The 131,956-nt window shown below is 45.5% G+C and overlaps 2 protein-coding genes across 7 annotated transcripts; one reads left to right on the top strand and one right to left on the bottom strand.

Moving 5' to 3' along the window:
* The first annotated feature begins 42,769 nt into the window (after positions 1 to 42,769).
* On the top strand, positions 42,770 to 102,951 carry GRAMD1B (GRAM domain containing 1B). Of its 6 annotated transcripts, none has more exons than XM_062014083.1 (19): positions 42,770 to 42,800; positions 71,376 to 71,586; positions 78,819 to 78,839; positions 85,320 to 85,404; positions 86,217 to 86,320; positions 86,471 to 86,566; positions 87,000 to 87,080; positions 89,155 to 89,270; positions 89,656 to 89,869; positions 90,410 to 90,599; positions 90,975 to 91,118; positions 91,685 to 91,803; positions 92,624 to 92,766; positions 93,403 to 93,506; positions 93,731 to 93,934; positions 94,158 to 94,248; positions 96,274 to 96,381; positions 97,145 to 97,262; positions 97,941 to 102,951. In XM_062014083.1, exons 2-19 carry the CDS (start codon positions 71,473 to 71,475, stop codon positions 98,028 to 98,030), a joined length of 2,142 nt encoding a protein of 713 aa, XP_061870067.1. In that variant the 5' UTR covers positions 42,770 to 42,800; positions 71,376 to 71,472; the 3' UTR covers positions 98,031 to 102,951. The 6 variants fall into 6 exon arrangements, with proteins under 6 accessions (XP_061870067.1, XP_061870064.1, XP_061870062.1 ...); XM_062014080.1 differs by lacking the exon at positions 42,770 to 42,800 and adding an exon at positions 48,895 to 48,999 and having other exon boundaries at positions 89,713 to 89,869; XM_062014078.1 differs by lacking the exon at positions 42,770 to 42,800 and adding an exon at positions 48,895 to 48,999.
* Positions 102,952 to 103,689: 738 nt separating this feature from the next.
* On the bottom strand, positions 103,690 to 110,640 carry SCN3B (sodium voltage-gated channel beta subunit 3). Its single transcript, XM_062013910.1, has 7 exons — positions 110,634 to 110,640; positions 110,120 to 110,497; positions 108,439 to 108,602; positions 107,268 to 107,493; positions 106,171 to 106,309; positions 105,584 to 105,677; positions 103,690 to 105,152 (listed from the first exon to the last, which is right to left on the bottom strand). The coding sequence occupies exons 1-6, from the start codon at positions 110,638 to 110,640 to the stop codon at positions 105,614 to 105,616; spliced, it is 978 nt and encodes a 325-aa protein (XP_061869894.1). The 3' UTR covers positions 103,690 to 105,152; positions 105,584 to 105,613.
* Positions 110,641 to 131,956: the final 21,316 nt, after the last annotated feature.

The following is a 131,956-nucleotide window of genomic DNA, read 5'->3' as shown; positions in this document are numbered from 1 at the left end:
TTTTTTCCCTACCTGCAGCCCTCTGTGTTTGGTAGCAATGTGGGGTTCAATTAGTCAAGGCACCATCTCTCCACAGCAAACCCTTGTTCTGCTGTTTTGTCTGTACCTTCCCCATCTGCAGCTTGCTTTGTGGGTTTTTGGTTTGGCAGCCTCTTCTCATTGCTTTAAATCTCTTTCTCTTACAGGTTACTTTACAAATCCTACCTGATGTGGAAGAGAGGTTTCTCCAAGAGTGGCTCTGAGAGGATGGATTGGGAAGCACAGGGAAAGGAAAATCCCTTAAAAGAGAGCTCCTGCTTGCTGCCCGACAGCCAGAAGAGGGTTAATAAGGCTCCTGTGCAGGCAGCGTGTGCACTTGGCAGTGAGAGATGTGCTACACGATGAGAGGAGTGGAGCAGCTCGGCTCGGTTTGCCGGCTGTCGGGCTGACCCTGCATCTCCGGAGCTGCTCCCTGGCTGCCAGGGAAGGCTCTCCGCCTCCCAGCCCCACATCCCGCCTCTCCGGAACGGGACCTTCCCTCTCTGTGCGCTGGAGGCTGACCCAGGCACGCTGCAGTGAGGTGCTGGCTGATGAATGAGTGTCCCTCCGAGCACAGCCAGGTAAGACAGCCTTGCTTCTGTTGCTGTTCCAGCCGTCGGTGCACTGGGCTCTGGTCCGTGGGAAGCCAGGCAGATCCATGACCGTGCTGGTCTCTTAGCATGGAATTAAAAGTACAGGTCTCTGGGGACACACGTGCTGTCACCTCTGGCAGTGTCTGAGGGGACTTGCATGTTCTCATCACCTATGTGTCCTATTTAAAGTGTTAAAGTTACTGCAAGTCAATAGTAAAGCTATTAACATGGACTGTTGAAAAGGCTGTGATGGGAAAGATTGGCTTGTATTTTTGTAGGGATGAGGAATTGTTACTTTTCACTTTCGTTTCACAAGATCCAAATGTCTTTGAGAGTCACTTATTAAATGCTACACAGCACTTAAGAAAGGAAGGCATGTGTCCTTCCACACAGGAAGGATGATGTCTTTAAATGTATACTTAACAACATAGTGTGTTTTGGACCTTTTTGCTATTGGAAAGCATTTTTACAGATATTGCTTCAATTTTTCAAAGCAAGCTTTTTGCTCAGTTCTCATAGCTTTTAATTTTGTGGGGCTTTCCCTCTAGTTTCTTAGTTGTGATTTTTTTTTAAGAGCTTTTAGCTCTGTCAACACATTCCTAGTCTGCACATTGAAGTGATTGCCTTGGAAATATCATGCTAAATGTGAGTTCACAGCCTACTGAACACAGCAGGTTAGTCTAGCCTTCTCATTGGAGTTGCCAGAAATGCTATTGCAACAAATCAATATCAGTCTGGCCACACTTTTCATAGCTAGTTGTCTGTGTGCTTTTAGAAGGAAATTAAGCAAGGCTCTTGAATATTTTATATGATTCATACATGTACACATATATGACAGGAGCATTACTTAGTGCAGCAAATGGAGCTGCTAGAAATCACTGTCTGGAGTGCAGGCTGAAGTAGACAAGAATTTTGACCACATATTGATTATTCTATGAATACACTTGGCTTGTAAGATGTATAACCAAGTAATCTTGTTAGTAGTGATCCTTCTCAGAAGCAGGCATTAGGCCTTCTATGAAAGGTGCTACTGCCCATCTTGGTTGCTTGCTTAATCTGGATTAGATGACCTTGGAATGGTTCTTGTTTCTTTCCTTTTGCAAACTCCATTCAGTGAATACTAATGATGAAGGCTGGAGCTCGGGTCTTGAAAAACTAGAAATTTAAGGCTTGAAGCTCCTATTGCCCTTTTCCTCCCAAAGCATGACAGCAAGGGAGTGAGTACTTCAGTCTTTGGCCTATCCTGGAAAGAACACGGTTTCTTAGCACCTTACAACATCAGCTTCCTTCTTGTGAATGTAGATATTTGTCATTAAATCTGGCAGTTTATCAGTTCCTTACTAGGGAATCAAAGATGAAGGTCTCCTAGACGAGAATGTTAGGAAGGAGTTCAATTAGATGCATTTGAGAGTTCTGTGTGTGACATACTGTTGAGGTTCCTCAGATGATGTGTGCAAAAATCTGGCACATTAGGTTATGCCATGTGGCTGAGGTATCTATTAGAATAGGACAGGACTTCCTGGCTTCATTTACTGACCAGCAATAGGAATATGTGCTGCTTAAGTACTAAGTATTGCTGTAGTTAATGTTCTGTGACAACCTCAGAATAATCCACGCAGGCTGAAGAAATGTCTGGTGGAGTTTCTCCATTTTTGACATGGTTCTTGCTATGGACAAGGGAAAACCTCTTTATTAACCATTAGCACCATTTCCCTGGAGCGACAACAGTTGATTGCTTGTGTCATTGTACCTAGCCTGTGTCCCAGCTGTGAAACTGAGTGCTTGTGAAGTTTTGGGACAGATAAGTGTTGTAAATCGAAGAGGAAATGGGAGACCTGTGCAATGGCAGTGGGAGGAAGCTTGGAGAGGCTGAACATGTTCAACTTTTTGGGAATGTATGGGCTTCTAAGTCACATACCCCTTCAAGCACTGTGCCTTACTGTTGGCATGAAGGATCTTCTTTCCTTTAAATTTCACAAAGGAAAAGGTTTATTCACTCGAGAAGCAGGAATATATTTTGACCTCAATAAGTACAAGCTGGGATACTTACCATGTATAACTAGCAAGTGATTTCTAGAGTGAAGAGATATTTATGGCAAGGCTGTGCACACTGCCGAAGGGCAGAAACCGCGTGATTCTGATTACCTTGCATCTTGAAAACATTCTGAATCTTGGAGGTGATTACATCATCCCTAGGAAGAAAGTGCCACAAGTGCAATGTCTGACAGGGAAGCATCTCATTGTATGTTTGACTAAACTTGCTATGAGAGTTGCATTTATAAAAAAGAAAGAATTTATAGTTGATTGCTGTCAGGTGTAATATTTATCGTAGCTAGACTGTAATGTACTTATATGAGGGAAACTGGAGCAGTGGGTTTGGTAACTTGTTCAGTTCTGCATTGAACTACTCTATTGTTACTAAAGCATCTGTTGATCTTAAATTACATGAATGACTTAGAAATGTCTTATTTAACATAGCTATGACTATTCACACTCCACTTGGTTTTACAAAGCCAAACTTGAACAGGGTTTCTGTGATTCTGTCAAGTACAGAGATCTCAGGTCTCTGAAGAGTTGCATGCTGCAATAAGTTTCTATGGTAATGAAATGCAAATCAGCAACTCTCCTGTGCTTCCATGCTCTGATTAGTCTGTATTGGGAAGGTGGGTGCAGAGTGGAGTTAAAGACATGGTTCAGTCCTGTAGTCTCTGAAATAAGTTACTTCCTCACAGGAGACAGTCAAACATTATGAAGCACAACTGGATCAGATGTGCAGTCAGCAGCTTGCTGGGTACATATGGTGAATGGGTTGCATTTCATAGGCAGAAATTAACAAGTGTGAAACTACATCCTTGACCTTGAAGGCCTTGGGTTTCTCTACAGCCTACATGAAAGAGTGGATCATGCCTGCTGGTCTTAGATCTTACTGTTTGTCAGCCATCCATATTTTAAACTTCTATTTAAAGATATGATGACAGGTTGGTTAGAGTGCTAAGATAGGACACTTGGAAGCTTGAGTTTTGTTCTTGCTCCTGTAGATGGGAAATTCTATTCAGAGATAATTAAGACCATCTTCAACCTTTATGTCTTCTTCTCAGAGAAGCTAATGTAAAAGAACAAGCTGTTGTCTCTGCCTGTGGTGTGACACTCATCACTGTGACACATGGCACAGTAGAAAGGGCAGAGACCCGCAAGCTGTAGAACTTTGTTGCCCTCCTACCCCCCTAAGCAAGGAGGCAACCCATCCAAAAAGGAACAGATTACCTGATCTGACAGGCTTGGTTTTCAAGTTAATTGTATAAAATGTGGAACAGAGCATATACAGGGAAGGGAGATGCCTCTTCCCCTGCGCCTTGCTTGTCTAATTCTAAACTAATCAGGTGGTTCAGAACATGAAACTGTTTTGTGCCACTCAGAGATCTTTGCTTTTGGTAGGGCAGAGCACAGCTGGGTAGGGAAATGAAGCTAAAGGCTCAGTGTGCTGGTGTAGGCTGTAGTGCTGATTGAGTGTGAGATTTCTGCAGTTTTCTCTCACATTTCCATTTCTAACTAGGTCATTTACAGTAACCATGCCTAGCTGGCAGGCCTGATGACTGCAGTAGAGCCACATGTTTTCCTTTTCCAATTCTTATTTAATGAATAAGGTATTCATTTCAAGCAGTTCTTGTGAAAATCTGCTGTGGGGGGTCAGGAAGAAGAGTTTAGCATGTTTGCAGGTCCCAGTGTGTATATTATGTTGTTTGATGATACCACAGTAAAATCTCACTCCTGGGCCTGTGTATTACTCTTTTGTACATTTTTAATTAACTCACTGGTGGGGAAAGAGGACAAATGACCTCAAACATCATCAGATAATCTGTGTTGAAATAAAAAGTTAATCAAGGAGCAGCTCTGGTGCAGTGCTGTGATTGAGGTGAAACTGCAGAGTCCAGCTAATGACTTAGTACTTGGCTGAGGCCTGAATCCCAGGAGAGAGCACTGTTGGGTTAATTAAACTCAAATGATTCGTGATTCTTCTTTGGAGACATTGAAAACCCACCTGGATGAGTTCCTGTGTGACCTATTCTATGTGATCCTGCTCTGGCAAGAGGGTTGGACTGGATGGGAAGATAGCATCCAGGTAGCATTTGGTGATACAGCCTGCAACATCTGGGCTGCATGTGATGAAGATGTGCTTCGTGAGCAGTGACTGGGAGGCCTGAAAGAATGCTGGTGTGGTTTTGGTAGAGATTAGGCAGGCTAAGACCTAGCACTTTGGAGTTGTTGCAATGAGACATGCAGTGTACCTGTGGTCCTAAAATTAGGAGTTCTGTGCCCAGTAAAAACTGCAAACAGAGAAACAATCAGGCTTGAATCCCCTGAAAACTTTTTCTTTCTTTGTTGAATGCATTCTAAGGGGATAAGGAATACTGACACATTCATTCCAGGAAGGCAAGCCACATGCATGCTTCCTCCTCCCGTGCTGAGCCTTAAGTCATGTATTTATGGCCAGGAGAAAAACCTAGCTAAAGCTATTTTTATCACCTAGCCTCTGTCTGTCTGCTGCCTGTTCCCTTCCTTCAGTCCATTTTTGCTTCTGTTCTTTCAGCTGTCCTTTCAAGAACACCTTTTGTCACACTTGGAATTTGTTTAGTCTGTATTTGCCTGTCAGGTTCAAGCACATTTTGTGTTTCTAGTTTTAGCCTTGAGGCCTTAAATTTCAGGGTGAGAAATGAGAGCTCTGCGAGGCTTGGTCTGGATCAGCTATGGCCTTTTAGCAATCCTTATGGCCTCAGTGCTTTCAGTGCTTTCCCTCTTGCATGGGAGAGGAAACTGATGGAGGGAGAGAGCGAGTCATCTGTGACATGTCAGACACATAAAGAGGTCAAGTTCTGCAAACAACTTGGGGATTCTTCTTTTGTTGATATAACTTTGTGGCCATTGCTTGTAAATGACTTGTAACTCCTTGTAGCATCCCATTAAGATGTCCATAGCAATATTCCATTCTCCTTGCAGTATGTGCACTTTTGTGGACTCTCTTGGCTCATTTCTCTTGTAGAGCTCCTAAGAAGAATTGAAAATATTACAAATATGCCTATAACATTCTCAAAAGCCCAAGCCAGCTCAAGCAGGTTTAGCAGCCATCTTGCTGTAGAGGTTTTAAGGCTTGGTTTCCTGATAATGCCAGCTCAGGGTTCATGTTTAGGGCTCTGAGATCCTGTGCTAGAAAATGCTCTTGAAACGAGACACCTGGAAAAGTGGTCAGTAGGACAGAGAGAATCAGCAGCCTGTTCATTATGCCTGTGGAATTGTTTGCTGTGATGTTTTCCATGGTTATGATTAGAGCAAAGCTAATTAAAGGAATGAGAAAGAGGGCTTCTTTCTATAGTCAGTTCCACCCTTTGTACTGGGAAATGGTTGCAGAATAATCTGTTTCTGATCACCAGGCTGGAAATGGCAAAGCGTATCTTGGATACAAGTTTTACAAAACAGCTTTAATCCTTACTTATGCCTCAACCCACACCCCTCACCTACCTTTTCACCCTCAACTTCAGCTGTTATGACTGAAACATCCACATAATTGCCTAGCTTAATTTTTATCCTGTTATTTCTTACTTCACACTCTGGAGACCTCTTTAAACAACTCTCTTCACTGTGTGATGTTTTGTCAATGAGTCACTGTAGCAGTCATCCAGCCAAGATTTACACATGTAAACTTTTTATTCTAGCCTCTTCTTGATTTTACTTTCTTCTCTTAGAGTTTTCTCTTCTAATGTTTAGCTTTCTTGGCTCTCAGGTACCCAGTAGTTAACCAGTGTTTCACACGTTGGTGTTTGAAGGCTTAAGAGTGGTTGGAAAGATGAAGTCAGTAGATTTGAAATATGAGTTCCTCAAGACAAAAAATGTTTATAGCCAAATTACTTGGTTCTGCCACGTTTTTTACTTGGTGGTAAGGCTGACCAATGGCCTGTGTTTTGCTGGTGTTTGGGTTTGGGTTTTTTTCTAGGCTGCAGAAGTGGTGTGTGATCTCTTTCCTCAACTTTCTTTATATTTATCTTTTCTTTAACAGGGTAGGGAAACCAGTTTGTAACATTTGTCTCTAATCTCATCTGAACTGAACATCTGCTCTTCCTTGCCTTTGCCAGAAAAAAGCTTTGGGGATCTAGGCTACATAGAGGGGAGGGGGAATCTAATTATTTTGTATGATAAATGTCTAACTGTTGAAAGACTTACATCTCCCTTGTGTTGTGAGAGAAAGAAAGGGGAAAAAAAGAAGAAAAAAGGTGTCCATTGTGTATACAGGCTCTGGGCTACTTTGTTAGTTTGAGAGAAGCTCCTGGTTTTATTTTAATGAGACCTTGGGGTACAAAGACAGCTGTACCTGATCAGTTACTTAGCAAATCTGTACGAGAGCAAAATGGGACAGTGTCCCTAGAGCTTTTAACTCTCAGCTTCTGTGAGGCAATCTGCTCCTCTGGCCTGGGAATGTTTCAGCCTTTGTCCTGCTAGATAACTTGGTTTAGTTTAGTGGTGGGACTGGCAGTATTAGGTTAGTGGTTGGACTTGATGATACTAAAGGTCTTTTCCAATGGTAATGATTCTGTGATGGTTTTTTGGACTGTTTTTGAAGTGTCTGTGGAGTGTGAAGTGGAGGTTTTGGGTCTGGAAATCCTGTCTCCACTTGCACCACGTGCTGTCCCTGAGCTAACAAGCCCTTAGGTCAGGGATGTTTCTCCTTTTCTTTTTCTTCTTCCCCCCCTCTCCCAGCCATTTCAGTCTTAATAAGCAGATCAGGTCAGCTATATGTTTACTGTTTGTGTAGATAAGCCTTTTATCTTGTAATGTAGTTAAAATTTGAAGACATGGGTACCTGGGATCTACAGGAGCTCCTTAGCTCTGACACTGTACAAATAATGGCATTGTTCTTGTGTAGATGTTGTCCCAGTATATGTGATGGACATAGGGAATTTTCTGGTGAACAGGAAATTTAACTGGAGCAGAAGATAAACATGAGCTTTGTAATCTCAAGAGTGGTCTATATGCCAAACTGTTGTCTCTTTCCAGTGGAGTACTCTTGGTGCCAGAGCACAGATGATACTGATGGGAGCTGGGAGACTTAAAGCCAAGCTCCCCACTGTTCAATGCTAGCTGACGCAGCACTGTTGGAACCAATGGAGCTGCTCCACTCTTTGCCAGCTAAGAACATTTGCCTGAAGTGATTTGCTTTGTGATGTGGTCTGTCTGTGTCAACTGCAAGTTTGTGCTTGTGTGGCCACATTGTCCATTCTTTGTCTCCTTTGACTGGTAATTTCAGAAACTGAGAGTGAACAGAGGAGGCCAGGTGGCATTATTATTTCTTTGCAAGTGAAGAACAAAATGCATATAAGAGCCAAGTGCCTTCCCTTTGTTTCTGCAGGCCATGGCCATTGAAGAGAATTCTCTTTTCTTTACCAGTGCTGTTTCCAGGTTGGCTAACTCCTTTCACTTGTTGCAATGTCAATTAACACCAAACAAAGCTTTTTAAATTTCGAGGTGAGAAGGGAGATGACTCAAAATCTTTAAAGACTGTTGAGTATTCCCTGTTTAAGCACCATGTTGTAGACTGGTTTAGAGTGGCTTTGGATCTCAGCACTGCAGGGGCAACAAAAGAAGCTACTTGCATGTTTGAAACACCTTTTTAAAAGCCTTTTGCTAAAGTTGGTGTCATTAAGTAGTGTGGCTCAAATTCCAGGCCTCTGAAAACCACTCCTAACCCAAATGGGACACAGGGACTGTTGCTGTGTTTGTTTCTGATTGCATCTTGGTAACAAGTGTGCAAAAACTGTGACTTTCTGCAGTGGCTGCTTTAATCTCCTTGTTTTTAAGAGGCATTAGAGTTCTGCAAGCAGGAGTTTTAAGCTTGTTTTGAACTTCCCTTCCCCCTATTCATAAGTGTTTTACTCTTTAAGGAGTTTAATGCTTCTCTGATGTCAGACTGTTGTTCTTCTGTGGTATTTATTGATTTCCCCCCCCCCTCCCCTGTTGTTACTCAGTGAAAGCTCAAATGAAATTATTCTGGGCTACAATTTAAATGTCAAGTGTAATTATTGCTGAAATGATCTGCTTTGTCCTGCCCTTCACTATCTGGAGACATCCCTTAATCCTGAAGGGTGAAGAGAAATTGAGATGAGATTGCTTGAGGCTGAAACTTGCAAGCACTGGCCACAAGAGAGTATTTTCTCTTGCTGCCTTAGCTCTGTGATGAAACTTTATATAAGGTTGTATGTTATTTATGATTAAGGGGACTATTAGGAGTATAGAAGTAACTGAGTCTCTGGTCCCTGGCATAATCCTGAGAAGAGGGTTGAGGTTGGCACAGTGTAGTCTAGGATTTGCATCAGCAATGTGAGAGCCAGAGTCTCCTAGGCTATGCCCTGCTGAAGACTGGCTTTGGTGACTGGATGATTCTGCAGAGTTCTGCATTATGGGTTTAGAGCAGATGTTTCTTGGGTTGTTTTTTTGGCAACACAAGATTACTTGTACATTGATGAATCCATGTTTGTGTCTCATCCCTTGCTGCTGTGGCAGCTGTAGAACTACTGGCTCTACTTCTTCTGTTTTAACAAACCCCACTATTTATAAGACTTATGAAATGGTTTTCACTTAACAAGCATGTCTGAGTATCTTGGGTAGCATTCCTTTAAATCTTACTGTGTCTGGATGCAATGGAGCAGTATTCTGCTGCAGTGAGTTGTCTGACTGCAAAGCTGCCAGAGAGGATTTGAATCTGGTTTTAAAATGGGAATTAAGTGTTTTAATTTGTTACATGGGTTGGAAAGCAGGAGAATGGCAAAGAACATCTCATCTTTAACGTCTGGTGGATAGGGACAGTATGAGACACTTGTAAAAACGTTGACAAGTTGACTGGGGCATCTAAAGGTCACTTGATTGACCACTTCTAGAAGCTGGGAGTAAGACAAGTTTCTGAAGGGTTCCTCTAGGTGTCCTTTTCGTGGGTTTACACACAGCTATTCTTTTTCCATTGGCTTTTGACTCCCTCCACTCTGAAGAGGGAGAAGAAAACTGATCACAGCAACATAGCAAATCCATGTTAATAGTTTTACTATGAGCATGTTCAAAGATATGTTCTGCATATATGTTTAAATCTGAAAATAAATGGAGTAGTGGGGGGTTTTTTTTGGATGGCAAGTAAGTTGCTCTGAGTAACAGCTTGGTGTTTTCAAATCCAAATGTGCTGCTTCCAAAATGTCATAAAATGTATGTGTAGCATCTGACTGTCTGTGTGCCATCTGTGTGTTTTCTAGTAAAGCTCTGAATAACTTGCTAATCGTTAGTGTATGTTGTTCCTTTCTTTATCACCCTTGGATCGTAAGCAGAATTCCTGAGATGGTGGGGTTTTTTCTCATGGGTTTATAATTCAGCTGATGATTTTACTTTCCCTCCTCAGGTAGGGGTTCCAGTAATGAAGTCAGGAGGTCCTGCTTAAGGGTTTTGGATTTAGGAGTGATCCCATTTAAAATAAGGCAAAAACATTCCCCCTCCCCAAACTTCCCCAAAAGGGCGAGTGCTCAGCTCTTATATGTTGAGCAACAAAAGATGCAAGTTAATGCATCTGTATCAGACAGAAGTAGAAGTAATCAAAAGATTTGAGGAGAGAAAGAGGGAATGAACATAATGTAGGCAGTTTGGAGAAAATTGCTTAAGAGGAGAACAAGTAAACACTCTATTAGTCTATCAAGGTAATTCTGTTCAGTGGTATCAGTAAGCCTGTTAACCATCCTTCAGGGGTGCACTTCTGCTTTTTTAGTTTGAAGTTTAATGAAGTCCATGCAAACCTATGGGACTGTCCTCACTGCTTGTAGTTCTAAACCACCATCTTCGTGGCAATAATGGTGTAGAAGTCAAGTTCGTAGCTCAGGATCTGGTGCACGACTATTGGTCTGTGTGTAGAATAACAGTTGGAATATTTTGCTGCACCTCAGTGTCTTGTTAGGAAGAAAACTCTTAGCTAAGAAACTGAACAAATTGCATCTGTTTTCCTCATGTTTCTAACTTAAGACTTTATAGAACTGCTTGATGGTGATACTTGTGCTGGAAAAACCAGTTGTGATGAGATGAACACAGAAGATGCTGTTAAGTTGCAGAAAATATTTCTTTAACTTCTGTTAATTGCATCAAGGAGAGAAAGATATTAGGCCAAGAAATGAGAAGGTTTTTCAGCTTCAGTCTGTACACTACCAATCTCTCTTATGCCTATTTATACAATCCATGTAGCTGTATGATTGGCAGTCCAAGATAAGCAAGGCTTGTTTGTGCTTTTGAGATGTGAAAGAGTGATTATTAGAGGAGTACATGTGTCTATTGAAGGTGTACACAGCACAGTTTTATTTGGAAGGTGTTTACTTACAATTTATTTTCCTGTTCATTTTGCCAGCTCCTTGTGGAAATTGTTTGTCTGAGTGAAATCGAAGTCTCCAGAAGTTAATGACTTCATATTGTAAACTTACTTTAAGTCTAGTTCTTGCTGCAATAATGCTAGCCTTTTGCTCAAAGCTCAGCTATGATTCTTTTCATGAGCATATGGTGAAACCCAATCCTGAGCTCCAAAGAGCCCCATTCACATAATGCTTGAGTTTTGCTGGCTCTATTCCAGAGAACTGAAATTTGTCTTTTGGGTTTGAGGCCTTTTTCTTTCCCCTTTTTTCCAGACTTTTGATTTGACATTCTGCAGTGGAGAATGCAGGATTTTACAGCTGTAAAATTCTGCAGACCCATTGTAAGGGCTGGAGAGATGTTTTAGAGCAATTGATTTGCTGAAAGATAGACAAGTAAGGCTATTCTTGAGCCTCAAAGAGAAGGGAATTTTCTAGTGAAAATGTTATGTGGGTTAGGCTTTGGAAAGCAGTGAGGGGAATGTGAAATCAAGCAGTGCAGGAAGAAGTTTGAGAGTTAACAGGGTAAGAGTGCAAAAAATATGAAGTAGCAGAATTTGGAAAGCTGAGAGCAGGGCAGGATGCTGTGTGTGCCTTGAATTTCAGTCCTACCAGAGAGCAGTCTTGCCTCATGGATCTGAAGAACAGGAATGGCTTCTGTGAGTGCTGCATGTAGCCTGGCTGGCCCTGAGCTGTGATGGTGTGAGGTTTCACAGTATTTCACAAATTCAGGGTTGTGAGCTACAGCTGGATGGATTAACATGAATTTCCAAAACAATGTTTGAATAAAAAGGTTTATTTCAGGTAAATATGATCTGAGAGAGGGAGAATGCAAAGGGGAAACATAACTGGAAAACACTGAGAAAAAGACCGAGGAGGATCTCTAACTCTGTACCTTTCCAACTCTGCACATTTCTAGCTCTGCACAAGAGGTTTCCTCTCCAGTGGCAAAGCAGCCAGATGCTGGAAGAGCTCTGGTTTGGGTTATTTGATTTTTTCCCCCTTTTTTTAATGGAAGAATTTGAGACACCACCATATCTGTTTGAATGTTTCCTATGCTTTACTTTGGCAGGGGGTTGGACTAGATGATCTCTAAAGGTCCCTTCCAACCCCTACCATTCTATGAACAGGGTATTGGCTAAGATAATGTTCCTGCTTTGCAGATAACCAGCTGCTCAGAGAGTTTCAAACAAACAGCATTAAATAATTTGACTGTGGTTAGAGGACTAGCATGTGATGATTAAGGATCAGATTTGTCTCATTTGCTCTCGGCTTCTGTTTGATTTAAATGCTTACTTGACTCAAACAGCAAATGTTTATCTCAGTACTGTAGAGGGAGCTCAGGATGGCTCTGTCAGGTGTTTAGGGTAGCTGACAGCCTCAGTGACTGGAGCACAATCCAACAATAATATGCATTGCTATGGTTTAGTCTTCTGTCTTGTAAAGAAAATGAACATTTCCAAAAGGTTTCTTGCTGTGGCTTTCATTAAATGGTGCCTTTTCCAGTGTCTGTGCTTCCAGCATCACCTCAAAGACTAAATACCATGTTTGTCAGAAGAGGCTGATCTGGTGATGACTGTGAAAAAAGCAGGAAGAAAATCTACCAGTAATCCTGCTTTTTTTTGTTGAAGAGCAGGCTGGTAGATTTGTAAGGCTGAGAGTAGTCAGGGAGTGTGTGAATTTACAGACTTCTCCTAACCTTTCTTGGCTTGGATCACATTTCATTACGCCAGGTTGTATGGGACTGGTTCCATAGTATAGTAGTGGTATGGTGTATTATAAACATATTGACAGATATTTGTACATTCCCATTGCCTGTGGGCACTGGAATCGCTGGCTAGCACCTGATTTCAAGTATGCCAGGAGTTCTTAAGAGCATTAAGTCTCTGTGCCGGTCATGAAGTAGGCAGATGCTTGATTGACAACTTGCCTGGTTTGTGTGGCTGGTTTTACATATTTAGATGATCATCTCAATGCCTTCCCACACAGCCCCCCTCCTTTCCTCTTCTCTGACAGTCAGGGCTTGTTTCCATGGAGCTATTTCATCCATACCTTAGGAAACCTTTTTTATGATCCCCTATAGACATAATTTGAGGTTTCTATGGCAACATCTGAGGAGGGAAGGCCTATGATATCTTCAGCAAGTAAGAACTGATTCTTGGTAAGCCCCATGTATGATAGTATGCTCATAACACACATGATGGCAGTGTTCACTGCCTTATTAGTTATTCTAGTTTATGTCAGATATGGTGGAAAAAAGCCTGAGGGAGTGACAGACTTAATAAAGCTCAAATCCTGAAAGTTACCATTGAAGAAAAATAAAATGAAAGGAATTTTGAGCAGTTAACTGCCATGCTTGTACAGCTCTAAAGACATTTGAGATTAAAAAATCAGTGATGTAATGCAACTTCATTCAATGCTAGTGAATCTTCTAGAAGGATAGTAACAAGTCTTGTAAAATCTGTAAGCTTTTGGGTTGTAATATTTAAAGAAGTTATGGAATAAGATATTAAAATTCATCATTTCAAAAGAATGAATCTGATTGTATGTCTAGAGAAAAAAGTAGTTTTTCCTTTAAACTTCCCATATTTATTTAGGGGAGGAAGGAAGTAACATATTTACTCTTAGGTTGTGTGTAGGCCAGTATCAACAGTATTGTGTAGCTTCAGGAGAATCAGGAAGCAGAGTTATTTGTGTTGGAAGCAGCATTGAGATCAGGAAATGACTGTAGGGGAAATAACAGAGTCTGAATGGAGGTTCCATGTATGGTGGAGTTGATAGAAAAACCTAGACTGGAGCTACTTAGGAAAAGATGCTAGATGTTTTTTTGAGGAAGACATGAAGGCAGGTCTTAAGCTGCCCAAAATAAGACTTTTAACACCCCTGTTCCCCAGCCAGCTTTTTGAACTTGTTTGTTAGAGTTGGTTGGAGATGAGAAGAAATAGTACATTTAACAGCAACAACTGATCTCTTACTTGTGTCACTTAAATAGTCAAGAATAGGCACATTCCTCATAAACCTACATTCCAGTGCACTTCTAGAGATGTTTTATTTGCTCTCCTGGAGTTGATGAGACATTTTCTTGCTCGTAGTGATTTCTGGATGACATCCTGTAACTTTAGTCTTGAAAGATCCTTTGAAGAAACCTGGGGAAGGAAAAGGTGCCAAAACCTCTCTTAAACTTGGCCCTGGCTAAGTATGTCAGATCAGTGACTCAGAATTGTATTTCAGTGGTATTAACTGAGAGGAAGACAGCGATGCTCTGGTCATGATTCATAAATAGAGGATTGACTATGGCAAGTTTTTTGAGTTTGGCTCAAGTGCTGGGAGTGTCCAGAGATGGATTATCAACAATTGTATTAAATAAATGCCTGAAGGAAAATGATGTGAAAACATAGGCCTTGAGTCTTCTGTTAGAAAACTGAAGCTCTTTGTATACTTGTCACTTGCCTTTTCTTGAATTGGAAGGGGCTGATAATGAGTGTGCCCTAGTAAGACATCAGTTTAACCTTCATGGACACCTTTACTACTTTGATCACTGACAGTTGTTTCACATGGTGAGTCTCAGTTCACTTTTTGCTGCTGTGTTTTGTGTGTATTTTCATTAGCAACACCTGAGTGTGAAGTAATTTACACCTAAGCCAAACTCCTGCTGTAGCCCAACTGGTAGTTCTTGGGAGGGGGAAATAAACCCCTTCAGGCATAACCCAGTTTTAACACATCCAGAGTTAAACACATAACCCAGTTTTAACACATCACCTCTTCTAGAGTGAAAAAGGATCTGTGGAGTTTCTAGTCACTTCTGAAAAGTTGGATCTTTAATGTTCTCTATGTCAGACAGTCTCCTTGGACACCTTGTGCTGCCTTCTGTCCTACAAACAAATGCTGCAGGAAAAGCACTTCTTGGAGGATGCAGGCTGTGAGGGACAGAATCTCATGATCAGTGTACACATGCAGGCCTGAGAGCCACCTGGCAGCTGCTGTTTCCTTCTGGTCCTGGTGGCAGCTGCTCTAGCAGCAGTTGGTGCTTTGCAGTTGCTTCTGTGCTTGCTGAAACACCAAGGCAGGCTGTTAATTTGCCACTGTTTCAGACAGATTAAGGACAGTGTTACAAATGTGAACTTTCTTTAGTCCTAGTCTTGTTTGCTGCCTCTGCCTTTCAAACTGCTCTTAAGGTAGCTTTGGGAAGGGACAGGAAAAGAGCCACAGCAGATCCTGCCTGCTTCTGCTTTATTCAGCAGGATTTCCTATGATCCAGCCATCCTCCCTACGCCAAATCCTCCCCACTCCGCTTCTCCCCTCCCTCTTTTCTGTGTAGATACAAATTCATCCAGTGGTGCCTTCCCTCCCACACCACTGCAGCTCTCAAAGTTCATGAAATGAACCCAGTGCTGTGTTGTAGAGGTTTCCCTGATGAAGATAGCCACAGAAGACTGCCTATACTCTCTGCGGTTCATTTAACCCTGTAAGTGCTGCACTACCATGTTTCTTACTGGCTGTTTGAAGTGTATACTGAGCATTTAACTGTGTCAACTTAGGGGATTTTTAGCTTTAAAATAATGTGTGCTACCAGAAGAGTATGGGTAGAGGGTACACAACAGTGGCTTTTAGACTTACTAACTGTAGCTTATTTCTTTTTCATGTGAGGTTGTATGGAACAAGAACTTTGAGGAGACCAAAGAATATTAAGGCAAATGAAACTATTGTAATGCTTTTGGAACAGGAAGGATGGTGTGTTAGTCAATAGGATGAGGGCTAAAAAGACTTTACTTTCTCACTTGATGGTTTAACAGTTTAGGATGCTGTGTGGAGCATTTACATGTAGCTTGAAGAGGAAATGCTCAGATGTTTCCTGGAGTGCAGCAAGGGACACCCGACACGTTTTGCTGAAAGTTTAACTTGCTGTTTGTAAACTCCCACTGGGATTCTAATGGTAACTCTGTATAATGGCCTAAGCAAGTGCTTGAAGCTCATGAGCTGCTTTACAACACACTTAAACCAAGGGATAACTTAAACATAGTCACCTGGTGTTACTTTGGAGACAGATTCACATCTTTATGTAAAGATCAAAGACACAACAGATGCAGTCTCTTGGGTCAGGGATGAAAGCTATGATTTTTCTCTTTGGAGGCAGACTTGTAGTGGAAGAGAAGAATGATCAACAGGTCCCCAGGTTCTGTCCTAAAAAGATGGCAAGAAGCTCACTGCTTTCTTGGTACATGCTTAGCATTCAAATAGAAGCTTTACTGCGAGAAAGAGTTCTTCTTGAACTGCAATGGACAATTGGACTGTTATTGTTACCTTTTCAACTATGCCTAATTATAAAGCCCATTGATTGGTTTAGATCCAAATCAACCGCTTAAATAAGCTCTATGCCTTAGATTTAATTATTAGATATTATTCACTTCAGGGACACTGATTCATCCAAAGTAGGTAATTGCCAGATTCCACGTGTTAAAGATAGCTATTTCTCTCATGCCTCACTGAGTTTTCACTTACCAGGGCTTTTTCTTTTCCATTTAATCTCATCTCTTTCTTTTTCATTACAAGTTTGTAAAGGTGTTATTGTATAGTTTAGCTCTAGGCAAGCTGGTGAGAGGCCCAAAAATATAATTGGAAAGAAACCATATAGTAAGTGTCATTGTTTGGTCTTATCTAGTACTGGTTGGCTGAGAAGTGGGAGTAAAATTGCACACAGTCAAGAATGAATGGCAGATATATTTATAACAAATGAGGAGCTAAGTATTCATTCCTTCAGAGGTTGACTCAAATGCTGAGTCTGGGCTGAATAATTTCTTAACTAAGAGTCAGAACTTTGGAAACTAAATTCAGGGTTCAAAGAATTTGTCTCCAATTCTGTTTGAATTGCGGTGACGTCTTTGCTGGAATTGGCTTTTTCTCCCAACCCTCACTACAGCTGGAATTCAACCTGATGTTCTTGTAAATTATTAGTTCAGTCTTCTAAATGTATTGTATAACCTTATGTAGAGCACAATTTACACATTTTCCACCAAGATACACAGTTTCAAACCTATTTGGACACATTCCTGTGGTCCCAGATCAGGGGAACTTGCTTTAGCAGGGAGTTGGACTGAATGATCTCTAGGATTCCCTTCCAACCCCCACCATTCTTTGACTTGCAAGAGAATAACACTGTTAAGGTATGAAATTGTCTGTCCACTGTCAGCCAATGACTCCAAACACTTCAATGTTATGTTAGAAATGATTCCTGTGTACCTGTACCTAACGGTAGCTTAGAGGCAAGGAACTATTTCAGAAGTGAGCTGATGTGGACTGTTCAGTAGAAGCTGTGCTGTTACTTGGTCTGCAGCTTCTCAACCACCAGAGAGCAGCAGGGCCCCAGTGGGAAAGAAGCCTTAGCAGCTGTTTTATTTCTGCCATGCTTGGTCTGCAGAGAATCTGTGGGACTGTGGACTTGAAGGCAGGAGTAGGAATTTGGACCCAGTGTAAAATGCATCTTGTTTTAGGGATGTGTGATTCATACTGTGTTGCAGCAAAGACTTCACTAGCCTTAGGAAATGGAAGCCAAGTAACAGATTGCTGCTGAAAAGGTGTAACCAGCAATGTGGTGCCTGTGGTGTTTCTGCAACAGCTGTAATGACTGGTTTTAAGACATATGAGATCTGCTACATTCCTTAGTATACTGGGGAGGCATTTGTCAGTTGTTTCACACCTGTACAGGCATGCAAAACTAAAACTTCTGCCTGAAGAGCATATTCAATTCTCTCTGCTTATACATGACAAATGTGGCATCTACTTTTAGACACTGCATGTAGCAGTGCTTAGTGATCTCAATGTATGGAAGAGTGCTATAATCATTTACTGTAATATCTACTGATGCTGTGGTATGTGTACTGTGTTATTGGGCTCTGTTATGCAGACAAGAAACATGGATAGGAGTTTTGTAGCCCATGTGTACTTCATACCTCACATTTACAGCCTGTAACACATATCAGTAGAGTTTTGTGTCTGTTATCATATGATACATGTATGTTGAATATGTGCAGGGGGAAGGAATGAGCTTGTCTGGCTGCATTTCCATAACAGCAAATACAGGATTACTAAGTGTGAATGGCAAAGCCAGCTGCAAGTATTTTCCAAATAGCTGTCTTTCAGAGATCATGAAGAAAAATGACAGTTGTCCTCAGGCATTTGTCTAATTGAAGGAATGGGCTCTATTGGCCTCGCTGCTGTAGTTGTGTGTAACTGAGGTGATGGACAGGAATGGTATTTATAAAGCAATGTCTATATGCTTATTTTAAAATGAGTTTCACTGATTATAAGAAAGAACCTTTTTTTTCTCCTTATGACATTTTAGTGTCCCTTGAGAGTTCAGAGCTAGTTTTGGTGGTTTCCATTTGGCCTCATGCAGAATAAGAAAGTAGAAGTTCTTACTCTGACAGGCATCCATTTCCACACTATTTTTGTAGGACAAAAACATGTCCTCCCTATTCTGTAAAGAAAAAAGGAGGAAGATGACAGTTGCTTCAGGATTGGGGTTTTTTTCTGTTATATTTAAGATAGAAAGCTGAAATACTTGGGACTATTCCACTTCCAGCCACCCTGTTGGTACAAAATAATGATCTACAGGTAACGTTATCACTTATTCTCTTTAGACTCAGTTTTAGATTCCTGTATTTCTGGTATCAGTTAGCAAACAACATGCAAGTTGTAAGCTGGGAACCACTGCTATTAGCCAGATGGAGTTTTTCACTGGATTCTGACCAACCTAGAAGTGACAATAAAGTACATTACTAAAGCATTTTGAGGATTTGGGCAAAGTTCCCTTGCTTCTTTCATACACAGTATATTAATGCAAGCCTCATTATGTGTGGTGCTATTTGAGTCATATTTGACAGTTTCTGGAATTCTGGATGATATCTGAAGAGTCTGGAGTTTGCTACTGTGTAAGAAGCCAAGATTTAAATGCCTAGTTAAGTGTGTTTAAAGTCTTATGCCAGAGGCCAGTGTATGCAGTTTATCCAACAGCTGATTTCTCACTGGCTGGAGACATGATTGAAAGCCCTTCTTTTATTGTTGGTCAACCTACAATCAGAGCTGTTCTGTTCTTGGATTAGAGGGTGTGGAAGGGACATTGTGAGTTGTTTGGGGTAAAAATACATTTGTGTTCCTTCACAGCATGTTCTTTGGAAGATGAAGGAAGAGTTGCTTGAAACAGTGCTTAGCCTGAGTGACCAGGATTTGTGGTGTTTAAACATGAGCAAGACTGCTTTCTGAACTGGGCAGCTTATGGAAAAATTCATGGCAAATCCTGATGAAATATTGTACTAAGCAGAGAAGAATTCAGGAATGGGTGTGCTGGGGGAGTGCTTCCATCTTGCTTTGTAATACACTGAGCTCTCAGCCTGCTGCTGGTATTCCTTGCCCTGCAGCCTGTGAAATTTGTGTCATCTGTCTTGTAATACACTCCTTGGGTTTCAGAGAACAACACATGCAGGTATCATGTATCACATATCCAAACTAAAATTGACTGTGTATGTTCAAATGACAGCAACGAGTGGTCGATAGTGCATGATTTAAAGGGACATCTGTGGGGCATTAAAGTCATAATGGTAAGCTACTATATGCTCTTTGCATCTATTGGTGATATTTACCAAGTTGTAATTGGCCTCATTCTAATTCAACATGCAAAGACCAAAGGGTAGCTGAAGTCCTGGTGTATGGAAGTGTTCCCATTCTGAAGGTAACATGGCCATTCTTGCAGAAGACTGGAATGCACAAGGAAATACAGATAAATATTATATTATACAAATTTACTCCAGAACTTTCATGGGAAAAAAGAAACACACAAGTTTTGGAGTTTGAAAATGGGAGTTTTGACCTAGCTCTGACACAGGCATGGCAGATTTCTCCTGCAGAAACTGCTACTTCTGGAGTTTGAATGAAAAGATGTGGCTTGAATGATTCCAGGTCTGGAAGTGCAGTAATCTTCCTGCCTGACCCAACAGAGCACCTGTAGTCAAATGTTGTGCATCTGAGTGACTTTGTTAGTCTTCTGAATGAGCTGTGTCTATTTTTTCCTTCATCTTAAAATAACTACTTTTAATTATTAGCTTTTTCTTTGTGGACTTTGTGCAGTCTGCTGGTCTGTATTCATCTACCAGAGAAGATATTTCACTGTCTCTTAAACACATTCCTGGTGTTAACTCATGTTCTTTATTCAGTAAAGACATTTTTGGGTTTTCAGGAGACTTTTCTTTTTGTCTTTGATTAATTTCTATGTCCTCTTGTAAGGACACTGGAAAACCCAGAATGTTTGAGTAGGAGAAAGGCAGGGAGACTGATTAACCTGAAGCATTGGCAACCATTTGCTGCTCTAATCAATCTGTCACTAGATGGATCATTAAACTACAGCAACAGTTATTAAATATGGATCTAGAGGCTCTCCTGGAAGCAGTCAGACTGTGCTGCTGTGGTTTGTACACAGATCATGGCTGGTATTTTTTACTTGGTGGGTCAGGTGTTTGAGTTGTCTCTTATTACATAGCTTATCTTTTTTTCTAAGAGCATCAGACAAGTGGCTGGCATCCTCTCTCCAATATAAAAATGCATCAATAATGCTGGAGTGCAAATAAATATTGCTTACCAACCAGTGAAGTACTTGGAATGAAAGGGATAGTCCCCATGAACATGCATGTACCCAGTCCTAAGTGGTAAGGATTCTCATGGCACAGTGAGAGAATCATTTTAGCTTTGAATGTGTGAAGGGAGTGGGACAAGTCCTTGCTGAAGTGAATTCCTCTGGTATTCAGTGAGCCTGAGGGAGAAGAAAAATTGGACTGGCATGGCCATGGCAACAAAAAGCAGATTAGGGAAAGGGCCAGTTTCTCTGTGCTAAAGTGATTACTAAATGCTACTATTGCCCAGGGCAGTGTAGTATGAGTCTCTTGGTGATTATATCTGTGGGAATTTTGTGGGTTTGCCATGTCAGCTACACAAATTATTACTAAAGGAAGCATACAGAAGTGCAAACTTTGACCTTTCTTATTTGCACTTATTTTGGCAATTGAGAATCATGTGTAGTTGATAAAAGATTCCAGAGGAGATCAAGCTCATTAATACACAGAGAAAAACTTCTTTGTGACAGCTTCCAAAGGGCTGCTAATCCCTTGCCCCAAGGTTGCACATACTCTGGGTTGAAATGGAGCAATAATGTGAGGTTTTGATTCCCAGATGCAAGGGAATTTTTGGTGTCAACAGCTAGCGAGTAATGTTATGTACAGGTGGCTTCTGAATGGGTGGTGACATGATAGAAATCATGGCAACACATGGCTGATGTACTCAGGTTCAGGTTTCTCCATATTGCAGAGGTGGAAGAAAAGATTTTGGGCCTTGAGAGGCAGAGAGGATGCACAGGTGCTCATGTAAGTCCTCAGATTCAACATATTGGTGTTTTGTTCTATCTGTTGGGTTTTTTTCTCCCCCTTCTTGGACTTAAAAGCTGTTTTATTTGACTTATTTAAGTGGTTGTCTGATTGTGTGTGCATGCACCTGATGCACAGCTACTGAGGAGACAGGAGCTCTAGCAATTGAAGAGTTTTTCAAGCTATTAATTTACAGGATGAGCAGAGCAGAAAGAACAGCTCAACAAAGTAGAGTATAGCAATTAAGACCTTAAAAAATAATTGAAATATTTCCTTCCCTGTTGTGCCTGCTGTTACACATCTTCTGTTTCTGACTTGTTTAGTTATCCATGTCCTAGATAGCAATGTTCTGATGTTCACAGCTCTTGTGAAGTTTATTTTCAAGCAAAACTGAGGAAGTCGGTGCAGGAAAAACTATTTTGATTTGAGTTGGCAAATATTTTCTAATCTGAAACTAATATTTTCAAAGGTTCGGGCTGTTGAACAATGAAAACTAAAGCTGTGTTAGGTTGATTTAGAGATGTTTGTTTTTTTCCTGACAGCATACTTGAAATAGCTGAATTCTGGTCATTCCGTTGGAGAATTGAAGTTCTGTGTCACTTTTTGACATGAAAATATAGTTTAATTCAGGGGTTCTTAACAGAGAAATGGTCACACTGTTTTTGCTGTTTTGACTTTGTTACCAGAATTTTGCAGAGCTTGTCTTGACACTGCTTCTCCCAGTGTTTGACCCTTGATAGCACACTTGATAGCTCGAGTCTTCCTAAGCTTACTAAATGCCTGGAAGTCTTTTGTGTGGTATGCATCTTTCTCCTGGTCTAAAATCTGTCCTGCATGTCTAACTGTATATGTGATGTCTTTGTTGGTTCCTGGACCTAAGACCATCTGTCATCCACTGTCATTTTGGAAGCAGCCTTACCCTTCAAGAACTCCTTTAATCAGCTTTCATGCACGAGAACCTGAGCTAAAAAACCAAACCCCCTCACAGTCTGGTGCTACCTGCTGCTATTGCCTTTATAACTATTCCTCAGTCTCTCTCTTCCTTTGTCTTCTCTGTGAGCAGTCAATGAGGACAAAAAAGACCCCAACCCAAGTTGTGAAAGAAGGCTGAAAGTTTAAGTTTGCGCTCCCTGGAGTGGGCTGATGTGAGCAGGAAGGTGGGACTAGGGGACAGCCTGTCCAATTGGCTCCTACAGAAGGCTATTATCCCTCCTTACCCTTTTTTATTTGGTTGATTTGTAGCAGCAGCATATTTGGTAATACAAACCCTCTCTCTTGGGATTAAGAGTGCAGTTACACTTGCAACAGCTGCTTGCGTATGTCTTACCCGCTACAGAAAAAGAATATGCTGCTCCACCTACTCCTCCTCCTGATTTGATCTAGTACTGTTGCTTCCCTCCCTCTCTTTGTTTCTCTTTCTGACCTTCTCACAGCTCCACGCCGCTCCACTCCATACTTGCTTCGCCCCTTGAAGACCACAGCAGTTTCCTAGCACAGATCCAGGAGACTTTTCTTTCCTGAGCTCACCTTAGGCAAAGAGGCCAGAAGGCAAAGGAGGGGGTGGAGGGGGAAAGCTGAAAGTAAGCCAACCTGTTACTGGCAACCCTTGTCTCAGTGCTAAACCTACGGCTTTGAGGGAGACCGGGGAGAGGAGAAGGAGAAGAGAAACTTGAAACTGGCTTCCCTTCTGGCATGTGTTGTGTCCTGAACCCACTTGGCTGTTTGGTTAAATGAAAGCACGTGAAGAACATGAGGTTTCCTGCTTGAGAGGAAGGGCAGTGCTGGACTGAGTGAGGAAGGAGGAAGGCAAGTTGTGGTTTTGTGGTGTGGTTTACACCAGGATCACGGCTAGTTTGCCTTGGGGGTGGGAGCAGAAAGAGAAGGGCATCTGATGCCAGCTGCCAATATGACAGAAACACTGCAGCTCCCAGCACTGCAAGTCCCAGAGCAGGAGGTGGTGGAGGGCGACCGTGCCTGGTCTAGTTCATCCACCCCAACCCTGCGCAGGAAGCGTTTCAAGATGAGGCGGATGAAGAATGTGCAAGAGCAGAGCCTGGAGGCCAGCAGGTATCAGGATTCTCCTTCTTCTAGCAAGGAATACCTGCAGCTCCCATCCATTGAAATCACCCCCTCCAGTGATGAGGACACTCCCTGGTCCAACTGTTCCACACCCAGTGCTTCCCCACGGCGCAAACGCTTCCTCCTTCGGAAGTGGCTGCGTGTGAGAGAGAAGAAGGAATACAGTGAGAGCAGGTATGTTTTTGGCCACTTTCACTTCCCTGGTTCCAAGAAGAGCCTGTCTGCAATCTGTAGGTAGAGTCTATTGTTTTCCTAGAGATCTTGACATGCTTCTCACTGGGCCTTTGTCCTTAGTCATTGGCTGGAGCATGTAAATGTAGTCGATGGGACTTGCTGATGCAAGACCAAATGGCCTAATCCTGTTGTGCAAACCATAGACACCTTAGAAACAGCAGTGCTAGGATCTCTGTTAGTGGTCCTTTGCACACCTGCTACAGGTAGTACAGAGCCAGTGAAAAGAGCTTGCTTGAGAGTGAGGGAGACTCCAGGAAGAATGGGTGATAAGACTGAACTTCATTAAGATGTCTTGAAGAGACCCTTGAGAGAGAGGAGGTGACCTCTTTGCTGGGATTACCAGGACAAACCTTTGTCAGTGGGTTTTTTTTGATGTTCATTCCTACTGCTGAGACTTTCTCTGAAATCCTTCATTCAATTCTGGTTATTGGGAGAAAGGACATGAGAGAAGAATGAAGTAGCCTTGTGCATGTCAGGGTGTCTGGGTTTAGTTCTTGACTGCTTTCCAGACTTGAAAGTCACTCAGTCCTTTTTCTCAAAAGGGGACAAATAATTCTAAGAGCTTCAAGAGCTGTCAACACAGGAAAATTAATGCCCAGAGAGTTATTGTGTGACCGTGTGAAGAAAAAGCTCTACCTTACATAACCCTCTGCAGGTGCAGTTGGAGTCTACAGCATGCAGTAGTTTACCTTTAATGGGAGAGTGGAACACTGTATCTTTCCTGAGGGTCCAAAGTACACAAGAGTCTTCTCTCTGGTAAAATCATGCAATAGAAATCCTTATGCTAGTTTAGTGGGGGACAGTTTTTCTTTTGTTGCTTTGCAACTGCATGCAGCCTCGTTGATTTATGCATGAAAGTATGCTCTGCACTTGCATAGGCTGAGAAACTTGTCTGCACCCAACATGCTAGATAGATGTACTGACTGCTGTGTTTCTTGAGTGTTTATAGGACAGAGCTGTTTCTTCTGCTAATATTCACACTGGTACACTGGTAACCCTTCTCACATGAGGTCCCTTTAGCAAGGTCAGGCTGTCATTAAGTTTTGGGGAGGATTCATCTAGGAATAGATGCTGTCAAGGGTTTGAAAATCCCTCTCAAAAAGGGAAAAGCTGCTATTGGTTGAGAAATATTTCTGATTTTCACCTGCCTGTGGTGATGAAGGTAGTGATGCAGTTGCAGCATAGAAAATATGAAAGGTAATGAATGCATGGGGCGTATGCTCAGGTGTCAGAATCACAAAGTTCAAGTCTGAAGTTCAACAGAGAGGATGGCTTTTCAGCTGAAGGATTTAATTTATTGGTAGTGAATGTGATTCACAGAGGCCAAGACACATTTCTTCTGGTGTGAATGCATAAGGAAACTTAGTACACAGGATATGTCTGTGGCAATGCTTGGCAGCCTTCTGCTTATTCATCATGAAGACACTTCTGCCCTAACTCTCCTTATGTTTTGAAGCAGTGACTGGGAAAAATCTGAGGTGATTGATGGATTAGGTGACATTAGCATACCAAAGCCAACATGGCACCTTCCTTTTTATATGTAGCAGGCTCCAAATCTATCCCTTTTGCAAGGGGAAACGTGATGTTTTCAAATGGAATGTTTCCCTTTCTAGTCCAGAGGAGAAAAACCAAACAATTTGCCAGTCGCTTCATATTGAGCCTCCAGGCTTGTAGAGTGCAAAGATCATCACTGGGCTTTCAAAACTCAGCAGGCATGGAAACAAGGCATGCAGAATCTGAGGGTAATTAGTCACTGAAGGAGTCATGAACCCTCAAGGATTTAGTGACATTAATTTGAAAGAGGCCAGCAGCTAGCACGGTAGGGTAAACCTTACTGCACCCAGAGGCTGTTGCACGTGAAACCCTTGTCCTAAAATAGCAGGGCAGGAAGCAAGTGGATACTGCCTGTCTGCCTTGCCCTACTTTAGACTTGGATGTCTGGAGCACTGGCTCCTTTTTGCTGCCTATTGATGATAGTCATGTCATTTACTGTACTATTCATGTCTTTAAGGGCAACAGTGACTACCATACTAGAATAAAGGCTGAAGCATTTTATGCAGTGCTTTGCCACTAAGTCCTGTCTTGTACCATTTGGTACCATCAGAGAAATGAGAGCAGTTTACCTGCAATCTCTCCCTCTTTCTAGTTGTCAAGTAGTTCAAATGGTTTTTAGTCTGGTAACCTTTACCCCCATTATGTGGCCAGATGTCTGCCTGTTTGCATGGCAAGGTTTTCCCAGAAAAGCTGGTAGCTGAGAGCAAACTGCACCAGCTGACTTATTCCAGCAATGCATGTGTTGCTCACATGCCCCCTGAGGGAGAGCAATAGCTCTGTGACCATTAGCATACAGTAAGCATCCAAGTGAATAAACAAATGCTTTTAGGACTCAGCGCTGTCTGTAATGCTCCAGGTCTGATGAAGGCTGGCTGCTTTTTTCATCCTGAAACTCAAGCCTACAAAATGTTCTATATCCCTGGTTAGTTTTTAACAGCCTGAACAATTTTAAGGTTTGTTTACCTGCTGCTTCTCCAAAAGCTGTTAGGTGGCTGGTGAAGACAGCAGAAGAGGACCTGTTAGGTTCCTCTCATTAAACAGCAGTGAGGGCATCTAAGAGCCTTGCTTGCCTCTGAGACAGTTTTATTCAAGGTGAAAGAGCAGGTAGAAGCTGTTTCTCAGGAGTTTGCCTGTAAGTTGTCCTTATACAAAAGCATGATCATCTTGGGCCTGTACAGATGATAAATAGAATGTTTTTTATAAGGGATGCAGACAGCTTCTTACCTATACACCTCATTGGGTACCCAGGTAACAGTAGAAGTTATCTGCACACAGCTTTATGAAGAATGAACCATGCACACAAGAGCACGTTGTTGGGCTTTTTTTAATGAAGACATGATGATGTTCCTTTCCTCATAGGCTAGCAGAGGCAATCTGTTAGCATTTTGCTATGCATGTACTGCACATGCATTATTGATGTGGGCATGTGAGAGTGTATCTGCTTGGATTTATTATTTACTTCTTAAAGCCACCCTTGCTAGTAGTCTCAGTGACTGCATGTGATTCCTGATATGCAAGGCAAGAGCTGCTGAGAGGGTTGATCACTCAGACTTAAAGGATTGCTTTCCTCTAGGTGGAAGATCAATGTTGGAATGAGGCCTTGTGTAATGGGAGAGGGAAAATGGCTTGTGTTTCTTTCACATTCTCCTTGTAGCTGGAGTTGATTAATTGAATTTTTTGGGGAGGATGAATGTCAGACAAGATGTGTTTTGAAATAGAGAGTTGTTGCAATAAATGCTTTCATTGTGTGTTATAATACTGTCCCAAGGTTTTTGGAATGTGTCTCTCCTTGTTAGTCCTTGAAACTGTATTTAAAACTTCAACTTCTGGACACAGCTGAAGCCACGTGAGTGAAGTGTGAATATCCTTTGGGTTGAATTTAGGACTAGAATATAAAGTTGGGTATTTAGCTGATATCTGTACTCTTGCATCTTCAAAGCAAAACCAGGAAAACTTATTTCTACATAGCTCTCTAATAAAGTAGCCCATCTTCTCTGCTCTTGGTAGCTTTGCAAACCAAATCAACCAGTGTTGTGCTTTGAAGGACAAACTTCCATTTATGTGTTTGTCATTTGTTCATGATAACATGTGCCAAGTGGCTGTGAATCCCACCAGCTCTGTTATTTGTTTTTTTGGCTAACACAGCCTTTGTGCAGTAGACTGTAGGTTTTCTTGTTAAATATTTGCCTTTGAGTATTTGTGTGGTTTAGGAGGACCAGTCACAAGGGTATCAAAATTGACTTATTTACACATAGCCTGGCACTTAAATGCTGTTGATCTTATCTAGTCAGCAAATATTTACCATTGGAACATCTGAATTTCATGTCTTACACAGTGCTATGCCCCTCAGGAGTATTTAATTATTGTGTTCATTAGCACAACCACCTTCCACTGGATGGTGGTTTGAAATTCAAGGTGTACATGGTACAATATGATGTTGATGAAAGGGCTTGTCTCCTCTGGAGGTTTCCAAAGCTGCCTGGACATATTCCTGTGCTCCCTGATCAAGGGAAACCTGCTTTAGCAGGGCTGAATGAGCTCTAGGGGTCTCTTCCAACCTCCACCACCCTATGATTCTGTGGTTCTGGTACCTACCTCTTTTAGAGCTTGGGATCAATTCAGCAATTACAGTTTGCTGAGTGTGAACCTTCCTGAGTCTTTTCAATAAAGTCTGATGTTACCTTGCTGCCTTCACTGTTAAGGATATGCTTCCCCTGACAGCTTTGCACTTGTATGCTGAGAGTGGGAACTTGCATCACCTGTGGGAAACCCATATCAGTTAAAGTGGTTTGGCTTTTAATTCAGACTGAAGCTTTAGGTCTTTCAGAGGACAGCACTTCTTTATGAGAGAGAATGTTATCCCTTGGAACTTAGGTCAGTTTTGGTTTTTTTTTAATGGTGTCCCTTACCTTCTTCTCTCCTTCCCCTCCACCTGACAGGTCCTTGACAGTTGTAATGGCACAGTTATTTAGGTATCCATGCAACCATAGTAACACAGTGCTCTTGACAGGAATTTCATTTGCCAAGGACAATGAGGTGCTGTTAGGCAGCTGGCACTGGGAAGTGTAGTTCTAGTTCTGTTGTTTTATGAGAAGTATGGGGGCCACATTCTGGGAAGGATGAGCAGAGCAGGAGGGTGAAATGGAAAGGTAAAACTGCTGGTTTATCTTTGATAAGTTCCTAAAGCTTCCTGTGGGAAAATAGTCAGAGGGACTTTTTCCTTTGATGCACAATTACAGATAGCAGAAAAGAAAGGTGATGGAACAAACATTCTTGGGAATGTATGTATTCTGTAGAACAGTGGTGATTTGGTCTTCTGATGTGGTGGAAAGATTGACTGGAAACTGAGCCAAAACTGTTATGAAAATGAGAACTGGAACATTGAATACTAATTCAATTTTGAAGATGTTTAAGAATCTGTTGTCCTATAAACAGCTTTCAAGAAACTGTTGTTGCTCAAACAATACAGATATTCTTTTGCTGCAAAATAGACTTTTTTAGTATACATAAGTCTTGCAAATAGAGCAAAATTGCTTTTTCTTTAATCCCCAGATGCAAACTGAGTGGGCTATATGTGTGGTCAGAACACTTTTTACAGCTGGGAAAATGTTTCTGTACTTGGGCTACCTGGGTAAATTGGATGAGATGGAGGAGCATTGGTAGTAGACTCTTCAAAGATTTAATCATTGAAAGTAATAGTTAATTTGTATTTAAAAGTTTTAATCAGTTTCTTAGCTGGTAAGTCTGAGATTTTTTTCCTTGTAATCTTGTTTTAGCTGATGACAAGGGGGTAAGGTGCTGTATTGCAATATGTTGCAATATCTGGACTCCATTAAATTTTAAACCTTGATTTGGAGGACTTTCTGAAGGAGAAATTTAATGATGGGTTGGGTGAGCATGAAAAGGTCTAAGGTTCATCTTGTATAGCTGTGCAAAAGTAAACGTTCACATAGGATTACCAGCATTGCAGTTGCTGTTCTTGGGCTGTGATCTACTGGGAATTCTCCTTTGGTAAGTTTAGTTTTAGCTGTTTGAATGGAAATGGCAAAGATTTGTGGGAGGCTTTTATAATAAAGAAATGAATAGTTATAGAAGTAGTCCCTACTGTGCTCTCTCATACCAAAAGTCTGATAATTCTTTTGGATTGGGAGGGGTTGTGTGGTTCTCTTAGCACTTTCTTTTTTCCACTGGGCCATAATTAAGCTGAGAAGTACAGGAAACGTGTTTCTTTGCTTTTTGGGAGTATATGGTTCCTACCCAGCTGTTGAGTTGTAGCTTGAAGCCAATAAATAGACTTCTTATTCTCTGATTACCCTTTCTGCAGTGAGATGCTTAAGAAAACAATAAGTATGTGGATGTGGGAACAGAAAATGAATTCTGTCCCCTTTTGCAAAGCTGTTTACTTGTCTACTGTGCAATGGGAGGAAAAAAAAGCCAAATCTACTGTGTGGTTCTAGTTCCTCTCCTGCCTGCTTCACTGTATTTTGTCCTTCCTTGGATATATGAAGACAGTATCATAGATAAACTTCTAAACCTTTTCAAGTATTTTCTTTAAGATTCTATGCTGGTAAAAGTGATCAGTCATGATTTTGCATGAGACTTTCTTCAAGTCAATACACTTGTTAATGCTTTGAGGTGTTGTTTCTGTAGTTGACTTGTTGGTGTGGGTAAGAGTAGCTGTAATTTACTTGTGCAAGCATAGAGTACATCTAGAGAAGAAAAGTGATTGCAAGCATGTGTTATGTATACCTGAACTAGTTTTATTTAAACAGTTTAGGTCCTACCAGCAGTGAAGCCACAGAGACTTTAGCACAGCCTGTGTCCCAGGTGCTACTCTGCAGCGTGTGCTGGAGCTGTGTTGCCATGACTCCATAGCCAGTGGTACTCAGAGGAAGCAGATTAAAGCTAGCCCAGGAACTGCAGCTCATTGTGCTGCAGTCTGTTTCCTGAAGGCAGAATCAGATCTATTTACTGCTCAGAAGGAAAGCTTTTGCAAAGAAATGAAGCTATAGAAATGAGAAGCAGGAGCGCTGAGTGTCTGGAGCAGGTGGAGGCTGGTAGAAGGGCATAAGGATAACTGTACAATAGATGTGCAGGGGAAAAAGAACACCCATCACCCCCAAAACACCCATTTAAAGGGGGCGAGTGACATCTTGTGGGCTCAGCATGCAAGTCTCTACTGGAAATTTAGTGTTGGCCACTTGATCCGTAGGAAGAGTTCATTTTAACTGTTGTCTTGCCCTGCTGCCTAGAAGTGGGAGCATGCACATGCAGCAGTTGGGTATTTGAATGTTAAGCTGTAAGTAACTATTTTGGGATGGAATGATACAGGCATCCCTGTATAGGCAATGTGCAAGGTCACTTGGATTTTAAGTTCTTAGGAAAATGTCACTTAAATGAGGTTAAGACCCTTCAAACAAGTTATGTCTGTTATAATACAGAGCTGAGCTTACTGTTGTCTTGTTTTCTCTTTACACCCCCAAATATGAACCCTATGTTTTTCTTGTTCTGTCTTTACACCAGAGTGTTTCACAGGGACTTACATAAATCTAATAGCTTCTGTTTTCTCATCATTACTGCAGCAGCCAGCAGAGCAGCCAGCAAAGCAGCCACGATGATGACTCTTCTCGATTCTTGAGCCCTCATATACGTGACGACAGGTAAGGCTGTTTGTGGCTGAACTGGGGACATGCCTGGGACAACTCAATGAACTTACATGGGCTGGGCTGGTTGAGGTCCTTAATTATTTTGCCTGTATTTCTCAGAGTTGTTTAATGAGAAATGTGTTTTACACTGGTCTTGCCAATGTTTAAAAAAGTGCATTTTCCATCTACTTTAAAAGTAGAGCTTGTGGGACAAATGCATCCAACTCCTGAAGTCAGATCTGCAGCTGGTATAGACAGCTTCATCAAACTTGCTGTGTATTGATGATTAGCAGCTCTGATCCTTAAAAATACACAACTGACATGTTGCATGTACTTCTTGTCCTCAGCAAAGACCACGTTGAGTTTGGCTGCTGTGTTTGACTTCTCATGTATTGTGACAGTCCTGAGGTATCTAGAGCCTCCTGTGTAGCAGCTGGGTGATAACTGCTGTGAAGTTGCAGAAGCTTAAGCCTCTTGTACTTTGGGTTGATTAATGACTGCTTCAAATTGCAGCATTGGCACAAAAGCTGTTGGAAAGGGAACAGTTATTTTTGTGCTTGATTTATTATTGTTGCTTTGCTCAGAGCCGTATGATTTAAGAGTTTTGCTGTATCTTGTAGTTAATCTTTTGAGACTGAATCTGCTTCACTTTCTTCTATTGTGCATGAGCTGTGAGCCCTGAGCTACTGTTACCTTTCTGTCTCAGACAGACCGTCTCCTAGAGGCCTATTTCCCTACTAAAGTCCTTGGGTTACATCTAGACTTTGGTTTCTGAAATGCCCATTACTCTGTTACTGCCTTGCATAGTGGAGATATGTTGCATTATGTGACTGGGGGGTTATAGTGATCCCACAGGAGGATGTATGCTGAAATTTGGACACTGCTGCCTTCAGCCTGCTGCGTAGCTGATTACAGGGAGCATCTGAATGTGGTGTCTTCCACTCTGCATGCTCATATCAAAGCATAGTCCCTCAGAGGAGCATTGGTTTAGGTCTGTTAGCTATTCCACATAAGCTGTATCTGAGATCAAAGGCCTTTATTGCTAAGTGTGTAGTAGGGCAAATGCTTACCCAACTCAGACTTTTCCTTACAATGTCAAAGGCCAATGGATTGAGTAAGAACTGAGTAGGCATCTGAGAAATTGACTCACTTGAGAGAACACCCTGACCCTGAAGAGCTAATTAATATCCCAGCAGAGTTTGGCTTAGAATTAGCACTTGGTAGTTGTATCTAACCTTTTCCTCCATATGTTTTACTCCAATTATTAATCTCTCTGATGCTGTGGAGCCTGGCATAATTGACTAGCAGGGAGCTGTGTTTGCAACCAGGAAAGAAAGAATCTGACAGCAAAGCAGATGGGTACTTTGGTCGTATCTGGGCTTCCTCTGTGTAATGCATTCTGTTAGGCCATTTGATCTGGGATTTCATAGGTTAAACAGGGTTTGGCTTCATTAATACTCAATAGGGGATCTCTGGGCATAGCAAGGAGGAAATAATTTGCAAGCACTGCCTGTTTCTGATGTAGATGAAACTGAAACCTTTACACTGGTGCTAAGAATACCTTCCTCCCGGAAGGGAGATGTGATGTTTTAGCTGTGCCACAGTCAGATCTTGGACCTATTTATGCAGAGCTAGGGTGATGTTGAGCCTGCTGACTTCTCTTATCGATGACCAACTGCCCAGATTTAATTACAAGTAACTTTTGTTTTCATGGAGGATACTGATCCTAAAATGATCCACGTGAGGGTTAGCAAATTGCCTTTGCCAGGTTTTGTTCTTTTCCTCCTTTGTTAGTTTAACTGCATTGGACTCCACTGGTAAGATCTTCCTTTGGATGCTGCTGGCTTGTACTCATGAAACTTAAAAAAAACCCAAAGCCTAAACACATTTCAGCTGTTTGTAGGGTGTGAAGCTGGATGTAAATTACTGTGAAAGCCTAGAAAACATTTGGGAACCTGTTTTGCTATTCAGATTAACCAAGGTGAAGAGTTTTCTGAGGTGTCTTGAATCTGCTAGACTCTTGACATTTCAACAAGGAGAATCTTCTTGCTGTTCTTGTGGTATTTTTGACCAGGCAGTTTTGTTCACTTAATCAATTGACTATAGTACAGCTGCTCTTAAAACCCCAAACTCCAAAGGTTATACTAGTCCTGTAAGTTGTGACAAAAGCTGAGAATTGTAGGGCAGAAGAGGGAGACACAAGAAACTGTGGTATGTACAGAAAAGTGCACTTTCTCTTGGCATGCTGCCTCTGATATCACAGGCAGAAGGAGCCTATGCTGCACTTGAAGGATTAGAGCAGAGAGCAAGTGAAGATCTGCACCAACCTCAGTACATCTGGCAAAGTGCTGAAAGAAGCTACCCCAGCCAAAAGAGAAGAGGTGCTGAGTTGCTAAGTTGGCTCTGAGATGAAAAAATTGAGAGGAATACATAGCTGAGGATGGCTAAAATGTGGGCTAGGCATAGCCGAGATCTTAACTGCATGCCTGCTCTTACTGTAAAAGATGGTACTGGGGGTGCTGCTGGTGGACTTCACTTCTCAGTGACACATTTCCAAGGACCATGCTCCAATCCTCAGGTTTTTTTCAGAGAAGACTGAGAATTTTGTCCTGCTGCTGGCAGATGTATTCGGTGCTCTCTTGCAATTGTTTTTCTTGAGGTGTGAGTGCTGCTGTTTGCTTGTTCATTGTGAAATACTGCCATGGTCCAGAACTCATACCCTGAGAAGGCATCCTGCAGCACAGCAGCGAAGCAGGTCCGTCATCTGTGTGTATCTTCTCTGAGGAAAAAGCTTTCCTTCTGCAAAGTCATGTAAGTTATGTGTCTGTCATGCCTGGTTTATGCTGAAAGGGAGCCTTTACAGATTTTGTTTTGTCTTGGAGTATCTGTGCTTATGGGTATTTTCAGAGCCATGGGAGGGAGAAGTTAGTTGGACAGGCTAGAAAGAATCAGGTTTTGTACCAACTTAGGGCTCAGTTCCTTGCAGTCTGGTTGCCTGGGTGAGTCATTTCATGTTGCTATTTATGAAATAAAGATAATTCCTTTTTTACTTCACAGGAAAATTGAGGTGATGAAGTAAGTCTGAGTTGCTCAGATGCTGAAACACCACAACTGTCTAAGTACAAAGATAGGCAGAGCTGAATTAGTGTCCAAATCATTGTGCTCTCAATAGCAGCCTTGACTTCAAGTAATCCTAAGGGTGGCTTTTCTCTGTCTTTTTGGGGCCAGAAAGAAGGAGTAGACTTCAAAGGATTAGTTGGTTTCCTTCTGCCTTTTGTTGCACTTAGTAGTGGTTGTTGTTCTGAGTGTGGGAGCCTGGAGCTTTGAAGAGTTCAGATCAAACTTGAGAACAGGGTAATCTTAATGTTATCTGTAGTAGTACAGTCAAATATCATACCTCTGGGTGTTAGCTGATAAGGCAGCTTCATTGATACCATGGATAGTTTTTGAGCAGACATTAAGTAAAAGAGTCTGTGTGAATCTCTTCCATCATGGAAAAAGAAGCAATTCTAGAAATTTGGCCCTCCTTCAAGCTGTCATGGCAAAATGATACCTGCTTATTTTGCATTGAAAACCAGTTACCTCTGAGCCAGCTTGTGGTGTGAGAACCTCCATGCAGATCAGTAATGTCACTTCAGAAGAAAAGACATGATCTTATGCTAGATGTAACAGCAGGACAACCCAGGATTTGGATTGTGCTTCTCAATTACTGGACTAGTTAAATGGAGATAAACCCCAGTGTGCTGAATGCAGAGGAGGGCTGACAGACCTCACATGGCTATGTCACTTGCTCATGATGCTCAGGAACATGAGGAGGAGGTAAAGAGGCCTTTTAATGTCCCTCTTTTTCCTTATCTGAGACACCAGGCAGACTCCTTAGCCCGCCCTTCCTGCTTCCAGGAGCAGAACTTTCAATTGTGCAGCTGCACTTCACTAGCAGACCTTAAGTAATGGTCACCCCATCATCTCTGTATCCTCTGGGAGCCCTGTGATGCTCAGAATATTGCGTCAGCTGTCTCGAAGCATGTGGAGAAGAAATAACAGAGAAAGGAAGTAGGAGGTTGGGATGCATTATAATTAACCATCTGCTTTGATAGGTCTCCACTTTGGTATGTAAGCCTCCTTGGCCCTTGTCAGCAGGCTTTTTTGTGCAGTAAGCTGTCAGCTGCTGAGCAGTTTGCACGGTTCACCTTGCAACAAGGCGTTCACCGTGCCTCGGAGCCTTCCTGTGTTGCTAACAGCAAGTCTTGAGGTAGTGTGGCTACCAACTGCATGAGTGTGTTGTTACCTATAGCTTGACATGAGCTAGTCAAAGATATTTCCCTGTGCACCTTGGGCAGGGTTTCCTGGTGTAACTAACCTGCTCAGAAGTACAAGGTTTTGCTTGCTAAACTATAGTAACAAGCACTGTAGTCAAGCAGTGGCTGTGGTGCTTCAGAATGCAACTTCCAGCTTGGTTTTCCTGCTCTCATGTTTTACCCAGGGGTTTTTCACATAGACATGGCTGTGAGATGCTAACTGGCTGTTGAGAGCAAGGCTGGTTGTTCAGAAGACTAATTTAGATTTGTTCTGCTTGCACCTTCTTCCGTTTCATATCAAATGTGGCCAAGAGCATTCTGAGAGGGAATGTGTTGGCATTAAGCCCGTGCCAGAGCCTCTTAAGATTATATGATCAAGGGTTGGACTTTTTTCCAAGGGTAAGATCAAGCCATTGTGGGCTTCTGTTGCAGCACTGAAACATAAATTGTGCTGTAAAATTAGCCATCAGAGTCTCAGAGAATTTGACTTCCAGCCTCTCACAGCCAGAGCTGGAGGGTTTCAAAGATGCAGAGAAGGGAGAGTTTTTCAAGGGAGCCTGATGCTTAGTTCTGTTAGTGTCTGGCCAGGTTTATGCAGGGAGTGACTGTTAAAGAACCTATATTGCAGGCTTTAAATCACTAGGCCCAAGTTTCATTAGGTGTAGAGCATGTCCTTTTTGATGGAGAGGCCTTTTTGAGCTGGGACACTCATAGGAGCAACAAGTATCCATCCAATTTTATCACGTGCCTAAACTTGATGAGTCTGGGAATTTTAACTGTACCAATCATCCTTCCTCTTGATAATGCTTGTAGAGATGAACTGATGCTTGAAATCAGTGCAGGTTTTTCTCAGAAAAAAAGCACTGTGTAGGCAATGTGTCTTTGTCTCTGTCAGAAAAACCCACCTTTCTTCATACTGGGAACATTTTAACTGAGATGTCAGCAGAAACCAAGATGTACCTATGAGTCATGTTGTGAATGTGCCTGGTGCTCCTGCTGCAAAGAGAATTCTGAAAGTACATTGTTCCTTGCTTCTGTCTTAACGTGATATTGACTGATTAACACACTGTGGTGGTAGAATAAAATAGGATGGTGTTCAACTCAGGTCCCCTTTTTCTAATCTCTTTTTCCTTGTGAAAGGAATGAGATGTTTGGGAAAACAGCTGTGCAAACACCACCTCATTTGTTTTGAGAATCTGGGACCTTAGCATATGTCTAAAGTCTGAGCTGGCTTTGCAGTTCACAGTTCTGGCTCACTAGTGAATGGCTTAGGGAAGCCAAATGCACAGAGAGAGGCCAGTCATTCTGCCCAAGCTTCTGACTGCAGCGGGAGGGGCAAGTGCTGGGGACCCATGGTGCTGCTGCCTTACCTTCCCCTGAGGCTCTGGCAGTTTGAGCACTGTGGAGGATGACCTGACAATAGCTTTTTTTTCCAGTTTGAATGCATGTGCTTCTGCCTTTACAGAGGCTTTTAGAGGCCCTCGTTTACAGTGCAGTCATCAGCTGTTTCTGAAACAGCTGCTCAGTGCAGGGTATTTCTTTTTTCTGCAGGGACAGAAAAGCTCTCCCAAAATATGAGGCCACTCATATGAATTGGGAATTCAAGTTATTTTGGATTTGCTTGATGAAACAGCCTCCTACCCTAATAAGATAGCAGCTATCTGGTGTACAAATTGCTCTCAGTGTCAGTCCCTGAACAGATCAGATTCTTCCTACTCTTACAGTCAGCACATAAACACATTATCACGGCCTCTTCTGTGCTTCTAGTGCTATCTCTGATGTATGCAAGTATTTGCAAGGTTACATTGGAAAATATGCACATCTTTACAGTTGGCTGTCTAAATGGGGAAATACCAAGCATTCAAAATGAATTGCTGTAATATGAAATAAAGAAACAGAAACAACACGAGGTGGGAAGGAGGGGAATGATGTGGTGATGGTAAGTATGTATGTAATGACCATAGGAAATAGGAAGCTACTTGGAAATGCAGTGCACAAAGAATAGCTACTTGATGTAAGAGGCAGTTCAATGTTACTTAACCTTACAAAGAGATCCCTGTGGTATTGTACCTGCCCCTTTTTGTGTACCTCCGTTCCCCTCTGGTCCTGGTTGGGTGGGAGAAGGAGAAGGCACCTTAATCCTCAAGCAGAAGGTATACAGAAAAGGCCAAGTGCAGAAAGAGTTCATTGTAATGTGTCAGCTGGGCTTGGAACATCCACTCATGCATCTGCCTCTGCAAGGTGTGCTCTGGCTTCCCTGAGAGCTGATCACCCATGCTTTTTCCCAAGAAGAAAACTGGGAGACTTAGGAAAAGCTGTATTAGCTTTTATCTGGTAATGGACAGTCCAGGTCAAGAGAAGTGGTTGTTGGTTAATTTTGGCCTTGGGAATTTTGTTCTGGTAATTAGAATCTCGAGTTATTTTTGTTTCCATATAGAATTCTTAATTCTCTCAGGTTTTTGCATCTTTATCCCATAGCAGCAGCAGCAGCAGCATATCTGGCAGTGACTTAAAGGCAGCTGTGCCTTTAAAATTGAATTGCCTATGATGGAAGAAATCTGAGAGCAGAGAGAGGAGACCAATTCCTCTTGCGTAGATCAATCTCTTTGGAGACCTCTCCATAGCTCTGCCTTCTCATCAGCCTAGTCACTGCTTCTTCCCTCTGGAGCCAACCTGCAGTGCCTACAATAACACCAATAAAAGCCATCCTAGAACTGTCTCAGTGGTGGCATTACATCTTTCCAAGGTGGATTCTGAGGTCACCATTCTGTGCAGCGTTTTCCCCCAAACCACTGTCAGTGTGTAAGCAAGCTGGATTCTGTCCTCTTTCAACAGTGTTTTGCTCCCTTGCTGCTGAAGTGACACTTGGCACGTGGACAGACTTCCCCATTCCTGCAGATGACTGTAACCGTGTGAGTGTACGCTGACTTCTGCGTTTCTTCTTTTCCTTCTCCCCTTCTCTATGTTTTTCTTCCCATCCATTTCTTTCTCAGCCTTGGCAGAGCGTTTGTTATGCATTTTGGGGAGAAGATGGCAGCATGCTTCTCCCCACCACTCCACTCATCCTAACAAGGTCAGGCATTGTAATGGGACTGGTCAAGAGCTGTCCTTGAGCACCTCTGCTTTTTTTCCTGTTCTGCAAGTTTGACCTAATAGTTTTCCTTAAACCTCCTCTGCTGCTTGTTTCCCTTCTCTCTTAAGCATTCTGTTGCAAATCTTCATTTACAGTGTGCTCTGTTTTATGCTCTCTCCCTCTAACCTCTTCCTCCTCTTTAAATGGCAGGTGACATGTAGCAGGGGTTTCCTTGAGGGATGTGGAGGTCTCAAAGTTTCCAGCATTGTCAGATTCCGTTATTTCTCTGCTCTGGAAAAGAATCTTTGCTTTAGGCTTAGATGTGTAAGTGCTCAGACCCTTTTGTGTGAGCTTGAGCAGGCTGTTGCTTCGTGTAGCACCTGCCATGCGTTGTTTCTCTCTGAAACTAGGAACCTTTATGCTAGGTTTCCCAATGAATTGTAGCCTTGTGGTATGTGACACTGGGGGAAAACAGGTATCCTCTGTGTTATATTCCTATTTGCAGCTGCCATCCTCTGTTCTACCTTGTTGCTGATGCCCCTGCTCCTGGAAGACCCCTGGAACATGCAGGAGGTAGTGAGTGGCTTGGGCTGTGGCGTTTTCACTGCTGATCTTAAATGCTTCTCTGTCTGCAAACGGGAAGCTTGTGTTCAAGGCCTGGGTCTTGAGCCCCTACTTTAGCTACTTACTTTTGTCTCTGTGGATTGTCCCTTAGGCAGTGCCAGCCTAAGGTTGTTGGACTCTGTTTTAGCTCCAAGTACCTGAAAGACTGTTATGTGCTTCAGAATACTGGAGAGAACAGATAGGCAGCATTACCCTGAGTGAAAATCTTGTTAAAGGTATTAGGTGTGATGTGACATTTCATGCCATGAGTTATTTTAGGACATTTCAGCCTCGATGTAAAGGGAGATGATCAGGCCATAATACTGCTCCCCAAGGTGCATTGCTCCCCAGTGAAGTCTTATTGTCTTTTCACCAGTGGCTGCAAGTTATTTGCAAAGGAAAGTAAAAATGAGAAAATGGCTTTTCACTTCCTGATGAATTAAATAAAGGAGGAATTTCCCCATGAAGCGGGGATGATGTGAGTCATGAAGGTTTCTGTTGTTACCCTGCCCTTTTTCAGAAGGAGTGAATCTCTTTTTGGGGTGGGAGAGGTTATTACAATCTCTCAAGCAAATAGAAGGTTAAGAGTTCAAATGTATGAGAGGGGAAAAAAGCCAGAGGACTCTGTGAAAACCACAATCATTTTTTCTGTTATAATATTGCTCAAGAAAGAAGCAGTAGCTAGCTGAATCATCCCAGTTTCTCCACCCTCCTGATACCGACCCTCTTTCTTTGTACACAACAATATTCTTCTTCCTCAAAGTCTGTATAGGGAGGGAAATATTCTTCTTCACCTTTTGATGGAGGGGAGCTTCTCTCTGTTCTCTTCTTCCAGGATAGCTGAAGGTACTACTCTTCTGCTGTTCTATCTTGCTTTTCCTTCCAAGATGTGAAGCTCTAGCTTGCATGCTATGGCAAACACTGTATTCATGTAGCTTAGGAAGAGATGGCTTACAGGCACTTTCCGTTCCGTATAGAGTGACTACAGCTCCCATGATGCCAAGAGTATGAAATGCTTCATTTCTTTCTGGAAATGAAGTCTCACGTGACTTCCCAGCTGCTGCAGCAGAAAGGGAGCCCTTGCTGAGATGGTTTTTTCCTGGGGAAATGGAGGTGTGCCGTTGCTTGCAGATGCTGCGATTGTCTATGGTTTTCTTTGACAGCAGAGGCTATAGAGCTGCAGAACACTGACTTCAGGCAGGATTTGGGAGTTTGTCCGTCTGGCACATTTTCCTGGGGATCTGTACACTAAGGTGCATAGCAGTAACCCATCTCTGCCTTACATTCTCTCATTCTTTGTAGCAGTCCTTTCTCGCTCCCCATAACATTTCCCGATATGCTTCTAGTTTTCCCTGCCACTACTTCTATTACTAGCAGGTTCTCTTTTGCATGTATGTTTTGGAGGCATGGGATTTTATTTACTGCTCCCCCAAGTCCTGCAGACTGTCCTTTCATGCCATATGGAAGAATCAGACTGTAGCTGAAGTGATGCATGTTGCATTCTGTACTTGCAGGTCCACTCCTTTTCTGGTGCAGTGATCTGTCTGAACCTCTTAAGCTCCATCTTTCCTTTGTGTGGGTACTTGAAGTAAATTGTTCATATTGAACTGGGTATGTTGAAGCTGCATTATATCCACAGCAATGCTTGGTGGGGAGACTGAAAAATATACATTCATAGGAAGGGCTTGATGTTCCTGTTAGGTATGAAGTTGGTGTATTGGGATATGCTGAGTAAAAAGGTGAAGTGTGATTTCTATAAGCAGGTGCATGAATGTATCGCCCTTTTTCTGGCCTTGGTAAGGTAACTTCTGGAGTAATGTGTCCAGTAGGACATCCAAGTTCAGCAGTGGTAGAGAACTTATGGAGAGAGGCCACAGAGATGCTGAGGGGACTGGGGCATCTCCCTTACAACGAAAAGCTGCGAGACCTGAGGCTGTTCAGCCTGGAGAAGAGAAGGCTGAGAGGGCATCTTATCAATGCTTAGAAGTACCTAAAGGATGGGTGTGGAGAGGATGGGGCCAGTCTTTTTTCTGTAGTGGCCAGTGACAGGACAAGCTGTAATACAAAAAGTCTCACTGGAAAATGAGGAAAAAACTTGTTTGGTGTTGAGATGAGGGAGCCCTGGCCCAGGCTGCCCAGGGAGGATAGTGAGTCTTCTTTTCAGGAGGTTTCCAAAGTTTCCTGGAGACATTCCCATGCCCCCTGATCAAGGGGAACTTGCTTTAGCAGGGGTTTGGACTGGATGATCTCTAGAGGTCTCTTCTAACACCCACCACTTTGGGATCCTGTGATCCCAGCAGAAACACCTTCTAGAAATACACATTTCCCATATGCCAAGGCAGGACTTGGCAGGAGTGTTCTCTGTTTACTGTGTACCAATGGTGCTTTTTAGAGGTGGTTTGAGTGCTAAGTAGTGTTGTCTGTCTGTGGACTGCTGGCCCCTCTTTACTGTTAACACTGCACATCTTGATGATAGGGTTACCTGTTTTGTATCAATTCCAGTGCACTAATGGCAAGGCTGCAAAATAATTGATGTCATAAACTGCAGCAGGTCTGCTCAGTGCAGGGTGGTGGTGGTGTATGTATGCCTATGCAGAAGAGAATAGGTAGTGGTATGGTTCTACAGAGGCTACACTGCTGCCATTGAGTGTGTGTAAGCTGTAAATGATTTGCCAGTGCCTCTGCTCTTTGTGTACTATTCCGTGGTGCCTGCTGTGCGTGCTGCACTGTTGTATGAATAAGCACTTTCAGGCAGTGGTGTTTCTGGCCCTCAGCAGCTATTTCATTTGCCTGAGCTCTGCGGTATTTTTTCTACCTCCCTCCCAGTCGGGATTGCTCATGTCTGTGCTCCCAGGAGTTACGTACACAAGGTTTCCTGGGCTGGCTGGCTACATCGGTAAATCAGAGTGATTTATTGTAGTGAAGCAGGCCAGGAGGAGCCTGTGGGACTGGGGAGGGAGAAGCAGAGTGATGAATGGGGCAGTGTGAAGTCACTCCGCTGCACCAATCAGAGCCAGGCAGGGCGCCGGCAGCTACGGATGCCTCTTGCTGCTGAGACAAATTTGTCCTTAGATGATGATTTGATATTCTGGCCTGAGCTGAGGGTGTGCATCATAGAGTTCTTAGTTTAAGCCCAGTCTTTTCTGAGTGTTACTCTGAGGTGAGTGTTCTCAGTAGGGTGCATATGATTAGCCTTCACCTTGCATTTTTCTCTGCACGTGTACACCTCTCATTAAATGTTCTGTCTCTGGTATGCTTACTCTGCACCAATGCTTCTCTACCTATCTGGCTGACCCCTTTCACTCTCTCCTTTCAGAAGCTGCCTCCTCTCTACTTCCACCCTCCTCGTGTCTGATCCCTCCTCCTTTACCTGTGCACTGCCCAGAATCCACTTGCTTTCCTCTTTTCTCCTCATTCCTAAAGAACTCATTTGGGGGGTTGGTTGTATCATTCTCTTGTCCCATAGAGCGAGAGGGAGAAGGAATAGCATGTCTGGAAGATGGGGTGCTTGCCTGTTCCCTGCTCAGGCCTCAAAAGGAAGCTGGGAGGATGGTCCTCTCTGTTCCTTAGCATCCGACTAGACCATTGGGAGGGGCTGGGGGAGGGAATGGCAATGGCTTGGGTCTTACGCCAGACTCCAATCAAGCATCTAAATTGGGACCATCTGCTTGAGATGCTTTTTCTGACCATCTCTGGGAGCCGGAGGGGAGACTTGGGACTAGCTAGCTCTTATTTGCTTATTGTTCTCATCCTCCTGTCAAATTGTTTGTCTTTTTCATCCCCTTTTGACTTTCCTTTTCTCTCCCCTCCCTTCTCCTTCGATGCTCTTGTTTACTGATAGGCCAAGCAGAAAACATGGAGACGTCTGATATGGCGACAGCAAAGGTAGGATGGAAATGCTGCCGGCCTCACTGTGCGTAAGTGGTTTCGCTTGGCAACTTTTTACTTTGTCTCTCAACCTTTTTACTTGCTCCTGACTCATTTCTCTGATGCTTGGAGTGGTGCTAGGGCTGGGGTCGAGGATGGGATTCAGGTGCTGGGAGGAAGTTACACTGTGGTCACAGTCTATCTGTGTTGCTTTTCTTGTCATATTTGAGAAAGTCTTGGTATGTTGATGCTCTAGGCGAAGGTTGGAGGTGAGTGGAAGAGAAATAGGGGATTCTGCATCCTGTCAGGCGTTGGTGAAGCTGAGGGAGCCGGGATGCTGGCAGGAGCCTGCCTTGCTGCTGTGTGAGCAAGTGACGCTAGAGGGTGCCTGAGGGGCAGATTTCCCGTTCCCGGGCACTGATGGACGAGCAGAAATACCTTCTGGCAACCGCCTTTCTTTTTTTACTTGGAAGGGATCTCGGGGGAGTACCGAGTGAGAAAGTAATTCGAGCTTATAGATGCATCCGCCCTTTTCTGTGAGGCTTCTCTGTTGCCTGTGCTGCTTCCCTGTACGAGTTTGTAGGTTCTACTTTCCTGCAGGCTTTGAGGTCTGTGGAAAGGGAAGTGATGGACCAAAATGGGCTTGTGAGGGAGAAATGAGCGATGCAGGCATGCATGGCATCAGCATGGTTCAGTGAGACCTGTGAAGCACAAGGCTGTGTCACCATTGAATGGCTGAATTTCAGACAGGGACTGCTGGTTATGTGTTCATGGCAAATGATCTGCCTGCCACCGCTGCAGCTTCCCTTTGCATCAGAACAAGGGTGAAGTGTGGGGAATGTGTCTGCAGAATGTGTCTTGTGCTGTTATCTCAGCAGGATCCGAAATTAAGCGTGGTTGAAAAGAGCTGTAGCTTGGAAAGAGTGGGAAATGGCATTAGTTGCTCTAAACTCCTGCCTTTGATCTTGTGCTGACCTGGATGCTCTAGTGTGGTGATACAGCACACTGTTCCAGGAGGTAACTGTACTACCTGCAGGCAGAAGTCCACCCTTAAACTGCCCTTGCACTGCTGTTAACAGATTGTAGGGTATATTTTTATGCCTTCTCTAGAATTCAAGTGGAGTTTGAGTTTTCCCTTTTTTTCCCTGCTAACTACTGTATCCTTTCCAATCCTGTTTCCCAGAAGCCTGTGTAACAATGGTGAGCAGTTGCCCTGTTTAGTGCTGGGACTGGGTTGCATGTCGTACAGGTTTTGAGATTTCAGTGTCTGTCAATAAATCACATGAAGTACTTATGGATAAATGTCACTTCATAAAGGTGGAATCACCTTCACTATCATGTTTGCTCTAGTTTCAACTGCCTGTCACTGAAAACCCACTTAGAGCTCTAATGCTTGGAAAAAACTGCCACTGAGAATGTTGAAGGGCCAGTGGCATTGAGGCCAGTTGAAGATGACACTCCACTTAAAGCTGTTGTGGCAGGTGAGGGAACTCTGGCTTTTCTTTGTTGAAAACCAACCATTTTCAAAGACAAAATCAACAAAGTCACATTAAATTTCTAATTCTTTTTGTCTGTACCTATTTGTTATAGTTTCTTGTTTCTAAATAAAGGTGCTTTATGGTCTTAAAGAACTATGTGAATGCACTGAAAATGTAATTATCTTTTCAGGAAAATGGATCTTGAGTGAAAAACTGAGTCTCACTTTAACCTTCAAAAACACATATAACTTGGAAGTTACTTATGTAACTATTACTGGAATGTGTACAGATTTATTTGGACTGACACTGTGTCAACTGCTGAAGTTTTAGTCCCTTGTTCTTTGATGAAACTCAAATATTCTTGCACAGTCTATTTTCTTTTCAGAGTTCAGTTCACTCACCCCTTTGACAGTTAGTTTGGAGCCTCCAAGGGACGCTGTTTGTTTTTCTTAATTTCTGATGGGGTTAGCCTGGACCCTGGGCTAGCAAAGAACTTCTGAAGAGATACAACAGATTTATTTTCTCAGCCTGAGATGATACCAAAAGCAGGCACGGGATGTAGTATCAGGAAGTTTGTTACTTCCATGGCCGTTCTCCATTGTGTTGCACTGTCGCTTCCTTTTCTGTTGGGGCACCTTTTACGGTGTTTGAAGAACTGGCATTTCCTGACATGCCAAAGAATTGTCCTGTGCATTTAAATAAGAGAGTGTTTACTGTCTTGTAGCCTGTGGTGTTAATCCCAGGGTTGTTGGTTATCCATCCTCATCTTCAGGCTTTTCAGAACTATTGGTGGAAGCAGAAACTGTGTTGCTTGTATGCAATGGGGCAGCTTCCTTTGGAGTTGTGACAGGGTGCCGTGTCCCCTCAGCTTTGCTTTTACATGGTGCCCTGTTAAAAGTAGGAATCCTGATTATTTTGTCTGTGCTCCTTGCTGAGTGCCAAGGGGAAAAGTAGTTAACCTGTTCCAGAGGACAAAAAAATCAGGCCAGTGTGAAGCTAGAATGCTTCCTGGGAAAGCATGAATCACTCTCCAGGTAATCAACCAGTGGAAATGAGAAACGTAAATCAGTGAGCTGCCTTTCATTTCCCTGACTCTGGAAACTTCTTGTTCTCTGTACTGCAAGTACATACAGAGAAAGTCCTCAGACTTTCTAGGGGGATGCTGGTGAGATAGTTAAGCACCTGATTTACTTGTTCAGTCTTGGAGGAAATGTGTTCCTCTTCTGAGCTGTAATGGAAATGTTGAGAAGCCAGAAAAGATGGCTTGCTTACAGTACTGCAGAGCTTTTGCATGGAGATTGTTTCCTTGGCTTTGATTAGATAGCACTTGCTCAGGCTGGGATTGCTCGGAGAAGTATGTGTAAAGGGAAGACAACAATAAGGTAATGCAAAATAGTTGCTATGTGAACAAAATAGTGCTAAATACTCTTGTGTGACTTAATTTCTGTAGCTGCCTCTGTGCTTCCAGCTTTCACCCAGGCCCTGGGAAGGGAAGTGGCAAAATGCTGTGTATGAATTGCCTGTTTCTTGCCATCTGACTGGAATGCAAGAGAACACCAAGACCTAATTCATTACTGTCCGTCACTTTGTATGGATGTTCTCGCTTGTGCAGACAGCATATCAAGGACTGTCTCATCTGGATAGTACCATTTGGTATTTCTTTCATATAAGTTGGAGGTCAGGAAAAAAGAGTAAATCTGTTTTGGTGTGTTACAGCCCTCCCTTTTTTTAAAACTCATGTGGCCTTGACAGTTTATAGTTACAGGTCAGGAAAACATCCGGCCGTTTTTTCAAACTCCTTTTTTCTACTACTCAGAATCTCCAAGTCTTTCTCCAGTTTGAGAAACTTCTGTGTGGTTTTTACTTTGTTGCTGTTTTTAGTGTTTGTGTGTCCTGCTTGACTTCCTCATCCTGACTGGCCGTGGAAGCAAGCAGAAGCCGCAAGGGAGACTGTGTTCATGGCATTCTTGCTTTGGAGCAGAAGTACTCAAAATATTACTGGCTGTAGGCCAGGATCCCAATTATTTTGTTTAATCCTTTTTGAAGTTTACGAGAATTTTTCCTGGGGGGAAAGGACAGGGGATGAGGCAGGACAACAGACACCATGTGAACTTGTCTTATTGTTAATGCCTAGCAAATGTTGTGCCCTAAGACTTTGTAATTACAAAACAAGATCCCATTTCCACACAGTCAAAATCCTATTGCAATAAGCAAACTTTTCACTTGCATGTTCTTTATGGCTACAAGTGTTAGAAGATGGTGGGTGACCCACAGTCCCTTCACCAAGGCTCCTGCTGTGAGGGTTTCAGAGAGCAGATCTCAGCTGAATTGCCAGAGGTGGTTGTGCCTACCAGCTGGATGCCTAAAAGGACAGTTTCTTCCTCTAAGTGCTCTGTCTCCTCTGATAATTTCCTAACCCTCACGTTATGTTAAAAAAAAAAGTACATGTCTGCTTATCTCTTAATACCTTTCTTGCCTGAGCTTTGATTTCTAAACATGTGACTCTGCAGCATTAGTCTGTCCCAGATTTGCCAAGCTTGCAGGTCTCCTGACCCATTTTACAGCGTTGTGATTTGCTTCCCTCCTTGACAACCTGCAGGCCACAGATGCAAAGCATCTCATGGAGAGAACTGTGGTCCCAGCCAGGCATCTGGTAGAGGTTGGACCTCATGAGGGGTGAATCTGGTGTTATGTGGGGTGAGATTTGAATGTGTTATCATTGGTCCTGTGCAGGGTCCTGTCCATCCCTTCCCCTCACAAACGAGGTGGAGGATAGTTCTTAAATGCTAGTTGCTTCCTTCTGCAGCAGCCACCCCAAGCATGATGGTGGACATGTCACAAGTGTTTGGGAGATCTTTGGTGGAAGTTAGCACTAAGATGAGTTTTCCCTTTGCAACTCAACTCCCTAGCAAGACATTTCAGTGTTACTTGCACAGTTTCTGAAACATCAGTCCCACTGGCATTATCCTGTGTCCACCTACCCTGCTGTGGAAAGACCAAAGCCCTACAAAACAAGTGGCTTCCTGTTGAATTTGTAACTGGAACTTTGCTCCTGTCAGTCTGTTCAGGATTTGGGAGACTCAGAAGAAAAATCTGGTGCCTTTATATGGAAGCAGTGAAGCTGCTTCCTGAAGAGGCTGGTTCTTTGGGTGATGAGCACAGATCTCACAGAAAGCTTTGTAACCAAAAACTGGTTACAAATACTTCCCTGTCCAGTGAGAGGGGAACAGAAGGGAGGGCAGTGATTTTACAGGTCAAGCTTTTGGTATCATTCCTCTCAGATACCACCTGCAGCCCTTGGTATGGAGGGGTGGAGTGAGAGGCATGTGTCAGTGAGTGTGGACCATGAGTTTTGGAGCAAAAGAGTGACAAAATAGCATTAACCTCCACTCTTCAAAGTAGAATCTTGATTTTCACATAACTGACTGCTGTATTTCATCTGCCATCCCTGAAACTGCTGTATTCCTGAATACAAGTGATGAACACATGAGCAATACTGTGTATCACAAGACCAATGCCCTTCCCAGCTCTCTATGCAGAGGGCATGTTACTTAGCATAGGATCATCTAAGAAATAGTTAAACTACAAGTTATTTGAAATAGAGTGTGCTGTTCCCTCCCGATTTGTGTGCTTGCTCTGTGCAGCAGGAGCCTGTGCTTAGGTCCTGCAGATAAATAGAAGAATTCACAGGAAAACATAGTGTATTGCAGGAAAGGAGGGGAGTGATACAATAACTGGAACTCTAAGCCACGGCCAAGGCTTGAGCCAGGCTTCTGAGTGCTGTAATGCAGAAGATCTTTATCATGGAGTCATAGAATTGTTTGGGTTAGAAAAGGTCTTTAATACCACTGAGTCTAACCACTAACCTCCCCCTCCGCTGCCTACTGCTTGACCCTGTCCCTCTGCACCTCCTCTCCGTTGGCTTTGCACTGTGTCCGTGGGGAGGGACTCACCATCTCCCTGGCCAGCCTGGGCCTGTGTCTAATGACCTTTGCAGTGAGGAACTTCTTCCTAATGGCCAGTGGAACTTTTATGCTACAGTTCAAGTGATACAGTGTATATCCCTCTAATAGGATACCTAATGCTACACACAGGGCTCCACTCTGTGCAAACACGGGCAGGGGCAGGGCAGGAGCACAAGCTCCCTTCCTCCCCAAAGCCTTTTAATTCAGTTCCCAGCGCAGGAACTTGCCTCTCTGAGCATTTCAGTTTCAGTTAAGCGTTTCCTCTGCTTCCAGAATAAAGAGGCTGTCCCTGCGCTTCGGGAGGGGAGCGGTGGGTCAATCACCTCCATCTGCAGAGGGCAGCGTGGGGGGTGCGAAGGGACACACACACACACCCCAGCGCCAGGCCGTGCGGAGCGGAGGCGCCGGGAGCGCGGTGGCGGCCGTGGCGAGCGGCGGGGGCGCGCTGCGGGCCCGGCTGCCTGGGCTCGGCGCGCCGCGCTGTCCTGGCCGCGCCGCACATGCTCAGCAGCGAGCGGGGCGGCTCGGCCCGGCCCCCGCCGGCGCTGGGGCGGGGAGCCCGCTGCCTCTCGCCAGGGGGCTGGGGGGGCGCCGGGGGCGGGAGGCGGCCGGGCCCCGGCGCGGGGGGCTCGGGGCTCGGCGCTCCCCGGGGGACGCTCGCCGGCCGGGTCTTCTCCAATATGTCCTGGGACCTCTGGAGCTGTCAGTGGGCAGACAAGGACGCGGGCATCGGATTATCGTGACTGTACTAATGAAAGGGTTCAAGCTCGCCTGGTAAGCAGAGCGCTGGGGAAAGGGAGGAAGGAAAGCAAAGGGGGCGATGCGGTCGTGCTCTTCCCTAAATCTTCCTCTGCGGCGGCCGGGGCCAGCGGAGGAAGGAAGGGGATGCGCTCCGCTAAGTTGGCCGGTGCCTGTGCCGCAGAGCTGTGCCCGCTGCAGCACGGCCGTGTGTCTGTCCGTGCGGGCTTCGGCTGGGAGGAGGCCGCTAAGGAAGGCTTCGGGAGGAGATGCAACGACGGGCCGATCCTGGCCGGGCATCTCTGCATCAGGACTGCGATGCCGTGAGCCTCCCTCTGGTCTGGCTGCATCTTCCTCTCTCCCATCTGCCGCCACTCCTTCTCCTCCTCACCCCGGCTTTCGCTATGGTTGTGCATGAATTTGCATCTGTGCATGCACACGCACAACACCCGCACACCTGAGCACCTGCACTCAGCATCTGTTTGCCTACAGAGAATATAAGCATGTGCGGTTTTTATTCTGAAGAAAGGTGGAGAAAGTGTTTTCAGTTCTGTGTGCGTGGAATGGCTCCTGCTCAGCTTATCCTTTAAATAGCTGCTTTTGGGGATGCACCTTCTTGGCATGTTTCTGTAATAATCTAATAGAGTGAGGAGTCAAGGGGACTCACAGCATCCTGGAAGGTACTGAGGATCTCATTAATTCTTTGATCGTTCCTGGGTGTTTTGGGGGAAAACTCTCCAGGTTTGTACAAGTGGGCTGTGAAAGAAAACGTGTGGGTGAAAGTTGGTCAGCAAAGCTGTGTGTGTATCTAAAATGTTTGCACATAATATTCCTGCTGGTCAAGTTTGTATTTTATAAGGATGGGTAAATATATGCGTGTCTAATACATGGATGAAATTATCTCTGTGTCTAATACAAGCTTGTCCAACAAAGATTTATATAAAATCCTGAGCATATCAAAACTCTTTTAATTCTCCAGCACGTCAAAAGTACTTATTTGGACTAAATGATCTTTGAATTATTGTGATGAAATTGATTTCATCAGAATTTCATCAGATGGGAAGGGTTCTATACTTCCTAGTGGAATGTGACTTTGTAATGTGGATTGAAATTGCAAAGTGCATGATGAGCAATGTGAAGGCCTATTTCTTTTTCTTAATCTTTTTTTTCTCTGTGATGAAATAGGAAGTAATCATAGAAATAACAGCTTCCCTCTCTGTGCTGTTTTGCATCAGTGTGAATTTCGTGCTTTGAGAACCTTGCTGGTAAAGTGTGAGAAAACAGTCAAGTTCTTTTTCATTTGTTATTTTATTTATTGTCACTATTTTTATTCTTTTTTTTTTTTCTGTGTGAAAAATAAAAGCACTCTAGCACAGCACTAGGAAGCATCTTGTACTGGGCCCCAGGGGACGAAGTAGAGCCAGGGATGACTCAATAGGTCATCTCTTCTAATTTCTGTAATTTTGTCTTTTATTTAATTACACTGAAAGCCTTTGAAATTTTCCTGTGTGTGCATCACTATGCAGAACATAGACTTTACAAATGAGACAGCCATTAGTACTTGAAAATCTTACACAGTTTTTTATGTCTTTTTTTCAATGAAAAAAGCCCAGCTCCCTGACTGACTCGCTGCTTCCCGTGGTATGCAGTTGGGCTGATGAGTTGCATAATAGCTTACTGTACTACCAGGAGAGCAAAGCATGTGTTATAAATGCTGTGATCATCTGTATCTGCAATAACATGGCACCCCACTGCATTCATTTCCCTACCTGTCCATGAGTAACACTGGACATTTCTGTTAATCGTGTAGTTGGAGACCTTTTGCATACTCAGTTCCATCCCAGCATTTATCACAGTTGAGGTTGAAGCCAGTCTGTTAATTTTGTCAGGCTTCAGAGCTAAGAGAACGAGGCTGGTAGATTCAGGAGCTGGACGGGGAACATAAGAAGATTACCCATGTGCCAGATGAAATCCTAGTGGGGTTTTCGGTAGGTGACGCTCTTCCACCTGAATTTTCTCCTCCTCAGCCTCCTGGCAGGGTCCCCAGGGCACTGTGCTGGCCGGAGTGTCTGTGTTCTGCTGGGGAGCGCAGGAAAGCCCCTGATCAATTTCCCCGTCTCTCCTGGAGACTCTTGAATAGTGCAGAGAAAGCCTTGCTTGTGCTGCCTTTTTAGCACCGCCCCCCCCCATCTTTCTCTGCATCCCAAAGGGAAACAAGGCAAATATTTGAATTGCTTGCCTTATTTAAAACAAGTTATACAGCATTTTGGGTCTTTGCAGTAGTTACTCTATTCTCCCTCTAGTATACTTACAGGCAGTTTTATTTATTGGATGGTGCTGAGATACCCATGCACAGAAAGAGGAGTTCAGGATGTTGTTTCAAATCCTAAGTGTAAGTGTGTGTCACTACTGGACTGATTAGCATGGTTCTAGAGGAGCATAGATCCAAAGTATAGAGTGCAGAGTTCTCTGCTGTTTGTCAGACTTGGTCAGGGTACTGTATTGGGTTATATAGCCTCCAGTTTTGCAAGGAAATTGCTTTTCAGGGTCAGTATTTGTCTAAAGAAAAACCACATCAAATGTGCGACATCTAACCAGATCTTTTGGTCCCTGCTGTGGAAGTGGTGGTTCCAGTTCTAGATGGCACTGCTGGGGTTAATGCAGATTGCTTTATGGCGCCGTTCTCTGAGAGACACATGATTCCTCTCTGTACCAGGAAGGGCAGGAGCACAGGGACAGATGCTGTCAGCAGGAGCAGTCCTCTCTGACCGTTGGGAAAAGGATGAGCTCTTGCCTGTTTTTAGGCCATCCCTTCATTTCATGCTGTCAGCTTGCACAAAATAATGTGTTGTTTTTTGCTGGGGAACCTCTGGCCACCTCGGAGTCTCAGTGCAAGCTCATTTTGGTGCAGGCAAATGTGCTGATCTCTAATAGGATGTTACGCATTTTTGCAGTACGCCACCTAATTCTGCCCAAAATGATCTCATCACCATCTGGTGTCGTGTGACAGCGTAGTTGTATACTGTGGAGTCACTCATTAGGTGGTCACAGTACACTGCACTACAGCAGAACCTTGATGTATAGCCACCTTAGCTCTGTGACATCAAAACATGACTGTATTGTATCGTGATGCAAGGCTCCCGTGTACTAGCGCAGCGTTATTCTGCCATGGTACAATGTCCTGGTATCAAAAATGATGCTGCAGTCCTCCAGTGCATTTTTATTATCACATGGCAACATACATTTGTCTTGTCAGGGCCTAGTGTCTGGGTTTAATAGGTCAGCTTTATGTCACAGTGTAATGTTTTAGTGCTGCTGCATGCATCTCTATGAGTTGACATGGTATTGTGAGAGAGAACTTATGCTTCCAGTCTTACATCACCGTTAGCTCATCCTTAGGGACTCTAGTGAGCCAGGCCCTGAGCTTTACATTTCAGAAAGCCAGAAATTACAACAGCAGGCCAGGTTTGCTTTCTCTCCCCTCTAATCTCTGCTGCTTGCCTTTGGAGTTCTTCTGTGTTAGGAGTTTTGAGGATCTTATAATCCATCATAGATGAGCTCTAATTCGGATCTTTTAGGAAAAGTGAGACTCAAATGACTGAAGAGTCTTGCAGGGATAAAAGTGAGCTGGTAGGTCAACTTGATGTCCTGTAAATGGGAGACTGAACACAACTCTGTATGATTTTCCTTCTTTTGTGGTTCCTTCTGCATTGCTTGTGCTGATTTGTTGACTGGAACATTTCTGAGCCACAGAACCAGCTATATGGAACCTTCAGAGAAAATAAGGGCCAAAGGCTCTACCTAAAAATAAAGCTGTAATTCATTTTTCTGCTAGTGGCTGTGGGTGAGAAAAAAACCTCTCAATGTTCCAACACCCAACTTATCTGAAGGAAGGATCTATTATGTAGTTGTGGGGGTGGGATGGGAACTAGGTAGAGTTACAGAACAGCAGAGCTAAAATTAGAAGTTGTTTGATGTCAGGGAGCAGTGCAGATTAACGTTAGGCAGTTTCAGTTATGTGTGCTGTAAGGCTGTGACTTCTGGAGTTCTTTGTATCCAGGCCAGGCTAACAACACTTGCCCTTTCAATTGATTTCTCCACGTAAGAGGGGAGGGAAGTGGCCCATAAGCTATTGCACCGGTCCTACGTGGCTCTGTCCTTATGGTCTACCCTTGGGATTTTGGAGTCTAAAGTAACAAGTTAATGGAAAAGGGACAGAAAGAACGTGTTCTGCCCTCAGCTGTGGAGAATTCGTACTTGCTGTAAATCAGGAAGGTGACAAACGTGGGTGTTTGGGATTCTTGCCTCCATAGTTACGTAGTGAAATGACAAAACCATTTAAATAACTTTAAGTCTCTGCAGTATCAATATGAAATTTAAAGAGCTACCGAGTGCAGTGAAAATGAGCTTCATTCTATTGTCTTGCAAATGAATTTCCAAATCAATTCTTCCTCAATTTTGTGGAGAAGGCTAGCAAAGTAATTCTGTTGAAGTTACACAATGTGCTACTGTGCATATGGTGCCATTGGACCTTCACCTTACAGGTTAAAATGTTGCATTTCTGTATTCTTGTCTGTCTTCACTGATTCTTCTGTATCCACATCTGTCTTCTTTGTGCTTCTTACTGAAAAGGAAGAAACAGGTGCTGATCATCCTGTACTAAAACCCATCAAAGGTGACCCACATACATACAAATATGGTTCTAGCATTTTGGAAAGAAGATAGTTTCGCTCCTTATAAATTCTGCAAATGGATCTTAGGAATCAGAATGTTCCTTCTTGCTGTCAATATGGTAGGAAGAGGAAACCATACTAGTAGGTTGCTCATCTCTCCCTGCAGCCAGAATATTCGTAACATTTTGACTGAGCCTTTGCCCATAAAGTGCAGTTTCTATCCTTTATCTTTCAGCAGGAGAAAATGTTATGGTATTACACAAGGTGACCCAAAGAACAACTTGGAGTAGCATTGGTAATAGCTCTCTTTTGTAAATGGTTTCATAGTATAGCAAAGTTATTAGTTAGTAGCAGGTTTTGTGCTAATGTATCTGGGCTTTTCAGTAATGGGGAGTGATGGCAGGCAGTTAGGAGCCCAGTCCAAGTGCACTAATGTCAAAGAGACTTCTTGCATGCATTTGACTTGGCTGGGCTGTACTCATCGGCACCTACTGAGCCAGAAATGGAACCCAGATCAGCATTTTCCAGATTTTGTCCTGTACTGCATGCTGCCACCCTGAATTAGTACCTTCAGTGGTAGTATGGTGTGAAGTACAAGTGAAGCAACTGTTTTAGTAAAATAAAAGTTTAAAACTTACAGGGGAAGGAGACTATTTGAAGAAAAACAGAGTCAGTGTGAAGCCCTTGATCTGAGATTTGGTTTGCTGTTACTCTGCTGATGTCAGACTGGCAAAAAAATACCCCTTTAGTGGTTTTGTTTATTTGTTATGTGGTATGTTTTTGGCATCAATTTTTTATTTAGATAAACAGCCATCATTTTATTTTCTAATATGTATGTGCTCACTGAAGCCTTTCTGAGGGTAACCAGACAGAAGAGTTCTTTGACTTATGCCACCAAAGATGCTGAGCTTTGCAGTTTGCTGCCAACACCCAGAATCTCTCTTTCAGGTCTCTCCTAGGGCTGCAGATTATTTTGGCTAATTGAATCCTAATAATTTGGTATGCTGACAAATTGCCTTTTCTGCTTATCAGTTGGTAAAATCACCTTGTTCTCTCTCTGGTCCTTCAGCAGGCTGGTAAATGTCAAGTGAAGGGCAAACCGCTTGGAACCGTTCTGGAATTTTGCAGCCGTTGCTTGCTCAGGGCCTTAAGTTGAGATGAATGAGGCTGCAGTGAGGCTTCTCTAGAGATTCTTTCCCTCACATATGCAGAACAAAAAAGCGTGGAAAGAAGCAATTTCAGTTGAGAAGAGGCTGTAGATAAAATTTAGCAGATACTATTTTTCTCTCTCAAAGCTCAAGTGCGCAGCTGGGGCTGTTACGTGCTTTTAACTGCTTAGTACCTTCAAATGAGAAGCAAAGTCCTGGCTTGTGGAGCTGGAAGTCACAAGAGGCCAGTTTTATGCCTGGATCTGCCATTGACCAGTTGTATCATGGTCTTGCTGCTGCCCCAGTTTCCCTGTTTGCAAAATGACGCATGCTGTTCGTCACTTTCTCTCCCCATGTGCTGCTCACCACTGAAGCATTTTGAAGTTATGTGTGACAAGGGGTATGTCAAACACTGTTCCACGATTTCTGATGAACTAAATGGAAACACTCACATACTTAGAATTTCTTCTTCATCAGGGCTGTTCTGCTCAGCAAGTGGTCAAGGTCTGAAAGAGCCAAATGTTGCCATTGAGGCTCTTACAGCACCTTAGGCAAGACTCGCTCTGTCCTGGCCAAGATGTCTTTTGCTTAATCACAATTGCCAAAGGAAATTCCCCTTGAGAACAGGACTTTTCCTCATACTATATTCTAAACTAGTTAGTGGGATTCCTTTAGTTGATTAAGCAGCTGCTGTGTTTATGCTTGAATCTTCCTTCTCATGTCTCTGATTTCCATCCTGGTTAGAAAGTGCATCTTAGTGGCAGACTGCCATTAGTATGATAATTGATACTTATTTTGAATGGTAACTGCTAATTTCAGCATTGTGAATCTAGTGAAAGTAAATTATATAAATTGAGATATAATAGCAACAAGAGTATTTTAACAATAGTATACAAATACAAAACATCTAAGTCCAGGGAATGGAGAGGCCAAAAGAAGTGCTGCTCATAAACCAGTAGCTGTTCTTTTCCTTTTGTAACTCCTGTCTCCTCTTGCAGAGCCAAAGGCCTAATGCAAGATGGTAGAATGTTCAACTAACACAAGATGTAAAGTGCTGCCATTTTCTTTGGCAGTGTCACAGCTGCTCTAGAAGGAGGAATTTGGGTTGAGGTTTTTTTCTTGATGGGAGGTGCAGATATATATTTGGGATGTATATTTTCAGTCATTTTCAAACCATTTGTAATACCAGGTTTGGAAGAATGTGGCTTTGCCACACCTAATTCCAGGCCTTGGAACTGGAAGAGGAAAATGTAGCAGAAAATGAGTTGAATGAAAAAGGCTTGGGCAGGGGAAGAAGGAGATACGTATTCAGGAGCAGCAAATAGCAATAGATAAAGATGTCTGTATATGCACATAAGGCACCAAATTAATTGGGGGTGGGGGGGGAGGAAAGATGATTTGTTTATTTTTTGTGTAAGAACAACTCTCTAACTAGAATTGTTCCTTTAATGAAATACTGAGCAAACAAGCCTGTGTTTAAATAACAGGAGGAAGAGATGGCAGGGTCTGAGGATTCCAGAGAAATCATTTGCAAGGTCTCACCCCTTGTGTAATGATGACACGTGAAGTGCTGTGAATTAAAAGGCTTGCACTGGAGGCAGAGGCATTTTAGAAAGCTAGTGGGAACTCAGAGCTGTAATTTTGGTGTATTTCTGACCCTGTAGGAACAGAAATAAAGCAACTATAGAGTTTGAAAGAAGTACCCTCTGCTCACCAGGAGACTGGGTTGTGGCTCTGCAGCCCTCAAAACTGGAGTCTATTTTGCTTTTCAGAGCTGTCAGTGATTAAAAAATGTCTACTTATGAGGTGGCCTTGAATCTGATTTACATTTTAGGAATGAGGTTTGGGAGGTGAACTGTTGCTCAACTGTAGGCCATGAAGCTGTGTCTAGGGACTGGAACTTAGAGAATCTGAGTGAGATTCAGTGGCAGGTTCAAGGCAGTAAAACTACATCATTGCTCCAGACACCTGTTATATTATTTTGCCAACCTTTCCAACAGGAAGATTAGGTTCCCCATTGATAATTTGGAGTTTCTGTTTCAAAGACAGGTGATAGCACAATTGATTTTGGAAGTCAGATTCTGCGATTGTGGTGTTTTACAGTAAGAGAGGCTCTTTGAAGGGCCTTGCTGTGCTAGGAGATTTTCATTCACACCTCCAGAGACAGTTTGTGTCCTGAAGAGCTTGCATTCTAAGTAGTCAAGATGGACAAAGGGTAGAAGAAAGGAAGTGGTATGAGCCTTGGTTTGCAGATGAGACACACTTTTTAACATGTGTTTATTAATAGAGATGTAGTAGAAAACTTAGAGAAGATTGGCTCAGGAGAACAAAAATTATTACTGTTTAAAATAGTTCTTTGGAGAGAGCAAACTTTATTGATGTAAGAGCTAGCATCAGAAATGCAGACCAGTTAGCCATATCCCCTGCACTTCTCATAGGTGACTTGTCCAAAGTCACAAGCTGAATCCATATCATTGCCCCCAAATGATCTATGCCTTGGTTATATTTGGAAGTACCATAATTGTCAAAAGGACATTCATTCTTCCAAGGATCACAGCCCAGGTTAAGAATTTCAGATCATTTAGATGCCTCTTTTGATTTCCTGCTCATGTGGATATGTTCCACTTGGGGGCTTTGGGAACAAAAAGAAAAACCAGAACAGTTCTCTAAGTCCTAATGCTCAGACAACCTTCACACCACCCAATGCAAATCTTTAAGAAGTCTTCTATTACTAGCCAACAGCAGTAACCAAGAATTCACTGGACTGGGCTGCTGCCTATTAGGGCAGTTATAGAAAGTAGAACTAGAGACAGAAGAAAACTTGATGGAAATGAGGCATTGATCCAAAGTGCTGCCACTGTGAGACAGTCCCTTGTTTTGTCCTTTACTAATGGTTACCTAATGCTGTTTATAAACATGAGCACTCCTCTCATGCTCTTGACTGCAAGGATTTGACTTCAGCCTATTTTTTTCCCTCAACTTAATCGTATTGCTTGTTGTTCTGAAGTCTTGTAGTAAGGCTTCTCTTTCTCTTTGGTATTTGCATTCTTCAAATGCTTGTTGACCACTTCACTTTGTTTACCCTTCATGTTGTTTCTTTTCCTAAATGAGCCTCATAAATATTGTGATGTTTTTGCTACTTTCCTTTGAACTTACTGTGCTACAAGAATATCTTTCTGGTTATATGGCACCTTTATAATAAAGTTCCTGGTGGAGATTAATGCATCAGACAGAACAAATATTTCATCAGCTTCCATGAGATGGGATTGATGAGACTATGCAGCTCCAAATCACATCAGTCTTTCCAACTCCTTTATGGTGTTGCAGAATGTGTCTAATTTGTGTTGTGCTGTCACCCTGTGCACTGTTGAGCTGAGCTGCTTTCTTACACTCTCAGTTCTTTCAGTTGCTGGACATGACTTTCTGTTCCCTCCATTATACCTGTTTGGAGTAGGTACAAAACGAAGGACAATGATAGGGTAACGTTCTTTGTGCTTTGCCCAGGAGGGAATCACAGCCCTTGTTTATTTTTCCTGTGTGTTTATATACACTTTCAGTATGAGTCACCTTGTCACCTTCTGCATTTTATAACCTGGCCTTTCAAAGAATTTATATTTGCAAATACCCATGTGTTGAATACCAATATTTCTCCTGTAGCTGGCTGAGCTGCCTGCTGTTGTGTTAGGGAAGTAAATGGGCTGTGTTGTGTCTGACAAGGTTTAGAGAAGGATGCGTAGTCCTATCTCAGGAAGACGAAGAGTCAGTATGTCTGAAGAAAGGGCTGAGTAACCAGAAGACAATGGTTTATTGGGAGTCCTGAAGAAGCCCTGAAATGTCATAGGAGCAGGCAGGGTTAACTGAGCTCTAATGATGTGGGCTACGGGGCATTCTTAAAGAGACAGTGGGTGCTTTTCTTTCCAATGGGCAGCAGCCAGTTCAGATGCCAGAGCTGGGTAGCAAGTTGCAAAGAAGGCTTTGTCTCAGCCATGCCGAGCTGTTATCAGAGCGGGGAATCTTTTTGTTAACTACTTTTGAGAGCATAAAATGCATCGGAGCAGTAAGTTTCTTGAATGGCTTAATGATCTCTCCTCCAGCAGAACTGCTTCTGCCTTCAGTTTAAATGGTGGTTTTGGGAACTGGAGAGCAGAGGAGCAGGGAAGACCCTCAGCTGTGCCCTGGGAGATGCGATGTGGTACCAGGTGGTGCTGTGATCCGTTAGCTCTTCAGTTCTCATCTCTCAGGCAGGCAGGAGGATTCCTTCCTGTGGATGCAGGTTCCTTGGTGTTTGTGTGTGCATCAGGGGTCGGGTGGTTCCTTGGGAAGAAGGATACCCAGACAGTGCAAGGGCCAGATGGAGATACAGAGAGTTTGACTGAGAAATTAAAGTCTGGGTGGAAGGGATGAGGGGATGTGTATGGGGGAGAAGCTGAGCAAGACTCTTATGGAGCAACATTCTGTCTTCACTGGAGTAGGGACTGGGCTGAGTAGCTGTTTAGTGTTGTTAATGAGTTTCTAGGTTAGTCCAGCAGAAGATTACAGAAATCTGTAATGATCCTGGAAGAAAGGGACAAGCAAGATTAAGAAAGTCAATCAGTAAGAGTGAGGATGAATCCAACATGTGTGAGCAGATACTGGGATTGAAAATCAGAGGGGGCTCAGGAAGAGTCTGAAGTTGGAGACTGGGGGTAGTGTTTAGAGAGAAAGCTTTAAGAGGCTGATTTTGGTTGCCATAAACAGACTGGAGCAGCCTGGAGGAATGGAGAAGCTGATGTAACTGTACCTGAATTATATGACATAGAGGACGCTGCACCAGCCAGCACTAAAGAAAGAGACTGGACCCTTTTAGAGCCTTTTTCCTCTTCTTTCTCTTCATAAGTCTGGGTCTGAGCTGTTAAGAGCCCAGTACAATGTTGGAATAGGGAGTGGAAGAAATTGAAGTGGGGCATGTCTGTACCAGGAGACTGAGTATGGCCCAGCCCCTGGCACAGAACAGATGATGTGCATTTTGCTCCCTCCAATGGCGGCTATTGAAGCTTTATCCAGATGTCAGGGAATTCTCTCTTTGTAGTGAGCTTGCATAGGAACAGCATAAACGAGCATTGCTGCCCAGTTAATGGAAGCAGAGGGGGATGTGGCTTTTTCTGAAGAAGATAATTTGTTTGTGAAAATTTGGATTGAGGTGAAATTTTGCTGCTGCTTATTCCTGGGTGGCTACCTCCCATGTAACCAAAAGTACAACAGCATGGTATTTAACTGCATCCTGAAGGGATAAGAAAAGAAGGATACATAGATAATGGAGGCTGTACTGTAATTATTCCACAGGGAGCTGTAATTAATGTTTCTGTTGTTATTTTTCTTTGTGTGTATGGCAGTCTTCCCCTGGTCAACCTGTAGTTTGGTTTTTCTCTTCATCCTCTCTTGAGCTTGCAGCTGGAACGTGCTCAGACCATGGTAATGGAAGGTGACTCCCTGGAATCAGTGCAGCTTCTTGTCTTCATGCCTTTCACTGGACAGTTGAAGTCTTGTAGTGTAAACTCCTTAGGGTGAGGACCCTGTCTATCTGCAAGCTGCCCAGCCCTCAGCACACTGCTCTAAAGCAAATAAATACAGGAGTTGTTTTTATTAGTGCATCTCACAGACGTCTGATAGCGTTATCAACGTGCTTGTTAATCTTCATTTTCAAGTACACTGCCTGCTGTATACATTATCTGTCAGCACAGCATAAGGTTAAAATATGCACCAGCTCATCATCAGTGTGCTAGAACAGAACATATAATGGTTTCAGAAGAAAAAAAAGAGATGGATTTAGTATGAAGTAGGAGTTGGCAGAGGACTGAAGGATATGGAAGGTTAGAAACTCAAGACAGAATTATTTGGGGTCGGTCCAGCCAGTCTTTGCCACTGCATTGTCCCAGACTGGTGGTTTCCAGGCTGAGAACTACTACCTGTCCATGATCTATGATCACAGAATCATAGAATGGTAGGGGTTGGTAGATGATGCATTTGCTTTGTGCTCTCCATTTATCCTGTCCAGGATGTGATGCCTACCCATGTCAGGATGTGATGCTGTTGGGCAGACTTAGGCCTACTGAGCAAAATTGACTGATTCCCCTTGTGCTGTCCTTCCTCCTCCTTTTCAGATATCATGTTGGAGGGCTAAAGGGGGGTTAAAACTGTATTAAATATCCTCGTGGATAATACCGTTGATGAAAATGATAACTGCAGTTACTGTACTTGAGCAGTTCCACATGTGATGGCAGTGGTTCTTTGAAGAAATTGTCTAGAAAGACACTGGCTGTGCTCTAAATGCATATCCTGTGTGATGTGGGCTCCAGCTCTCACTCAGACACTTGTTGATGCTGAGCCTAATTCCCCACAGCCTCTTTCCTAACAACATGTCACCTTTCCTGCTTTTGCCTTTCCACCTCATGCTGTGGCTGAAGATAACAGGTAGGGCTCTGTTTCCTAGGTGAGGTGGGATCTACTACTTGTGAATGTCTTTAATTTTGTGTGGTTTCATTTGTGCAATTAAGGAGAGCTAATTAGCTCCTTTTAGTGCAGTCTCCTTGCAGAGGTAGCTGACCTCTTGTTAATCCTGGATTAAGTTCTTAGTAAGAACTGGCTCTTTGTGTGTCCCAGTTAAGATGTTGACACTTTGTTCTCTCTCTCCTTGTTCTCCTCCTCCCCCTCTTCCTCCCCATGCCTTTGAGCACATGATTGCCTGCCTCCTCCATCCCCCACTGCTGTAGGAATCCATGCACTCTCAGCAGCCACTGTATCTTGCTCCATGAAAATGCCATTGTCAGTTCAGAGACCTCTCAGAAGGTTTTTACTTGATCTAGTACCTGTCTGGGAGCTCATTTTCTGCAAGGGGGTTTTGTCAGGGCTCCTTGTTGCTGAATAGAGTGAGAATACTGTGGGGTTTGAAGAGTAGCACCCATTTTCTGTCCTGGAGGCTGGAAGGGTGTTTGTGGTTTGAGCAGAAGCTAGCAAACATGTCTCAGTCAGAGAACTCACCCTGTACAGTGCTGAGCATTCAAAAGCAGAGTCTGTACATTCATTGTTCGAGGGGGTGTCCAGGAGTAAAGCAGCTTCTATGCTCTAACAGTGGTACAAGCAAAGGAACTTATGCAAAATATTAATTACCACCTGGATGCGTGTTGACCCCTGGTTCTGTTCTGAACTCACATGAAAAATAGACATGTTGAGGGAATAACTGTCTCAGTGGCTTTAAGTTTTCAAAATAGATAAAAGTAGACACAGAATTGCTGGGGAAGGGGAAATGAGAAACCTTCTGTATTTTAAAATCCAGGTGCTCATTGTTGCAGTTAAAGACTGTTGATTGTTTCGGTGTCACTGGTGGCTTACAGGGAGGATAATATTGCTCTAGTTGGATGTAGAGTTGATCTCAAACCCAGTGGTTGCTCTGTAGGCCTGGATATTCAGGCACTAGACTATCTCCTGTGTATCTGTCGTCAGCCCAGGGCTTTAATTACTTGGATAGTGCATCATTTCCTCTTACCTGAGAGATGCAATATGTATGAGTATGCTTGTGTTACGGCTGGGTCTGAGGCAGTAGAGCAGAAACCAGCCCTGCCACTCAGTCCAGCAAGCAGTAAAGGGAGCATCTCTTGTCAGAATATGTCTAGCTTCAGTTTTCAGCACTTGGTACTGTTGCACTTTCATCTGTTACCTAGTATTAGCAAACTTGTGTTCCAGATGAACATGGAAAGTCAAGGTGCAAGCTGTAGTGTCCTTGTTGATCACCTTGGTTTTTCTGTCTGAATAGTGAGGTTTTGTTCATGTTTAAGTTTGTATTGGAGAAGTACTGCTGCATTTTTGGTGAAGACCACAAAACTACTGCATGTGGGTTTCTCCAGTTGCAAAACACACCAGTCCAACTCCTAAACACTGAAACATGGTCCAATGAATTGAAGATGAAAGTCTTGAAAAGAAGGCATTGCAAAATTAAGAGAGTTCTGTGTTGGCAGGAGGTCAGTGTGTATGAGGACAAGATGGTGTCAGATTTGGCCCTAACTCTTCATTGCCAGTTGTTACTGAGCTTTACAACTCCTGTTAGAAGATGGTGCAACTCCATAGAGGTAGAAAGCTCCATCCTATTATTCTTTGAATAATATGGAGAAGATGTGGCACTGTTGTGCTGTCCTGATAAAGACATGTGTGGTTATAGTGTTTTTAATTTAAAATCATGGACAGCATTTGAATTGCATAGTGGCATGAGTGTGCTGGACCGCTGATTCTTAAGAGCAGAGCACCTCCTGCTCCCACTGATGTGTGATTATAAGGAAATGATGGATAATCAGCCTTTGGAAAGATGCTCTTTTGAGACATTAGCACTGAAAGCTATGGCTGATTCAAAAGAGAAGAGGAAACCATCAACCCTGTGCATGGAATGAGTAAAATGTAACAAAAGAAAGGGCAGAGTGATGAGTATTTACATTACTTAAGGTGCAGCTGCTTCTGTTATCAGTAGGGAACAGTTAAGTCCCTGAGGGGTAATTCATTTAAATGTGGTGGTAGTCAGACTCCTGATTTGGGTAGTCTGAATCATTGTCTGGAGTTGCCTGCCTGGCTCAGTTGATACTGCAGGGCATTCTTGAGAATAAACATCTACTGTGGCCGGTGTGAATGTAAACTGGAGGCTGCTGAAGGACAGAGGTGGTATAAGGTGTACGTTTTTAAACTAGTGTAGCCACACTGGAACAGGATCTTCTCTCTACTCTTTAAGGCTTGTCTATGCTGGGAAGTTATTTCGCATTTAAAGCCCTAAAATAACCCCAACTACTTACACATATGGACACTTGTGCTTCAGATCAAGGATGTTCATACAAGAAGCTGTTCCAGATCAGTTCTATACACAGACAAGGTCTGGTTTCATATATCAGAAGGAAAAGTGCCAGCTAGTTATTGTTTTTCTCCCTTCTTTTTCATCCTTCAGCCTATATAATTTATATTGTACAGTGAGACCCCCTGATGGACTGAAACTCTTCTCCTTACTCTGGTGTGGAGGGATATAGTGGTGTGTATGTCCCCCAAAGAAACAACACACACTGATGCCTCTGTGGAGTTGTAAACTTTGTGGTAACGTTTCTGTAAAAATGCCAGGCCTGTTTACACACGGATAAGCACGAAAAACGAAACCAAATTAACTTCTTAGATGAAGTAAGCTAAATTGAGTTGAGGTCACCTCAATTCTGAGTGCGTGTATCCTCACAGTGTTTAACTCAGTTTAGATAATCCACTTCACGAGTTAATTGGGGTTTAATTTCCCTGACTGTTCTTGTATTGACACGCTTAAAAGGTTTCGAAACTTTCTCCCACACGTGTGCTGCAGGGTCCAGCGTGCACACAGGGAGGATGGACACCATTTCTTCAACCTGTAGGATCTTGGTGTTGCCAAACTTTGTGAACAGCGTGGAAGAGTGACAGGTACAATCAGGGGACTTCGGGGAAGGAAAAATCAGGGGAGCTCCCCCTCCTCCCTGTTCCTCTGGCAAGGGTGGGTAGCGAAGGCGTGAAGGGGGTTGCATTATGTAAAGCGGCAGCGCGCACGCGTGTGTGCTCGTGTGCGTGTGTGAAAGGACTAGCAGCGAGGGGAGAGGCTGACGGACCAACAATCATAACCACAAAGAGTGGGGCTGGCGACGGGGCGGGGGGGTGGGAGGGGGAGAAGAGGGGCTGAGTCAGAGCAGGAGCCCGAGCAGTATGCAAGGGAGCTGAGAGAGGGGGCTCTGGGTGCCCGTGAGGAGCCCCGGGCACCCCTTATTCCCCCTTCCCTTTGGGAAGGGCTCTGAGATGGTGCAGGAGGTGAGTACCCTCCCACCTCACCGCTGGCCCACCCTCGCTTTCCCCCCACCACGCACAAATGCATGAATGAATGAATTCCTAGCTGCTCCGCGCTGCACTCCGGTCCCTAATGGCTACCAGGTTAGTGTTACTCTCCTGTTCCTTCTGCTGATGCTTCTCTTCCTGCCCCCTCCTCGTGTGTATGTGCCATCTGCGGTCCGCGGACGTGTGTGCACGCGTGTGTGTGAAAGCCAGGGGCTGTGTGTGCTGTGCTTAGCTCAGGTTTGCCGAGCAAATCTACCGCCCGACACACAGGCAGATTAAATCTGGAGTCCATGTTGGTTGCCGCTGCTGCTCCTTTCTGTTTGGGGGACTTGAAAGCAGACAGCGTGACATCATGTTGCAGAGATGCTTCGTTTCTTTTTCCTTCCACAGGCTGATTCCTCTTTCCCTTGTTCTCCCCCATGCACGCACCCTGCCTCTCCTCCAGTGGCATTGCTAAAGCAGCCTTTTTGATTGTTTGAAACCACCGATGAGCAAATCTGATTGTGTTTTTCTTCAGCTTCCATCCCCCTCACCCCCCCTCCTTTCCCCTTTACGCCTACTTTCTCCCCCATCCCCCACCGCCGAAAGGGCAGTTATTACTCTCATACCATCTGGGTGTATGAGGAGAGGCCGAAGGGGGTTGAATTTGGATGAACTGGCAATGCGTCACAGGAGGGCAGCTGGAGCTGCTGCAGAAATACAGTGTATTTGCTTGCCCATGTGCTCCCCTGCTCTTAAAAAGGGCTCAGAGCATGCACACTGATGCCTTGGTTCTGCTTTGCGTTTCTCTCTGTGTTTATGTATTCACAGGGATGGGAGGGGACAGAATTTGTTTTGTGCTGCTTTTTCAGTCTATCCTCCAGAGTCTATACAGGTGGCTTTGTTTTTTGCCCTTTATCTCTTTTGTTAGCAGTAGGAAATAAGGATTCTTTGCACCCTGCATGTTTACAGTCCCAGTTCACTAAAAAACCTGCTTTTTCTCAGGTTACTAGTAACTAGCATTGTCCTGTCCGTCACTGATTTGGTAAAGAGAATGTATACCTGTTTCTTTGCTTCACAAAATCACCTGCATGTGCAGGAAAACTCCTTTTGAAGATGTTACATTTGGAATGGAGCTTGTGATTTCGACTCGGTAAGATGAAACTTCAAGCCAAATCTCAGAGACGTATTTATGTCAGGGCAATAACTTTGGATGCCCAAAGGGAACCCCCTAACTGCCCATGCCACTGAAAACCAGAAAGCTGGATAAAACAAGAGAGAATGTGTCACATGAGGGGACACACACAAGCCTCAACCAGCTCCTCAGGACAAAGGACCGTGAGTGACTCTTGCACTGAGAGTGTCTGACTCTTGCCAGTATAGGCTGCAGCTCTTGACCCTCCCTGTTTTTAACCTTCAGCTGGACAGTGCTGCTGCATGGTTAGAGCAAAGGGAAGGGATTGCATGGAGCATTATCAGGGTGAGGCCATGTGAAATTGTGGCATTGTTCTCAGAATGGTAAAGGGGCAAAGCATCAAGGGAGGAACAAAAGAAATCGATTTGATTCCAGCTTTTAAGATCACAGCATCTTCCATTAACTTACAAAATCTGCTGGTGATGAGCAGCAGGAGTGAGTGGGAAGACAGAAAGCTCTAGCTTTGTCTTCTGCTCTGGAGATACACAATATCCCTGTCCACCCCCGCACTGTCGCTGATAAGATGTGGTGTGAGGTTTCTTTAGATGTTTAATCTGTGGTTTATAAAACCCCTGCCACAAGACTGGAATATGTTCAGGGGGATGCTGCCTGTGCTGGGAATAAAGTCCTGGGATGCTCGTAGTGTTGCTGAAATTGTTGTGGCAGATGGGCAGAAAGGAAGAGTGCTTGCCCTCCTCTTCAGGCAGTCTAGGAGTTGTATTGCACCTTGGTCCCCCCCAAAATGAACATGACTGTTGCATTATTGGACAATATTATTAAGATCTGTTTTGGCCTAATTTGGAAACATTTTTCCAACTTTTCCTTGGGATTTTTACAATAACTCCAGGTTGGAAGAAGGCAAATGGAGGGATTATTTGAAACACAGCACAGTGGGAGTTTCTGTGAGATACCAGACCATTTGTCCATCAGAGTAGATAGCCTGTCTCTAGTGGTAACCAGTATCAGATGATTCTGAGAAAGACAATGACGTTGTTAATAATACATTTGACCAACCTCAAAGTGCTGTATATGGACAGAAGGCAAATACCTTCCTAATGCTTGCAGTGATTTACTAATCCCCTGAAGCATAATAATTGCATTCATTTGCTCTTATGAATATGTAAACATGGCTGTTGAATGTTGTAGGAGGAGGACACCATTCTTTGAAGTATCCAAATAACCAGAGCAAAGCTTTGACAAGGATGGACTTTTCCTGTTAAAACTGAGTTGTTCCAAAGCCGTGCAGAGAGTTTACCATTCTTCTTATTCTTTTGAAAGCAGTTCTCCTGAAACACCTCTCGGTTTCTGTACAGCCCTACAGATGTCATTGCTTTTTAATTGGATGCTTTTTTGTCTTCTTTACTGAGAGACTGAATGTAAGTGTAGCATTTGTTACTGCTTGTGGAACGATGGCAAGCCCAGGGAATTGCTTGAGGAGATATGGAGGTTTTAATTCTTGGATTAGCAATTTGAAGTGAGTGTAGGTTGGTGCTGATCAAAAGTTGTTACCATCTGCTTACTGTTTGGTAGACTGCATAATGAGTTTCTGAATCTCATCTTTTTCCACTGATGTCAGACTATCACAGAAAAGTATCGTTGTAGGCATCCAGTTAACCCCTTTACTAGCTGTTTCTGAGGGGAACTAACTTTTTTTGTACTACAGCCAGGTTTGAGGTGCCTTCTTGACCGTGTAGCTTTTACTGCTCTTTTCAAGACTTTATCAGTAGGGTTCTGTTTTATGCTCAATGATCTCCTTCATTCTTGTTTAAGAAAGCATGGAAACACAGGCTTGACTTTGTTTGCACAACCCATAGATTTCAGAGGGTTAGATATGTGCTTAAGTTCTTTGCTGGTTCAGGGACATAGTGCTCAGCCCTTTTCAGAATGAAGCCTGACATTTCTAATGCTGTCAGTAACCCCAGGTTTGAGCCTTGAAGAACTTACCCTCAGGTAGGTGCTGTGGGCTGCAGGGAGGTACTTAGCAAATTTGTTTAAAGCAATTCTTTCAAGAACTATTGCAGACATGGAGGCTGCCAGTTTGCTTTCCAGATCAGGACTTTCTTGAGGAAGTCCAAGAGATTTAGAAATGTATTGCAGGAAATAATGTTATTGATCTGTTTTTGCCCATCTGAGAAGCGTATGATCTCAAGGGAGGTATGGAGCATTATGTGCCTGAAGCTGTCCCTTGTTTAGATGAGCAGCTGTTGTTGTTGAGAGTCCTTTGGTACTCTTGGTAGTGTAGTGATTACTTCTGGCTAAATTGTAATTCACATCCTGCAAGTGGAAAATTCAAATGGAATTGCTCTGTATCTTCTTAATGTGCTTGTGTATCACTGCCTGAGACAACAACAAGCTGCCATTGTACGGTGTAGCCTCAGGCCAGATTTCTTGTTGAGATCTCTGTTAGTTAGAGCATTGCAGAGTCCTCAGGGTTTCTTCAGGACTGTGAGAATCTCAGGTTTAGCTTGTGGAGCAGAGACTATACCCTTTCCCAAAAGCTACTGCTTGCTGAAGTCTCTGTTACAGGAAATGTGGTGTTGGAGGAGGAGGTCTTGTCTCATGTCCTTGCTTTGTGAAGTGTCCGAGGTAGGATGTGATCAGGTAGCTTGTCTAGGCCTTGTCAAATGTTTGCTCTTTTTCCACCACCAAAACAAAAGCTCAGTTCTTAACTACTCTGCCTTAAGTATCAAGGTTTGTCCTCTATGTGACTGAACAGAGTTTGGCCTCTCCCTGGCCACCTCATGCTTGCTCATGTCATTTTTACTGTAGCTCCAATGGTAAGATGAGATGTTTCTCTTTGGTACAGTATTGAATGTAAATGAAGAAGATGCACTCTGCCTTCTGTGCTTTCATATACCCCATGCTGGGGTTTCACTTAGGAGCAAGGGGCTGCTGCTTAGGTGGGCTTGTTTGTGTTCTGTCCCTGACTTAATTTGTTTCATCTACTAAAGGCTACGCTGCAGGGCTATGTGAGACCTTGAATGTGCTCTGGTCAATTGGGTCTGTAAAGCATTATTTATTACTATTATTTTATTTCAAAGTGGGTCAAGCCGTTTTGGCATTTCGGGCGTTGATTCCTGGTTCAATTGCAGGCCTTGGTCACTATGGCAACTGCAGAGAGCGTTCGTCATGGCTGTGCCTTGGGTCAGATTCAAACTTCAGGGACTGAGGAGGAGCAGCGAGAGATTTGAGGGGCTCAGAGCAGGGAGAGGCGAGTGGGACTGAGCTGCAGGCTTGTGAGTTTTGTGCCCATCCTTGCTATGGTGGAGATAAAAAACTGAATTAACAGACTCATGTTCTTCATGGTGTGCATGCCCATGGGGTCCTTCATGTGAGAAATACTTGGCATTGCCCACTTGTCAGGTAGTATGAGGTGGATTCAAACCTCCTGAGTTTGATCAGCTCTGCCAGTGACTTAAGGGAGAGCCTAAGAACGCACCCCTGAAGCTTTTTTCCCTATGCAAGGATGATAATCCATATATACCTGACACAAAACATGTTTACGATGTATGGATTCAAGTTTTTAAAGTGTGCCAGAGATGCTACATGATGACTGGAAAATGAGCTCGGGGGCTGGAATCTGCCTGAGATTGCACTTGGCAGAGCTGGCACTGAGATGTATGGCTCTGGCAGTGTGAGCTGAGCCTGGACAAACATATACATGCCAGCTTTAAGCTAGTTAGTGCTGATGCTGCTCTGCTGTAGCTGCAGCAGTGTAGGTTGCTCAGCTGCAACCGAAAAACTCACCTGAGGAGCTTTGTGAGGAGCTTGACTTGGCCTCCATAGCTGCACACTGCTTAGCAAGACCTGTGCTGGGCGTATTAGGCCAGTGTTGGAGCACTCATGTGCTCAGAGTGTGAAAGCTGAAAGCATCTTCCATGCTTCCTTGTAAGTGAATGTATATTTGAGCTAGTATTACTGTATTATTGCAGTCCAAAAAAGGCAGAATTTGTCTCATTTCTCATTTCTTTACAATTTGAGTAGAAGTGTACTGAACTTTTTAGCCTGTTTCATCTGAGTCTCTTATGCCCATGGGTGCACCTTTTTGAACTGGTTATTTTGTGCTTTACTTTAGAAGCAGTTAGAACTCAATGCTCCTCCATAACTGTAACCTGAAAGCAGGCAGTGAGTGAATCTGACTTGGTCTTTATACAGTGGCTTGAATCTGAAACTCAAGTGAAACTTGTATGAACTCACATGAACTGAAAATGAGAAGAAGGTTGTGCATGATAAGCACAGGTTTTGTAGAGCTGTAGAAGAAAAACGAGTACATCTGTTCAAACAAACTTAGTGCAGTGATATGTGACTCAGGAACATCGGCTTCCAATTCTTGCTTTGTATTTCTGAGGATCTCTTACATAAAACAGTTTATGTTGAATCAGCTTGCTGTGTATAATTGGTCTTAAATTATAGCCCACAAGAGCTTTTAAATTCAGTTGTAATTCCCTTGTCGTTTTTCTATTGTCTGTTTTTCTGTCTCTCAGATGTGGCCTGCTTTCTAATGCTCAGGGTATGGTTACAACTCAGTATGGCAGAGTTAGCACAAAGTTCATCCTTGGATCAACCCACTTCCAGTGTAACCTGGAGGTTGCAGGGTTGAACAGGACCAGCTGGAAAGACTTCAAAGATGGTTATAAATTTGGCTACTGAGGGAAATGAGTTACGTAGAGAAATGTGGAGGTAGTGTGTGGTATTTTGAAGAGACTGTCAGGAAGAAGAGGCATCAAAAAGAACGAAGACTGAGGAAATGTGAAGTTTTCCTGTTCTGTGTAAATATGCCCATAACTGGCTTTCTGATTTAGGCCATTTGCTGAAGATATGAAATGAGAAGTTCCATTCCCCTAAATGTTTCATTACCATAAAACTCAGAAAGGTCTTGCTTTTCCTCATTATGAAAGGAGAACTTTATTTTTTGTTTTAATTGTGGCAGCTTTATTGTTAGAACAAAACATTTTCCTTGCCCAGCTTTAACTGGTGTGGGAAGGGATGACTTGATGCAGGAAATCATAACTTCATTGTCTGTTATCATGACTCCCCTCCCAACATCCCATGAGTTTTTGAAGCTCTTCAGTGGAGTATTTCCTAGGAGATGTGATTCTGGTTTTGTGCATCCTGTTGAGAATAGTTGTATTTACTGAAGTGAAGGAGGAAGAAGAGTGGGACTGTACTGAGAACACACTGACATCTCCGTCACTCTTGAGTGGAACTCTCAGTTTTCAAACACAGGTCATCATTTTAAGTTCTCTGAGCTGACAGGAGGCAGTGAGTTCATTCTTGTAGGCATTCATCTGTGGTCAGATAAATTGAAGAGTGAGAGGAGAAAGGCACTGGCAGGCTGTTGTAGTTCCCTCTGCCACTGGTAAATGATAATGGTCCATAGCCCAGTTCTACTGGGGACATAAGCCCTAAGTGTGGCACTAGGTGCATTGTTTCAGGAAGCCAGGTTCATCTGCCGTGCTAGTGGAGAAGTCTGTGGGTAGTGCTCCATCTCACGACACGGGTGTGGTTGCTTGCTGTTTGAGCTGAAGATTATTAACCCTGCTCTCTCTTTCTTTCCTCCCACAGTACTGCCAGTAACTCCAACCGCAGCACGCCTGCCTGCTCCCCGATCCTGCGCAAACGCTCCCGCTCCCCGACGCCGCAGGACTCCCAAGGAGACGCCATGGTGGAAAAAGGCTCAGACCACTCATCAGACAAATCCCCTTCCACGCCGGAGCAGGGTGTACAGCGTAGCTGTTCCTCTCAGTCAGGCCGCAGTGGGGCCAAGAACTCCAAGGTAAGGAGCGAGCAAGTGACTTTGGCCAAGATACACACATGCCTCTTGTTCTAAACTCTCTAGTGTGATACACTTGGCTTTGTCCTGTGCCTTGTTTTCTCTGGCTGACTTTCCTCCTTCTTCCTTCATTGTACTTCTGAAAATTCTTTTAGCTGGAAGTTGTTTGCATAGGTCAGACTTCAGTGCAAGGACCTGAGTCCATGAGTTGTTGGCGGCTTGTGCTGCAGTTCCATCATGGATTTTGTAGGCCGGCCTTTTTGAAGTCAAGGCCCTGCTTCCTTGAGAGGCTCTCTGCTTTTGAGAAAGACCTTGAAAATCAGCTGTTGTAATGACTTTTTATCATGAGGATCATTGAAGAAGAGTCCTGTGCAGCTGGCCTGTGAAGGGCTCATGTATTTCTCCTGCCTCGTCTAAGCCCTGTGTTGAGATGAGGTTTAAGCTGCCCAGAATTAGCTTGCACGTTGCATCCCATCAGCGCAGTGTTACGACTGTCTTGGACAGGGTATAGATGATGTTTTCCCTAGCAAGGATTTGTGTCTTTTGATGATTTCAGAAACATCTTGCTGTACTAAGGAGGAGGGTTTCAGGTTTGGCGACTCTTGAGCAGTGAGACCTGGTGAAACTCACACAAGGGCCTTGGAAGCCAAACATAACCTTTTATTACAACCCTAATATCAGCAGCATATTATAAGATAGTTGGCTGTCAGCAGCATTTGTGTTTTTCCAGCTATTTGAAGTGAAGCATTTCAGCCTGAATAGGTTCACAGTGTCACAGGCATAACTCTGATGGCTTATGTGAAACGGGTTGTGAGATATTTGCCTGATTGATTGCTGGATTTGTGGTCACTGTCAGCAGAGGAAACGGGATTCACTGACCCACATTCTCTGGGCTGAACTCATCTCCTGCCACGAATGAAGGGGGTCTGTGAGTTCAGTAAGAGAAGCAAAGGGTTTTCTCGAGATGAATCATTTGAGACCTGTCAGTTCTGAGGTTGCCCCTGAGGTCAGCCTTGCTTCCTGTGCACTCAGTAACCTACACACGCTGTCCCAGGGCAGAAGGACTGAATGACACCCTTGTGCATCTTGGTGCCAGCAGTCTGTCCCCAAAACAACCCAGACAGGAGGCAGGCAAGCTGTTTTTGTAGCCACACCAGGGGATGTTCTGTCAGGGAAATGGTCTCCTTTGATAAGGGGGAATTACAGAGATGATTTCCATTGCTATGACCCATAAAGTGTGATTTTTAGCAACACAGCAACTACTAAAACTAGACTTGTAATTCATGGTGCTTTTCACAAGGAAGTTGGGGGGGGATATAATGCTCTCTTTTGGGTGTGTGGGTTTTCCTTCTCTTGATTTGTGAGGTAATTTTTCTTCGTTCCTTAATTTCTCTCTTTTCATTCCTGCATGCTTTCTCTCCGATTAAGTCACACAAGCGCCTCTCCAAAGTAAGCTTTCTTTTTTCTCTCCTGTCCCCCACTGTAGAATTGTCTCATCACTCAGAAACCCTCCCCGTGGTCCCAAGCAGTGACCCCGAGTAAGGCATTCTCCTGGTGTGGCTGCGAGAATGTCAGCAAGAGCTCAGCCCGATGCCTGTAGCCGAGAAGCTGGTTTCATTTAAATCACTGACATCTCATTAATATTTGCTCACATGGTGTGAGAACTGGCCTGTTCATCATACTCCTTCAATTACTTACAACTTTGGTTTAAGATTTGCTTTCCCTGTCCCTTGAAGTGAGCTGCTGTCTTTGCCAGGATGAAATCTTCTGGCATTGGTAGGCTGAACAGTACTGTAATCCCTTCTCTTTCATTTTGCTTTCTGCATTTCAGAAGCAAGTTGATCTTCATACTTTTTGCCTCCTTTCTATGATGAATTGTCATTTTGTGGCCAGTGATCTCAGCTTACTGCCCTTGCACGCTTTCCTGTGTGATGTAAATATTAAAGATCAGTGATTTCAAATGAACCCAGCTTAAACCTGTTAGAACAGACCTGTCCCACATGAATTGTGAGAATTCATGGGCTCGCTCTGAAAGGGAATAAGTAGAAGATCCCTCTGTGGGTGCTTGGACTGGAGATAAGCTCCTTTGAGATTTGATCTCACGTCTCTGTGCTACCCTCAGAGGAGTGTAAGAATCAGAGACACAGATGGGATGCTTATTGGACAAAGTGGCAGGCTGTTGGCATTTCCACCTGTGTACAAGTAAAGTTAAAACCAGAATGGCTTGGATGGCTTCATAATCCACAAAATCAATGCCTTGGCCTTTCCCTAGTTGATGCCTTAGATCTCATTCTAGGCAAGTTCTTAGAGAGTCTACACTGCTGGCTTACTGTTTTTCCTTGGTCATAATTCCTTTAGTAACCAGCCTGACCTTGCATCATTGCAGGTGTCGGCTGGAAGCTTCTTCATATCTTTTTTTTCGACAGATTGACTTGTGCTTGGTAATTGTAGCTTCGATAACTACAAAGGAGGGCCGTGAAACTAATGTCTCAGGTGTCTCAGGTGAAGTTGTGGGCCAGGAGAGGTCATGCCAAGGTTATGGTTAGCTGGAAGTGCTTTTCCTAAGCTATGGAGGGGTTTGTTAGGAGAGAAACTAGCGGGAAGAACATTGTTGTAGAGCGATGTGTGCCTAAGCGGTGCTGTGATGTGCTTGCAGCCAGCCCCATGCATTTTTGAGAGGAAAAACCCTACAACTTTTAAGACTATTAGAGGAACATGATGGAAGTGGACCTCAGATGAGCTCCAGTGCAGGGAAGCTAATGCACAGAGGGAAGGAGATCATGGATTCACCTCTGCCAGCCTGGGTCAGAGCCTTGTGCCCTGCTCACACCTGCTCTGTGCACAGGGTGAGCCTGAAGCAGTGTGCTGGCTGAATCTCTTTTCTGTGCTCCATGAGGTGGCTTTCTGTGGTACAAGAGAGGAATCTCAAGTGTAATAAGCCCCCTGATTTGTCTCACACAGATGATGATATCTGTTCAAGACAGGGAGAGGTTAAGAACAAAGAACTTAAGGACAAAGACGTAAAAAGTCTCTTTTCTCAGCCTCTTCTCTCCACACCCATCTTCTGCAAGAAGAGTGGTCTGATTTTTCCAACCTGTCTCACTAATGAAATGAAACAGCTTGAGCCCATGAGTTTGACGCTGTGTTTATACAATTGCTGACAGATCTGCTTGAAAGTCCCTTGCCCTCTTTTGTCTGTTGTGTTCATTGTCGTGCTGCAGCGTTGCCATCAGAGGGAGCGCCTCACTAGGAGTTTTTAAGCACTGGATGACATCTATAGGAAATCTTTTCTGGAGCTTGCTTGTCCGTGCTTTCCCTCTGGTATGGTGTGGACTAAACCACTTACAGGCCCGTGTCAGCCTTAGGCTTTTACTGGGAAACACTGCTGCTTCTGGACCAGCTTTGTGAACTAGGCAACACCCCTCCTTCCCCCCGCTGTTTTTGCTAGCAGACAACAATTAAATGTGTGTTTAACTCTTGTGCTCTTGCCCAAGAATAAAAGTGATTTCCATCCTATTGCAAATCCTTCAGATTTTTCCTGCTGCCTATAGCTAATAATGAATGCTGAGGGTATACATCAGGTTAGGGGAAAACATGAATTGTGATATAGGCTCTGAAGATTGTAGAACAGTTTAGGTCAGAAGGGGTCTTGGAAGGGATCCTCCAGGTCTCTCCTCCAAGCCCCTGCTCAAAGCAGGGCTAATGTGATTAGATCAGGTTGGTCTAAAGTCTTGACCAGACACATTTTTCAAACCTTCAGGACTGGAGATCCCACAGGCTTGTTGGGCCCTTGCTCCAGTGCTTAACCACTCTTGTGAACAGGCTTTTTCCTTCTGTCTGAATAGAACTTCCCTTGCTGCAGCTTATGACTGTTGGCACCTTGTCCTTTCAGCGTGTGATTATGAGAAGAGTTTGGCTGTGTCTTCTCATTTACCTCTCCTGTTGGGTGATGTGATCCCCCTTTAGGTAGTAGAGCGTGAAATTCCGGTTGTTTTGGACTGGGGAGAGGGATTTGGGATTGAATTTCTACAAATTACTTGGCCATGGGCTTTTAGAAGCCAGGTGGGTAGTGTAAATTCTGGAAGCACACAGGTTAGAAGAAAGAGCTCTGGAATGCATTTTGAGCTCTGCCCTCACCCAGGTTCTGTGCCTGTTTCCTCAGTTGTGAAATAGACTTAATGATACTTCTAGAGTTCTGTGGCATGTCATTCACTTGGCAAAAGGCTTCAGTTCCTCTGGAAGCAACAGCATGTAGGAGTAAGTTGTGATCTGGCTTCCAGTAATTCTGAAAGGTGGATCTTTCGAGGTCCCTTAAGATTGTGTGATTCAACTTGTGTTGACATCCAGTTAGCAGGCTGCACTTCATATGTGTGATCCACTGCTTCCCATCTGCACTGTAAAGCTGTGATCCTCCATAGAAGTACATGCAAATATGAGATAATCAAACCATGAAGATTTAGAGGCAACACTATTAATTAAAAGCTCAGAGAAAATAACCTACTTTTTGCCTTACTCAAGTTTTCCAAAGCTCTTTCTGGTTACAGCCACCACGTAACTATGAGCTCTGGTAGCTGCTCCTGTAGTGTTGTCTCTGCAAATCAGTTACATCTTTTCCACTTCTGTGTGCGACTCCATTCCTCTGTTACTTATTTTCTCTTTTCAGTTCTAATGCTTATGGTTTCTTTTTCCAGTATGACAGACTTAACCTGCTCAAAGTAAGAATATGTTTTTCCTTTTACTTTCTTTTCCCCCCTCCATTGTACCATCTCTTGATTTTCACAGTTGGCATCCCCCTATATTCTGACTCTCAGAGAGTTTAAAGAAAAGAAAGGTAAAGAAAATTGGAGATAGGACTCAGATACTGTCTCACTTCACTTTGAACTGTAGGCTGCTCTACCTGAAACAACAGGCGTCAGAGGGAAAAAATCTCCTTGTATTCAGAACACTTGGTGGAGGCAAAAGATGAGGCTTGGTTGTAATTGTGTAACTGTGCAGCAGTTAAGAAAGGAGGAGATGCAGAGCTCCTTTACCAAGGAGCTCCTTTACAAAGGAGCTTTGGGTTGGAGCATTTCAAATGTGAGGGGAGGAGAAAAAAGCCAGTTGCTACAATTAATGCAGCAGAGGGGAATAACCTCTGTGGCTTGCTGACGCCACAATATGTGCACCCTGTTTTAGGAGACACGACAGCAGCGTGTCTCTTTTGTCTGTACCAATTATAGTTCGATTCTGATTTTTCTTCCCCTAGAAATGTCTTGAGTTATGCCTTTTACTCATTAAAGGCAGACAGATGGCAAATCAAATCTGCAGGGAAGTCACTCCACCTTAGACTTCTGTGCTCCTGGGGCCAAAGTGGTGTGTACATGGTTGAAGATTAATTCCCCTGATGGTTTTTTTTAGCGTGGGCTGAATTGCATAAGGTCTTTTCCGTGTCCTACTTGCAGAGAAGGATGACTTCAACCACACTCTTTTATGAATGGAGGGTGTGACTAAGTATGGAAAACTGTAGGAAGTAAGAGGAAATGACTCTGGGTAGCTGGTGAGCTATACTGTGTATTCAGTTCTTCAGTTCATATCCTTTCCCCAGGATTTGGGGAAAAGCCTTAGGAGAGGTACCTCTTTTTTTAAGAGTCAAACTTCTGTATTTTGACCTGTGGTGTATTCTGTGTTGCTGAGGGGTTTTTCATTAGTGACCAGTGCAGCAAAACTGGTAGAAATGCCCAAGGTTACAAGGAATCCTTCTGAAGTATTGGCTTCCTGAATGAGATCCAGATGTCAGGAAGTAAAGTTGTCTTCTGGAGTGGCATATAGGGAGCGCAGGGAACTGAAAGCAAGGAGGTCTAGGGAAAGAATAGTGTAAGCATCCCCATGTATTCATGGAAATCTCTGGTCCAGTCTGATCTCATGAGCAATTCGTGCTTACTTTCCTATAGTAAACACTCTGTACATTGTTGGTTCTGTTGTGGACTACCCCAGTGCAGGTAGCTTGTGTGTTTCTGTGAATATGAACTGAAGTCTATGAGTGAAACTTCCACAGGCTCTGTTACAAGTCAGAGAACAGTATCTGTTCCTTCATATTCCAAACTGGGTATAAAGCTGTGAAAAATACTCTCAGTCTAAGGTGACTGGACTGAGTCCAAGGTGAAACATTGAGTCCAAGGTGAAGTATTGCCACTCCCCCAGCTGTAATATTAGACATGTCATTGCTGGCTGGGAGAGGGGGACAGGCAGGGCTGGGTGGCTGCTGACACCCAACATGCCTGGCAGTATGTGCTGTAGCTGGCCACTATTAGTGATGAAAGGCTACGAGGTCCCCAAGCTTCACTGCCTAGAGGTAAATCCCCCCTAAAATGGGGGATGCCTGTACTTTCTGTCAGTTCTGCTCAGTGTCCTGACACTGGAAAGCCACTCTGGCTGGAATGGGAGTGTGAAGCTTGTTTCTTTCTCTCCCTGTGCAGATAAATCTCACCTCCAGCTGAAAATTGCCAAATGTGACTTTCCAAGCTGAGCTAGCTTTTGTGTACGCTCCAGTGTGACATGTGGCCTGTCCTGTCCAACTGTCTGAAATGCCGTAATAAGGACAAAAAAAATCACATGTGCAGCTGATGCAAAACACTGTGCACTGAAATTCTGAAAAAACAAAGACTTTATGGGGTATTTTTTTGGTTGGGCTTTTGTTTGATTGTTTGTTTGGGGCTTTTTCATGATTTTAAATGATCTTTTTTCCCTTAGCAGTTTTCTTCAGCAGTTGTCCTGGCTCTGTATGTGTCTCCCTTTTAAGATTTAAAACACTATTGAAAGTTTTTGCCTGATGGTAAAACTGTGTCCCTGCCTCTAGGTGGTTCTTGCACAGGGTCTGTTTGATGCAATGTGATTTTTTGCCACCTGGCCAGCAGACGTGGAAGAATGAAGCCTCTAAAAGAAGCGTCTGGCAGTGATGGTGGGCAGCTCCTCTGTTGCTAGTGGGCACTGAAACGATGGCAGCGTGTGTGTGCATGTGGCCATGCACACATCAGCCTGGACTGTTTCCTAATACAGACTTGTGCTTCTGGATTTGTTCTTTGTTCCTGTAACTGGGAACAACTGTTAGACCACACTATGAAATCCAGTGAAATCTTCAGTTTAATTCCACTTTCACTTCACTAATGAAACAAACCAGATTGGACCTCGTTTGTCTGTCCATCTTTTTCTTTGATCTCTGTGCTAACTAATGCTTCTCTTTTATTTTGTCCTTACAGAAAAGCCAGAGTTGGTATAATGTAAGTACTCCAGTTTCTCTTGTCCCTGGGTGAATATGGGCTGGGTACCTGGGGGAAGGGGGAAGGTGCAAACGGGCTTTGCAGTGGCACTGGGGCATACTGACCATCTCTAAAACAAGATGGAAATGGCTCAGAACTGGCAATGGAGGACTGACATCCTGCAGCAAAAGATGCCAGAGAAAGCTTTGTCTTTTCAGTCACTTGTCTGATGATCTCCACATCCTGTAACTTCTGTTTGCCCAGCGAGTTGGTCTTGATGTGGTGAACAACAGAGCTGCCACCATGCAAAGCCTTTGCATCTCGCACGGTGGTGTGGGGCGAGAGAGGATTTGTTTTCTGTTGACCCCACAGTAAAACAAACCATCTTTTGCTTCTGCTTAGATATTATTTTGGTTGTTCAAGCACAAATGGCAGTGTTTTGGGTACAAAGCTGGTGGAGTGCTAATTTTCCCAGTCGATGTCACTTTTGCACGGTTGAACCCCAACCCCTCGAGTGCTCTCAGTAGATGCCAGCAGTACCATGGGTTTGTAGGCAAATGCAGCAGCCCTGTGTTCAGCAACAATTCCCACCTTCCTGCAGCCAAAGAACCTGTGATTTTGGCTGATCCAGCGTGGTCAGATTTGACCAAGGCAGGAAGGAGACAGACTTGTTTACTTGCTGTATATAATCAGCACCAGGATAGTAGCATGGACAGGAAAAGACGTGATCTCAGAAGCTGAGAGGTTTAAGAATGAAGTGTGAAGCATGGTAGGCTAAACTGGTGGAGAAAGTGGCAAATGAAGGAATGTGGAGTGAGGCAGTTTGGGCAGATGCACAGGCCCAACCAGGCTGCTGCAAAACTGTGAACCGGTGGCCATGGCTAAAGGTGACCTTTGCTTTTAGGCAAGAGCTGTTTCGACTGTAGCTGCTGAGATCCATACCCTGCTGCATGATGCTCTGCTGTGCTCTGCTTCTGTGGGTCTCCTGTGTTTTTGTGTCCTCTCTATCTTATCTTTCTGTTCTCTTGTTTTTCCTCCATATATTTTCAGCATGAGAGACAGTACATCCGGAGAGTAAGCACTGGCTGCATTTTTTTGTGGTTTCCCCCCCAATTATTTTCCTTTAGAAAACAAAACCAAACCATGTTCTAGTTAGTAGAGACATTCTGGCCAGATAAAAGCAGCACTGCAGAAATACAAATGGTCCACAAACTGCAGGAAGGCAGTCAGTCAGACCTACTTGGCGGTATTATTACCATTAAAAATGTCTCTTTGATATAGTTTCTCTTCCTTGCCAACTCCTTCCAGGCAGGATTTTTCTGGCATGTGAACCATTCTGATTCTTCTACTGCTTTTCCCCACTGAGAACAGTTCTAGAAATGAATCTGTGGAGGCTACTCCTTTACAAAGCCTTACCATTTCCTTTACTCCCTTTCCCTCACTTTCATTTTACATAAACTTCACTATCCTCAGAGCAAACACCCTCCACGTTGTTCTTTGTGCCAGTTCAGCGCTGGGTGCCAGGCACTGTACAAACACAAACCAAAAATACAGTCCTTGCCTCAAAGAGCACATGGTCCTCAAAGATCCCCAGGGCATCAGTGCTCAGAATGCCAGTTTTCTAAGATGATTTCAGTTTATGCTGCTTTTAACTGGTCTTTTTGTCCTTGTAGCACTGCATCTTGCCAGTTGGAACCTTTCCTTTTTCCCTTTCCTAGATTCCATTTTCTCTACTTTTCCCCTAAGATGCTACCAACTTCTCTTGCCTTTTGTGTTCTCCTTGTGATCCTACCAGTGCTTTTTGGGATTAACATCCCTACTAGATTGAGCAATGGGAGAAAAGGGGTGAACCAAGGTCATGGATTGGCTTGGCAGACCTGTCCTTTCTTGGTCTTTGGTATCCTTTCTCTGCTTTGCTTTCCAGAGAACAAGTGTAAACTAGTCCAGATGCACTGTGAGATTTAGTAAAGAACACCAGTTTGAGACTTAAATGAATTCAGCTCTATGGGGTTTGCTTTGTGTTCCTGTGCTTGTGGAAGAGCACACCACCACTGGGCTGGCTGAGCTCACTAGCAGTGGAAAACGTCCCTCAGGTGTTTCTTATGCCTTTGGTGAGGAGCCCCAGACATGTTCTGCAAACAAATGCTGTGCACATGGGGCAGCTTTCAGCTTGGCTTGCAAGAGGCAAAAGTCTCAATAATAAGCCCAGTCAAATGCAAGTGGGCAGCTGTGTGAAGGAGGGAGGCCTAGGTTTGTGTAGAATCATACAGTGCTGACTGGGAATCGGTGCAATTATCTTTTACAGTCCAGTAACCATTTTGTCTGGCTCTTTCTGGAGCAATGGTAACTCATTGTCTTTCATGTATTTTTCATTCCTTTGGGTTTTCCATGATTTTAGGTGTGTGGATTGAGCACACCTGGCACAGTGACTCTGGTATAGAGCTACTAAAAAGTGAACTTTTGGTGCTGGCTCGTGTGATGACGAACTCAAATCCACTTTCCACCCTGAATGGCTGGTGATTACTTTTGAAACTTCTTCCTCTGCTATTCATCCACTTTTAAAAGGGGGAGGAAAAACAGTAAGAGGGGAAAAATCCCTGAGAGACCAGTCAGGGTTTGGAAGCAGTGCTGTGGGACAGGTGGCCAGTGTCTTTGCTGGCATTAATCAGCACAGACAGTCCTGCTGTCACTGGGTTTTAAACTCTCTCACACAAGCAAGGATTGTATTGTGTTCTTTTCCAGTAGTTTCCCTGTTCTGTCCAGGAGCAATCTTCCTTAAAGAGTTAAGAGCAAGTCCATTAGTCTGCAGATCAGATAAGATTTTCCCTCCTGGTTTTTCTTTGCCTCTTGCCCTCTCTCTTCCTTACCTGCCTTCTGTGATGTGCTGTGCAAGACTATATCTCAGTCTCCTTTTTGCCCTGGCCCATCCCCCAGCAACAGTTTGATTTGTGTATCAACAGGGAGATCTTACCGTGGACAGTCACTCTTTTCTCCCCATTCCCCCTCATCCTCTTCTCTCCACCCTTCACGGTACCATCCTGTCCCATCTCTCTCTGTTTGCAGTAGAGTTAATGTTTACTGTCTCCACCTCCAGGTTGGCTCTCCAGGTCACTCCTCCCATTCATCTCTGCAAAGAGAGGTGTGTGGGTGTGTAGACAGAAGCATCTTTGTGGGTTGTTTTTTTAGGGTGTAATGCCACAAGCAGTTTCCAGCAGAGAAGGCCATTCAGTAAAGCAGCTCAGGTACCTTGCAAATGTCTGTACTCCGAATTCTTTGCCCTTCCCAGGCTACAGAAAGTTTATTATTCCCCCCTCTTGGAGTGACAGGGATGTACTGCTTCCTTTTGACAGGGCTAAACAGAGAGACCTGTGTGCTGCCTGGCACCAGCCACGCTTTTGTGGTGCCTCTGAGCAGACGGAGCACGTGTCCCTTCTTCCTGTCAGTGAGCAAACCGCAGTCACTGGCCCTGGAATGAAGCAGTGGCTCTGCAGAGGCTCACTTGGGGTTTTAGATCTGTTTGCCCAGGTTGCTGGGAAGAACAAGGATTTTATTTGGCTATACTTGTTTCCACAGACTTGGCATCGTGGCTGAGCATCACTGATGTCGTGGTGTGGACGTTTACCTGTATATTTCTATGCTTGAGCAGAGGGATGGAGAGACTGGGGACTAGGAGCAGAGGGATACTGGCAGTTCCAGCACTCAGTTAGTGTGCTGGAGGAGCCTGAGGAAAGCCCTTGCCCTTCATTTCCAAAGTGACCTGGGCCATGAATGAAACCTAGAAAGACACTTGCTTTTTTGGAGAGGTCAAAGATAGGTGTAGGAGTAGCGGGGCCCTTAAGATTTCTAACTGTGTGGGTCTCATGGCTGATTTCTCATAGCTATATACTTTACACTGGTCTCTCCTTACTCCCCTCACGCCTCCCCCTAGCACACTCTGTCCAGCAACTTTCCATTACAGGAAACATCTGCTGGGAGGCAGGGCTGAGCCTGGGTTACTGCAGGGCATTGGCCGACAGAATTACCCAGCTACAGTAACTTAAAGCATGTGGAGTCTTTTTGGTATCTTCCCCACCCCATCCTTCCAATGAGGAGCGGTGACAAAGACTGAAGCTGCCTTTCAGAGCAGAGAGGGACTAGAGAGGAGAGCCTGAGACAGACACTGAAGGAATAACTGCTTTTCTGGTTTCAAAGTGAGGGGAAAAGAGAGCAGCTGAAGTCTCTGAGCTATTTACCGTCTTGTTCGGTCCCGAAGGCAGTGAGTGGCTCTATCTGTGAATTACAGCTGGACCGGAGGGGGCCTGGCTGCTGGAGCTCTCAGTTGCTAGCTCTGGCAGTGCTGGGCATCAGGCCCTGGTCAGGAGTGGCAGATGCCTTGCACAGACCTGCCTGGCACCGCTCAGGCTGTCGGGACTTTGGCAGTGCTGCTCTGAGGGATGCCCGCAGCGAGAAACCGGTGAGACTGGAGCAAAGGAGCACAAAGGTTGCCTGCCAGCACGCTTCCCCTAATGAGCCACTTTTTCAGCGTCCTCTGGAGGGCAAATGCTCTCCCAGATCTCCAGAGGCTGCTAGGGCAGACGACCTGAGTGTGAGCAGGAACATAGGGGAAGGCACGTAAACTCCTGCCAAGTTGCTGTATCTCTTTCGACTTGCAATCTAAACAAGAAGCGGTGACAGCAGGAACAGGAAAAGCAGAGTTTGACTGGGAACACGGGGAGCTGTGCAAGTGCTGAGGGAACGCTATGGATTCCTTGCTGGAGTGTGGGGCTCTCTGGGATCTTGTGCTGGAGCAAGAGCTGCCATGTGTGCTGTGGGACCTGGAGGGGCTCGTCGACTTCTCGCAAGAAAACATCAGCCATGGATCAGATGAAATTCCAGCTGTGAGTGTCTCTAAATTGAACTGTTTGTCACTACCAGAAGTTCTGGTGCTAAGCAGAAGTGGCTTAGACAGGTTAGAACATCCCTTACTGCAGGGAAGAGAGGGGAGAGCCCCTCTGCATGGAAGCTGTACTGCTAAGTTGGATTGCTGTAATGCATTGAACCCAAAGCTCAGAACTGATTACAATTTCTATTCCTTCCTCCTATCTCATCTTGTCTGCTTCTCCTGGGAAATCTTGGGCTCTTGCTGGAGCCCGTCTCTGGGTAAGATCTTTTCTAGATGTTCAGGCTAGAAGTTTGGTAAGTAAAAGTTGTATTTCTGTCACCTGCTGGTTAGCAGATTTTACCAGAAGCAAGACACATTCCTTTGGGCCCTCAGGACTGAGGCAAATATCTGCAGTGCTGAGTTGATGTTCAAGAATATTGGTTTGATTTTTAGTTCAGTGAATTACTGTGAGGAAGACAGAACGCTTTTGGGGGCGAGGGGTTGTTTGTGTTTCCTTCTTTGATTTGACAGCATTTGGCAGTTTTATAGAGATGATTCTAAATAACTTCCTCTTTGCCCCCCTTCCCTGTGACCCTATCGACACCATTCTCAAACTGAAGCTCACCTTCTATAATGACTTAGATTTCTGGGGCCTTGCTGGGGGTCTCTGAGATGTGCCTGCCTGTCTCCTTCAGGACGTTTGTATTGTGTAGCTGGAAGAGATAGGAGAGGCTTGAGAGGAAATGGAGATAGGGAAGAGGTTGTACCCCAGGTTGCTTTGCCTGCTCTATGTTTGTGGGAGAAGGAACATGATAGATTGGGACTGGCAGATAGATCAGATGGGAGATATGGGCCTCCTGAATTTGTACCTACCTCTATTTCAGTCAGCTCTGCCTTATAAAGGTGTTCTGGCTATTGTGAGTGGCTGTCAGCATGGACATGGTGTACAGGAGGGGGTCTAATGTGGACAGAGTCACGTTACAGTTTAGGAGACAACAGACAGAAGCCAGCCTCTGGTTTCCTTCCAGCCAACAGCACTGCTTTCTCTGAGGCCTTCCTTCCATGAGGCCCAGTGTCTGCAGAATAAGCTCAAAACGTGACTGTGAGAGCCCCTTGTGAGCCCCATGGAAGTGTTCCCACTGTAGCAGTGGGCAGCTGTGGGGTGACTGCCAGGCAGAGCGCTTTGTGGGGAGAGGAACGGGGATAGCTGCTGATGACAGCAAGCAGTCAGTGTCTTCTGGCAGGGCTGCAGCTGTACTAAAGTGTTTTCTGGGGGAGTGGGGAATTGGTGACCAGCTGAATCAAACAGAGCATGTGCCATACCTGTTACAGCTGAGGATTGCAGGAAGAGAAATTCCTCCTGCAGTCACAGCTTCCACACAATCCCATTTTGCTACCCAGCAGGTATGAGTGTAGCCATTCTGCTCTCTACTTGCTAGTCCAAGTCAGATTCTCCTTCTCACTTAATGCACTAAATCCCAAATCCTCCCATCTGTGTGTCTGCTGCGATGGGAGCTCCCAGCCTCATGCTTTGTAAGTGTATCTGATCCCCCTTCTTACCAAGGTGTTCCCGCTTTCCCGCTCCGTTTCTGTGTACTCATGCCTGCCCCTCTCTTTACCAGGCCCTCTGTTATTTGCAGGTGTTGAGTCCAACGTACAAACAACGAAATGAAGATTTCAGGAAACTCTTCAAGCAGCTTCCTGACACGGAGCGCCTCATCGTAGGTAAGGGCAGCCCCACGCTGCTCTGTCCCGCTGGCACGTGGGCTGGGGAGGAAATCCAGCACACCTGCATGCAGCTTGTTCTTCTAAGAGATTGTCACCAAGGAGCAAGCCCAGTGTGTCACTTTTTGTGCAGAGAGATGGAACCCCTCCTCCCCATTCCTAATGGGGTTCATTTGTTTTGCTTAGGGGAGAGCAGTGATGATTTCTATGGGCATTGCTCCCTCGTGATTTGAGGGCTGTGTTTTCCTCCTCTCTCCTCATTTGGTCAGGGTTGCATGTCTCAACGTGCATACCACTGAGCTGCCCTTTTTTCTAACCTCCCCCATTCTCCCTGCTCACACACGACTGCCCTTCCCAGATCCAGCTAGGCTTTGGCCTTGGAGCTGAGGAGTGACTGCCTAGTGCATTGCATCTGTTCTTCTCTCTTATGTAAGTGGTGATCTCATACCACATTTCACGCTGTTGAAAGATGCACATCCTAGCCGAGGAATAGAAATTGGGTAGGGTGCTTAAACTGGGAGAGAATAAACAATGACACCAGAAAGCAAAAAGGAAAAGACAGATTCAAATCTGGAAGTAGTGCATAGGATGCTGCAGAATGACCAGTTAATAAGGCAAGATCATCAGTCATTAAGAGAGATAGTCTGTGATGTGCCCTTGGGAGGAATCATAACACAGTGGACAGAGCAGCAGCTGTGGCTCAGTTCCTTCTGGCTCTGCCTTTGACTTTCTGCAGGATTGTGTCTTTTGATGCTGCTGCTTATCCTCACCTCTAGGCCATCCCTAAATTATCATCCGTTGTCCACCCACAGATTACTCATGTGCTCTACAAAGAGACATTCTCCTGCAGGGCCGCCTCTACCTCTCTGAAAACTGGATCTGCTTTTACAGCAACATCTTCCGTTGGGAGACACTGGTAAGGCTGCTGCACTGAGCATGTGTTTTCTGTCAGCACTATTTGCTGGCATAGCTTTAAAAGCCCTCTTCCCATTGCCTTTCTCATCAGTGTCTCTCTTTACTCGTGTTCTTTTTCTGCCTTCCCCTTTCTGCACGGCTCTGACGGTAGCTGACGGTTCGCTTGAAGGATATCTGCTCGATGACCAAGGAAAAAACAGCACGGCTCATTCCTAATGCCATCCAAGTTTGCACTGACACTGAAAAGGTACATCCATGAAGCTTCTGCCTTATGGCTGGCAGGGGCAGGGGAATAGAAGTGTGTGGTGGGATTGTTTCACAAGCTGACTGCTTGTGCTATGAGGGGCCTGGGAGGAAGCACCAAGGGAAAAGGGTTGGATGTGGAGCACGCCTTGGGCTGAGTCTGGAACACACATAGCTTGTATGTGGGGCGTGGGGACAGGTAGAAAATCTGGGTTATACCTCTAGCAGAACTGCTTGTCTGCTCAGCCTCTCCACAAGGCCTCTGTGAGCTTCAGTCTGTGCCCAGGAACTGAGCAGCTATGCTGGATGGCTTGCTCAGTTCTTCTGTGCAAGCGATCTCTGGAGCTGGAAAGCGATCCAAACAGGCTTGTTTATTATTATTCTCTTTTTTGATGCCATTTCTGAACTGCTTTTTCTCTCCATCTCTTCCCATGCAGCACTTTTTTACTTCCTTTGGGGCTCGAGACAGGACGTACATGATGATGTTCAGACTGTGGCAGAATGCTCTCCTTGACAAGGTACAGAGACCAGTGCCTCTTTGTTGGGGTGGGATGAATGGCAGGTGATGAACATCTGCTGAAACATAAATACCTTTGACTAATGTATATGCATAAAAAGACACAGGGATAGTAAACACATGTGTTTAGGCAGAGCAGGTACATGAAGTTCTATATACAGACATGTCTTGCACACACAGCAGGTGCCACTTGGCCTTCCACACCTCCTTGAGGTGTGGAAGCTTTTTGAGGTCTGTAATTCAAGTGAAATAGCCCAGGAGAAAGCAGTTCAAAATGGAGCAGAAATAGCTCACTGCACGGGCAAAGCTCTTATTGCTTCAGAAGTGTGGGGTTCAAGATAGGAGAGCAACAGAGCATGTGTTCAGGGCACCCCAAAAACAATGGGAACAGTGGTGGGTGCAGGGTGTTCTGAGTGAGGGCTCAGTGTGTTGGATTTTAAAATAAAGCAGGACTGTGCACCTGCCATGTCAGAGGCCTCCATGGATCCTATATTTGATCTGAGGATCTGTTCCACAGTCCATTGAGTATTTCTGGCCTCACTGCTGGAGTAACCCCTGAACTGATATTACCAGCCTACCAGCATTTCGAGATGTTCTGGCCTGAGTTCATACCATACTTAAGTAATCAAGCTCCCAGAATACCCTGTCCTGGAAATCAGGGTAGTGTTTAGTATGCAAAAGGATTGCTTTGCATTGGGCAGCTTGTGTTGCTGCCATATGCTGTCATCTGAGCAGCCATTTGAAGTTCCTAACAAAATTCAGTGCCCTTGGTTTCAAGGTCGAAGCGAATGAGAACGAAGACGTGGAGTGATAAAGAGAGGAAACACTCCCAGAGCAGTTTTTCCAAGTGTAGGATCTGTGTCTGGTGGGAGATAGAACCTAGTCCATTTGACATGTGAATAAGAGTGCACATGGGAAGGAGGTGAAACACAGTTAGACATTTTTCTGGGTAAAAGTTTTGCAGTAGAGGTTTTTTTTCTTCCCATGCTTTTCACTGCTACTTTTGGGAGCTACATTAAAACCCTCCTGCCTTATCCTATGCAATAGCTATGGGAAGAAGTTCAAGCCAGCAACTCAGCAAAAGTTCACTGGATTTGTTTTCCCTCATTACAAAAAAAATCTTTGTCATTACTCATAAATTTCTCCTGGGTAAAAATCCATCCCCTTTCATCCCTGCTCCACACAGTTAAACCACAAGTTCTCCTGTCCTGTTTCTTAAGAACCTCAGAGCAGAGTCATGGTGATCAGCTGACCTGCATCCCTAAAAAGCTGGGCTTTTGTGAATGGTCTTGATATTTCATGTTCTCTTTTTAACTGGAAGTATATACAAGCTTTTAACAATAGTATCTGGTGAGACAAATTCTCTTTGGTTTTAAACCGCCACAGGAGAGTTTCCTTTGCTGGTTTAGGTCATTTTCCCCACAGCTATAATTCTTTAGGCAGCTCTAATTTAAATTTGGAGGAGAAAAAAAATCTGCTGAGGCATTGGGGTTTGGTATAGTAGGAGACATTAAATGGAGGCACAGCAGAAGAGGTGGGGGAAATGTGTGCAGGGTTTGCTGCTGCCATTAACATGTGCACAGCGTTGTTGTAGCAGGGAACCACATCGTGTGCTGCTCTGGGTGTAGCCTCATGTTGGCTTTCTGATAATCTTAAGTACCATGAGATTGTTATTTTCCCATGCCACACAGTCTAGATTTTAGGGCAGAACCTGACATGATGGTAAGGGCTTACTTCGTGAAAGGGTCTTATTGATTGATGAGGGCAATCTTGAAACTGGCTTGTCCTAACAATGATTTAAGGGTACCTATGCCTGCAGCCCTTAGCCAGCATGGAGCTGGGCCAGCCTGCCAGTGACACAGTCCACCACTAGCATCCCTGGAATTCAAAAGAGGTGAGCCTGTTGGAAGGCTCTCAGCTCTCATCAGAATCTCTCACTTCTCCTTTCAGGACAAGGAATGTTATTTTCTTGACAACAGTAGTCCAAAAAATGTGTTATAGTATTCTCAGGTTTAGTGTTTTAGTGTTTAAGGTGTTTCAGTATTCTCAGGTGAAATGTGTGCTCCCTCTTTCAGCCTCTTTGTCCAAAGGAGCTCTGGCATTTTGTCCACCAGTGTTATGGGAACGAGCTGGGTCTGACCAGTGATGATGAAGACTACGTGCCTCCTGATGATGACTTCAACACAATGGGGTGAGTGGAGTAAAATCTGCCTGTGATGAAGAAAAGATAGCCTTGAGAAAGTCCTGATATATTGCATGGCTCAAACTACTGATTGGCCCTGGTGAGAGGCTCTGGCCAAAATATTAAATATGTAATGTTTAAAAAGCTCAAAGTGTACCAGTTCCAGGAGCTGAAATGCCTCTCTACTTGCTGAGCTAGATGAGCAATCCTGTAAATGCCAAAGCATCCCTGGCACGAGGCCAGTTAGCATGTTGGTACATGGTCAGAAAGCACTGATGTTTGTTAGTCTGTGTATAAACACTTTTTGGGCTTGATATTGCCTGCACTGAGCCATTCTGCTTCCAGTCTGACTGGAAACTTCATAGTAGTATTCTTACTTGCTCTGTGTGTCCAGCTGTAGCTGTACTGAGAGGGGTAAACATAAAAACCTGTGTTCTCTGTGGCGTCTCAGCTACTGCGAAGAAATCCCTGTGGAAGAGAATGAAGTCAATGACAGCTCCTCCAAAAGCAGCATGGAGGCCAAGCCAGAAGCAAGCCCTCAGCTGCCAAAGAAATCTGTCACTGCCAGCACACTGACATCTACGGGAAGCAGCGAAGCACCAGCCTCGGTGAGTGTTCCTCTGCAGGCCTGGGTCCTCAAGTCACTGGTCTCTGTGAGCGTGGCGTCTGGCCATGATGAATTGATCAAAGTCTGCCCATCCCACTGTGCACTGGGACTCTCAGCAGCAAGTGCATTTCCCTTTGTATGCTTTTAGATGGAGTGCTGGAGATAAAAGGGTTAGAATTTCTTCTCTGCCTTCAGTTATCCCCTAGGAAACGGTGTGTGCCCTCGTAGTCTAGGCCGAGTGGACTTTATTTAGATACAACCTCAGATTTTCCTAGCTGTATAGGGCTTGTTTGGGAGCAGAACCAATGTTTGTGTGCTTGTCTGAGCAAACAAAAACCACTGTGTGTGGACCAAGCTTGAACTGTACGTGGTTCATTGAGAAGAGGTGATCTAATGTGTCCCCATGTTTTACAAACACCATATGCTAGCCAAGGCCAAATGTCCAGAGGTATGAAAACTGTCTCACAGATACAGTTTTCAGAAGTAACCCTCAGCTTCCAGGTGCTGATCCTGCCCTCCTTGTGCTCTCTCCTTGCTGCAGTTTGATGGAGTGCTACCAGAAGAGGAGGAGGCGGTGGCGGAGAGTCCTGTGGAAAAAGACCTTGGCATTGCAAATATCATGGGAGAGAAGATAGAGATCATTGGCCCTGTGAACTCCCCTTCCCTGGACTTCAACGACAACGAAGACATTCCCACTGAGCTCAGTGACTCCTCAGAGACCCACGATGAAGGTGTGTGGGGAAGGGCTGTGCCATCACTGTTGTTTTCAGCTTTCTCCTGTCCTTTCCAGTCAGCAGCTGGGGCAACAGCAAATACTGAATTCCTATTCTGGATCCTAAAGGTTCAGAAGATGCAAAGAATTCCCCTCCTGGGATGCAGAGGGCGAATGTGTTGGGTTATCTGGAAGGAAGTGCATAAAATAACCCATGTAGTTAATTACCCCTTCTGCCATTCCAGCTGTTGTCCTGAGATCAGTGGAGGAGAGGGTTAGAAGCACCTAATTTGGGTTCCTTCTGCACAAAGTGAAATAATAAGGTCCTGGTATTGTGAGAACACAGCCTCTGATACTGGCAGGTGAGGGTCACAGGGCTTGTGTTTCCTCACAGGGGAGGTCCAGGCCTTCTATGAGGATCTGAATGGGCGCCAGTATGTGAATGAGGTGTTCAACTTCAGCGTGGACAAGCTGTACGATCTGCTCTTCACCGACTCCCAGTTCCAGAGGGACTTCATGGAGCAGCGCCGCTTCTCTGGTGAGCTGCTGCGGGCAGAGCCTGCCCACGGGCCTTGGGGGTGGAACTCTGCCTGAGGACAGAGGGGTTGGGGGAGACTCTGAGCAGGGTGTGGGACAGCTGCAATCAAAACAGGCAGAACCAGCCTTGTTGGGCTATCTAGGTTTGCTTTCAAAGAGCCAGATCTAAGTATATGAGGAGGACTCTTTTATATTTTAACATGAGCTAAGGGCTTGGCCTCTGTGAAAAAGCTCTTCTGGCTCCACACCTGACCCTGCCAGGGACTGTGCAGTTGTCAGTGCAGTGTCCCGTGGTGTGCTGTAGTCCTCCTTTCCCTGGAACTGTAGGCTTGCTGAAGGAGAGATGTCCTCAGCCTATCACCCTTTCCCTGCATTGGAAAGAGGGGAAAGTGTTCACATTTCATACTGGAGACCTTTCACACTCAGTTGAGCTCTAGTGCTTCTGCAGCCAAGCTCTCTAAGGAGAAGGAAATAGTATCCTGAGCTTGGTTGTATAATCATGCCCAGCCCTAGGGAACAGACCCAAGATCTCTCTCCAATTACTTGAGTCTTGTTTTGTTCTCTCAGATATTATCTTTCATCCCTGGAAGAAGGAAGAAAATGGCAATCAGACAAGAGTGATCTTGTATACCATTACCCTCACCAACCCTCTGGCCCCCAAAACTGCCACTGTCACTGAGACACAGGTATGGCAAAGGGGAGAAGGGCTTTGTACTCGTGGGATTCATTTCCTTCTCTCAGGCATGCTGCTTTGCATGGTTTCATTCTCCCCATCCATTTTGCTTTACACATTTTTCTTGTATTAACTTGCCACCCAGTATCAGTGCAAATGTGAGTCTGATCCCGTGCTGGCACTGGTTAGAATTGCTAGGAAGGGACCAAAAATCTTCCTGCAGAAGCAGATGAGTTTGTAAACAAGCCAGCACATTCTTTGTCACCCATACTGGTGGTTTTGGAGCTGTGGTCCAGCAGATGTTATTCATCAGCAGGGTACAGGAAAGTCAGGTGCTGTCTGGCCAGTCCCTCTCACAGCTCTCCATGGAGATGTTCAGGCTCTTTTATTACTGAGGGGGACAATTAGGTGACCTGTTTAAAAAGGTAAAAAAGAGGAACATCTGCAATGGTCTGGGAAGAGCCAGGTTAGCTGTACTTAGCAGGGGCTGCAGCTGGAGAGGAGGGAGTCTCCTTCCACGTCCAGACACGTGGTCTACTGGCCACAGGTTAGCTTAGAGTTAGATTGAAGGAAAAAGAGAGGGAGTGTCAAGAAAATGAGATATCAGAGCATTACATTAGAGAGAGAGGAGAATCCCAGCAGCAAGGTGTAGTGTATTAGGATGGGATGAAGCATACTCTTCAGAAGCAAAGACTGGAGATGGGCTTGGTCACGGGTGTGATCTCATTATTTATGGTAGAGCTGGTTTTGTTAAGCACTGGTGGAGGTGCCAATCTATCACTGCCATGTTCTAGCCAGGCTAATACTTGCCTTGCATGCTGTCTTTTATGCAGACAATGTACAAAGCCAGCCAAGAAAGCGAGTGCTATGTCATCGATGCAGAGGTGCTAACTCACGACGTCCCCTACCATGACTATTTCTACACCATTAACCGCTACACGTTGACTCGTGTTGCCAGAAACAAAAGCCGACTCAGGTACGCTGCGTGGGGGATAAAGAGCTTTACTGCTGTCCAGGTCACCTTTGGGTGGGAGTTCTGCTGGTGGATGTGTTAGAAGGGGGTGGGGAGAATTTAGCCCTGTTTCTTTGTCCTGTTGCAAGATTGCTGCTATCACAAAGAGTTCCCTTAGGAGGCAGCAGCCAACTGCAGTGACTGAGCAAACAATGGACCCGCTGCAGAGGAGACAGAGCTGGGGAAGGGGATTTACAGACTTCCTTTGCCATCCCCCTTCTTGGAAGCAGTGGTCTGCAGGGCCAGTTGTCACAGTTTGACTACATGTGATAAGCAACAGGATGCACTTGCAGGGACTGACAGTCTTTTGGATATGATGACCTTAAAGTTGTCTTCTCCAGCCTAAATGACTCTGTGACTGTGCCTCTGAGATGTATTTGACAAGCAGGGGAATTTGGTACCAGGAAAGGCTTTTGTGTTTGATAAGTAATCTAAACATCTGCCTGCCACATGGCTGAAGGTCTCAGGAGAAACACAAAAGGCTGAGGCCATCCCAGAAATAAGTGTGCATGATGTTTTCTCATGTTTGCATTGACAGAGCATTGTGAATTGACATCACCCTGGAACTGAAATCAGAATGACTTTCTGTTCTTCCCGCAGGGTTTCCACGGAGTTACGTTACAGGAAGCAGCCGTGGGGGCTGGTGAAATCCTTCATTGAGAAGAATTTTTGGAGTGGCCTGGAAGATTATTTCCGTCACTTGGGTGAGTGTGGCAATGACTGGAGGTGTGGTAATGGCCCACAAGCAGTGGCACCTTCCATGGTTTGTCCATGCCTCCTTGCAAGGGGCCAGCCAACGTCATTACCATGACTGGAAGTAACAAGACCAACAGGGGCACAAGCAGTCTGGGGTCTGAGTTTGGCTTCTGGGACTCTTGACAACCTCTTTGGCCCATTCATGAAACACTTCCCCTTGCTGTCTCTGCAGAGAGTGAACTGACCAAAACAGAGAGCACATACCTGGCTGAGGTGCACAGACAATCCCCCAAGGAGAAGGTGAGCAAGCAATCGACCGTGCGCCGGAGGAAACGGGCTCACGCCCACCTGCGGGTGCCTCACTTGGAGGAGGTGCTGAGCCCCGTCACCACCCCCACGGACGAGGAGGTTGCACATCGAATCAAGCATGTGGCAGGTAAGGAACTGCAGAGCCCTCATGCTTGAGGAAGGGGAGATTGGTACCTTTGGGGAAAAACTGGAGCTTTGCTTGTGGAGGGTTGATGGTAAGAGGGGCCAGGGTTTTCCAAGGCAGTGAGGATATATGATCATTGAGTGAAATTGGAGGGCTGGGTAGGGGGAAAAGGGTTGCTTTCCCCATCAGATAGCATTTCCTAACTTTTAGGCATTTATCTGCTCAGGTTCCACTCAGACACGGCACATCCCCGAGGAGAGCCCCAGCGGCTTCCACCTGCAGAGTGTCTCCAAGCTGCTCCTTGTCATCAGTTTTGTGTAAGTCATTCTTTTGCTTTCCTTCACACTCTGCCTTTAACAACTTCAGTCTTGTCATGCTTCTGGTGTTCTGTGCCCCTCTGTGCCAGTTTTCCCTCTCTCATATTCCTTCCTGATCCTGAACTTTGTGCAGCACAGAGGGGAGAAAAGCAGTGACAAGCAGAAAAGAATTAAGATTCCCCCTAAATGCCCCATCAGCTGTTCTGTCTGGATCCCAGGCTTTGCCACTGATCTGGCCATGTAGGTTCTGTTACCAGTATCTCTCCTTCCCCCTCAGTTTTGACCTTGTTTTAGCCAAACACAGGCTCTGCAGACCTGTGTGTTTCTGGTCATCTATCCTGTCTGGGACACAGTGCCAAACAGAGTGAGGGGCAGCTGTGCAAGGAGAGGGGAGTCAATACTTGGAAGAAATCCAGCAAGTAGAAAGAGTTTGTAATGTTTATTTCAGGGGCTCAATTTAGAGATTTACAATGACATCTAGAAACTCTGGGCCTTGGTTAATTGAAAACAAGTTATTTAATGTCATCTACTAACAAACTAGTGCTTACCATGGAAGATAACGGTGCAAGGCTCTCTGGGAGCTCCTGTGTCAGCACAGTGGGGCTCAGTGTGAGGAGTCTGGCCACTGCTTCTTTCCTCTGCTCTGGAAAAACCTATTGGGGTCTGCTCCTGGGTGGTGATTGTGATGATAGCATCTCAGAAAGCAGCTGGACTGTTGAGAGATGATTTCTGCAAAATATGGGTAGAAAAACATGAAGCAAGAGAGACTGGCATCACTTCACTGTGTTTGGTTTGGGTCCCTTTTCTGTCACCACCTTTCAGGGGTGCTAGTTTTGTGCTTGGCTGGCTGTGTGCTCAGAGTGAGCTGGGTATGGCCCCCTCTTATCCCTATGGCTGAGTCTCTTTGCCTAAACCCAGGCAAATTTAGTGGTTTTCTGCCTCTTTGGCTGGCAGTAGCTCTGATGTGTTGGTGCTGCAGGGGTTGCTGGGCAGGTGCCACGATGTGGTAGAGTCCAAAGGACCAATCCAGATTTTTTTCATCACCTTTCAGTGAGATGGGAAGAAGCTGAAATTTTTAGACTGAGGCTGCTTTTCAAATTGAGCTCTTGTCTGCATTTTCTTTTCCCATAGGGTTTGCAGCAGCAGCCCAGTTAGGTGCTGTAATGATAAGTAAGGTAATGGAAAGTAATGTAGTGATGAGAATATTGCCTTGTGCTGGCTTGTATCAGCACTGGGGTGGCAGCAGGCCCAGGGCAGGGATTGTGCCCCTGTGCTGGGCCCTGGTGAGGCTGCAGCTCAAGTGCTGTGTTCAGTGTTGGGCACCTCACTGCCAGAAGGGCCAGAGCCAGGCAGCAGAGCTGGGGAAGGGGCTGGACCAGAAGTGTGCTGGGGAGCAGCTGAGGGAATGGAGGTGTTCAGCCTGGAAAAGAGGAGGCTGAGGGGAGACAGAAGCACTCTCTGCAACTCCCTGACAGCCACTCACAATTCCACTATTGCCTGCAGGCCATGGTTACTGTCTGTCCTTCTTGCTTCTCTTCCCACTATTCCTTCCTTCCCTCCTCCCCATGTATCTTCTGCACTGTCTATGAGCTGTCTCTGCCCAGCCCAGTTTCTCCTGTCCTGTGTCTGTCCGTTTCTAACCTGCAGCTGCTCCGTCTTTTCTCTCCCCTGCTCCCATTAGGATCTGTTTCAGGTACTGTCTCTCTCTTTTTTTACCTCTTTACTCTCCCATTTCCCTCCCTTTCTCTGCATTCAGCACCTCTGCTCATCCAACCTGACCTGTCTGATCTGTCATCACTGTCTTTCTGTCTGTCCATCCTCTTTGCTCACACATTTCTCCCACAAGGTGAAGGTTTGGGTTTGGATCATCAGCCTCTTACTCTGTGATTAAATTTCCACTCATACACAGCGTGGACCTGGGCCCCAGACACCTTCTTAAAGCTTTGGGCCTTTTCCCAGGTGTGATTGGCAAACACTGGGCTGAGGAGGTGCTCCTACTAAACCAACTGTTTTCTTGATTTCCAGTCTGGTGCTGCTGGTCATTCTCAATATGATGCTGTTCTACAAACTCTGGATGTTGGAATATACCACCCAGACGCTGACGGCGTGGCAGGGCTTGCGGCTGCAGGAAAGGTACTGTCACACCTACTTGGGAGGTTGTGGCACAGTGGGAGTAGATCTTGTCTCCCAAGTAACAAGTGATAGGACAGGAGGAAATGGCCTCAAATTGTGCCACAGGAGGTTCAGATTGGAGCTGAGGCAGAGCTTTTTCCCTGAGAGGGGTGTCAGCCCCTGTGCCAGGCTGCCCAGGGAGCTGGGGGAGTGCCCAGCCCTGGAGGGATCCCAAAGCCATGGAGCTGAGGTGCTGAGGGCCATGGGGTAGTGGTGGGCTTGGCAGGGTGAGGGGAGGGCTGGGACTCCCCTTAAAGGGCTTTTCAAACTGAAATGATGCTATGTTAGAGAATGCCAAAGCTCTGGGCTGGCTTGTAGAGTGCTTCCTTTTGTGTGAAACAGATGAAGCAGGCGCTTAGCTGAAGCTGCCAGCATTTCCAGAGCTGAAACTGCTGCACAGCTCTCTCAGGAGCAACAGGCAGAGTGGGTGCCACTGCTGCACTAACTGCCCTGGCTATGCTCCTTGCATCACTTAGCTGAGATTTGTTCTTGCTTGGCCCAGCCAAGCCCTCTCTCCTCACCAGACTCACCACTGGCACCACTGGTACCAATTCAGGAAAGAACTAAGCACATTTAAGTGCACTTTTGCTCCAGCAAACCTGCCTCTTGAGAGTGAAAAGGTTGGACAGGAACTGAATACAACCTACATGCTCCCCCAACCCACTTTGCCCCCCCTTGATTGCAGTTTCCCTGCATTCACTCTCGCTCATGTCCTGCCCAACAGGTTACCCCAGTCTCAGACAGAATGGGCCCAGTTACTGGAGTCTCAGCAGAAGTACCACGACTCAGAGCTACAGAAATGGCGTGAGATCATTAAATCCTCAGTGATGCTTCTAGACCAGGTGAGACCACACAGCCACTTACTGCTGGGACCAGAGTCACTGTGTCCTCCCAGCCACCCCTCACAGTCCTCCAGCCTTACCTGGTCCCACTGACCCCCATCAGGTGCATCTCCTCCTCTACCATCTCCCCATAAATCCATCTTCTGATGTGGGCAGCAGATCCCAGGGACACCACAGCTTCTCTGTCACGTCTTACAGGTCGAGGAGAGAATCCTACAGGGCCAAAGACCTTACATTAGCACATCTTGCATACAGTCCTTGGCATCCCAGTTTAGAAAGCAAATGTTTTTAACCTCATCACTAGCTTCACAGGTGGCTCATGTGGATGAGGGAGACACGCTCTGCCAGGGCCCTTCATGGCACGAAGTCAGGGGGTTTGGTAGCCACTGCCCAAAGAGATTGTACCCTGGGCTGCTCAGAACAGAGCTTGTAAATGAAAGCTGCTCTCTTCTCCCCAGTGGAAAGAGCTACTCAGTCTCTGCCTCACCCCTTTTGTGGTGTCTGGGAGAATGGTCTCTCACCAGCCCCGTTTGTACATCCCAGCCCTGGTGCTCCAAAGCCCAGGCCGGTATGGTGGGGGTGCTGTATGTGGGAAAAGGAGGCACCAGGGGGAAGGAAACCTCAAATCACTCTCACCTGTAAGGTAGCATCACAGTGGAGAAATCTCTTGTCTTGCAGATGAAGGATTCCCTAATAAACCTCCAGAATGGCATCGGGTCCCGGGACTTCGGGTCAGATCCAGAGGAGAAACGGAAACGTTTCCACTAACAGGCAGGAATGCAGGAGGCCAGAGGACGGTGTGCAATATGTGTAAATAGGATATATAAATATATATATAAATATATATATACATACAGAATATAAATATATATATTATATACAGATTTTAAGAGAAAAACAAAAAGCCTACGTATCGAGAGGAAGGAGTGACCTCCAACACTGGCTGAACTGGAGCGTCTCGGCGGTAGCGTGGTGTTTGGGAGGGCTGTGCTCTCCCAGCACTGAGGTGTGTGCTCAGGGGCACGCCTGAGTGCTCTCCCCTGGGTCCCTGCACCACTTGTGTAATATTCCTGGCTGTCTGTTTGTCTGTCTGTCAGTTTTGTTTTTGTTGTTTCAAAGGGAAACATCAGAGTGAGTGCCCCCCCCACCCCAAACCCCCTCCCTGTGCATGAAGGTCGCTGATTGACTGTATTTATTTATACATACAAAGGGGATACTGTCAACTTTCTTACCTTGCTGGCTTCAGGGCAGAGAGGTTTTGGCAATCCCTGTCAATCCCTTACAAAGCTATTCTGCAGTTGGAGAAGAGGCCTCCCAGAAGAGTTGCTGTAGGTCTGTAGAGAGCAGATCTCAGTGGCCGTCGCCTTCTTGGAGCAGAAATGACAATGTGCTGTTGGCCAGCCTGGTTCAGAGAGCAAAGCACAGAATGTAAATGAGCTGACATGCTTTCTCCAAGCACTGGTTTGCTGCCTACTGCTAGGCAATTAATAGCCCAGGGTGGTGGCTTGTGGATGGAGGAGAGCCTCACTGCAGAAATCCCGTTTCTGTTCCGTTTGACAGTGTCCCCTTTACACTCTCTGTAGTTCTCTGCTTTCTGTGTGCTTGGGCCCCTGCCATTAAGCCATCCCTGTGCTGATCAGTGCTGAAAGGGCAACCACCTGTGGCCCAGCTTCAAAACAACCCCAAATCAGTATTTATTTGCACCCACTCCTGCTTCCTTGCTCAGCAAACCTCTCTCCTGCCCCTGGTCTGTGAGACTGTTCTGCTTGTACCACCTAAACCTTCCCTTGGCTTACAAACTTGGCAGGAAAACATTAGGGAGAAAAAGAACAGCCACCTTTGCTTCACTGGCATAGTATACAGCAACCAGGCCTGGGGAAGTGCAGGAGAGGCTAGGAAGGGTCATGGGGACCAAAGAAGGGACTGTCAGTGGTGGCAGGATGCATCTGGAGGGATGTCCAGGCTGTGAGAAATCTGACAGGTCTCTCTCATCAGCTGGAGAGCGAAGCCTTTGCTCTGTAAGAAAATCAGGTGGTAGAGCTGTTTTAAAAAGACAACACCCACTTGTACATGTTCTGGGGGATAATTCCTGACTCCTGTTGGCAGCCAGGTGAGGGAGGAGGGGCAGCGAGGCTGCGGGGCACCAAACGCCACCGAGACTTTCTCTTCTTACCCAGGCAGGCAGATCAGGTGATCTGTGAGGCCCTCAATGTCCAGCTTGGTCAAGAGCAGGACTCTGCACCTTCTGAGTGGCAGGAGGGAGTCAGCTCCATATTCCCTGTGCAGTTCTAGCTTGTGTGTTGTCTCTGGCTCCAGCAAGCGCTGAGAAGGGACACAAGGGTAACTGGTCTTTGCATCACTGTACCAGGAACTCTCACCCACAGCTGTGTGACAAAGTGGAGGCTAAAGAAAACCCTCACAAGCTCCTGCTTGTGCATTCCAGTGAGGGAAAGGTGGTGGCTGTAGCAGTAACCCCCTGATTCCTCCCAGCCCTGCCTACAGTCTTCACAACCACACACTGAACACGTGTCTTGCAGAAGACTCAGATTTGGAGCACAGATGAAGACAGGTTATCAAAGACATTTCAGAGTGTGAAAGCAAGGTACCACTGGGGAGTCTGTGCCTTGGCACCTAGAGAGTAACATGTATTTATGACTATTTATTTAATTTAATGCTGCTGACTACTGTACTGCTCCCTGACTTTTCTCCAGGGAGGCTGCTGAAATGGCTACTGTACAATGAAACTGAGGTGCTAGTGCCTAGGAAGGGCATTGTGCAGCTCCTCTCGGGACAGGAGGGCCCTGACTCCCCACTGGCCAGGAGTTCTGCTTCCCCATTAGTCACTCCCACACTTACTGAGCATGGAAAAATCCCCTGCTGCCCACCTCTCCCCTTTTCTGGAATTCAATTCCAAGCACCAAGAAAGAACAGAGAGGAAGCCCTGTACTTGCCACCTTGCCTGTGCCAGAGGAGAAAAGAGGCCACATCTTGAAGAAATGTGGAATGTGTGTCCTCAGCCAGCTGACCAGGAGGGTTTTGTACACAGACAGATGTAACCCAGCAAGAGGCAGAGGAACCCACCTGTCTGGAGAGGATGGAAGAGAAATACCAGTGATCAGAGTTAGTTTCTTGTCAATTTCACATTCTCTTGCTAGTTATGGAGGTGAGAAGTCCATTCACTCACCTGTGCATCCCTCTTCCTCTGCATTGCCATCACGTTGGGCTCTGGGTGTTCTCACTGATGCAGTTTACTCAGGCCTGGCTCTGGAGTCAGAGGCCACGTTTGCCTTCAGGCTGGGTTTAGTGTTCACCTGATAAAGAGCTGCTTTCTCTTTCAATAAGGAGCATAAGATGGTGGCCACTAAGCAGAGCTTTGGACCTGCAGTGTCCTCCAGAGCAAGGAAGGTTCCTCTCAGAGGCCTTAGGCTTCTTTTTCTCCTTGTTGACTTTCTTTTTGGCACTTGGCAGCAAGTCTGGCTTCGAGTTGGGTAGGATTCGTGATATTTTATTGCCTCTTAATTTATCACAGTAGTAATAAAAGAGGAAAAAAGCAAGCTGTTAAGGGAAAACCCACAATGCCACTAAAGGTGAGGTGAGGGCTTCAGCAAAACTCTGGCATGTTTACACCTAGATGCCTTCTCTAGAGGGCTACTGCAGCTGTGCCCCAGTCACCAGATTGACTCCACCTGCAGCCATAGACAATTTGGACCTGTTACTTTACATTTGCTGGAGAAGTAAGTAATGCTTTCTAGGAACTGCCTGAATAATGTTATAGGAGTTATACTTCTGCCTTGCCTAAGCAGTCATCACCACAGCCAAGTCAGAGCTGGGATGCTGCTGTTAGGGTTTCTCTTCTTTCTGTGCTTACCTGGCGCTGTTCAGCCTGGAGAAGGGACCTCAGCAATGCTGATCAATACCCAAAGGGTGGAGGTCAAAGGATGAGGCCAGTCTTTTTACTTCAGTGCCCTGTGACAGGACAAGGGGTAATGGGCACAAGCTGGAACACAGAAAGTTCCCCTGGAACACAAGTAGGAATTTGTTTGGTGTTGGTCAGAAGCCAACCACTTCCCAATGTAGAGGTGGGACTTTCTGGTCCCACAGCATGTGGAAGAGCAGAGTCAGTGACACCTGCTTGAGAGCAGCTGCTGCCATCCACAGCTCTGCACAGCCCAGTGCTTGCTGCTGAGCTCCAAAGGGATCTTTCCTCCAGGATCTCTGCCAGCCTGACTGCCACTCCTGTCTTTTGTGGCACAGCCACGTGGACTCTGGCTTCACCTTCTCAGACAGTCTCAGCATTAGTTACAGTACCCAGCAGGGCTTTGCTTAAAACAATGCTCAGAGACTCTTGAACCAAAGCATCTGAGGTGAGTGGCTCCCAGAACACTGGTGGAGCTCCGGAGAGGTGTCTGTGCAGCCCCTCTGGCCCCTTCCCCTGCCCAGCATGCTCTGCCTCCCTCTGCTTTGCAGCCTCTACAGCACGAGTCTCGCTGTGCCATAACGCCTTCCTTTCTCTAGATGTGTGCTGGGCAAACGCTCTCCTCGGGTCGTGGAGACGGTTTGTGTCCCACTGCCAGCAGCTGGCAGGGGCTGTGCCGTGCCCTCCTCTCCCAGGGGCTCCTATGGCTTTTCCCTCCTCCCTCCCACCTTTGCTGCCAGACAATCATCCCCCGTGGCGCAGATGGCCTGGCCTGGTGCTGTCCCTGCTTGCCTTTCCTCGCTGCAGTCTGTGTGCTCTTTTAAGTGAATGTGGGTTATTTTATTCCTTATTTTTTTCAGTAGGGAAAAGGATTCCCTTCAGCTGAAGGGATGATATTTGCACATGGCTCAGGGAGGAACCTCCTCTGGCCGTTTCTGTTACCTCACTCATTCAGGCCAATTCCATTGCTAATGTTAAATGGCCACCTTCCCCATCCCTCCCTCCCAGAATAGTTAGGGAAGGAAACCAAGGCACAGCTCAGGTTCTAGAGCCGTTTGGTCCCGTCTGTTTCGGCCCAACCTGCCCCAGCAGCGTGAGGATTTGGGAGAGTGGCAACTTCATCCAGCAAAGAGGTGGAGCCTGTGCCACGGGCGCGTCATTCCCCACCTTGCCAAGCCCACCTCCCTCGCAGCAGCACTTCCCAGCTCTGGAATCACTCACCTGGCTCTTGGCCCGACGAGGTCAGGAGGTTGGGAGGAGCAGCAGAACCGTGGCAGCGTTACAACCGCTCCGGACTGGCATCGTGTGGCTGTGGCACCTCTGGGATGTTCCCGTTCTCACGCCGCTCGTCTCCCACCACGTGCTCCAGGGCTGGACGGAGCTGCTAAAAACCTGGAGCGTGTTCTCCCCACCCCAGGCCCTGGATCCCGCGCCCCTGGCTGCTCTGGGAGCCACAGACTGAAGGAGGACAGAGGCAGCGGGTCGTACCATCACCTCTGGGCACGTGCCACCCGCCTGGCTTCCACAGCCTGAGCCTGCAGTGCTGAGGTGAACTCCAGGGAGGGTGGGCAGTGAGGGGAGGGACCGTGGGTTTGTTCTAGGAGTTGTTTAACTGTCACAAGCTTTGCGCTGTGCGCAACAGGCGATAAAATGATACTGAAACTTACCTGCTAGAACCTAGGAACTGTCAGGGCACGCAGCCAAACCTTACTGTAAAGTAGCTAGTACCATGGAAGTACGGTATAAATTAAACAACAAAGCTATCAAACAGCAGGACTCGTGAGTGCTTTGTTCTTTTTATTACCTTGCCTAGTCTAAAGTCTCTTGTGTCATTTCCAAACATGGAGAGGCTCTTCTCCGAGAGCAGCCGGGACCGTCTCCTCCGGGACACCGCCTGCCTCTCACACCACCCTGCCAACAGCCCCGTCTGCTTTTGGTTTTCATGTTTTCTGCCAGAATCTTGAGCAAAACCGTGACACCATTTTCTCCTGCCTAGAAACAACCCAAAGGAACAGTCACATCTGTGTGTAGGAGCAGGGAGAGTGAAGGATGTGTCCACAAAAGCGCGTCTTGAGCAGCTGTGCGTGAGACAGGAGGTGTGGGACTGCAGGACGGCCCTTCCTTACCACCCCAGGTAGCTCTCACAGAGTTCTCAGCTTTACTCCTTTTTCTTGACTTATGAACACCAGAGGGTTATCAATTGCTGTGGGTTTAGAGTCAGGATCAGGCTCCAAATTGCCCTGAGGCCAGGCAGATTGGCCTGGGATAAATGAAGCCCTCCGGCTGAATCAGCAGTGGTTTTCTCCCCCCACTTGGCTATTAGGTGTTAAGGAACCCAGCCTCCAAGTGTGCTTCATCTGGAAAGCGTGCCCAGGGTGCCAGGCTTGGCTCTGGGCTGGCGAGTGATCCTGCTGGGAAGACTGGCTGCATGGTAGTAGTTTACTAAAGCTGACACCCACGCTAAGAAAGGGAACTTGAACAACTGCCAGTTAGAAAGCTGGCCTGGCCCTGACTCACGGAGTGATTTCTGTGATTTCAGCAACACATAAAAAGCAGCAGAACAAAGCAGAGGAGACCCCATGGGAAGCATGCCTTGGGTCACAAGCACTTGGGAACTACTTAGAAGCAGTCAGTGTAGCAAAATTAGTCAATTGGTGCAAGCAGCACAGGCTCCATTGCAGCAGGGATGTAACAACATCTGGCATAGGAAGAAAACACTTCTCCCCGCTTTGTCTTAAGGTACAGTTCCACCCCCAACCACGTTTCTGCCTTTTTTTCCTCCCTTCCCTGTAATCCCAGCTGTTGAGCTCAGCTGAGGCCAGAAACCAAAGGTGACCCTGCTCCAGCCACTACATCTGAAAAGGTAAGCTTGCACAGTGGTGGATCCTTTACTTGAGTGGTGACTACCCAAACCAGTCACTAATTACAAGACAAAAATCACGAGGAACAAGGAAAAGTGAGGCTTTTGCTGCCCATCCCTCTAGATGGAGCCATGCTACAGCATGAGGCGGCCAGTGCCCTAGGAAAGCACTGCTGTGTGACACAGGTGGCCCTCCCCTGCCTGGCCTCTGCAGCCACACTCCCTCTGCCTGCCTGCTGGCATGGGGCTGCCTGCCTGCCTTTCAGGGCTTTCCCCAGGAGGAGAGCCGTGTACCTTCTGCTACTGCTCTCCTGCTGCTGCAGAAGGCGGCTCTGCGGGCTCTCCCTCCCCTGTGCCTGAGCAGCACCTGCTCTGCAAAGCAAACCAAGAACTACCCATTCTGACACTTGCTAAATGAAAGGGATCAGGGGAGGAAGGGGATTCTTAGTCTTACATCCTCGTGCCTCCCAATGCAGGAGTGCTTCAGGGTCTGTATTCTCAGTTCCCTCCTTCAGAAGCAAGTGTGAGCATGGCACAGGGACTCACCCTTCTAGTAGTCTCACATTTTGAACAGTTCTAGTGTGTGACAGTCCTCATCCTGCTCTGCCTGTGCGGGGGCAGCCCAATGCCCAATGTGCCAAGCAATAACCACTTATTAAATTCTTCCCATTTTAACGCTGGTCAGGACTGCTTGGGTTGTAATATATGGTGGAACATCCCCCTAAGCTGGCCTCATTCCCAGTTACAGGTCAGAGTAACAAGACAGACATACATGCCCTTTACCTCTGCAATGGAGAGCTAGCATATTTAGCAAATCAAGGTGGTGACAGCAGCTAAGAAATGACACTTAACATTTACGAAGGCATGGGACTAAAAGTAGGGAAGGAGCCGTGCTGCCCACACCCCTTTGCCCTTTGCTCAGCATGCTTCAACAGAAGAGTCCTTTAGCAAGTGGGCTGGCAGCTCAGTATGGAGCCATGAGGCCAAAGTCAAGGCTGTACAGAGTCCAAGGCAAATGGAAGAGAATTTACACTTCCCCGTGTCTCCTCCCGACGGCGCAGAGCTCCCCCTCAAACCTGGCCGGCGTGACGCAGTCCTTCTGTCTTCAGAGCCCCTGCAAGGGAGAGAATTCCTCTTGGAGCACTTCCTGGAGTGAGGATCAGGATCTAGTTGACATGGTAACTGACAGGATGTGAACCAGCCTTTAAAAGATCTGGATTTCTGGTCTTTTTGTGCACAGAGTCCTTCCTAGTGGATGTTTCCTTTGGAGACAGTGCCTGAGCACAGCTGCTGTCTGCAGGGGACAGGGACTGCCCACAGCAACGTGCAAAGGAGCAGTTGCACCGTGGCCTGAAAGGGAGTGTGTGTGTTGGTTAGAGCTTTCAAGCATGATTAGTACACCCACCATCTAAAGACAGCCTGTAGTGCTTCCAAGGTCACTCCAAAGGAGCAGGGCCAGGCTCCAGGAGTCTGCCAGCCACCTTTTCTCAGGCCTAACCCACTGCAGGAAGGCTGCGAGGCTGGGACAGTTTCCTCATGGCCTACCTGGTGCCGTTCGTTCCGCTGGCGCCTCTGCTATTCCTCGACAGGCACGGCGCAGTTTTCCTTGTTCTCTGATGGAATTGCAAGATAGTCTGTCCTGTAGGTGGAGGGAGGAGGAAAGCATAACCTCAGGTGCTGCCCTGCAAAGACCTGTGTGGGTCCTTTCCCCCTTGCAGAGACACCCAGTGCTTGTAAGAATCATTAAGGTAACAAATGTCACCCATGGAAGGTGCTGACAGCAGGGCACTCTCCTCAGGATAGTCAGGATCAGACACTGAGTCTTCTCTGGCTGTACAATCCCACATTACAGCCTTCCTACTGGGAACAAAGAGCACCTTTATCTGAGCCAAGGATGTAGAAAGATGGGAATGAGACAGTACAAAACTGGGAACATCTCTGCTGTGAGTCAGCCTTGGGAATACCCTGCACTATGGGCAGGGAGCTGCAAGTGCACTGGCTCTTTGGTTACTCCCAAACATTGCAATGGCTTCAGCTAGGAATGTGCCAGTAGCAAAGCTGGGTCTCCTGGCAGCATGGACTGGGCTGAGACACGTGGAGAAGCCCCTCAGAAGAGTTGGCATCACACTTACGCGCTTTCCTGGGCAGCCTCCTCTGCCTTGGAGACTTTCCTGTAGCAATAGACCATTTCTATCAGGAGCCACAAGGTGAGGAAGACCAGCAGAATATACATCATGATTTCCGAGATGACTGAGGTGAAGTCCTCTCCAGCTGTTGAGGAAATGATCTCTCATCACTCACGTGCAGCTGTGGGAGCAGGGCAGCCTTCCCCCCCTCCAGTCACCCTTCCTAACCCTCCCTGCCACAGATACCCTGATGCCACTGCACTGTGAGGGGTCAAAAGCAGGATTTGCCAGCAGTGATCCCAGGGGAATCAGACATGCACAAGCCTGTCTGTGTCTGTCATTCCCTGTGCCACCCACACACTCCTGAGGAGTGCTCCCCGTTGGCCTCTCTCCCCCTCTCACTCCGTTGCCTTTCTGCATCCTGCTTGCTGCTGTTACTCAACTGCACGGTGCCACCAGTGATCTGGCAGAGATCAAACCACTAAGATGCTTGTTGGGGTAGAAGGGAAGACACAGCAGAAAAGGATGAGGGCTAAAAGCTCCTGTTGCTTTCTGAAGAGAACAGCACAGTGTCCACTGACAGAATTCTAACGAGCCGGGATTTCAGCACTGAGCTGAGCAAAAGCAAGAAAGGCTGGGGAGCAGTGCAAGGGAAAGGAGGGACTGGGAGAGGGTGGAAGCAAGAGACCAATATCAAAATGGAGAATGAGTTGTTCCAGGAGGGAGGGGGTGGAAGCAAGGAGGCAGCTGCTGTGGGTACCCTGGGAAGGGCTGTGCTGCAGAGGCCTGGAGCTGACAGGGGAGAAGCTGGGGTTCTGAGCAGAGAAACTGGAAAGCTCTGCTTGCTTCTTGAGTCTGCCCAGCTGTTGCCCCAGCCTGCCAAGCTTATTGTACCTTCCCACATCCCCACACAACCACTGACAAATGACTCAAACACAATGCAGGTCTGAGCCCTGCTCAGTGTCTGCGGTGGGCAAAGACAGGCACAATTAACCTGTCAGCTCGGTCTCCCCTCTCCTGCAGTGCCATGAAAAACTCTACCCCTGGATGACAACCCCCACAGCAAATTGAGACACAAGACATGTTGTGGCAGTGCTACATACCCTCCTCCACCACGGTGAGGTGGATCTTCCGGGAGCTGGTGAAGAGAGGCCGGTGGATCTCGAACTCAAACTCCCGGGTGATGTTACAGGTGTAGATCCCTGAATCGTTCAGGGTCACATTTAACACAGTGATGGACACATCCTGCATGTCTTTACTCCCATTCCACTGTAACCGGCCACTGAAGCGGCTTGGGAATTCATGGTTCATTTTCCTGTACTCATAGATCTGTGAGGGAAGGTGGGAGAGTGTTCTGGTTAATCACTGACAGCACAGCACATGCAAGCAAAAGCATCATCCTCTAGCTACACACATGTACATTCTGGGCTTCCTTAGCAACTGAGATCATGCAGCCTTTGGTCACTGCATGTAAGATAATCGTTCAGGCCTGATCTCTCACAGGTTCCTGGCTGACCAGAGTCTCCATCATTAACCTGCCCACCTCAGCTCGCTTTTGTTTGCAGCCTTTGGGTTGCAGATGTACACCCCAGGTCACTGCAAACGAATTCCCATCTCCTTCCTTCACGAGGTCCCTTCAGTTCTCAGAAGGCAGGAGAATATTTGTCGCTTTGCCTGGCCTTGCTCAACAGTGATGAAGTGCAACCACCAATCTGACGCTTCATACTCTGATAAAATCACTAGGCAGAAGTGTGTGCACTCAGCCTTTATCTTATTGTCCATGTCACCGTTCTGTCCCCAGTTCCAGTTGCCCCTCGTCTGTATGAGTCCTATTTTGATTCACTCTGAAAGCGAATTCTAGCTTCTCCCGACAGAGATTCACAGCAACTGACAGCAATTCCCTCCACAGTCCCCCTGCTGCCTTCTCTGAGGCAAAATGTGGTAAATCCTGTCCTGCAGATTTATCAGAACCAAATTTAACCTCCCAAGAACAGCTTGGGGATTCAGAAGTGACATGGATGTCTGCAGCTTGGAGTCTCCTCTGTGATATGACAGCAGCCTGCTGGCCATTCACACAGACTTTAAGGAAGAACATGGCAGGTTTTGTATTTGTGGGTCCCTCTCTTTCCCTTGTAGAGTCTTCCTTGGGGCTCCTGCCACAGGACAAGCTTACACCCTCAGAAACACCTTTTGGCTTCTCCCACAGGAGCTCACTGGACTGTATTTCACAGTAAGACCTATGAAAGCAAGGGCTCAGCTGCTAAACATACATACAGGTTCATCTTTTCCACCCTCTGGCCTGTAGAACCATTCCACCACTGTGCTAGCTGTGACCTCTTCCCTCTTCATGCAGGAAATGCAGAGTAGCTTCATGTGTGTTCCTTGGACAGCCTCTGTCTCTGATGGGACTTCAACACATACTGCAGAACAAAAACCAGCTAGGGAGAAGGAGCAGCAGAGAAGACAGAATTAGAGAGACATCCCTCATCCCCATCTTGGCATTTATGATCACATCAGCCCCAACAGAAAACATTTTCATTTGTTACTGGCAGTGCTCTGGCAACAGGTGAGTCTCAAATGACAAATTTTACCAAGCTGCCTTCTCTGAGACATAAATAATTCATGAGAACTAACAGAGGGTGATCCCTTCACACTGATTCTCCTCTCCAGCACTTCCTTTGCCACAACTTTCATTTTTCCTGTAGTAATTAATGCCACTTTAGAGACATTGTTTGTTCTCTCCCATGCATGCTGAGCACACTCCTGGTACAGGAGCAATTCCAGTCTGCAGTGAGGGAAAGCCCAGAATCTGAGTGTCAAGGAACACGGTCTGGGTGTTTTAATCAACGTGCTCAAAACAAACTGGGAGGATTTGCCTGGGTTTCAGTTCCTGGGTTTCATAAGCAGTACTGGGAACCAACAGGCTTGGGCTTGAGTACGTTTGGCAGCAGGAAGGGTTATTGATTTTACATGCATTCCCATTCAAAATGCTTCCAAATCACATCTGTGCTAACATCAGCCACTATAAACTGCTGCTCTCCCCAGCGAGACAGAAATCCGTGTCTGTGAAGCTACATAACTCGATAAGAAAAGGAACGCTCCAGCACGGCATCTCAGACTAAATCCCTGCTGACATTTGCCCCCTGGGCTAAACAAGGCTGGGTTCTGTCTGTCCAAAGCTGTCTCAAAGCCTAGAGTTTAGCTTGCTGGAGATGCTGACTTTGCTGGCTGCTCCCTCCTCCCCAGCCCCTGAGATGCCATTAACCCGCTCTCCCAAGCACCCAACGTTCCCGGGACTGATCCTGGAAAGAGCCAGATTCCAGTTCTCCCGTACTACTGGGTAGCACCAGCTTTCTGGGAGAAATAAGGAAGTAGCTACCAATTGTGCTTCACTGTGGTTAAATGAGCTGTGTACACGCAGAAACGCACCCACACACTCAGCTGTAGGTATCTGTGCACATCAAACGCAGCTGCATTGCCAAAACTAACCAACCTTGTCTTGCTCACAGAAGAAAAACTGTAACTGCCATAAATGATTGACTCTGATATGTGTAGCCCACATGGAAAACCAGCAGGCACATGCACTGCTTAACGGTTTGCACATCCTCCCTGAGGCACCTCAACACCTAAATTACACTGCAAATCTCAAAACAACAGCGACTGGGAAGCAGTAAACAACTTGTCTGATATTAAAGCACATGCTTTGAGCCGTGAGTCTGCTTAGCAGGAAGGTGTTTTGTCTGCTCGTATGAACTCCATTACGGTCACGCTAACTCTGCGTGAATGCCCTCTCCTTCCCCGTAAACACAAAAGCCACTTGGAAGGCTGTTCCTCACGGCAGCGTTGAGGGAACCCTGCTCAGAACAGCGGGGCTGTAAGGAGGCATCCCGCGAGAGGCAATCACCACGTTTGGTGAAGAACCCGCCTGAGGACAGGAAGGAATGGAAGCACCTACCCCAGACGACCAACGCGACCGAAGATGCACAAACCAGCCTTGGCAGCACAGCAGCCATTGTTCCCAGCCAGGCGCTAGTCCCAACCCTGCGAAAGAAGCTCTTCGCTGCTCCGCTTCGTCTCCGCGGACTCCGCGCAACAGGATGCCCGGGGCTGCCTCTGGCTCCGCTGCGCTGGGCTCCGAGCTGCCGGCGGCGGGTGGGCGGCAGGCGGCGGGGGCCGGGCCGGCAGCACCGCGGACAGCTCCGGCGCGCCGCGCCCCGCCCGGCCCGGCCCGGCGGCAGCAGGTGGCACCGGAGCCGCGGCGCTTCGCTCCGCGCCCGCCCGGGCTGCGCGGGGACGGACGGAGGCGCGGAGGGATGCGCGGAGGGATGGAGGGCTGCGCGGGGGCGCGGCCGCTATCGTCTGCGCCCAGCCCAGCCTAAGCCCAGGCGGGGGGCACGGCGGGCATGCGCGGCAGCTTCCCTTCCTCCCTTTCCTCCTCTTCCTCCTTCACTCCTCAGCCTCGGCCCTACCCGGCATGGCTAATCCCTCGGCGCTGGCTAGAGGAGATGGAGAGGGGGGATATCAGCCTCCCAAATACCCCCATGGGGTTAGAAATGCGTGTGTCTAATTATCCAGACAGGGTCACAGAAAGGCCTCCCCTCCGCCTCTAATGAGTTTAATACTAATGTTTGCACAGCCTGGAAGGTCACAGTTGGAGATACTGGGAAATCATCTCTCCTCATGTTCCATTCGGATTCCTGGGAGTTTAATGCCAGCAGCAGGCTGGGCTTTCTCTTGGACTGGGGCCACCGTGCCCCGAAGGGCTTCTCCAACTTTGAAGGTCACAGTGGACACAGGGAAAAATGAAGTGCTTATTAACTCTCTTTTTAAAGCATCTACTCTGATGGCAGCTCAATAAACAGCACAATCTATTGAACTAAACCTGACCAACCCCATCAGAGCTCGACACGCAAGGTGCCTGAACTCGGCAGCGCAGACGGCCCAGACAGGGAGAGCTGCAGGGAGACCCACCCAGGCAGGGAGAGCTGCAGCCCTTGGGAAGCATCAGCTCCACACAGCCTCTCAGCTGAGCATGGCACTGCCAGCGTGGCCACCACCACCGTGCTGTGGCCCCAACACACACACAGTCGGGTCCCTCTGCTGCTTATGCGAAGCAGGCGCAGAACAAAGCCAGCATTTTGCCTTGACATCATCTCATCATGTTTGGATCAGCAAGCTGCACTCATCATCTGCCAATAACCACACACAGAACAACTGCCTCCACCTCACCCTTTGCAGCCCACTGTGGCAACAGTGAGTAAGGGTATCTTCCTAATCTCTTTGTTCTGCTTCATTTTACCCAGTGTTACTGCAGAGGCCAGTAACACTCTTCCAATCCTCCCTTAGAAGCCATCCATTGGGAATATCCAACTCTTAATACCTGGCAAGAAGACAAACTGGCAGCCATGACACCCAGTGATGATGGAAGGGTGAAGCCATTTGCTTTTCTCCCATTGCCCCTATCCACAACAACTCAACAAAAGGAAGCACAGGCTAAGCCACGGGATTTGCTCCTAACCTTTCTGGAATGGTCCAGCCTGTGTGTGGTGGATGAGAGCTGATGGTGAGGGGTTTTTAATAGACACAGGAAGTACTGGACAATGTCATTTGACAAGCACCTGTTTCATGAAGCACAGTGGAAATCACGTCTGTACTCAGGAAGCCAGGTCATTGCCAGAAAACACAGCACCCGGATCAGCAGAGCTGTACTCTTCGTGCTATAGCTGCTCTAATTACAGCTATTACAGAGAATCCTGCCAGGGAGCAGAGAGAGGGGCTGAGAGGATTAAGAGGAAGCAGCAGCCCTGCAAGGCTGATTTGGTCAGCAGCCACTAACTGACCCTACACAGCCCCTCCTGCTCCTGCCTTGGCATGGCCCTGCCATCAGGTGCCTTGGTGCTCCTCTGGGAATGAATTCCTCCAGAACTCACAACCAGTTTAAATCACAAACACACACCCTAAAAAAGGAACGAGTTGTCCCCTGGAATGGTTCATGTACAGACCTCAAGCACTTCATGCCCAGCCAGGGGTGTTCTAGCTCCTATTTAAAGGAGAGAAATTGGGCCCAGAGGTGAAGAAAATCTGGTAAAGCTGAGTTCTTGCCCTGACACAGGCTGGAGGACAGGCACAAGCCTTGGGGCACAGGCACCACAAAGCCCTCAGCCATTTTGGCACTCCAGGAGAAACACTGAAGGAGACTGGATGTTGAGAGAGAGAAATCTTGAAGGCTGCAAGAAGCAGCCCAACTTATCATGTGGGGGTTGCTATGGCAACCCACCCAGTTAATGCTTCACAGGGAAAAAAAGAGAAGGGAAAAGGCTAGCACTTCTGCACAGGCACAACAAAACCAGGAGATAAAAATAATCCCAGCACCCTAACCCCACTGATCCCTCACTTTTGTGGCCCTGAGGCCAGGCCCTGGGAGGGGGAACAGCCCCTGTGAGCCTGTCCTCCCTGGGACAGCCACCTGGGCAGCCGCCTCCACCCGCCACAACCACATCAGCTCGCTTCACTGCAAATCTCCTCTGTGTTCTGCAGCTCAACAGCAGAGCTTGTGCCTTGCACGGCCCCTCCTGACTGCCAGGAGCCAACACATGCCCACCACTGGGATCTACTGCTTCTGGACAACTCTCCCAGCCTCGAGGCCACCACAGCTGTGTGACAACCAAGCATCAGTGGCACAATTCCCTGACAACCACTGGAAGAGCACGAATAAGGCAAAGAAAGAGCACCTTTTCCACTTGCTCACTGCTGCTCCCACAGAGCAGCCTCTGGTTGGTAAGAAACCAGTAACACTGTGCAGAAAAGCCACACAGGATAATGCACACCAATCCAATAGGTGTAGGCATCCCTCCCACGCGCTTCACAAAACATCCTACAGGAATACATAGCGAGGGAAAGCTCTTCTAGCTGCCTTTACAGGGTGCCTGGAGGGTTACAGAAACTCATTCAGTTTTTCTTTCTTCACATTCAAGCTTTAAAATGCATTCTCCATGTACCTGCCAACATCAGGATCCTCACTGTATACTCTAAACCACAGGTGACAACTGCTGTGCTCTTCACACACCTTTGCATGCACAGAGCTACATTTCACAGCTCCCAAGGCTGGGCACTAGGTCTGCAGCCTTCAACTGCACCTGAGCCTCAGCTGCACACCTTTCTGTCCCCTGCCAGTATTCAAGAATCACAGAATCTCAGACTGGTGGGGGTTGGAAAGGGACCTCCAGAGCTCAGGCCAACCCCCTGCTACAGCAGGTTCCCCTCACTCAGGTGGCACAGGAACATGTCCAGGTGGGTTTGGAAACCTCCTGAGAAGGAGCCTCCACACCCTCCCTGGGCAGCCTGGGCCAGGGCTCCCTCACCTCAGCACCAAAGGAGTGTTTCCTTGTGTTCTAACGAGGGCTCACAAGGCTCCATCCCTCTGCCATCCTTGTCTCCAGAGAAAACAGACACCGTTCAACATGCCTCTATTTATCCTTGCCTCTGGGAATTGTTTTCCTTTCAGGACTAAGAATGAGAAGGACTGGATATCAGAGTCCTCCCCTCTGTGAAGAAATAACTGCCCTCACAAACAGCCTGCCCAAGCTGTTAGCCAGCCTTTCATGCTTTTCCTAACGGTGATCCCTGTCAGAGGAATCCTCCCTCAAACACAGAACAGCCTCATGTGAGCCACAGCAAGGTCTGGGGACGTGGATCCCTTTAGCAGCAGGTGTGTTCTGAAGGCTGGGTTGAAAATTCTCCCCTCTGTGTCCAAGAAACGCACTGAGCTACATTCCTGCCCGTTGCTAACACTCTGTGGTCAGCAACTGAATAAACACATTATTTTCCAGACCTGTACCAGGGGCCATATTTAGAGGTGTGTTACTGTATACATCCTGGAAATTCTAAGCCCTGGTGTTGGTCCAGGTACTTTTGGCATATTGTTTTCTGGGACTCAATGCCAATAAAACCAAGCAGTGCACATGCACATAGGCAAGCCTTTGTGTGCTGTAACTGAAGGGCTGTTTCAGCAACCTGCAATCTAATGAGGTGGCACTTTCACAGATAGGCTTTTAGGCTTCTCCTCAGCTCATTCACTGCAGCAGGGGATGAAATACCCATTAGCGTGTCATGTTGCCACACACATTCATTCACATTTGCTCTGTTAATTTCTGAGTTCTTGCTGCTAGTGAGACACAAATGCACCAGTTATTTCAGCACCATGCAATGACTGCACTTCTGTAAAGAAAAGCTTGTTCAGCAAGTGTTCCTGTCTTACCTTGGCTGGACTGAAGTGCTGGTTGCTGCTCTTTTCCTTACATGGTGATCAAGGTGGCTGAATCTCCTCCCAGTTGTCCACAAACGTGGCCATACACCTTTCAGTCTGTTTCCAAGGCCACAGAAGGCAGACAGCTCTAGCTTACTGCTCAAATGTGAGTTGTTTTCACAGGACTCCAAGAAACAGGAAGGATTCCAAGAGACTTCTTTTATACTGGAGATATTTGGTCAGACACACTTAACATCTTGCAGAATCAAGGCTCCCATCGTCAAAGAGGAACTTCTATGGCCTTTGGCCTCGTTGTACACCTTCCACAGGTAGGTTTCCAACTTTCTCCCCCTGGTAGCACAGTTGTCATTGCCTTTCATCTAAAACAACAAGCACATGTGTAACACATTAGATGCCACATAAGAGAAACAGTTTTTCCAGGTTCAATATGGCAGAACTGAAAGGTCTTTTGTGTTCTGACAGTGAGGAATGTTTCCCTGGTCAAATTTAAAGGTGCTATGTAAAAAAGCAATGGTTGCATGGTGCTTTGAATATGTAAAATGTCACTTTCTCCTCATAAATGAGAATTTGTCAAAGGGAATTTCTTGCTTGCACTTCAATGTCTGAGGAGGCACCTTCTCCTGGCTAAGTATTCTGCTACAGACCTCAGTGTGCTCCCACCAGAGACTTGCCAGGTCTTTAAGGCAGATAAAATAAGAAATCAAAGTGTGTCTGTGAGATCAGAGAAGCTGTAAGGCACAGGGAACAATGCAGTTCCAGCAGCAGCCCTCAAACAGAGCACGACAAAAGCACCCTTAGCTCCACAGCCAGCAGACAGGATAGCTACCTACCTGAGTCACCTAATTGCTTGAAGGTCACAGAGGTTGCTTGTTTCAAGGTCAGCTGAAATTAGGTCATCAGTTCTAGTCTGTGTTTTGGCAAGGACTAAAAATTAGTGCCATCTGTCAGTCATTTAAAGGATGAATCAAGTTCAAGAGCTTTCTTGTTCCCCATGGTCAGATGCCACCCTCAAAACTAAACAAGACCAAAGCCAGCTTTTTGGATGGTACTTAGTGTGAGAAGAGAAACAGCTCCCTTCCAGCGCTGGAGATGGGGCTGTCCAACTCAAGAGCAAGGCACACTGTGCACATACACTCCCTCATCTCCCTCACATGCAGAACCTTGGCACAGAGCTTCCAGAAGCTGTTGTTAGGGGTATCATTTCCTATTAAAAACACAAACAAAGAGAGTATTTGCAATCATTCCTACTTGAGAGAGAAGCTTGCCGTTCTGAAGAGAGTTAAGTTTCATCTGCAACTTATATAACATTTGCCTTATAATCCAACCAGGAAACCACTTGGACTATAATCTCTTTTTCTTTCATGTTTGTATAGATTCAGCATCACAGGATCCTTGCCCAGGTGCATTTCTCCAGTGTAACAACTGATTTTTGATGAAGAGCCGTGCTGAGTGTATCAGAGAGAGAAAAACATGTGAAAGAACGCTATGCACATCTATTCCACTTCAAGAGCTGCTTTTGTTCTCCTATATAAAAGTGGTTCTGCTGGAAGCCATCCACATGGCCACAAATGCCCAGGAAGAATGAGGTAAAAGGCTACTTGTGTGACCCACTAAGCAGTGGCACGATCATTTCCATTCCAGTGGCACTACCCATGGCCACCAGCCCCGAACAGCACGTGAGCTGTTACATTCTGATGGTTCATGCACTCAGGATGCTCACAGTGCACCTTAGTACTCCTCCCATGCAACACACACAACCCTGGATTCAGCACGTTTTGGGAAGTACAGCTTCCATCCCAAAGGCCTGAGACATTCTGAATCACTGAGACTGTCTATGGGCTCTGTACAGGAGCAGACGGCTGAAGGGCTGAGGGAAGCAGAGATCACTCTGAATCCTCACACATGGTGAATACAGGCTGCCCACTTCACATCACAAGTATTGTAGCAGAGCCCTTGGGGAGACAGAAAATGATTTATTTTCTATAAAATACATAAGCTTGATGCCAGAAATTTGATTCCCTTAAAAACCAAGTTGTGCAGGATGAAACAGAGCCCTGACAGATGTTCTCAGTCAGCTGCACTTCAATGTGCTCCATTTGCCTGGCAAGGAACATGTTCCCATCTCCTGCATGCAGCTGCTCTCCCTCTGCAGCCACAGTGCAAGGTGCTCAGTGGGGTTTGCATTGCTCACTACTAGAGCACAACCCCCTGTGCTTTGACAACAGGCTTTCCTCCTCCTACACCCATCCTGATGTAAACCAGACAAGGAATGGCACTGGAGCCATTCATCCACAGCCATTCATCCACAAGGAGCTGGTTGTTCTATAATAGTCTTTTTCTCCCTTACCACAGGCATTACCACCCTTTCCCAGCATCTAAGAGCAACACAACACAAACAGCACCCCTGGGAAATGAAGCCCATCTCACTGAGGGCAGAAACATGGAGCCATTTTGTAAGGGAGGAGTAACATTTCACACGTCCTCACGCAACGCTGGAGGCTGATTTCAGCTCAGGAAGAAATGCCAGAGTGCTCCTCAACTCTAAGTGGGTATGAAGGCTTATTTCCCAGCTATGTGGAGTCTGTAAATGTAGGATTTGAAAGGAGATACAGCCGTGTCAGGTCGACTCTGCACTTCCTTCTGCTTTCAGTGAGGGCTGCACACATCTCCATCCACAAGCTAATAAAGTCCTTGAACATCTGAACCCATGAGGTGTCCTCCCTCCCATCAGGAAGAGTGGAAACCAAGGTAGATTAAGGTGAAGTGATTTGCTCAAGGCCACAGATGAAATGTGAGGTTGAGGTGAGGGCCCTTACCTTCCTGTTTCCTCTTCTAATGACCAGGTTATGGAGCCTCCACCCCATCACTGACCCCCATACCTTCATTGCTGCCCCATGATCACACATGGGCTTCTTGGGCAATATCAGTCTTCTTCCCTTATGCATCTTGCTCAGCAAAACCTTCTCACCTCATTTCCCTTTCTAGGCAAAGCTTTACAGTCTCTTCCCCGTCTCATACCAGGCTCTTTGGGTGCCATCACGCAAACAAGAAGCACTTCAGTGCCTTAAGGTACTGAAAGCCTTTGCCTTTTAAACTTCAGAGAGTCCCTGACTGACTGAAATCCAGTGAAAACAAAATCACCTTTCCTCATGGTGATATCTCAGGATGAGATGTTTCATGTTTTTCCTCCTCTCCCCACACATTTGGCCATTAAAGTCACTCATTTAATGACCTGCAAACTATTAAATATCCAAACAGCGAGGGTTCCCTCTAAACTGACTCCACCTTCTGCTAATTCATTGCTTTCCAGTGAAAACAGTCATGGGCCAGCTTGACAGACATTTCATGCCTCAGTCACAAGCAGCATGAAAGGGAGCAACACTGCACACAGGTCTGGGAATGCAGGGCACATTTCCAAATGCAGGCTTAGATGGGTAAGGAAGATCTAATGCACTCAGGAACAGTTCCAGCAGCATATAGATTTTCCTGTGTGTTATTTTAGTCTCAAAGCTGAAATGCTGGCTTGGAAGGGTCAAGTATTCTGATTACATCTGGAAAATACAACACAGACAAATGCCCTGCTGTGAGGAGGAGTTACCTCCTTGGTTTGTTCTAGTTTTGATTCGAGTATTGGCACTCTCACCAAAGGATCCATGTAAAGCATCTGCTGGTCACATGGAAACCCTGCCACAGAAAACAAAGAGCTCACAGCTCACCTCAAGGAGCCCACACAAAAAGCTCTGACAGCAGCCTTCTCTGCCCCAGCCTACTCCAGAACTTCTCAGGCTCAGCGATGGAAAGCACTACCTGCCATTTATCAGAGCAGGCAGGAAAGCTCAGCAGCTGCATGTGAAGACTGTCAGTTGCCAGTTTATTTCCATCTCTTTAAAAACATCTGTTCAAAGCCAGTTCCAATTTCTGCTCATCTCCTCCAACAGAGTAGTTAATAATTTGAAAAGCAGCCACTTTCTATTCCGTGGAGTGTCTCTACAGTCCTGAAAAATCTTGCTCAACACCAAACTGCAAGTTCTTTTCAGCTTGCCATGTAATAAAGTGGTAGCATCACCAGATATGTACGTGCTAAACTGCACCAAAGTGCTGAGCAGCAGCTGAGAGAAAAGTTCAGAGAGGAAAATCAGAGCAGAGTACAGGCATGGCTAGAGGAGAAGACAGCAGGGCTATGGGCTCACTGAAAGTGTCTGGCTGCAGTAAATAGCAGCCCCCAATACTCACCTCAGCAACAAGAAAGGAATCTTGGGAAAGGAGATGTTTTGCTGCCCGTGTCCTGCTCTAATGAGGCCAACCCCGTCTTGGTTTCGACTGGAATTTCCTACTGCAACCAGAACAAAGCTTCCCAGCCCTTGCCTGAAGCGATCCAGAGTGCAGTTCCCATGTGACAGAGCTGCTTGTTTTTTGGCGCAGTTCTGGGAAGTGGGAAGGAAGCAGCATTCCCACAATCCCTACTCCCATTACCAGCTGGCCACCACCAAGCACTTTATCACCCACCTATCTCACGTGGCTTAGAACACCTCCCAGAAGGAGCCTGGGAAGCACAAACTGGCCAACACCACTAAAATAGGGCACATGATGGGCAGGAAGAGACAGCAGGAAACTTGCTGTCAGTCAGGGCTTCACCTGCACAAACTCTGGTCCAAACTCTGTAACCTTTAACCATTTTCATACCTTCAGTTCTGCAAGGAAATTCATAACTTGCTTTACTTCCAAGCAAACTCTCTAGAGGCATCTGATACCCATAATTTGATTCTCCTTCCCTCCAAAGTCCCTCCAAGCCATTCCTACCATCCCTGTTAGCCACTCTGCCTTCCCATTCCCCAAAGCAGTGCTCTTTCTCACTGCTTGCAGGCAGCTTTTCTCCATGTCCTGGACGTGCAACTCACCTCTTTACCCTTGAGGCATAACAAGCTGCTCAACCCACCATTTTATTCAGATCCAGGCATGTTGTTGAGAATCAGCAGGAGTCAAATTAGCTGTATGGGAACTCTAGGTGCATGTATGGGGGTGATTTATGGCACTGAGGCAGCAACCAGACTATGGAGCATGTACCCACAGCATCACAGAGCATTTCTGTAAGGCAGCAGAGTATGCACAGGGGAGTAAACACCCCAGCACTGGGATGAGTTTCCAGGAGCAAGGGAGGAGAGACACCAAGGAACACGTGTCTAAGGATCAGGCAAGGGTTTGGGACATGCTCCCAAGCAGTGTTCTGACATGCCCCATGTTACTGGAATCGATGCCCAAATCTCAGTCTCCTCTCACTCCTCTGGAAATAGGTCTCAGAAAAAATACAGCATGCATTTTAAAAGGGAATCATCAATAGAGTACTGAACAAACACTGCCATGACTCTGAGCACAGAATGAACTTCAGGTGCTGGGAGTCCTGACAGGCCTCAGGGAAGGAATTATGCCATTTAGTTTCCCCAGCCATGCACAGACTAGGAGGCCAAGTTTTGCTCTTTATCAGCTTATAATGCAAGAACACAAAGTAGGTCAGTGAGCATGATATCTCAAAAATAGAGAAAACTATCTTCCAGGCCCAGAGCTGACTTTTAGAATGAGAAAACAGAGAAGCTGCCTGAGCCCAAGTCTGCAGTGGACACTCCCAGACCAAGTCAATTAACAGTGCAAGTAATTCAGCACTCAGAAAAGATGAGATGTTTGTTCCAAAGTTCCCAGGGGCTCCAGGCTGAGGGACATTACCAGCTCTGGGTGCTGTAACTGCACCAAAAATCAACCCAGTGTACAGCAAAGCACTGATTATAACATCAGATTTAGCACAGGCACATACAGCTTTAAGCTATTCTTCCTGAGTGCCCTACATAACAAACCCAAACAAATTAAGGAATGAGTAATGAAAAGGTAGGAGGTGGCAAGGCTTGTTTTGGTTCAGGAAAGGATTCCCATCCCTTGCTTGGAATCTAAATTAGATTCAATTGAGATTATGGTGAGGCAAGGCCGAATTCCCCTGCTGAATGAGCTGCTGCAGTACATCACCTGCATCTTGCAGCCATTCCTTAATAAAGGTATCCTTCATCTCCTGCTTCCACTTCTGTTTCTGCTCTTGTCAGCTTTGTGCCATGCCTTCCCCTGTTCCTCTGGGTTAGGATATCCCTTATTATCTCTCTCTGTAAGGAAAGAACTAATTTGCTGTCTAGTAGGGAGAGAATGTGTTCTTGGCCTGATAAGTGGATTATCTCCTGAAAGACACTTTCCAATGCAGCGACACCCCACACTCACAAAACCAAAGGAATTAATCTCAAGCAATGATGTGACATCCAGAAGTGGAAGCTCCCTCTCCTGCCCAATGTAGTAATGGTACAGCTTGGGGGGGGTTGTTGTTGTGGGGTTTGTTTTCAGGAACAATGCACATAAGAAAATCCATCCTCATGTGACTGCAGAAGGATCTCTGTCCTCCGTGCTCGCACGTCCGAGGCAGACACAGAGCTGCAAAGCAGCACGTTTCACACAGGCAGCACTTCCAAATGACATGATGAGCAGTTTCAAAGATTCAGAACCTACCTTCAGAGGGTAAATAACTACTGGTAGACCAGTGTACATTGCACTGCATGAACAGAGCACTTCACAAAGCAAAACCTCCAGCTAGAAAGTGTTTAACAGGCTAGAAATACAAAAAGAGGAAGGATGTCAGGAGTGCAGTACAGAGAACACCAGAGGGGATGGAACAATGCCAGTCACAGGGGACTCAGAGGCTGTTTACCCCCAGCAACTGGGCAATGTCTATCCATTAACTGGTTGGCTTGCTGTAGTCTAGGCTTGTGATTTTTTACTCTCGTGATACTCTCCATCCCACAGATTATCATCTGAAGTTACCAGTGGTATCAGATAAGATGTTCAGCCCCTGCTATCTCCCTCTCAGGAGAAATCAAGGATGTATAGCAACTTAAAATAGATACTCAGTCCCTCACTGGACTGAAACTCTTTGGCCTCTGACTCATCTCCATGATGCAGATAAGCATATGTAAATCATATGTTGATCCGGAACAGTGTATCTGATAGACCTTCATGTGCCACCTGTTTCAACAGAAAAGGGATTCATTTCTTTCATACATCTCAAGTACAACTTGTTCCTCCTGGCCAGTAGGGTTTGTGTAAATCAAAAGGCCATCACTGACATGTACTAGAGGAGGCTGGAGTACAGAAAAGCATCTCTGTGACTTAAAAGCATTACTTATAGCAAAACTAAATGGGGCTGAATCACCTAGAAACTCTGGACACGTGCCTGGCTTTCCTTTCTCATACACTGAATGTTTAAGCACAGTCACTCTAACAGAGGCCAGAAGGGAGAAAAGGCATTGAGAACTTTTAACTGTCAAACAGTACATCCAAGTACTGGGTAGGACACATTATCTCCAGCTGACAAAGCAGATGGTGCAAAGCCTTTTTGCAATGGGCACAACCATACAGCAAGTTGTCCCAAAAGCACATGAGGCTGCTGATAACAAACAGGGAGGATCTGAAGGCAGACACTACTTGTGTCAGAAGCAGCAGGTGCCCACCAGCAGCACCTTCAAGCCACCATGAGAGATAAACTCACCCTGTTGCTGTACATGCACACTTGCATGCACAGAGCCCATGGAAGAACACAAAACCAGATAGGGCAAGTCAGAGCAGGAGACTGAAGCTAGTAGGCCAAACCCTGCTTAGGGGAAAAAGCTGCAATGGCAAGGCTTTTGCTTTTGATTCCCCAGAGAAGCAACTACGGTAGCTGAGATGACTCAGGGGGAGAGGGTGTACACAAGGAACTTGCCTGGGGATTATAGATCTTTCTGACTTGCTTCCAGTTTCCTCTGATGGAGTAAAATGAAACTGCTTGATTTTGTTGGTCCAGCTTCCTTTGCAAGTATTGTAATTTTTGCCTCTTCCTTAGAGAACCCAATTTCACCATGAGCAGCTGCAAAAATACTAAGCTTTCAGTTTTAGTGCTAACATTTTGCTTAACCACGCTACCTTTGGCAGGATCACTCCATTAATCACTCTGCTGAGAAGAAAAACACAGAACTACTTTTCAGAGCACAAGACAATTCTCACAGGACTGGTAATTTATTGAGTCTGGTTGTCTATATGATGCTGTTTTCCCTTTCTGAACTTTGTTGGCCTTTGCAAAACTGTTTAGTCTTTGTTTCCTACTAGCATAGCATACAATTCTTCCTTTCTGATGTTTAGTCTCACATGCATTCACATTGTGATGATATTCATTTTGTAGTTCCACTTCAGGAGGTGAATAACACACTTTGTGATGATGCTGCAAGGCAGTAATATTTGAATGCAATGCTGACTTTGTGCAGTAACCCAAGAAAAGCAGACATTGTCCCAAGGAGCTGCTCTCTTGAGTGGATGCTCAGAAACTTCTGACATTATTAATCTTAAAACACATTAGGTTAAAGAGTAACTTGTTTGCAAATGATGCAGCAGCCTCAGCTCCTACATGGTGTGAATACAAGGCCTCATTTTCCCAAGTAACATCAATTGTCAGAGTTCTGAAATAGCTAAAAGGAAAGTGTTATTATGTGCATGGGAAACAGCAAAGTATCCAACTTCACTTCCAAGGACGAAAATACAAACTCATGTGTTTTGCTTTGCCATGATTACAGTTTCCATAAGGGAAGGGAATAATGCACATGTTGGAGTTCTTCTAGTCATCCTGAATACATTGTCTGTGTATGCTGTGCTGCCTGCCCCAACTGCACTGCAATTTCAAACAATTCTATGAGAAGACAGAGTTTACTATTGCTAAAAGGCACATGGCTCGTGCCCAATACAACCCCAAGCCAGTGACTAAGCTCTGCACATTCCCATATTTAAATTCCCCCTGACACTAAGAAGGATGACAGCTTCTCAAGTGAAGTTAGCATCGTGGCCCTAAGCACTGTACATCTCATCACACAACGGCTCACGTTAAGCACAGCAGAGCACGGCTGTTTCTGTGGCTTTTAGGGCACCTCATGGGATCCCCAAACTCTGCACATTCCTTTACTAACACATCTTCCCAGCTCAAATGGTTTCACAGCCCATGTATGCATCCAAAGAGGAATAAAAGCCCTTCATATCAGAACCAAACTGTAAACCAGAGATTTGATTCAATCCCTTATTTTACATTCACATCAAGTGCCTAACTGCCTAATTAGCCATGAGGGCAAGCTATACAGGCAGGCTGGAAGCCAACCTATTTATCAGCTGCATTTAAGCAATGCTTTCATATTTGCAAAGTGCTATGCAAATACCAATTACAGCCATGATGCAGCAGAGCTTATTAAAACAAGCACAGTGCTGATGTGACTGTGCTGCTTCCAGCTCTGGAGCTAGCTAGTCCAGCACTGTGTGCCCTGCCAGCCTCCTGTTGCACATGGAATAAGGGTATCACCGTACATCAGAATGGCCTTTCAGAGGTTCAACACTTGGCACAGGCTCCTGATACTTGTGATTCAAGGACAGGCTGCACAGCAGCAAGGAAGAAGTAATAAAGCTCATTTGATAAGTTGTCCCAGTTATCCCCTGCTTTGTCTGTCTTCACAGGGTTATCAAGAGCATGAGTATAGGCTGCACAATTCTTTGCCTTATTCAGTTCAGAGCATCTCCTAAAACTGGCTTCACTTTTGATTCCTCTTTTCCACCAGCAGAGAAATACAAGGAACACGTGGCATTTGTCCCAGGAGAGGAACAACCTCCTGCATCCTGGGAACCACTTGGGTCAGATCCACCACCAAAAGGACTCCATTTGCTTCCCCTTTTATCAAAAGCACAGGCTATTGCCCTGCTGTTTTGGCTCATTTCCTTGCTTATGCTAATATTGTGCTCACCTGCATGTAACTCACAACAGACCTCAGCCACCACCTACTTACTCATCACAAAGCTTTGCATCCTGAACACGGATTTGATGATACAGGGAGCCTTTCATTCATAGTCAGCTTTTATACACATCATCTCACCTCAGCTGCATTCAAAAGAACTGACTTTTGAAGCAAAACTTGGTGGGACTCACAAGATCCTCCTTTGGTCAAATTCAGCATTAACAGCAAGTATTTCTCCATGGCAAATCATGACTAATTCAGACATGTCTGTTCACAAAAGCCAAATCCAAGCAATGCAAGCTTGGGAAATGCTTGTTTTCCTATGTAAACCACGTCACGAGGAAACATCAATATGCATTTATAGTTAAAGACAGGATTTATCTCTCCTAAAAGACAGGTATTTCACCTGAAGTATTCTTCCTCCTGCCTCTACAGGTTAATCATTATCTCAGACAAATTAGATGAATTGCTGTCTGGAGGTGCTTCCTTCTTCCTTTTGGCTGTAAAGACAACCTGAGGGACTAGTGTAGGCTCAGAGTTAAATTAGATGAGCTGGATCCCATCCTAGCCAATTTTGTACTAGGAGATCTTATTAAGTTTTGTAGCTATCAAGCAAATTATATGGGGAAGGGACACACACAAATCAAGCAAACAGGCCTCATCCTTTCACCAGGACCTTACTGCTGCTCTTGGCTGTACTGAAGCACTCAGACTCTGGGCATCACCAGCTGGAAGTGTCCTGGTCCCCTCTGCACCACTTCATGCAGTAATGCTGTGAGTCCATTAAGGGTGGACAGTCCTGTTTCCATCAGGGCTTGAGGTGGCAGTCAGGAAACAAAACAGACAAAACCTCCTAGCAGGGGGCTGTGACACCAAGTCCAAGCTGATACTCAACTGGGACCCCAGATTTACTGGTTAATCTTGTACGTCACTGTCTCTCCATGACTCAGTCTCTCCATCTGTAAATTGGAGATGATGCTCCTGACCTTTGCCAATTATTATTAGCTCTAATGATGAAAATACCCCAATCCTAACACATAGGTGTTGCTTCCCACTGTCTAGGGGCATTTTACAAATGCCTTTAAGTGTGATACTAAAGAGGACCAGTCTGTGACCTTCCTCACACTGAGCATGCTAAAAACAGGCACCTGACTTCTAAAAGAAGAGCTACAGAGGACAATCTAAACTCAGATAACATTTTCTATTTAAGGCAACATGTTGGAACTGTTAAATACAAACCCTTCACTAAAACAAGACAATAAAACGTTGATCTTGCATCTAACAAAACTTTGTGTTCTATGTGGGTGGACTTTCCAAACACTCACCATGCTATCCTGAGCCATTGCTGAAGGCAAACAGACTGACAAACAGCAGATCCATGGCTAGGCAAGCCCCAACCCTGGAACTGTCTCTAGTTCTTACTTTCCTGACTTTATTCTAATTTGCATTGAATGAGTGGTTGGACTGGTTCTTAGCGACAGTCAAATGGTACCCAGTGTAAATCCAAGTCAAGGGCATTTTCCCAAGAGGAAAGTAGGTGAAAGGTAAGGTTGGATTTTCCTACAGCATTAACTGCCTCAAGACCAAAAGTGCAAGATGAAACTCTGCCCACATACCGGGACATGGTCAGTGCTGGTGAACAGGGAGGTGACAGCAACAGTCATCTCACTCAATCTGCCTTCGTGGAAGGTTCTTAAGAAAGTGTAAAGTCTCTTTATGGCCACTGCTCCCTTCAAGGCCACCACTCCACCCATACAGGCCTACACAATGTAAACTTCCTCTTTCTCTGGAAGGAACTAAGTGGCAGAGGAGTTTTTTCATTACAGAATCCCAGAATGGTTGGGGATTGGAAGGGTCCTCCAGAGCTCCTCCAGCCCAACCCCCTGCTAATGCAGGTTCCCCTGGCTCAGGGGGCACAGGAACGTGTTCAGGTGGGTTTGGAAACCTCCTCTCTATCCTGGCAGAAGCACAAGTTAACTTAGGTGAGCAGTGCACAACCAAACAACTGTCCTTTCACACAGTGGTGAGAACTGACACTGTGAATCTCTCACTCTCACAGCAGCTCTATGTCATGGCACTGCCACTTTCTCTAGTTCTGCATTTTGCCTTTCTAATTGCTCATCTCTCAGCTGCAGTGTCTCAGACTGTCTGTGTGACCCTGGAGTCACACAGGGTTGCAAGTACAAAGGACTGAAGCAGAGCACTGGTGGTAAGGGCATGAAGACTTGGCCAAGCCCCTTCACGTGGCTTTGACAAATATGAAACAAGTTTTTCTTGACCTTAAGTATTTTCTGCACAAGCTCAAGTGCAAGGGCTGTGCAGGTGAGATTTCACACTGCTCTGGGCTGTGTACAAACTCATGGGATTCTTCAAATTCCAAAGGTAAAATGCTATTTGCAACTTCACAGCATAGCTCAAACATCCCAGTTGTGTAACACCTTCAACTATTTCAAGATCATCTTCTCTTACCCCAAAAGCCTTCTAGTCAAGGACACAAATGTGACCATTATTACTAGAGGACTGAGTTTCATAAGGAAATACAAATAAAAATGAACTACACACAGAAACATCTCCAAAGGCATGAGGTACTGAATGCAAAACTGCAAAGGCAAAAAGAAAAAGTAGTTTTAATCCAGTCATTTTTACACATGGCTTCCTCTTCTCTTCCACTGAGCCACTGAACCCCACACTCTGCAACATCCTTTTCACCTATTGGCCATTCCAGCTTTGCTGCCTGCCTGCCAATGTGCCAGCACTGTTACAGATGGGAATACCCAACACAGAGGTCAGTCTGTATCAGAGCAGCGGTCGCTGGCTGTCTGCTCCTGTAAAACCATGAGCCATCACTTTGTCAGTCTCAGCCTTTGGCTTTGCAAGCTGTGACTAAAGATCCTGACTTGCTCTGCTAGCAGCTGTTGCAAGCTGTGAGCCAGCATCTTGGCATTCTCAGTGAAACACTCACCACTTCTGTCCTCACCAACTGTCATTTTCAGTTAGGAGAACTCTCTGGTGATATGGCAGCAATGCAAGGACATCACAGGGTAGGGGAAAAAAAACCCAGGATCATCTGTTTGAACGACCCACATTCAACCAACTGACTCATTTTTCATCACTTTCCAGCAGAGGTCATCCAGACAGTAAACATCTGGTTGTGGCACCTCAGCCATCTTCCAGTGAGAATTATCTTGGTAGTCAACATCTAGTCCCACTGTATCAGTTGTTGATTGCTTGTGCAGTCACATTAATGCAGCAACCTGCTTTTCATCATTAAAAAAACAACCAAAAGCCAAAGAGCATCGTTGCCATGTAACACTTGGGATGGGCAAGAAGCACTTCCTGATTTCACAGGGAAACAAGGTGACTTTTGACAAGTAACGGCTGACACCCTTCCAGAGGCTGGGTACAAAAGCTAGACAGCAGGACTTACCAACATACAGCACACATACCATGTATTTTACAAGTAAGTGTGCCCTGAAGCTTCCTCTGCCACTCCACAGGCTGTGATGTCTGTCAGGAACGAGGCTGGGTGTGTTGCTCTAGAGGAGTAGATTCAGACTGCAAACTACAGGTTGACTCTGCAAGCTCTAGATGCACTGGGCTGGCACATTAACCAGGTAACATGCTAACAGGAAAGATGTATTGTTTTGCCTGAGAATGATGAAAGCATCAAGACAGCAGCTGTTTGAAAGAAAGACAAGTATTTACAAACTCCTATGAATCATTTATGGTTGCAAATCAAATGTTGGGATCAGCATCATATCTAAAGATGAAAGTTATACTGTGCTTCCACATCAACTTCCAGTCCTGGCTGTACCTCTGCATAGTCCCAGGAAGTTGTAAAGAGGAAGAGGATCAATTTTCCTTACTGTTTTTATACTGCACTCAATAATGGTTCCTATTAATAGCACTAGGAAGCAGGAAGATACAACATCAAGGATAGGAAAGTCCTAGATACTGTGACTCGCTTGTGGCTTCTGTTTTCTTCCTCAGAGACAGAAAATTGCAACAAAAGATTGCTTCTAAGCAATATTCCCTCTATCCCACTTCACAAGAAATGAGCAAGTCTTACTTCCTATCTTTTTGAAGCTTCCTGAGGCAGGGAGCAGCAGGCTCAGCAGTTGGTAGGATGCCCTGACAGACACACATCTCTAGTTCAGTATTTCAAGTAACCCAGGATTACTTCAGATGTATTAAAAACAGTCATGGCCACGTGAAAATGTTTTGAGTGAGCACCTCTCCTATGCCCAGCTGGCTCTTCCTCAGACCATGTGAAGAAATAAGTGATATATGGAAAGATATATCTATGAAATGATACATTTCGCCTGCGTTGACTCTTTGTGGATACACAAAACTCACCTCAGCAGTGCATTAACTTCCAAAGGGTGAGCGTGGGCCAACTCCTTTTGTAAAATCAAGACAAAACTTCCTCTGAAACAGACTGCAGCTGTGCTGGCTGTGGCAAGTCCCTGGGGATATCAAGTCAGCATGGCATTCCTAGTGAGGCACACTACAGCTCGTCATTTACAATGCCACCTTCAAAGCTGGGAACGAAGCCTCATCTCTCCTCATGATTTCCTACTCTTCTTTGATGAACAAGAAAGGAAAAATGGGAAGAAATACCTTTCCTTGAACTCCACACAGTGGTGTGTAAACCAGAATGAGCAGTTCCCCGATCACGAGAAGGCAAATGCTGAAGGCACTCAGACAAGGAGTGGTTCACAACCAATGCCTAAATTACAGTGTCAAAATACTGCCTAAGCTTTTGTTTTCATTTGGCTCTACACAAGGGCTTGGTTCATCACTCATGGCCTGTGAATTATTTGGTTTAATATCTTTGGGATAAATGAAGAGTTGCCTTCCCAAACAGGCTGCTGGCTCCTGGCTGCAAAGCCTCGTTGTAAAGGCTACTTAAAGGACAAGGAAATCATACAGCTCATGTATGTACCTGCCAGTACGTGCCTAGCTCATCTGCATTTCTATCCCATCTTTGAGAGATGATTCCAGCACCACAGAACTATCATTTGACATTCAGGCTTTGTTTGACCCTTGGCCTCGAAGGAAACCAAATCCCCAGACAAACCACTTCTCTATCCCTGCAGACAAGCCTAAGCCAGGACACCGAGACAGGCACACACTCTGCTCAGAAATCTGTATTTTTGCTGGTGTGGAAGCACTGAATGAACGAGCCCAGAGGCTGTTGTGCTCCCTCTGCTGGCTTCCTCCCCCCCCACCCCAGAGGAAAGGCAGCAAGCCTTGCACATGCAAACTTAAATATAGCTGTACCACCCACTCCTGCTGCTGCAACTTCAGAGGCTGCAACACTGCCTTTTGTTGCCAACAAGCCCCACTTCATGCGAGATAAGATGCATATGAATAACACAGCCAGGTTCAACAGGCAAATGCAACAGCATTCTCCTTGCTCCAAACATTTACACCTTTGCTTCACAACCTGAATGAACTTGAGAGTCGGAGCAGAGACATCAAAAACCTGCAGTCTTCAGCTCGACATGAAGTGGGGTTTCTGTGTTAAATAACAGCAGAGCATTCTCCTGGCTGCCTTCTTACAGGACTTGCATACCAACACAGCACAGGATCAAAATATGTCTTAGTTCTGGTGAAGAGGTGCGAGAGACACGAGAATTCAGAGGGGAAATGTCAATTTTCTAGTCTGATATTTAGAAATCAGAACAACACTCATTCATTTTACCTTCTAAACAGGGCTGAGCTCTGGCTGTTGAGACACATTAGAATCACACGTGATGATTACAGCACTCGGGCACAGACCCAAGTATATTCATCTCTATACATGCCACGTCTTGCCAAATGAAGGCACAAGTGCTTCACTGGCAGGAGTCAGTTGTGTACAAGCCCTTGGCCAGGATTGCAGCCCAGGTTCTCAGGTAGGTTCTATTTCTGATACCTTTTCAGCAGGGCCAAATGGCAAACACAAGAAGATCAGTGGGCAAGCAAGTACAGTTAACAAGGACAATTCCTCCCTGGCCAGCCAGGGTGTGTGGGTTTCATGGGGAACAAGGTTTGTCTGTGTACAGTGCTTCTCATCTTTGTCACTCACAGAAAACAATCCCTTCAGTGGGCATAACTAAACACACTCCTGCTACCAAATTTTTCAACCATCATCAGCTCAATACAGATCATTTGTCAGCATCAAACCCAGCTCAATACCTTGTAAATATTAAGCTGTGGTACTGTCTACAGAGTGTTCCCAGTTTATTTGCTCCAGTACATACCCTTAAGAAGACAGGGATGTTGGTGTAAATATTGCATGCAGATCAGGCTCTGTGGGGCACTGCCTTGCCAGACACTTCTCCACTTGGCACTTCAAACGTTTGTCCCCAGGCAAAGGTGGTCATGACTTAGAGTAGACAAGTGTAAAAACTGCCCAAATGACCCAGATGATGCTCTAAATTACAAACCATTACTAAAAAGCACGGGGTAGCTGTTTTGACAACTGTGTGACAAGCAGGATAGAAGGATACACATCCTTGTTTCCTATCCTCCAGCTGTTCCTCACCAGCTGGTTACAAATCTCAGTCCCCAGTTAAAAACTCTAAGTGAGCAACATAAAGGCTGCCAGCCCTGTTTTCACACTTTGCATCCTAATCATTCTCTTAACCAACCAACTGGACAATGCAGCTGCACACCTGGAGGGCATTTCCCTGTCTCCCAGGCCACGTTTCCTCACACATATCCCCCACTTCCAGCCTCAGCAGTCTAGTTTGATGTCAGATACTCTCACAGTACCTCTTGATCATCTTGCTCCACTATCTTTTCCAGCAACAGGGAGCACAACCTCAGTAATGGGTAACACAAGGCATGGGCAGACTCACTGGACACAGTCAATGTTAGTGCTCTTGCATGTGGCATTTAGTGTGAAATCTCCAATAGTTATAGACACATGAAGAGGTTTATATTCAAGCCCCAGGACAAAATCCAACAAACAGCAACAATTGAAGGTGAAACCTTTCCAGATATACTTCTGCATCTTGCACAATGTTCTAAGATGAGAGAATTCCATGGGAAAAGACCAAGACTCATAAACCAAGAAAATGAAACAGCTCTGCTTTTTAATGTAGGTGTTGTTTAAGGAGGTATGATACCTGAATCACTGAAATTGACTTGAACATGAATTTATTCCTGCCCCTGTCAGCCTTAGTTATCTCCATTAACATGTTCTATCTCTCATCACAATTTGAGTCATCTGCTAGCAACTGTGGTACCTCACAGCATCTCAAAGGATGCAATTTGAAGCTCAGGAATTAGATAATGTAAAAGACCAGCTGCTATGTTGTTCAGTGAGACAAGACAAAAGGACAATCTTCCCCCAAATAATGACAAAGTAGAGAAAATCTCTGTATTTAATTCAGTTTTTCATCAGTTACACTTCAGAGGTGAGGAAGTCAACTTTATTCCTAAGTGATGAGACACACCAGGTATCAAAAGTGTCATAAATCTCATTATCACTCCTTTATGGAAGCTGGTAATTGGTGCAAGAAAAACAGCTTAAATAAGCTGTTCAGGTAAGTGCTCTTGCTGAAAATGCATCATAAAGTGCTTTTTTCAGCTCAGCATGAAGGCTAGAAACATGACAAATGCAATACAGGAATTAAAAGTCCAAGCTAAGAGGCTCAAAGGAGCAGCACTCCACTAAATCACTCTTAATACCTAGATAGAGAAGGTA

The sequence above is a fragment of the Colius striatus genome, chromosome 23 (genome assembly GCF_028858725.1).
Source record: "Colius striatus isolate bColStr4 chromosome 23, bColStr4.1.hap1, whole genome shotgun sequence".
NCBI lineage: Eukaryota > Metazoa > Chordata > Aves > Coliiformes > Coliidae > Colius > Colius striatus.
Note: the sequence above shows the minus strand (reverse complement) of the source record. Positions and strands in the feature narration are given on the sequence as shown.

Bases quoted from the DNA above. Each gene is read 5' to 3' on its own strand.
- SCN3B (XM_062013910.1), bottom strand. The intron at 107,494-108,438 runs GTATGTATGTTT...CTTCCCTCACAG, and splicing joins AGGGTGGAAAAGATGAACCT to ATCTATGAGTACAGGAAAAT. The intron at 106,310-107,267 runs GTATGTAGCACT...TTTCCTCAACAG, and splicing joins CCTCACCGTGGTGGAGGAGG to CTGGAGAGGACTTCACCTCA.
- GRAMD1B (XM_062014078.1), top strand. From the start codon at position 48,977: ATGAAAGGGTTCAAGCTCGCCTG. The intron at 90,600-90,974 runs GTGTGTGGGGAA...GTTTCCTCACAG, and splicing joins CTCAGAGACCCACGATGAAG to GGGAGGTCCAGGCCTTCTAT. The intron at 91,119-91,684 runs GTGAGCTGCTGC...TTGTTCTCTCAG, and splicing joins GGAGCAGCGCCGCTTCTCTG to ATATTATCTTTCATCCCTGG.